The 121,203-nt window shown below is 45.5% G+C and overlaps 10 protein-coding genes, 1 long non-coding RNA gene and 1 other non-coding gene across 17 annotated transcripts; 8 read left to right on the top strand and 4 right to left on the bottom strand.

Annotated features, from left to right (window-relative positions):
• Positions 1-10,431: 10,431 nt before the first annotated feature.
• LOC127766583 (E3 ubiquitin-protein ligase DIS1) lies at positions 10,432-14,194 on the top strand. 3 transcript variants are annotated; one of them, XM_052291666.1, is made up of 4 exons: positions 10,432-10,633; positions 12,085-12,311; positions 12,664-13,050; positions 13,514-14,194. In XM_052291666.1, the coding sequence occupies exons 2-4, from the start codon at positions 12,114-12,116 to the stop codon at positions 13,832-13,834; spliced, it is 906 nt and encodes a 301-aa protein (XP_052147626.1). In that variant the 5' UTR covers positions 10,432-10,633; positions 12,085-12,113; the 3' UTR covers positions 13,835-14,194. The 3 variants fall into 3 exon arrangements, with proteins under 3 accessions (XP_052147626.1, XP_052147627.1, XP_052147625.1); XM_052291667.1 differs by having other exon boundaries at positions 12,072-12,311; XM_052291665.1 differs by having other exon boundaries at positions 10,433-10,633; positions 12,088-12,311.
• Positions 14,195-15,575: 1,381 nt separating this feature from the next.
• On the bottom strand, positions 15,576-16,631 carry LOC127766585 (uncharacterized protein At3g28850-like). Its single transcript, XM_052291668.1, has one exon. It carries the CDS (start codon positions 16,464-16,466, stop codon positions 15,855-15,857), a length of 612 nt encoding a protein of 203 aa, XP_052147628.1. The 5' UTR covers positions 16,467-16,631; the 3' UTR covers positions 15,576-15,854.
• Positions 16,632-17,595: 964 nt separating this feature from the next.
• On the top strand, positions 17,596-20,266 carry LOC127765557 (50S ribosomal protein L6, chloroplastic-like). The gene is made up of 3 exons (XM_052290476.1): positions 17,596-17,722; positions 18,676-18,984; positions 19,761-20,266. Exons 1-3 carry the CDS (start codon positions 17,688-17,690, stop codon positions 20,095-20,097), a joined length of 681 nt encoding a protein of 226 aa, XP_052146436.1. The 5' UTR covers positions 17,596-17,687; the 3' UTR covers positions 20,098-20,266.
• Positions 20,267-35,792: 15,526 nt separating this feature from the next.
• Positions 35,793-38,639, top strand: LOC127765443 (sanguinarine reductase). Its single transcript, XM_052290350.1, has 9 exons — positions 35,793-36,220; positions 36,475-36,587; positions 36,669-36,722; positions 36,831-36,915; positions 37,342-37,447; positions 37,781-37,867; positions 37,942-38,039; positions 38,119-38,228; positions 38,392-38,639. Exons 1-9 carry the CDS (start codon positions 35,932-35,934, stop codon positions 38,449-38,451), a joined length of 1,002 nt encoding a protein of 333 aa, XP_052146310.1. The 5' UTR covers positions 35,793-35,931; the 3' UTR covers positions 38,452-38,639.
• Positions 38,640-39,426: 787 nt separating this feature from the next.
• On the top strand, positions 39,427-41,781 carry LOC127767546 (probable diphthine methyl ester synthase). The gene is made up of 7 exons (XM_052292917.1): positions 39,427-39,655; positions 39,765-39,889; positions 39,988-40,217; positions 40,713-40,752; positions 40,972-41,063; positions 41,287-41,493; positions 41,633-41,781. The coding sequence occupies exons 1-6, from the start codon at positions 39,506-39,508 to the stop codon at positions 41,472-41,474; spliced, it is 825 nt and encodes a 274-aa protein (XP_052148877.1). The 5' UTR covers positions 39,427-39,505; the 3' UTR covers positions 41,475-41,493; positions 41,633-41,781.
• Positions 41,633-45,782, bottom strand: LOC127767545 (protein IQ-DOMAIN 3-like). Of its 3 annotated transcripts, none has more exons than XM_052292916.1 (6): positions 45,438-45,782; positions 44,569-44,729; positions 44,128-44,451; positions 43,664-43,927; positions 42,986-43,111; positions 41,633-42,860 (listed from the first exon to the last, which is right to left on the bottom strand). In XM_052292916.1, exons 2-6 carry the CDS (start codon positions 44,650-44,652, stop codon positions 42,159-42,161), a joined length of 1,500 nt encoding a protein of 499 aa, XP_052148876.1. In that variant the 5' UTR covers positions 44,653-44,729; positions 45,438-45,782; the 3' UTR covers positions 41,633-42,158. The 3 variants fall into 3 exon arrangements, with proteins under 3 accessions (XP_052148876.1, XP_052148874.1, XP_052148873.1); XM_052292914.1 differs by having other exon boundaries at positions 42,986-43,117; positions 44,128-44,448; XM_052292913.1 differs by having other exon boundaries at positions 42,986-43,117; positions 45,438-45,781.
• Positions 45,783-53,818: 8,036 nt separating this feature from the next.
• On the top strand, positions 53,819-59,957 carry LOC127765862 (beta-adaptin-like protein C). The gene is made up of 15 exons (XM_052290825.1): positions 53,819-54,091; positions 55,126-55,323; positions 55,447-55,560; positions 55,644-55,894; positions 55,981-56,116; positions 56,498-56,677; positions 56,762-56,854; positions 57,127-57,338; positions 57,466-57,529; positions 57,601-57,780; positions 58,075-58,167; positions 58,257-58,648; positions 58,763-58,952; positions 59,037-59,240; positions 59,376-59,957. The coding sequence occupies exons 1-15, from the start codon at positions 54,005-54,007 to the stop codon at positions 59,670-59,672; spliced, it is 2,691 nt and encodes an 896-aa protein (XP_052146785.1). The 5' UTR covers positions 53,819-54,004; the 3' UTR covers positions 59,673-59,957.
• A 131-nt stretch (positions 59,958-60,088) lies between these two features.
• LOC127765864 (uncharacterized) lies at positions 60,089-61,619 on the bottom strand. The gene has a single exon (XM_052290827.1). It carries the CDS (start codon positions 61,617-61,619, stop codon positions 60,540-60,542), a length of 1,080 nt encoding a protein of 359 aa, XP_052146787.1. The 3' UTR covers positions 60,089-60,539.
• A 489-nt stretch (positions 61,620-62,108) lies between these two features.
• On the bottom strand, positions 62,109-66,417 carry LOC127765863 (U4/U6 small nuclear ribonucleoprotein PRP4-like protein). The gene is made up of 5 exons (XM_052290826.1): positions 65,574-66,417; positions 63,956-64,409; positions 63,603-63,800; positions 63,444-63,525; positions 62,109-62,755 (listed from the first exon to the last, which is right to left on the bottom strand). The coding sequence occupies exons 1-5, from the start codon at positions 66,305-66,307 to the stop codon at positions 62,661-62,663; spliced, it is 1,563 nt and encodes a 520-aa protein (XP_052146786.1). The 5' UTR covers positions 66,308-66,417; the 3' UTR covers positions 62,109-62,660.
• Positions 66,418-69,489: 3,072 nt separating this feature from the next.
• Positions 69,490-71,787, top strand: LOC127768986 (uncharacterized). Of its 2 annotated transcripts, none has more exons than XM_052294661.1 (2): positions 69,490-71,037; positions 71,477-71,787. In XM_052294661.1, exon 1 carries the CDS (start codon positions 69,607-69,609, stop codon positions 71,020-71,022), a length of 1,416 nt encoding a protein of 471 aa, XP_052150621.1. In that variant the 5' UTR covers positions 69,490-69,606; the 3' UTR covers positions 71,023-71,037; positions 71,477-71,787. The 2 variants fall into 2 exon arrangements, with proteins under 2 accessions (XP_052150621.1, XP_052150620.1); XM_052294660.1 differs by having other exon boundaries at positions 69,491-71,037; positions 71,480-71,787.
• Positions 71,788-91,352: 19,565 nt separating this feature from the next.
• On the top strand, positions 91,353-92,505 carry LOC127767760 (uncharacterized). Its single transcript, XR_008016503.1, has 2 exons — positions 91,353-91,796; positions 91,934-92,505. It is a non-coding gene; the product is annotated as an uncharacterized LOC127767760 (long non-coding RNA).
• An 11,332-nt stretch (positions 92,506-103,837) lies between these two features.
• LOC127769155 (small nucleolar RNA R71) lies at positions 103,838-103,944 on the top strand. The gene has a single exon (XR_008016721.1). It is a non-coding gene; the product is annotated as a small nucleolar RNA R71 (small nucleolar RNA).
• The last annotated feature ends 17,259 nt before the right edge of the window (positions 103,945-121,203 follow it).

Genomic DNA, 121,203 nt, shown 5'->3' with positions numbered 1-121,203 from the left:
AAGTATGGAACTTTCTTTGATTGCAAAATCATGAAAATGGCTCAGTTCAAGGGGAGTCGTAACGGGTATACCATGCACACCCCCTTTCCAAGGGTAGTAGTAGATAGGTTGAGCTAACTCTTTCGCTATAATCTTCTATCTCGCATTGCTACGTGCTCGAAACAACCAATTCGCTCGTATAGCTAACGCAACCTATAGAGTTTGGGGAGTGCTGCTATTCTTTCCAAATGGTCTCTGAGTGCGGTCTGTCAATTCCTGTTCTAGACATCTGAGGAGAGGGGGAAGAAGAGTAGACTTACTACTTTTGCAAATCAAAGAAAGAATTTAAACAGACATGGCACTCGAGCGGGACACTGCAGTCTACTTCTTGGTTTTCCAAAGGTCCGGAGGAGCAGAAGAGTTTCTAGTCGAGAAGGGTCGGGCATTAGCAAATCCTTCAATCCCATATTCGAGGGCTAAACCACTACTTGAATGAACAAAGCAAGCAACAGTTTTGTTTTTCAACCGAGACGAAAGGCGGGCAAGCGGGCGCCACACTCCCCTATAACCTTCTTGCACTCCACTCCGGTATATCTTTACTCTACACTCCTCTACAAGATAGAGATCTACGTTTAGCTGTGGAAGGGATCACGGAGATATGTGCTCTAACGACTCAACCCTTTTTTGACTAGGGAACGGGAGAATTCCCACTACCGCTGGCAGGCCAGCCGGGCCATGAGCGCGGTGGGAACGGGCTTTCCAAAAAGCGAGCCCCGGCCCGGGTCAGCATAGAATGGGGGGGGGGGGGATCCTTCACAAAAGGCGAAATGGATATGAAAAAAAGATTGATTGAACTTTCCGACGGACTCATGGGATGACTAAACGATTGAATGGGATTCGTTTGGGCAACGGAATCAAGTGCTGGTCCCCTTTTCTCTCTTATTGAATTAACTAATTCATTTACTTTTGACTTTTGTTGGATTTTTGGATATTTTTTTGGTGTTGATTTGGCATTATTCAACAAGAATAAAAGAAAATTTTCGATAAATTCCTTTTTTTTTAATTATGAGAACCAATCCTACTACTTCTCATCCCATCAGACGAAGACAAACTTGCATTTGTTGAATAAAGAAAAGAAGAGTTCGATGTAGGAGGAGCGAGCCTCCCCCAGAGCTTTCGGCAGCCATACTTTCTTCACAAAACTTTATGATAAAGATGGACTCTCTTTCACCGCAACTTGCCCGCCCTAACAGATGGAATTGATTCACGATCAGCCTCCTTCGGACCCGGTAGCTACAGCCCGTAAGCAAAACAAGATTTGGTCTCGTACGCTTGCTAAGCAAGTTCCCTCTCTTTTTAATTTTTAACTGATAGCCCTCTCGTTACTTGAAAGGAAATGGAATGCATCTTCGATGCCTAAGCTTGAGTGAGCGCATCGCAACTGTGCCGATTTCTTTCTTTTGTTGCCGTACTTGGTAGGCTCCTTGTCCCCTTGATTTTTCAAGGAACTCATTTTTTTACTGGCTCCCTTTCCTCCCTATGCTCCCCCGGTGCAGGCCCACCACGCTTCGCGCCTGCGGCGTTTTCGCCAGACGGCACGGCGTCGGCCTTCATAAAGCAACCGAATTAAATCCTCCTTTATTTTGAATTCTGTTTCAAAATAAGAAAGAATCATTTCTTGTTCCATAACTCTGTGTACACTCCGTGTTGATAATTTGAGACCTAATGGACACATCATACATAAGAACCCGTTGTCGAGATTCCATCAATATCTTGCTTGGCAGCTTCATAAACTTCGTCGTCCTTATATCAGAAGGAGTTTTGTCAAATGAAATGCTGGACAATCTACATGAGTGAAAGGATGTAGCATTAGACTCTTTCGAGCAGAAGGAGAAGACAGACCTTTATGTATGACTCTGGTACCGGCATGATACCAAATTATGGGCTTTGTGTAAATGGCTTCATGCTGGTATGGGGTATTACCCTATTTTACTCAAAATACTGTGACTTGTAGCTCAGTCCAAAAGCCTGCTGCTTATGGTACTGCTAGTCTGTTATGTACAAGTATCTTACCGACGAAAAATGAGAGATAACATGCTTTAGTCTGGTTCCTATAGGCCGTGGTCAATGAGAACTTATAATCGGGGACAGATAAACTGAAAAAATAGCAATAGCTATCGATACTATATTAAACCAAAAGCAAATGAACTCAAGGGGCACAAATGAGAGTGAGACATTGTATTGTGTCTATGTTGCGATTGGACAAAAATGCTCGACTGTGGCACAATTAGTTCAATAATGCGATGGGCGAACGACGGGAATTGAACCCGCGCATGGTGGATTCACAATCCACTGCCTTGATCCACTTGGCTACATCCGCCCCTTATCCAGCTAAAGGATTTTCTCTTTTTTTCATTCATCATTATTCTATTTATTCTGACCTCCATACTTCGATCGAGATATTGGACATCGAATGCCACTCTTTAAAATGGAAAAATAACTCAGTTCATTCTTGACTTTCGGCTTGTAGCTTTGCTACGCAACCTCGCATTCGAAATTAGTACTTACTTGGAAAGCAGGGACATTAGTATATGGTAGTCAGCTCTGAATTGTTCTCTGTGTAGAATGCCTATTGGTTTTTCACGAAACAGTATTATATGTGGACAGTACATAGGTATCAAGAAAGAGGGCTAGCTCTGTTTGAATAGTTACCAGCCAAGAAAAGACTACTAAAAAATCTGCTACTTCGTTTCCAAGCAAGCAAAGCGCCGCTACTTATTTCTTTCTCACTCACTACTTTTTTCTATTTTCTTTTGTCTATCGAAACAGCCTAGGATTCAATTTGATTTATCCTAGTGGTGACAGCTTATGCTTCATTTCCTTCGAATTCTTCTTTCGATATGCCTTTGTTGAAGGTCGTTCGAGCTTTTCCTGGGAGTATGGCATGGGTTACATACTTCAGCGCCGTAGCGCCTGGTATGAGCCTCGTGGAGAAGCAATGGCTAGTCCACTTGATCTCAAACCTCAGATAGCGACACAAGAAGACATCAAAACCATAGTAGCATTGCGAATGATAAGAAGAAAAAAGGATGAGTTTGGGATTGCAGCCATGCTTCACTTTGATGAACGAAAGAAAGAGTCTGGACTCACTAGAACTCTCTCTCTGGTTGCAGTTCCCTACTAGCTTTCCCAAACTTCACTAGTGAAAGACTTGAAGAAGGAAGCATTATGAAGGGGAGTACTCTTCTTCTACTGAAGTCAGATATTGCACTAGAAATGGAATAGAGGAGGAAGAGGTGACTGTTAGGTAGGCAGTAGTAGCGCATGCTGGAAAGCTAGTCAAGGGAGCTTTGATTGGTTAGGTCAACTATTCAGAAACAATATCATCGATTGAGATAAATTGACCTATAAGAATGTATGTATTTTTTTCATAAAAAGATCTTTTACCACCTAAGAAGATGTGGGTACTTTTTTGCTGGCATACATACTCCCAACTACTTTCCTGAATCTCATTTTTTGGTAGTACGAAGGGGGAATTGGCCCAAAAATTGGATAGGGGTAAAGACGCAGCTGGGGGCCGGCGGCTTATTCAAGTGCCGCAAGCTCTGATAGTGAGACAACAAAGGAAAGAATCTTCAGGCTATTCGCTTCCCTCTTTCAGTGTAGCTGGTCCATTCGAGGGCTATTGGACCCTTCTCCACGAATTTGTTCGCGAACACGTTTGTACCTACGTCGGGATACATGATCGCTAGAAGAGGGTTATACAAAAGAGAGGGACCTGAGTAATTCCTTTACAGGTCATCGCTGAGAAAGCATCATGCATCCACATAAACCATACAGTGAGGCCTTTTCTTTATGAAAGTTGGCTAGTGACCCTATGAGTCCGTTCTTTCAAGCATCAAGTTTTTTCTTCTAATTTCTACTATTTCTTCCAGGATCAAAAATATTTTACTTGGTTGAGCTTTGTCAATAGATTGGCAGTGAAATAGAAACTTTTCTATGGTGAATTATTAGAGAATAACTATATAAAATAAAAAATATCTCTTTGAGATTTCCCCGCTGGCGCTCGCTCAATCCGTTCACCAGGGTTCCTTTCCTTTCCTTTACGGTCGAGCTACTTCTCGTTCATCATCAAGTGGTTTCAAAAAGAATTGGAAAAGGGATGACGCAAGAGCAGCGGAAGGTAACTTAGCAACATCAGTCATTTCTTATAGAAAGGAAGGAAATGATCTCTCTTCTGTCTAGACGAAAGATCTCATTTTTGCTACCGCTCCCCCTCTTATGAGTCTCTGTCAACCGTTGTTTAGTAGCTTTCAACGCGAGTTCAGTCATTCTCTTATATACTGAAAAGTACGAACTGACTTAAAGCACGAACATGAAGGAGAATTCGAAACATCTTGAATCTTCTCAGAGAGCTTGAGAGTGAAATGAGTGGGCCGGCCAAAGAAGACCACTATGGAAGTGAAAGGGGAGGGCAAGAGCGGTTCGAAGGTCAATGAAATGGGTTCAGTTCCCTTGTCAAATAGGGGCCCCGACCCAAGTGATAGCTCTCTTGGCGAAGAATGAATAGTAGGGACAGCAGGTAAAGCAGTTGGGACGGCCTGTGAAGCTTTCGCCCTTGCTTGTCTTGTCCCAAAGCCAACTCTTTCTTTTACGCATGCAGGAAAAGAAAGGTTGGAAAAAGGGGAACTAAGAAAAGTGAAAGGCCAGGCTTGTAGCTAAGAAATATACTTAATAACACGACCCCCTTACTAAGTTTGCCTCACAGTTTTGTTATGATAAATCACTCGTGGGTTTGAGATATTTCATAAGTAGTGGCCAACTACCACACCTAATTGGTGTTATGATTGGTTAAGATGAATGAGAATACAACCAAATAAAGGTTGTTAATCCACCTTCAATAGGGAAAGAATGACAGGATATAATAATATTGCGGAGTCCCTAAATCGCAGGGAAGCACTAAGAAACAACATGCCATTTGAAGCACTCGGATGCCCAACCACAGCTATCACAATCACTCGAATCCGGTGAAGAAAAGTACCTTCATAGCGTAGGAGGGAGAGATTGTTTTCATTTCGATTTTATGGCCTGGCAGAAATGCGTGTCCCTATCTAGTGACATCGTTGAGAGGGAGGCAGTGTTCAGCTTCTCACGGGGATAGAAAAGGAGATTGCGTACTCCTTCTAAGACATGAACTCGGAAAAGAGATTGAATGGCAAGTGAACTAATTCCTGAAAGTCGTCGTGATTGGATCAATCAGACTCCCCCATAGGAAATGCCAAGGGGCGCCCTTTATCATCGCCCATTTCTTCCTCGTCTGCTGCTGCCTTAAGTGCGTAAAGTAGGCTCAGCTTCTTTGGTTTCTAAATATCTTGTAGTAGTCGAAGGTAGTCCAGTCCGCTTGTTAGATTGAATTGAATCTTATATAACCTACGTAGCTAAAGAAAAAATCATAATAGTCTAAGTGGACCTCTCAAAGGTATAAATAAGTATACATTAGTCTTACTGGTTCGGTCTTTTTCTTTTTTTTGTTATAGCCTGCTTGTTTGGTTTGCTAGTTCCTGGAAAGACAACCCTTGCTTTGATTGAAGGAAGTGAGCGGACAATACTGTTCCTCCGGTCCGTGGTTCGACCTCCCGTAGTGGTCCTTGCTTTTCTTTTTGAAAGCTCCATCAAAAGCAAATGCTTCGGTCTTCTTTTACAAGAAAGGTACTATCTCCATATTTGTGTTGATATATGTTGATGACATCATTGTTGCTAGTTCTTGTGAAAAAGCAACTTCGGCATTACTTCAAGATTTGAAAGAAGAATTTGCCCTTAAGGATCTTGATGCGTTGCACTATTTCTTGGGCATAGAAGTTAATAAAGTTCATGATGGAATTATCTTGACTCAAGAGAAGTATGCTACTGATCTGTTAAAACGTGTCGGCATGCATGGCTGCAAGGAGATCAATACACCGTTATCAACAACAGATAAATTATTGGCGAAAGAAGGTGAACCCGTGACATTTTGTACCCAAAACAAACGCGCTACCAAGCTGCGCTACATCCCTTTTCCAAATTGTTGTACAGTTTCATTGTACAAAACCCCTGTCTTGTTTTCCACATCATAATTTTATCCTCCATCTATATACAGCTTTCTTGTCATTTCTTCTTTTTGGTTCCTGGCTGGATCCGGCCTGGGATAGTGGCGCCCATTCCTAACCAGTTCTGAAAAGGTTCGCTCATGCTGGAGGTACTAACCACTTAGTGATCGGTCCGCTAGTTCACGCAAATCCGAAGAAGTTATCACGGACGAGCCACATGCCTACTTCTTTTTGTTGTGGAAAAAAGTCTTTCCACCGAGATCCTAAAGTGCATTCATTTCCTATTTATAGCGCAGCCTGTACCACGTATTCCTCCCTAGTTTTGAAGCAGGGCGAGACTACTTTAGCTAGGAGCCTCTTTTCCTTCTGCCCAGCTCCCCGAAAACAACGTTCGACTTGCATGTGTTAAGCATAGAGCTAGCGTTCCTTCTGAGCCAGGATCAAACTCAGATTTTGACTATGATTGGGCCGAACAGTGGTAGAACCTGGTGAACCGGGCCTACTACTAAACATTGATTCTCTCTCCTAACCACTCTTAAATATGTTAAATACACTCCATCGATCAAAAACTACAAGCAAGGGAATCAGCTCTTATTGCCGTAAAGGAAAAATAACCCCTTGATTCCTTTCATAAAGATGAAGGGACAGAGGTGACTAATTCCCCATCTCATTTGGGGCGGAAAACGAATCGACATCTCGATGTGATACAGCCCTTTCCATTTTCGTTGGGAAAGAACGGTGAAGTCCATCCGAACCCTCCAATGAAGAAATAAGAGGAGAGCAAAGTGCCAATGGCGCGCGAAGCGCATGCGGAAGGGGCACGGAGAAATAAAGAAGTGTGGAGGAGAAGCAGCCGAGCTCATTCCCTTCGCTTCCTGGGCCCAAAGCAGTGCTTTGTTTCCTGGCCAAATCAAGGATTTGGGGCTGATTGCAAAAGATATCTGAATATCAAGATAGATCCATCCATCTATCCAGATATCTAAAAAAGAATCGATTTCGATTTCAGAAAACCTTTGATTCAAAGAACTGCGCTTAGCCCCCCCACTCATGAAACGCATCAGCATTCGCAAGAAAGAGAAAGAACTCGGTTCAAAGAATCGCTTCGGTCTAAAACGAGTCTTCCAAGATCATGTCTATGTGAAGAGCTTGAACCAAGCGTTCACACGCATACGCCCTTTGAAGATCGGCGAGAAAAACAAATCGTATTCTATAGAATATGGTAGTGGTAATTATATAACTGCTTTGAGGAGGAAGAGGGAAATTGTCAAGGAAAATGCCACTGGAGGTACATGTATGCATCCACTTCCAAATTCGGATGATCCAACGCAAAAAGTATGATATTTCTATTCTCTAGCGCTCGTCATATAGAAAAGGTATCTAGCTCGTCCCTCTAGCGCTCGTAAAAGAAATCCTGGCAAAGGGAAAGCCAGTAGAGTATGCCTTGGTTTAAGAGAGAGATCCCTTTTGATTCTAATCCGCAATGACAGTTTCCCTTGCTTTGATTGAATTGACGGATGGTAACTACTACCAGGCTTTCCCTCGAGGAACTAATCCACTGAGAGTGGTGCGTTCCCGTCTGTGATATAGACAGAGACAATCTTATCCTTCTCTACTCTCGTAACAGAAACTACTTCATCGATGAGTTTATAATAGTTAATACTTATTTAGTCATGTATTAATAAGATATCAGGACCGTGCTCAGTTTTCGGACGAAATAAACATATCTTGCTTTTCTCATTGTTTGCTTCTTATTGAATCGCCTCTCTCACCGCCATCTCCAAAAACTTTTTCGGCGGTTTGGGAGTTGGCTTCTGTTGACGTGACAAGTTGATCGTGGTTGACTACATGAGTTACATGTAGGATCCACATGTCATCCTAGCTAATATCACCTTCTTTGGGGTTAGGATTCGAAGGAAAGGACGGCTCTTTGCAATTAGGATTTCGTTGACTCGTCGTTCCAACCTCGAAAAGTAGAGTGTCATTACTGTCGAGAATGCTAACTTGAGCGCTCGCATTGCCGGTGCACACTTCCGGCCCACATGGCCCAGCACGCGCGCGTTTCTTCTTTTTTTTCGCAGTTTGCTATCACCGTTTCTTCTCTTTCTTTTTTCGCTTTCTTTTTTCTGTGATTTTTCTCCTTTTCTTTTTTCGATTACTTTTTAAATATTTTTCCATGATTTTTTCTTAATCTTCCAACAACACGTATTTTTCAAATGTTTTGTGTTGAAAGCTTTTAAATCTTAACTTAAACATTTTAAATTTGGAGTTGAAAGTTTTCAAATCTCAAGTTAAAAATTTTCAAATCTTAAGTTGAAAGTTTTGAAATTTTTCGAATCTCGAGTCGAAAGTTTTCAAATTTTTCAAATCTGGACTTGAAAGATTTCGAATCTCGATTCTCAAGTTAAAAGTTTTCGAATTGAAAATTTTCAAATCTGAGTTGAAAGTTTTCAAAATTTGAAACTTAAATCGAAAGTTTTCAAATCTAACTTAAAAAATTTTCAATCTGTTAGTAAAAAAATCTCCAAAAAAATCTTCAGAATCTTACCTAATTACTATCATTAGTGTTAGGGCCTGTTTAGTACAGCTCCAACTCCTAAATTTAGCTCCAGGAGTTGGGTCTGAAGTGGAGTTGTGGAGCTGCCTAAACCCAGCTCCACAACTCTAGTTTATTTTGTGAGAGAGCTCCACCCAGCTCTACTCCCAGTTTTGGTGGAGCTAAGACTGTTTGGCTGAGCTCCAGCTCCCGGAGGGGTGGAGCTGGGCTGGAGCTGTGCCAAACAGCCCCCTTAAATGTGAACTAATAGAGATAGTGAAAACCTTAAGAAGAGGAGGTGCGCACTAGCGACACGTAGGCGCTAGCTAGGAGCCCCCATTATTGTAGCCATCCAATGGATCAGCTCATTTTTACACTACAAATACGAGGCATAACAACGATCAAGTGCATGCACACCAGTAAATTAAGTACAACACCCCCAGTGCTGTCAGTCACTAGCTTAGCTAGAGCCTAGAGCTGACGACAACGCGCCGCACGGTCCGCTTTAATTTGGCTCTCCGCAACGATCGACACGACGGTCACCAGCGACGTCGCGGGCCGGCGGCCTCGTCGTCGATCGGCCTCGAATTGTGAGTGGAAGCCCAACTACGTCGATCTCCTGAATTAGGTGGGGCCGTCCTCCCTGCTCTGCTCCTGCAACTTTTCTATGCCAACCGCGCCCCTGGATCGCCAGCCGTCAGGGACGCGGCTCGTCGGCATCGGCGTCGATGACTACGGCGTCTCGCGTGCGCGGCGCCCGTGGTCTTACCTACCGACTTAGCTAGTTAACTTGGTCAACCTGTCACATTAGCGGAAACCGCCTCCCAAACCGTTGAGGCCTTGTTCAGTTACGTCCGGATTCAATCCGAGCCGGAAATAACAAGTATAGTAAGAAATTTATGTATATACAATAAGAGACCGGGATTTATTCTGGGTCAGAAACAAATTTACTCATGATAGGGATAATAAGAGACCGAAATCAATCCACTAGTTAAGAGGTGTTGAACTAATCCAAATATTTTGTTGTCCCTATCATGTAAATTGATTTTCGGCCCGGAATAAATTTCAGTCTCTCATTGTATCTATTATAAATTTTTTATTATACTTGTCATTCCGGTCCGGATTAAATCCGGGTGTAACCGAATAAGGCTTGAAGGAGTTGGTTTCCATCAGTTTTCAGAGATGAGGGAGGGAGGTGTTACACGTAATTTTACGGTTTGAGACTTTGAGGGGATACATTATTTTCGGGAGCAAGACATGAGGAGCTCAAATCAGTTCCTTTCCGAACAAAGCACACCCCTCCTTGACATGGGCCGGCCCAAGGCCCAGCACCTGTATCTGGTTACGGTATACTAAGTCTGCAGTTAAGTAATTAATTAATTATGGTATGTGATACTTTTCTCAATACGTAATAATGTTCACTTTGATGTTATTTTCAACCATACTATTTTTAGATAAAGTTACCGAAAATTTTAGCTACCTTAAATTTGTTGTCAAATTTTAGCAAGTAATTATGAAATCTTGCCAAATTTTGGCAACCTTGCCAAAATTTTGACAACTTAGCTAAAATTTAGTAATGCCAAAACTTGATAAGGTTAAAAATGGTAGCAAAGTGAACAAGCCCGAAATGGTGTGTTAACCACTTCGGTTAATTAATTTCAGTACTCAGTTCATTAAATTAATTAAAGAAAGGCCGAATCCCTAGAGGTGGGGAACGGGTGGGCCCGCGCAAACGCCACGAGGAAGAAAGAGAGAGAAAAGGTTAGTAACTTTCACGGGACAAAAACCAGCAGACTAGTCAGATATACATATACTCCTCCTCAACAAAACAAAACAAAAAACGCGAGAAGAGAGAGAGAGAGAGAAGCTTTTAATTCGAATTCTCTCTCTCATCACGGCTTCTGCTTCTCCTTCTCCTCCCCCCTCATCCCTCCTCCGCCGGTCGCCGCCGGCCGGCAGCGAGCAGCGAGCGAGACCGGAGCCCGCCGGAGCCGGTCTCGCTCCCCCCTCCTCCCTTGTTCGCGCCACCCCCGAGGTACATCCCGCCGATCTCTCTCTCTCTCTCTCGTTGGTCTGCTCTGTGATTTTTTTTTTTTGCCAAGGCTGTTCTTTATTTGGCACAGAGATTGTTTTTTTTTTTTCCTTCTTTGCGGGTGTCCGGTTCGAGTCCACGGGGTTTGACTCTGCCGGAAATGGTTCGAATGCGGCGGCCGGAGGGCGGAGGAGGGGTTTTGGGGGGCGTTCTTGGTGGGTTGGTTTGCGCCGAGTCTTTGTTAATTTGTTAGGGTTCTTGATCTGATGCGGCTTCTCGTTGCCGGGATGCGCTTGCCTCATGGCTGAATTCAAACAGGCCGGTCTCTCTCTCCCTCCCTCTCTCCCGTCAGCCGTGTGCTTTGACCGAGTAAGTTTTTGAACTTCGATTGGTTGAGCTGGGGGTTCTTGACTTTTTCTTACTCCACGAATGTTCCTTTTTGCACAATGGGGCTACTAATGAATGGAAAGCTAGAGATGGTGTGCCTAATGGTGATGTGCCGTCATTGTGTTAGCTCGGATTTGTACTGCGAATTTGCGAGCTCACATGCTCAGCTGATGATGTGTTGATCCAGGGAGTATATATTATTGGTTGGTAGAGTACTTGCTAGATTGTGCTCACGGGTCTCATTTCAAAGTTCAGTATGAAATCTTGGTTGTAAAGTAGTACTAGTGTTTTGTTAATCGTTAGGGAGTACTTCTTCTCCTGCATTTTTCTTAATTTTTTCCCTTTAAAAACTGTAGGTGGATTTGTTATTAGTAAAGCTGATTTGTGCTAAATAGAAATTCTGTTTTATCCGCAGTAAGGTACTGTAAACAGTACTTGCAGGCACTAGGGTTTATTGGCAAGGTTTTCTATGTTACATTTTAATAAATGCCACCTTTTTCTTCGTCAAAAGAAGCCACGGTTATAAAGAAAAAGTGAAGCATTAATTGATGTAAATGCACGAACTACAAATTTCCACAAATATAAACCTTTTAATAAAATCCACAAATGAAAGAAAAATGCAGTTCACACACCAATCTCTTTCTCAAAATTTACACTTTTCTTATAACAGGTATGCTAAATTTTCTTAATACAAAGCATATACAAAACATCACAAGCACTATAGACATTCATGACATATCTGTTGCATAGGACAATATGCAGTATGAAGACCTGGCTGGTCAAAACTTCCGATGCACATGTGAGGCCCTATCCATGTGCTTTCTTGATTTCTGCTCCTTTATGGTCCTATCTCCTTCAAAGCCCTTAAACACTTCAACAGTGTCCAATCATACTATGAGACTGTATGGATATGGGCATATGGCTATACTTTGATGAGGCAATGATTTTTTTTGTTAATAATAGTGTTAATAGGAAGTGTTGAATTGGTTTTTTAAAAGGAAGTATTTAAGCATTGAATTTGTCATTTACTTTGACTCACTAATAACACAGATAGTTCTCTTTCCTAGCAGGACCCCTTACAATATCTAGTGTATTTATGGCCTCAGTTACTTATATTGATGACTCCGGTTCTGAGGTAATTGATCCTCCAAAGACTGAGGTGCTGGATGTTACCGAACTTGCTGGTGATCCTGTTCCGCATTCACCAAAACCAAATGTGGTAGTTTCTAGCAGTGTGCGTGAGCTGCTTGAATGTCCAGTCTGCCTGAGCGCAATGTATCCTCCCATTCATCAGGTGCACATATACCACTTATTAAATCTTTTTTGCACTTAAAAAGGATATTTTCTTGTATGGAAGTCACTTGGGAAACAAAATGCGTGTTTCATTTAATTGCATTGCTTTTACTATCTTGAATCCTGCTATCATATTTGTAGTCTGGCCTGATCTATTTGAACTTATCTAGATGATTTCCTGGTTTAAAACGGTCATTCTGAGCTGCTTTTTCACATATGTTCTGTTCCACTACCAAATTGTTACCCATGTATTTAAGCACCAAAAAAGAAGTTAGCTAAGATAGTATGTACAATATGCACATTGTTGTACTATGTTGTAAGTTGTAACCCCAACTCTTTTTCTGCTAATGCAGTGCTCTAATGGTCATACATTGTGCTCTGGATGCAAACCAAGGGTTCACAATCGCTGTCCAACTTGTAGGCATGAACTGGGTAATATTAGATGTCTTGCTCTCGAGAAGGTGGCTGCGTCGCTTGAACTTCCATGCAAGTACCAGAACTTCGGGTGTGTAGGCATTTATCCTTACTACTGCAAGCTGAAGCATGAGTCACAGTGCCAATATAGGCCTTATAGCTGTCCATATGCTGGATCTGAATGCACAGTTGCTGGTGACATTCCATACTTGGTGAATCACTTGAAAGATGACCACAAGGTTGACATGCATAATGGCTGCACCTTCAACCATCGCTATGTCAAGTCGAATCCTCATGAAGTTGAGAATGCCACCTGGATGCTTACGGTATCCCCTCATTAACTCCACCATGTTAGTTATTGTGAAGTATATCACTGATGTTTACTTATGCAAAGATTGGTTCACTTGTCTGCTAAGATAGTCCATATTTCTGTACTGAGTTTTATGAGCCTTTCTGTAAAAATAAACATTGGTTCACTTGTACAGTATGATTGCACTCTGTACTTTTCATGTCAACTGAGGATGCTGATCATGCAGCATAGTTATTGGTCTAAAATAATCTCTCACCTATGAAGAAACTATGCATCAGAATATCCATCTGCTTCCATTTCCAAAAAAAAAAAAAAACTTTGTCTGCTTTACAGCACAAATAATAGCATTTGGACAGGGCTCTTGATCTGCAACCTTTTCTTGCTGCTTTCTAAGTGCAATATAAAATTAAGAATTTCCTTCTAATCTGTTCTTTTCCATTGAACAAAATGGACTAAGTAACTATAATGCTTCCATCTAGGTTTTCAGCTGCTTTGGCCAGTACTTCTGCCTACATTTCGAAGCATTTCAGCTGGGGATGGCGCCTGTGTACATCGCCTTCCTGAGGTTCATGGGTGATGACTTGGAAGCAAAGAACTACAGCTACAGCCTGGAGGTAGGAGGCACTGGCCGCAAAATGATCTGGCAAGGGGTTCCCCGGAGCATCAGAGACAGCCATCGGAAGGTCCGGGATAGCTATGATGGGCTTATCATCCAACGGAACATGGCCTTGTTCTTCTCTGGTGGAGAAAGGAAGGAGCTCAAATTGCGGGTCACTGGGAGAATTTGGAAGGAACAGTGAAAATAAAATGTGAAATGATCTGTTCATCGTTCTTAACCCTTGCATGAACCTATGTATCATCACAGTGCGAGAATTATAGCCATTCATAGGCAGTGACTCTAAAATGAAGACTTGTAATGTTATTAGCTTGTTTTAGCTACCATCTTCTGTTAGATTGGTGCCTGTGGATGACTAGATGACAGTCATGTAGACCAGAGTGGCACTATTGTAGAATTCCTGGCAAACTTCTCTTTGCCTTGAACTGCTTGTTGAGTTGCCATTCTGTGGTATAGGGAAATCTAATGGCAATTCATGAGATGTATGTGTTGAACTCTTTTTCATGTTTCCAGCATATTTCTAGCTTCTTTGTTCATTCTTTCAGCATATCTCTAGCTTGTTTGTTCATTCTTTCAGCATATTTCTAGCTATGTTAAGGCATGATCTGAAAGTTCTTAAGAATCGGATATGCTGTAACAAATCATGGTGAAATGTCATGTAGCATGTACCATTTCCTTTTATCTTAAATGCTGCTTTTGAATTGGAGTGTGAATACCAGAATGATTTTGTAAGCTTTTTCGGAATAAAGTTTCAACTTGGTGTGCAAGATTAAATCGGGGTTGAGCACCCAGAGTAAATATTAGTAGAAGATAAAATGAAGAGCTGATTTTTTTTCTTAAAGAAAAAACAAGAGTTGAAGCGCTAGAATCAATAATTTGATCTGCATCATGTCCGGAGTAGTACTGTTTGTACGCTATAGGAGCAATAATGTTGTGCCCGTACGTTACTGCCTTCCCTTCAATTGTCTGCACCTCTGCACCCGTCGTACTACTGTGTCGTGGACGCGGCACCTTATCTGAAGGATTTCACAAAATTTGCTCATGGAAGTAAGGGTTAAGGGAGTAGTTTGCTTTGATGCCCAGATCAACTCTACCAAAATTTGGTATTGTTAACTCAATAAGTGTTTTTGATTTTTTTTTCTTTGCCCCATTTTTGCAAGAGGAAGTTTCTAGAATAACCAAATTTTGTTAATAGAGGCTGTTTTGGGCAATATTTGGATTGGCTTTGGTAGAGTTTGTTTTAGCAACAAACCAAAACAAACGCTAAAATCACACAAGTGACGCCAATTTGGGCTCACATGCATCATCGTGATTCATATGTCAGCGTTGCAATAGCCTGCTAATTACAGTCGTGAATCATGCACATCATATTTGATGAGAGAAACAATAAGTATGGTTCATTGTACACTAATTTCGTTAGGTTTAAATCCTATTAGGTTTTGTACACACTAGAAATCGGATAGACACATGTACAATCTCTACTGTTCTAGTTATCTTGAATGATGCCTCATCTATGCCTTCGCACAAAGCTTGTCGAGTGGAAACAGATGTTGCATGGTCAAAGGATTAGCATTGTCAAAACTGGCTGAATGCCACTACATGAAGTTTCCATCAAACAACTGGAGGAACTGAACTGGTATTGCTGAAGATACAATGTTCCGTGAACTGCGCATTTGCAAACAACAATGCTACCATCTTAGAAGGGGAAAAGGGGATAACACTACCATATGATTATACAACGGCTTAGTTAGAATGAAGCTATTGAATCGCATATCACTTCTTGCCAAAAAAAATGTTTTAATATTAACTAGGAGCTAAAAATGTGTTAAATCAGCTCGCATTATATTGCTTCGAAGCAGCTATCTATCTATCATCCTTGAAGTTAAAAGACAAACTAGTAGGAGACATGAACTGTATTCTGAATATACCAAACCCAACAATTTACATTGATCAAACCAGCAGGACTACGCACTGCAGAATATTTGTTACATTTGATACATACAAACCCATATAGGCTCAAATCCATACACTATAATCCCCAAACGCCGAACACTAAGCACCCAAATTGGTCATAATCACATACAATCCATAGGCCAAGAAATCAAGAAGTGTTCATCCCTTCTTGCCTCTATCTACTACTATTACCTATAAGCTATAATCCTTATATTAACATGGAAGATTTATTGTTGCACAAAGCTAAGCGATCAAGAGCAGCAATTGGGGCAGCGTACCAATCCGTTCTCGTTGCAGTCGCCGCAGCGGCGGGCGCATCCTTCCTCCTGGACGAACACCTTGCGGGATCCGTCGCAGGCGGGGCATGGCACGAACCGTACGCCCCCGCAGCCGCCGCAGACGAAGGCCGGGTCCTGCCCGGCGGCGCCCTCGAGGAGGCGGCGCAGCTCGCCGGCCTCGTGCAGCTGCCGCACCTCGTCGGCTCCCCCCACGAGGCGGGCCCCGACGAGGAGCTGCGGGAGGGAGAAGGGGCGGCCCCGCGCCGCGAGCAGCGACTGGAGCTCCCGCCGCAGCGAGGCGTCCATGGACACGTCCCGCTCGTCCACCGCCACCCGGAGCCCGCGCAGCACGGCGCGCACCGCGGCGCAGTCCGCGAACGTGCGGCGCACCCCGCGGAGCGACGTCGTGTACAGCACCACCGCGTGGTCCTGCTGCTGCGGATGATGCTGGCGCCGCGCGTTGAACGACGGCGAGCGCCCCTGGCCCTGGTAGGGGTGGTGGTGGTGGTGGTACGTCAGCGACCGGGACAGGTGCCTCGGCTTCTTGGAGAACGGCCCGACGGATCCGCCGCCGAATTCGTCCATCCCACGGCTACCGCCGGCGCCGCCGCCGCCGCCGGTCGATGGCTAGGGCCGCGGCGACTCCGGCGAGAGGAAGGGGAGGGAGAGTTGGGTGAGCTATGTATTTTTGTGAATCGGAGTTAACGATGACGACGGCGAGGAGTAGTATTTGACAGTGATATTAATCGTGGTTTAGGAATAATGGCCTCTGATTATTATTCAAGAGTGGTCAAGAAAACAGCTGTAGTGTAGTAGCAACTTGCAGGTGATGGGTGCCTCGATTAGTTGAAACATTATTAAGCGCAATGGATGGGAATGGAACATGTGCAAGATAGTAGCGTGTACTCCCCTGTTGACACAACACTGTTGTTGTAAATTTGAATAAATTATGACTGTTTGGTCATACATACAAGTTTCTCGTAATTATAATAGCCTGTTATAAAGAAAACGCAATGCTTTAGAACATATAAATAATAACTTTATAAGATTTTTCTACGGGGATTAATCCAATCGACGCAAATTATAGTAATGAAGTATTCTATTATGATAAAAACTGAAAAAATAGGTTTAAAATGCTCTTTTAGAAAATTCATGTATGTAAATTCATAGAAATTCGGGATGTGTGTCGCATTAAACCATCACGAACATGCCTGACATTACTGTCACTACACACCATGCGTATGATGCAATACCTATGATTCTATTGAATTTTGGACTGCTATCACGTGATTATTGTTTATTTTGTTATGATTTATTTTATCATTACGCGTACTTAAAAGCATGGCTTATATTGTTATTATTTTTAAAAACATATATTCAAAAGTAAAAACAAACTATTATAACTTCTTGGCTTAAAACCCTATAATTATTTCTTCTCTTAAGAACATTTTTAACTGGAGACCTCTCCTACAGTGGAATTGGTAAAAATAAATAAATAAATGACTACATATATATGGTATAGTATCTCTCGAGTCACACTTGACAGTGAGCTATTCACCCAGTTTTTAGAACTATTTTTTTTTTCAAATTAACTGTAGTTTTATCGTGTGGCCCATGGGCCACCAAGCCCGTGTTGTATCGGGCCTGAAGCCCATGAGCCCGTGACGGCTTCTTCGCCACCTTCCTCCCTTCCATCGTTGTGGATAATGCGGGGAGCAAACGCCGCGCAGCAGGGAGATACACTGCGAGTGACCGGAGGCAGCGTCTCCTCCTCCTCCTCCTGCGGCTGCGTCTACGAGCGCGTCCATGGCGTCCCTCTCCCCTTCCCTCCACCTCCCTTGGTAACTCCCCCTCCTCCTCCTCCTCCTCCTCCTCCTCATCCTGCCTCCTCCACCCCGTCGATGCTGCTTCAGTTTTTTTTTTGCGCTGCCAAGAACCGGCATTAGTTGCTTTCTTGTTGCTCCGCCAAGAAATGGGGGATTTGGAGATGGTGCCCAGCATCCTTAATTCAATGATTTGGATGCAATTGGCTTTAGGAGTATGCCAATAGGCCGTATTTAATTCCTAGGAGAGTTTCGATTGAGTGCAGTAAGTTGAGTCTCCCCGCGCCTGCAGTTTGCAGTGATACACGAGTCACAGACAGGTCAGGGGCTTGGTCATTTTGTAGCTGAAGGATTGCAGTTTTGGATGTGTTTGGTTGAGGGTTCGGAAAATTTTCCAATCAGTTAGTGCAATGCGGCAGCACTTTGGATATAATACCCCTTTTTTTTTCTTGCTTTGATCACTAGTTGAGAACCTGGAAAAGTATGCAAATACCCTTTCAATATCTGAAACCTTATAACTTAACATCAGTGGTGTGGTAATGATTAACCATGAAATTTTACTTGCTAGCATTATTCTTCAAAAACATCATGGCCATGTTAACGGGCCAATACCGAGGCTCTAGATTTGTTTCAGAAAATCAGCTCCGAAGTGCTATTAACTGAAAGATTTAACTTGCCAAAAACTTTTTAAATTAATTAGTTCATTATGGCATTATGCTATCACTCATAAACTGAACACCAAACAAAGAGCTATGTTGATACAAGTTCAGGCAGGAGAAATTGTAGGTTTCTCATTTGGTCTTTGAATCCTATCTTTCTAGCTAGTAACTACTTCATGGATTTGAATTATAATGTTTTACTAATCTGTCAAACTAAAATAATGCATTGGTTTTTGTTGTAAAGGGCAATTATTTATTTGCAATTTAATATGAAAGTTTTGATTGAGTGTTTATTTGTCGGAATTAAATCAGCAATTCAAGGACTGGCTTTGCTGGAAAGACACAAGGGATTCGTCTTCGTGTTATCCCTGCTGGCAGAGTTGGTTTTGTCAGAACAACAGTGGAGTGCAAAGAATCTAGAATAGGAAAGAAGCCGATCGAAGTGCCATCAAATGTGACCCTCACGTTAGAGGAGCAGTTTATTAAGGCTAAGGGTCCATTAGGAGAATTATCACTAAACTATCCAGGTGAAGTAAAAGTGGTGAAAGAAGAATCTGGTAAGCTGAGAGTTTCCAAGACTGTGGAGACCAAAAGGGCAAACCAGATGCATGGCCTTTTCAGGTAAGACAATTTTGCTTTCATTTTCCTCTGGTTCACTGTTCATAATGTACTGTACTATTTTATTGTTTGTGTTCCATACATTTTCCTGGTGTATCTTACTGTTTGTGTTCCATATATTTTCCTGGTGTATCTTTTTGTTTGTGTTCTATATATTTTTCCTGGTATTTCAGAAGTCAGCTACTTAAAATCTGTCAGCGTTTGTCACAAAGCATCATATATGAGCCATTGCTTCTTGCAGTGGAGAGCACCATGAGCATAGAATTCACATGGGCCATGTGTATTTTGATTGTCATATTACCAGTGCCTTAAATAAGTTGCATGTTTGCATCTCAACATGTTTTGACATCGGGATAGATAACCGCGGCCCTATACTCCCAGTAGCTCCTTCAAGGATGTGAACTCTACATTGCAATATGCAGCTTTTTCCTTTAATGTTTGCTGTTCTCTGACCTCGTGTTCGTGTAATCAATATTGGTGATGATCTTGCTTTGTTCTGGATCTTAGAAAAGTAAGCTATACACTTAACCGGTATGCATCAAACATAATTCAATAAACCTTGAGGGTTGAAAAGAAATTCCAGTAGATAAGAATGTTTAGCAACATATAATCTGAATTGGGAGAATACCCAGCTTGGTTAAGGCGTACTCAGTACATTTTTTATGGGATCGAGTGATGAAAGGTGTGATATGCCGATAAGAGATTATGAATTTATGATCTTGATGTGCCTTTCTCTATGCCTATTCCTCTAAGGACTCTGCTGCAAATATTCAATGCAGGACCCTGACTGACAACATCATCGTAGGTGTGTCAAAGGGGTTTGATAAGAAGCTTCAGCTAGTTGGGGTTGGATACCGTGCAGCGGTGGAGGGTAAAGATCTTGTGATGAACCTGGGATTTTCGCACCCGGTTCGGATGGCTGTTCCAGAAGGCCTGAAAGTTAAGGTGGAAGAGAACACCAGGATCATTGTGAGTGGCTACGACAAGAGTGAGATCGGTCAATTCGCTGCTTCCATAAAGAAGTGGAGGCCGCCTGAACCATACAAGGGGAAGGGCATCCGGTATGCCGATGAGATCGTCAGAAGAAAGGAGGGCAAGGCTGGGAAGAAGAAATAGAAACCGAGTCTTTGTTGTAATTTGGGTTTCATACTTCATTCAATTTTTTTTCCGATGTAATCCCTCTCTTATTTTGTGAAGAAGAAACCAAACCAGTAAGAAAGAACATGTTCTTTGGATCTTCCGTGACTTGTAGAGATGCGATGAAACATGAAACTGTTTTCATCAACACATGGTCTGCTTAGCGTGATTGCGATGCTACCAAGAACTCCCAGCAACATATATACATGGTGATACAATTGATAAGCATTTGCTTTTTTTTTTTGTATATATATCTTTGCTGAATCGTAAGCGATTGTTGAGAACTGGTTAACTGATTCTCATTGTTCTGCAAACCCCAATGGATTAATCTACGGTCCATGTTATAACTACCTATCGCCAGTAGTTTCATCCTGACCGGGGCGCCAGAACACCGGCATGGATAGATGGACCTCATGCGTACCATACCTGCAATGCTAAGATATCATAAGTTCATAACAGCCACCATTTTTATTATTATTATTTGTTATAGTTTCGCATGAGAACGCATGAAGCAATGTGAGCTCTACCTCACATAGAATCTTGCCTCATATAAATGTTGCATATGATAAATAGTACTTACTATATGCTTTAGTTTGAAGATATTATCATGATGTCATTTATTCCTTATAACAAGGAGGAATGAATTAGGAACAAATCGAGATGAAGCGAGTATAATTAATTATAAACAATTCGAGATAAGCAATGGTGAGGTGATATACGTAACAATGTTAAAATATTGGTCTAACCTATTTTACAGGGTGGAGTGTTAGATAGAGGATTCATAAATTAGGATTTCAATTTAAACATGGTATGGATTAATCTGATCTGCTTAACTGATGTCCACTCCATTTAAATATATTGAGGTAGCTTAGGTAAGGCAGTGAACGAATATAAAGTATCCTATAGACATGTCTATGTTAGAGGAATGATTTAGTTTAATAAAAGATTGATTTGAGAAAGGACTCATATTCTAGAGGTGGGGTAATTTTTCTTTGTTGCATCGATTCTTCTCTCACTATACTAGCTTGTACACATTTTCCTATAATTTCTTTTCAAATGTGCTTATAAATGAAATGCGGCATCTTGGAGTAGACACATTTGGAGATCCAATCATATTACACTTATATATATTTTGTATATCTTCGGGTTCTTTAGAACTGGTAGACAACCGAGTGGCTTAATTTACTGTTCATGCTCATTCATATACTAGCTTGTACACATTTTTCCATAATTTCTTTTCAAATGTGCCTATAAATGAAATCCGGCATCTTGGAGTAGACACATTTGGAGATCCAATCATATTACACTTATATGTATTTTGTATATCTTCGGATTCTTGAGAACGGACAGACAACCGAGTGGCTTAATTTATTTGTTCATGCTCATTCATATACTTTTGCATGCATGTACATTATGTGGTTTTGCCTGTCAGCTCACGTCTCTTACAAACGTTTTAAGATTTAGAGTTCATTTATTTGTTTTGTTTCGGTATCTCTTATATGCCTCTTTCTTGTAATAGTCGGGTTATAATCATCTTTTTTTTGTTTAATATAATATATGCACTGATTAGATGAAAAAAAAAAGTTCTATTGCTGGTGCCTAACTGTATATAGACTTCCATGCGTATTATGCCTACCATGCAAGACTAGGGGTTGTTTGGTTCCCTCCCAAATATTGCCAAACTTTCTTGCCAAACCTAGCCAAATATATGGCTTATAAATTGATGGCCACAACTTAGACATGGTTTGGCTAAAAAATGGTTGTATGACATGTGGGCCTTTGAATTAAAAAACTGTGGCATGCCACAAGTTTGGAAGTGAAACAAACATATGTCTTAAAAAGTGTGGCAAAGTTTGCTAAAGTGAGGGAGTGAACCAAACAGACCCTAGTAGCCGGTTGTTTTTCGTTTTTCTTTCTCACCTGAGAATGCATAAACCGTGTTGGCTCCATGTCAAACTAGGAAATGTGAATCGCATTAGCTCATGTTAAACAATGCAGATTTATCCAGGTTGACAGGCTGTTCATAAAGTCAATGTGAGGAGGCTGTTTTGATTGGTGTATCCAGGGATTTGATATTATAAATAGCAATCATATCGCGCTCTCGTTTTTTCAGAGTTTGAGGGTGGAGAGATGTTCTTCTCCTAATTAAGTTATGATTTTCAGAGTTTGAGGGTGGAGAGATGTTCTTCTCCTAATTAAGTTATGAGAGTGTTTTTGATGGTCACGCTGATATTAGAGGCCAACTGAAAAGTGCAGATTATGTCGTACTGCAATCCATCCAAAACAAGTTTGCATAGATATTTATTACACAATCAAATAAACACAACAAAAGCTTTTATAGATTGCCAAAATCCATGGTGGGATGTGTATCACAATATATGCTGTTAAATAATATTCCCAATTGTTTAACTCACAACAACTAAACTTGGTTTTGGAATTCCACCAAAACTAACAAACTCATAATTTATAATTTGTGCTCATGGATGGATGAAGGAATATAATTGCCAAGGGTCATCAAAACCGAGAAATAATTAATTTATAATTTGTGCGCATGGATGGATGAAAGAGTATACCTACCAAAGGTCAGTATAGTGAGTTCAAACTTCATTTAAAATATTATTATTTCTTTACTTATATGATGCTAGCTAATTTTTTTCATTACCTTTACAGACTAGAAGCAAGTTGTTTGTTGTTTGGCACAAATCTACATAGCAAGAGAATGATGTGAAATCAATATTCTTAACGATGAACGAAAGTTACTTCGTTGTATCACTAAATGTGTTACAACTAGTTAACTGGTTGTTTGATATATATGTAGAATGTGTCTAGTTTGGACCGATTAATATCCACAGAAGGTTAATGAACCCATCAACATATAGTTTGACATCTTAATCTGAATTATAATTGTATATAAACATTTTTGTTGTTATTTACATCATTATAAATAGTTAATACATCAGTACATACACATGCATGCGTCACATTAAATTCATTTTCCCAAAATCACACACGGTTTGCTAAATCCGTTAATGCATACTTTTGCTAACAATATACCTCATGTCTTATACTTATTGGAATATATGACACTAAAAAGTATTAAGTAAAGTGCACAGTTGGTCTCTAAACTTATGTGATTATATCATCTAGGTCTTCATATTATTTAAATAAGATTTAGATTCTAAAACTTGTTAAATTGCGTCATGCTATACGCGTTTGATGATAGGGTGCTACGAGTGGATTCCACCTATCCATTCGTCACGGTTAAATCCACATGCTTGTACTATGCAAGTGTAGACCAAGCTCCAGTGCACCATGGAGTATGTATGGGACGGGACCTGAGTTGAAAGCATATGAGCCAGGATAAATTTTCATCGTGATCTCATATAACAAAACAAAACTAAGAGCCTCCTGTTATACATGCTCTAATGCGTGTTGCCTCTCGTGTTATTTTTTGAAACGAACAGCACAAAGACAATATGATGTTTGCATGAACCCTGAAAGATAGTAGCCAGAAAAAAAAACAGAAAAACAAATCATCATTGTCGACGGGGGATAACCGTAGATCAGATATAGAGGGTATTGGGGTACGCTGGTATGAGGATCTACGTAATACGACATCGAGCAGGCAGAAAACAAAGATTATACTGGTTCAGGCCCCTTGATAGGTAATAGCCCTAATCCAGTTGATATGGGATTATATGGTGAAAACCATAGATTACAAAGAGAATAGTGGAACTCGATGATACCGACGAGATCGTAGTCGAGTTGATTCGACTAGATCTCCCGGCGACTTGGCTCCTGTAAGCTCCGACTTCGTAGGCTGTGGTGGATGTGTTGGCGGTAAGATTCGATGCCTTAGGTCCTCCCGGGGGGTCCCTTTTATACCGCAGGTCAACTGGTCTCCAAGTAGGACTCGGAGACATCGGACCCGACACGATACAATGACGACCCAGTTCTATCCGAGTAGGACTCCTTACATCTGTGGACTCCATAATGGAATTCCTTAACTTATGCCGAAAACGTCCGTATACACGCAAGCATACCATATCTATATGTGACGTATATCGAAGGGTAGAGGGTATACCTTACCCGTAACCCTGACAGTAGCCCCCAACTTCTGCTTAAATGAACTCGTGAGACCGATCGCGACTTCTGATGTCGAAGTTGTCGTCGTTCTCGATGTGAGGACCGAGAGACGAGGAGTGATTGACAACGTCGGGTGAAGCTCAACGGTCATGAGTGAATTTAAATTGAAGTCTGAAAAACTGCTGCGCGTAACGGACCCATAAATTTCCAGCGGCCATCTCTCTCCTTTCCTTGGAATTCGCACCGTCGGAAGTGCGTCTATTTAAGGGAGTTTTGGGGATCCAATTTGAAGTCCGCCTGTTGAAAAAAAACTCTCCAGTTTCCAAGCGTTCCTCGTCCTCTTCGCTCCCGCAAAAACCCTAGCTAGCTCATCTCGGTCCTTTTTCCGGCGATCCCCGGTGGCAATGGATCTCGACAAGTCTACCTCCACCAGCGCGTCACTGAAGAAACTGCAGGAGGATGGCGCCCTTCCCGGTCGCGGGACCGCGGAGAGGGAAGTAGGAGGTACTGAACCCCAGCCTGTCCTGGGTCGCATGGTTGCGATCGAGGACTTTATTCTCTGCGGTTTTCTTCCTTCGCCTTCTGAATTTCTCCTTTTGGTCTTGAATTTCTATGGTCTTTCCTTGCTCCATTTGAACCCCAACTCCATCGCCTTCCCGAGTATTTTTACGCATCTTTGTAAGGCCTACATTAGGGTAGAGTCGTTTCTTGACCTCTTCCGCTTTTACTATGAGTTACGCTGGATGGAACCTAAAAAGGTGTCCGGGTGTGTTGGTTTCCGACTTCGGGATGGCCTGAAGTCGCGATACATCCCCTTCCAGTGCCCCTCATCACGCAGCAAATGGCGGGGGAGGTGGTTCTATCTTCAGATAGAGGATTCGGATCCAGTCTTCGTTGTTCCTGAGGAGCAACCAGACAAGATTACATCTTGGGCCACCAAACCCGCCTTGACCCCATCCCTCCAATCTTTCATCGATATCGTTGACGACCTCCGAGAACAGGGGTTGTCGGGGTTTGAAGTCGCTGCCGACTTCATCGGTAGGCAGATCCAGCCACTTCAGGCTCGAGCCCATCCAGCCTTTGATTATTCTGGGCCAGAGAACGCAACCTGGGTTTTTCCTCGGGGTATTTTCCTTTTTAGTTAAATTGACTCCCTTATGCGTGTGTCCTTCCCAACTTATCGGATTCTGGTCTCGATCTACAGGCTTGGACAGCGCCACCGTGGAGCGCCGCGTCGGCCAACTGATGATCAGTGGCCCGACAACGGCGAGCAACGTCCCCGTCCCCCTTTGCGAAAAAGAGGCAGCCGAGCGCGACGCTGTCATCAATGTAAGTGTACTCAGCGGTCTTTTCGCATTTTTCTTCCAAGATCGCATTATGACTTCATGAAGCGTAGACTCTCCCTCTGACTGATATCATCGGGCTGCTCGTGGACCATCAAGTGGCGGTGTCGCTGAAGGAGAAAGTCGCCAAGGAGGCGTCTGACACTGCTGCTGCCGCTGCCACAACGAGTGGCGGCAACGTTCCGAAAAAGGGGAGGAAATTCTCCTCTGTGGTCGGACACCGTCGGAAGACGCTCACCCCCTCGGTAAGTTCTCCTGCCCTTTGATCGCATAGTCGGAAAACTTCCACCTCACATCATATCGGTTGTACTCCAGGCCTCGGACGCGTCTCCCCCACCTCCACGACGGTAGAGGCTAGTGACGCTTGGCGAGAAGTAAGTGGATGACTTTGAGGTCTTGTCTCTTCGTCAAACTGTTGCAGCCTGTTTCAGTTGCGGATTTTCGCAGGGCGGCGTGGGCGAAGGCAGCGCAAGACGGGTCTAGAGGGACCTCCAGCGCGTCTCACGCCGTGGCCTCGACAGATGTCGTGGTCGCGCCCAGGAGCCGCGAGGCGACACCTAGCGGCCCAGCTAGCGATCTTGCGGCTGGTCGGGGTCTGCCGGCTGCCGTTCTCACCTAGGAGGAGCTCCAGGTTGAGATGGGGCCCCTCCTCGAGGCTGGTGCTCGCAGCATTGGCCGCGAGATCGCGGAGGCGAGGACGGCGGCGGCGTTGTCGGCGAATGAGCGCGCCGACCGACTGGCACACGATTTGGCGGAGGTTCGCGAGGACCTCCAGAAGATGAGGGAACTGGTGGCCGGCAATGAGCGACAACAGCAGGGACTCGAGCACCGTATGTCGGAGCTCGAGAACAACTTGTCGGAAATCCGTGGCTCGTTGCGGGTCACCTATACTGGTCTGCACCAGCTCGTCGGGGAGTGCGGTATCAAGTTTACCATCCCGGCGAATCCCGATGAGTTCTCGCTGACGTCTTCTCTTGCGGAGCTGGCGGCGGCAATGGAGGAGATCCCCTCCAAGCATGCGGCCAGGATCGGAGAGGAGACGTCCAACGGGATCTACACCGGGGCGTGCCACGTCCTTGCATGTGTGAGACTGGCGCACCCTGAACTCGATCTGCGGAAGATCTTGGATCAGGGGGCGGCTAGCGACGCGTGCAAGGATGTGATGGAAGAAGTCGGCGATCTGGGGGAGTCTATTCTCCCACTTTTTGAAGAGTAGGATTTTGACTCTCTTGTACTCTTTAGTCAAGCTTTGTAAAACTTTCGTTGGTTCCAACCGCCTGTGTGTGTACAGTCAGCGCCTTAGCTTTCTTTAGCATTTTGATCTTGAGTACTTTGTTGTCGTTTGTAGAGATGTTGATGTCGAGGATGTCCAGCAGCGCGGGCAGCCTGAGCTGCCAGTGGTCGTTCCGTTACTTGCGTTCGAGCCACACGTGCCGGAGGGCGATGTAGCTCAAAATTCGCCTGTGGGAATGAGCATGGCAACGACTCCCTTAGGTTGGTTATCTTTGTTTTCATCTCCTTTATTCTTCCGTCTGGATCGACTTGATTTGCTGTATTCTCGGGAGAGAAGAGCAGTCTAACTTAGTCGTTTCCGTACTGAGCAGACCTCGAGAGTGCGCTTGCTGACCAGGATCGTCGCATCCAGTATTGGAGGACGAAGTTTGAGGTCGCGGAACTCGAGAGGACTATGTTGGAAGTGAGGAAGGACCAGGCCGTGGAGACGCTCTGTAGTCGCGAGGTGTGATTCAACTCGTATCTGAAGAGTTGTTGTACCTCCATGTTAAGAGTCTGTAAAGAGCTCCGAGTACCCCGTGGGGATCCCGAGGAATCAGCGGCTGGATACATCTCGTGGCTGAATGGGGCCTGCACCCAGCTCGAGGGCATCAGCCAGCGTATCGACGAGGCCCTGAAGCAGGAGTGTCGTCGGTCGAGCCGATATGCCGGGGGGCATGTATTGGCATGTATACGAGATCATCGTCCGCAGCTGCACCTCGAGTTCCTCCACGAAGGATTTTCTCGTTCTTGGAGAACTCCTACGGAGATAGATGGCCTGGCGAAGTCGATGGCACCACTGGCGGAAAAGGTCTTCCAATCTATGGACTGGCGTTGGCCTTCCTGGTAGTCTTCGTGTCCTGTGACAAATGTCTTAGGGGAAAAGTGTAATATAATTTTGGATTTTTATGGAATTGTAAGAAGTACTTGTGAAATAGAAAAGAAATCTATCTAACTAAGCTTTCTTACTCTGGATGTAGCGTGTATGAGTGTCTTCCCACTTCGCGACTTCGATCAGTCGTTTGAGTTATACACTCTCCCTAGCCCCCAGCCTTGTCATCGGAGAATTCTTCTCGGAAGATAAGGCTCTTGAACCTTTGACCTGCCTCGGTTGAACAAGCACTGATCCTAGCCCCCAGCCATGAAGTTGGAAAATTTATTTCCGATTACACGGCTTGGTTAATACGCACGGCGAGAACTCTTACACGACCAGATCTTACATGGTCTTTCGTCTCTACAGGATCCGACAAGGCCTTATCAGCTCTGGGCGTCCCCAGCCTAAGTTCCCTTAGGTTCCTCGGAGGCCTTGTCAAGACGGCGTAAAGGGACATGAGGATAGGTTTCAACGCTATGTGTCATCTGGGTAAGGGATCATTGGGAAGGAACATTTTGATCGTAGTCTGTACCTGAAAAATAGGCTTTATTGAGGCTATAAGATGTCTTACAAGTATGGATACTATTGACTTATACATAGAATTTACGTAATTGATTAATGTTTCAGGAATTTGCCAACTCGCGAGCATTGCCGTCTGCGATTTTGAATACGCCTGGCCGCAGAACTTGTGTGATCGTGTACGGTCCTTCCCATTTGGGTGAGAACTTGTTGCGCCCTGCTTGGCTTTGAACCCGTCGGAGGACGTAGTCACCGATCGAAAGCGTGCGTGCTCGGATGTGCTTCTCGTGGTAACAGCGAAGGGCCTGTTGGTAGCTGGCTGCTCGAACGGCAACTCGTTCGCGATGTTCCTCGACTAGATTCACATCGTCGTATCGCTGCTCCTCCTGATCCTCATCGGAATACTTATGTACTCGTGTACTTTGATGTCATAGCTCGGTGGGGAGCATGGCCTCTGAGACGTAATAGACAGGTCGTTACACCTTCTCTCTCTCGACAACAATGACAGTGCTAACGGAATATGGCGTGGCGGAAATATAGAGAAATAATTCTTTATTAGGTTGGGGGGCAACAAGTACAGGTGGATTTGATAGGTAGCGCTTGAGTGCAATGAATGCCTCTTCGGCTTCCTGTGTCCATACGAATTTGTCTTGCTTTTTCAGCAGAGCGAAGAAAGGTTGTCCTCGCTCTCCCATCCTAGCGACGAACCTGCTTAGTGCCGCCATGCATCCGGTTAGCTTCTGTACTTCCTTGAGTCTTGTAGGCAACTTCATGTTCTCGATTGCCTTGATCTTCTCGGGATTTGCTTCTATTCCTCTGCCAGAGACGAGGAAGCCGAGTAGCTTGCCCGATGGTACTCCGAACGTGCACTTCTCTGGATTGAGCATGAGGCGATATCGTCGGAGGTTGTCGAACGTTTCCCGCAGATCGTCAATCAATGAGTCACTTGTCTTGGTCTTGACAACAATGTCATCGATGTAGGCTTCGACATTGTTTCCGAGCTGGTCGCTAAGTGCACATTGGACCGTGCGCTGGAAAGTGTTTCCTGCGGTTATTAGTCCGAACGGCGTGATGAATGTTGTCTTCTCCTCGTCCTCTTTCGCCATGCTGATTTGGTGGTAATCGGAGTAAGCGTCGAGAAAGCTCAACAACTCACAACCGGCTATTGAGTCCACCAGTTGGTCTATTCGAGGAAGAGGGAAGTGATTCTTGGGACACGCCTTGTTGAGGTCGGTGAAATCGACACACATTCTCCATTTCCCGTTGGCCTTCCGCACCATGACTAGGTTGGCTAGCCACTCTGGATAGAGTACCTCTCTGATGAAACCGGCTTTGAGAAGTTTGTCGAGTTCTTCTCGTATGGCTTGTTTTCGATCTGGTGCAAATCTCTACAGTTTTTGTTTTACTGGCTTGCCATCGGGTCGCACCATGAGTTTGTGCTCAATCACCTCCCTGGGTACCCCGGGCATGTCGGACGGCTGCCAAGCGAACACGTCAGCATTGTCGCGGAGGAAGGTGATGAGCGCGAGTTCCTATTTCTCGCCTAGTGATGCCCCGATCTTGACAGTCTTGTCGGGGTTGGCACTGGAGAGTGGAATGATCTTGATTGCGCCGTCCGGTTTCGGCGACTTGTTTGTTTTGCTCACTTTCTTGGGTGGCTCAGCTGTGGCGAGTGGGCTGGGCGTGTGCTCGAGCATGTCGAGGCTCCGCTTGTCGCATTGCATTGCCAGCTTAGCATTCCCTTAAATAGTGATTGTTCCCTTCGGTCCCGGTATCTTGAGCACTTGATACGCGTAGTGAGATGCGGCCATGAACTTCGCGAGTGCAGTTCTCCCAATGATGGCATTTTATGCTGTATCGAATTCAGCGACATCAAAGGTGATCTGTTCCGTTTGGAAGTTATTTGCTTGGCCGAAAGTCACAGGCAACGTAATTTTGCCCAATGGTTTGGACGATGACTGAGGAGTGATTCCATGGAAGGGTTGATTGGTGGGTGTCAACTCGCTCCGTGGGATCCCCATCGCGTCCAAAGCGCTGGCGAAGAGAAGGTTGATTGAGCTGCCGTCGTCGATCAGAACTCACGTGACCTTGATATTCCGAATAGTGGGTTTGACCACGATCAGATATCACCCTAGGATGATGGCAGTATTGGGGTGTTCCTCTTCTGAGAATACTATCTTCTGTTCGGGCCACTTTATCTTGGGCGCAGACCCTGCCACATCGAACATACTTCACGTTCCACCTTCTTGTATTCTCGCTTTGAGGAGTATGCCGTGGAACCTCCGAAGATGTGCGAGACATGGAGATCGGAGTTTGGATATGCTGAGTCTGATTCCTGAGTAACCGCCTCAGCGTCCTTCTCGACCACACGTACTCGCTTGCCTTTTTCAAATACCATATGTTTTGCGAGCGACTTATTGAAGAGGAGGCAATCTTCTAGAGAGTGTCTATCTAACTTGTGTATAGGGCACCATATTTTCTTCGCGTCGCTGCCTTGTGGGTCTGGGCGCTTGGGAGGGTCCGCGTATTCTGCTGCGAGAACTTCCGCTTGAGCTTTCCTTTTCCCACTCTTGCGATTTTTCTTCTTGCTTGACTCGGGTGCGTCCTTTGCTGGTTTCTTCTCTCCTCCGGTCTTCCGTTTGTCGTTCTTGCGTCTCAGTGCGTCGTCCGCATGAGCGCATCGATCGACAATTTCGAATAATCTCCGAGTAGTCATGACGCGCCTCGTTGCCAACTCCTAAGTAGTATAGCGATCTCTGACACCGGACTTGAAAGCGTGAATTACAGAAGCGTCGTGATTTCAGGGATTGTATTTCTACACTCGTTAAAGCGCCGAACATAATCCCTCAAGGATTCACCCAGGTTCTGTGTCAACGCATGTAGGTCGTCTTCGATCGCGTGGCGCTTGTACGTTCCTTGGAAGTTGGCGACGAATTGCTGCCACAGGTCTGCCCACGAAGAAATTGAGTAGGGGGGAGATGTATCAGCCATGAACGTGCAGAGCCTTTCAATGCAGTTGGCAAGTAATTCGCCAATGCGTTGTCGTCCGCTCCGGCAGCGTAGAGTACCGTGGAGTAGACCTGAAGGAATTCTTCTGGGTCGGTGCTCCCATCGTATTTCTCTATTGCTCCTGGTTGGAATCTTTCAGGCCATCGGACATCTTGAAGTGAACGATCGAAAGCTCTACACCCAGCGCTGGGGGCGGTGGGTTGTCGGCGATCGTACGTCCTACGCGGATGTCTATCTGATGATGAGGATGAGGAAGATGACGACGATGACGATGGATCGCTTGGTTCCGGCGTGCGATTACGAGGACGTCGGCCAGGTTCTCGAGAACTCTGTCGTCGTCTCTCGTTGTTGTCTCGGCGCCGATCTCCATCATCGTCGTCATTATGGCAATGTCCTCGACCAGAATCGCCCAGCACCCGCCGCTCGCGATCGTCGTGATCGCGGCGGTTGTGGCGGTTATCTCAGTCTCGGTCTTCGCTCGAACGGCCTCCTCGTTCTTCATTATCGTGACGCCGTGAAGAGACGCAATGTCAGGAACGGTTCTCGTTGACTCGTGTGCGTCGCGCCTCTCGGCGGCCATTCAGGTGATCACGGAGATCACCGGTGCCGCGAGGTGGAGGAGTGGCTCGATGAGGCAATTCCCGCTGTTCAGGGTTTTCACCATTAGCATCGCCAGTTGGTGGCTGTTCCGGGTGCGCTGCAGTGGCGGCCTCTTCGAACGCGTTGCTGAGGTTGGTCACTGATTCCCGTAACTGCTTTGTCCATCGTACAAGATCGTCGTTCAGAACGGGGTCGTAGGGAGTTTCCCTCAGTATTGCGTTGACGGCTCTAATGTGCTGGGCCGGTGTAATCACTTGATTCTCCGCTTCCGCATTGGTGCATGCTGACGTGCCGACATCGTCGATAGCCAATACCTCACGCGGCATACTCGTTGTCGATGAACCATAGTCTTCGAACAGGTGCAAGACTGATGGTTCGTGGGGATCGATGTCAATTACTCCAACAAATCGATCTGAAATCGGCGTCGCTCCTTGTTCCTTGTCCTCATCCCTGAAGGGAACGCGTGACTGCTGGACCTTAGGAGGTGGTGTCTTCATGGCACTGAGAAAGACCTTGTAGCTCGAGAGGTTGTGATTCTTTGTCTTATGAATAGGACAATAGACATCACGAGTTGGAGAGGTACGCTGAATTCCACGCTCTTTGCAGGCATGAATTTCAGCATGGACGTTGAGGAAAACCCAGCAGGCTTGCAAGGTGTGTTTTCTGGTTTTGTGGATAGGACACCAGGACCTTGTCACCTCGGAAGTAATTCTCGTCGGCTCGTGATTCCTGTCGAAAAGACAAGGATTGGCCGCACTAGGATCCTTCTCGAACTCGGATGTTGTCGACGTTCCGATCTCCGCTTCGGCGGGAGGATCCTTCGACATGGAGTCGCCCCGGGTTGTAGCCACTGCGTTCTCGTTTCCGGTCATTGGCGGACCAGCTGAGATCGGCACTGTGGTGTAAACCGGAAAGACGATTTCACCGACTTGAGTCCACACCAGTATTGTTGAAGTAGGAACTCCTTGGTTGAGGTTGGTATTGACGCTGTTGTCGACGAAGCTGGATGTCATAGTAGTAGAACCTTGAGCACCAAGTCCCCCTACCTGGCGCACCACTGTCGACGGGGGATACCCATAGACCGGATATAGAGGGTATTGGGGTATGCTGGTATGAGGATCTACGTAATACGACATCGAGTAGGCAGAAAACAAAGATTATACTGGTTCAGGCCCCTTGATAGGTAATAGCCCTAATCCAGTTGATATGGGATTATATGGTGAAAACCACAGATTACAAAGAGAATAGTGGAACTCGATGATACCGACGAGATCGTAGTCGAGTTGATTCGACTAGATCTCCCGGCGACTTGGCTCCTGTAAGCTCCGGCTTCGTAGGCTGTGGTGGATGTGTTGGTGGTAAGATTCGATGCCTTAGGTCCTCCCGGAGGGTCCCTTTTATACCGCAGGTCAACTGGTCTCCAAGTAGGACTCGGAGACATCGGACCCGACACGATACAATGACGACCCAGTTCTATCCGAGTAGGACTCCTTACATCTGTGGACTCCATAATGGAATTCCTTAACTTATGCCGAAAACGTCCGTATACGCGCAAGCATACCATATCGATATGTGACGTATATCGAAGGGTAGAGGGTATACCTTACCCGTAACCCTGACAACCACCACCACACATCGACAACATCTACATAAAATCAAGAAAAGAGTTAGCACCAGACCAGCCGTTGCTAGACAAAAAAGGAGCTACAGTCGAACCGTTCAAAATCAAACCCTAATAGACGAGCACCTAGCCTTCTAGATGTTGTCCGGACGAAAAGGATATAGAGGGAGAGGGCAAGAGAGAAGAAAGATCCCTCTCCCTCAGATAGACCCACCGATCGGCTGCCATCCAGCGGCTTCGCACAGACTGTCTAGGACCAGTTTTGGCAAAAGGGGGCCTCCTAGATGACGTCTCCATAGAGAAGAGCGACACTATTGTCCCTCGTGGTCTCTGTCAGGTTTATGAATAAGACATACCTTCTATACTTGGAGTCGAGAGATATACGGATACGGTATACCTTCAAGTATACGAAAAGGTTACTTTTGGGTTAAGGAAGTCGGTGGGCTTCTCAGGAAATAATCTCTACAAATAGAAGGGGTCAGAGTCCTATTCGGAGAACATAAGGATTTTTTCATACTGTGTGAGGTCCGTTGTCTCCGAGTTCTACTTGGATATTAAGGTGATCTGTGGTATAAATGTAGGCTCCCCGAGGGTACAGATCATCACATCTTAGTGCAATACACCCACCATAGTAGGAGCAATCCAGAGGACTTGAAGCCAACTCGCCGATAGATCTCATCTAGTTGTTCTCGATAGGGATCTCGTGGGTAATCTCAGGATTCTATTGTTCTCTATTGTACTCTATGGTTTTTTTCATAATCCCATATAAAATGGATTAAGGCTATTACCTTACGAGGGGGCCTAAACCAGTATAATCTTTGTTTCCTGTGAGCTTGATGTCGTATCAACATACCTCAATACCCTTAGAATACGGTCGGCGGGTATCCCCCCGTCGATAGTTTCAAGGAGATCTAAGATAAGGTTTTCACTAGGAAAGAAGATGGACATCTCGACAACTCCCCCAAGAGTGAATACGACGCCTAAACCGTGTCGTTGCTGACCCGACAAGACTGGGCTAGGCTTTCACCCACCTCCTGTCCCCTGTCGATCTACTGCTACCGCTCCATTGCACCACCACCAATCACCCATCATAAGCGCCACCGACACCTCCCGTCAACCATCCTCCGCATGCCTCCACATGCTAACATGACACACATGCCATCACTAGCCTCTCGCCGCTAGTCATGCATGCATCCTCGCCGTTGCCCGTGTCAACCTCCCGTGTTGCTGGTCTTCGTATCATCGTTAGAGTCAACCTCCAGCATTCGTCAGCCTCCCTGTTGTCACCTGCATTGGCCACACATGACCTCCCGCTGTTGCCACGCGAGTGGTGTCGGTGGTGCTGTAGCCACTCCCAGCAGCAACCTCCGGGAAGAGGAGCAACCACTGCCACACCTAGTAGCAGCTGCTCCTCCACACACACCGTCACTAGAGGCCATCACCATGTGCTTCTCCCTCACCACCGTCATTCGTCATCACCGAGAGCTACCTCGTCGGGGGAAGCTAGAGGGAGCTATGCTGGAGGCCGCTGGATTTGGCAGCTCCCGCTGCCACCTCTGAGCCCACTTCTTGCCACCCTCTGCCATGTCGCCTAGTACCCCACCCTTCTCCACCATGCCGTGCGCTAACCTTCACCTCGCCAGATCCGTGAAAAGGGCTAGATATGGACAGTGCCACTTCCTTCTTCCCGGTTGCCTCGGAGCCCATATTAACGCGACGTTCTCGGGGAGGAAAAGAGTTCGGCATCATCTTCCTTGCAACCACGTGGCTTGCTGACGGGTTGCTCCGGTGGTGGCAAGGGGCAGAGGTGCGGGGGTGGCTGCGTCGCTCGGTTGGTTGTCTCCTATGTCATCCCGAATTATGATCACACGGGTCCTCTACTTAGTGAGCCATATGCCACTTAGAGGGTGGTAAGTGGGCTGCGAGCTAGAGCGTATATTCTGGTCCCGTTCATTTCTCCAAGAGTTGGATGAAGATAAAAATTTTTGTGACACGTTTTTCAAACCGTTAAATGGTACGTTTCGTACGAAAACTTTCTATATGAAAGTTGCTTTAAAATATCATATTAATCTATTTTTAAAGTTTGTAATAATTAAAACTCAATCAATTATACGTTAATACCACGTCATTTTACGTTAATACCATATAGTAGTAGTTTGGCACGAGAAAATTGTTCCCCGATCGTGCTTATTCAAATCTACGGTGAGAGCTAACACTACGTGGAAGAAGAACCGGACGTCGGATGCGGCGTCATCGCAGGATCGGCGGCGACGCCGGGGGCGGCGTGCTGTGGCTGAGCCGCGCCGCAGTTCGCGGACCACACGCCCCCCCACCCCCCGCCTGCCGCCTGGCCCGGCTGCCGCCAAGTGTCCACCGCCGCGTCGTGTCGCGTCGCGTCGCTCGGCCCGCCTCGCCACCAATATCTCCCCCCAACCTCGCCGCGCAACGCGCACCCCCCGCGTCGAACACCCGAGGACCGGGAGCCCGCGATGGCGATGGCGATGGCCTGCCTCAACCCTCTCGCGCTCTCCCCGCGCCAGGCCTACGGCGGTAGAGCGGCCCCGCGGCGCTGCTGCTCGGTGGTGGTGCCCACATCCTCCGCGCGCGCCGCGGCGGGTCGCTGCAGATGGCGGCTCGCGGCGGTGGCGGAGGAGCCGCAGGCCGTGCGGCAGCAGGAGCAGCAGCAGCGGACGGAGGGGTCGGGTGAGGCCGGCGCGGAGGCGGCGGCCGACGCCTCGTCCAAGCTAGTTCTCGTCGTCGGCGGGACCGGCGGCGTAGGTAAGGAGACCCACATCTCTAGCCCTTCTCTCCATAGCTTCAGTGTCACACCTTCTCTCCATTGGAGTGTCACTACTGTGTGAGTATTTTTTTTTTCACAAAATATTTCGTAGCATTTTACTATGCCATTATCTGATTATGTCAAGCTCATCATGCTGGTAATTCTTTTAGTTAAGCGTACATTTGCTCTGCATTTTAAGTGATAAATATATGTTCTGCAGTTGTCTAGATATTGATTGAGCAGATCCTTGCAGGGCAGTTGGTGGTGGCATCTTTACTGAGCAGGAACATCAAGACAAGGTTGTTGCTAAGAGATCCTGCAAAGGCAGTGACCCTATTCGGCGAGCAAGATGAGAGCGTATTTCAGGTGATCTTACATCCAGAGAGCTTGAACATTCTATTTCCTTCTGTGTAAATTTTGCTCATGTAAATTGTTACTTCATGGAAGGCTTACAAGGCGGACACGAGAAATGCTGCAGAATTGGATCCAGAAATATTTGAGGTTCATTTTCTTGTGTTTTATTGTTTTGAAGCTGAAATGGTAGAGCGTTATGGGCTTTCTATTTATGCATGATTGAATAAATCAAAATATAGGGATCTCTTTTCATAGGGAGTTACGCATGTCATCTGCACTACTGGAACTACAGCATTCCCTTCAAAGCGCTGGGATGGGGATAACACTCCTGAACGTGTTGGTACGTACTGAGTAAAGTTCTTCAGTTCTTGTTGAAACCATCTATTTGTTTGTTCTACGTACGTAAATGGAACAGTGATGGTTGATCTTGGGGGATGGATGATCCTTGGGTAAAGTCTTTCAATCCCCTATGGACAAACTAAGAATTCAACTGTGGCAGTCGCGGAGTGCTAATAAGCTGCTTATGATATTTCCAGATCTTGGCATTCCCATTGACAGTTTAATATGTACCTTTTGTTGATCATGATCATGCACACTACAGTTAAATTCATTCCCTGTGCATTGATGTTAATGATATTTCTTATAAGTTATAACTGATATAACCTGGTCTATCTTTGTCACGCATAATGAGCTAGCAACATCAGCTATGTGCCTATGTCTTGTTGTGTTTTTTTTTTCCTGAACACACACCATTTTCCCTTTCTAGATTGGGATGGCACCCGTAATCTGGTGAGCGCCATGCCACGGACAATCAAGAGACTGGTTCTGGTGTCATCCATCGGCGTTACAAAATACAATGAACTACCATGGAGGTATACTGCAGAATTTCAACGAAAAACTTTGGTATCTTACAGTTGAACTTCCTGTCAGTCATACTAGTCTCCAAAGTCTAAAGCTGCATGCATTCCATGAGCTATCCTGAAATTTTACTAGAGTTTAATGAAGAATTTATATCCTCAATATACTTATGAGTTTAATTTAGCAATGGTTTACTGTGAGACAATGTACTTGCTGTATAAGATTTGCATGCTTATGCTTCCAAAACCCATCTTAATCTTGAATTTAGTTCATTAAGTCTAGTGTCTGCTTCCTCAACTTCTATTGCGTCACAATTTTAACCTTCACTCATGCTATGCATTTTTCAGTATCATGAATCTGTTTGGTGTGCTTAAGTACAAGAAGATGGCAGAGGACTTTGTCCAGAACTCAGGCATACCTTTCACCATCATAAGGTATTGTGCACATAAATCCTTTTCATGGCTCACAACGGATACATTTTTATGACCCAATACTAGCTGCATTGCAGGCCTGGGAGATTAACCGATGGACCCTACACTTCTTATGACCTTAACACACTTCTTCAAGCTACTGCTGGAGAAAGACGGGCAGTTGTCATGGGCGAAGGTAACTTATACTAGTTGTTATTAATGGACTTCTGTTAAGCTATCTTATTCTTGCAACTCTTCATCACTACCCCTATTAGGTGACAAGCTTGTGGGAGAAGCAAGCAGACTGGTGGTGGCAGAAGCCTGTATCCAAGCTTTGGATATTGAATTCACAGAAGGACAAATATACGAGATCAACTCGGTGAAGGTATTTATGCCTGGTGTTTGATATTTCCTCGTGCGTGTGTGTGTGTGTGTTCTTTTTGAAAAATGGCCTTTGGTTACGTTGAAAACTAAATATACAAAAGCTGTCTAGTTACGTTCAAACTAAATTATTTATCTTTTGACTGAAGTGTCAATTATCACTTCAGGGCGAAGGACCTGGGAGCGACCCAGAGAAATGGAAGGAGCTGTTCAGAGCTGTTCAATGAAATTAATGGCATTAGCTCACCCTCATCGTGATGTATTTTGTTCATGTATAGTGTACTTTAGTGGAATTCCATTGAGGTAGTTTAGTCCATTGTAGTTAACTAGTAGTGTACAATTCATATCATCATGTAATGAGATTTTAGCAATTCTAATCCCAAGACCGCATTGGTGGTAATTAGATATGGTACTACCACTGTCCCAAAAGGATTTCATTTCTAGCCATGCATTTGGGCAAGTATTAGGTGTATATTGGGCAGGTATTAGGTGCATAGTCAAAAGTAAAATCTTTTACGGGCAAAGGTAGGTAGTAAAATGAAGTAATAACTTTTTGGCTATGTATCGGATATATTCTTTTCCAGACATATAGCTAAAAGTTGCAGATGGAGAGAGGTGTAATTGGCATTCACTTCTAAAGGGTCAAGCAAATACTCCCTCCATCCCATAAAAATAGCTATGATTTAGATTCGTTTTTTTATGGGACGGATGGAGTACATCATTTTGTTCTTAGAGTTGTATTTTTTTTCAATTTTTGGGTAACTTTTGGGCGGTTCTAACGGGAGGATTTATGGGGAAAAAAACTGAACTAAATATTATAAAGCTAACAAGTAGGCATAGGTTAAAAGAAAAGTTATCTTAGCGATCCTAATGTTGAAAAATAATTTTCTTATAGAAATTATACTTTTTAATGTAAAACTATTACAACGTTAGATTTTTATTCCTTTCATTCTAACATGTTAATTTCTAAGCCTTAATTAACATCTAAAGCTGGAGGTTCCACGAAGATGGACCAGTTTGGCACAACTTCAAGTCTAGCTCCACTTTTTCGTAACCAAATATTCTTATAAAATAAACTAGAGAAATTAAATTGGGCTTTGCGAAATTCAGAGTAAATTTTTAAAGTAAAATCCTTAAAAAACATGCCCTCACCAATACGGTCTACGGGAGAGGGAAGAGACAGAAACCCCGAAACCCCCCAAAGTTTCCCACTTCCTCCCACCCGCCCAAACCCATCCTCCGCCGCCAACGCGCCGAGAGCAAAAAAAGAGAAGCACCGGGATGCTGTACATCGTGGGGCTCGGCCTCGGCGACGAGCGCGACATCACCGTGCGGGGGCTCGACGCCGTCCGCCGCTGCGCCAAGGTCTACATGGAGGCCTACACCTCCCTCCTTTCCCTCGGCCTCGACCCCTCCGCGCTCTCCAACCTCGTGCGTTCCCCCCCCCCCCCCCCCCCCCCTCCCCCTCCATGCCCGCCACCTGTTCGACCAAATGCCTGTTCCCGCTCACGCGCCATCGCCCCACTGTTTTCTTGCGCAGGAGAAGATGTATGGGAAGGAGATCACGGTGGCGGACCGCGAGATGGTGGAGGAGCGCGCCGACCAGATGCTCCGCGAGGCCGCCGACGCGGACGTCGCCTTCCTCGTCGTCGGCGACCCCTTCGGGTAATGGTTTGCTCTCTGAGAGCCTTCTGGGTACTGTAAACCTTTGCTCTTGTGCGACAGCTTTTCGGTTTATGTCCTGTTTGAATGACAAATTGCAGCGCAACTACACACACTGATCTGGTGGTTCGCGCCAAGAACATGGGGGTGGAAGTGAAGGTGATCCACAATGCGTCCGTCATGAATGCAGTTGGAGTTTGCGGATTGCAACTTTACCGCTACGGGGAGACCATCTCTATACCTTTCTTCACGGAGACATGGAGGCCGGACAGTTTCTATGAGAAGATTCAGAACAATCGACGGCTTGGACTGCACACACTTTGCTTACTAGGTTTGTCATGCTTGCTTGATCATTTATTTCAGTGTAGTCAAAGCTCGGCATTCTTAAGGAGAGAGGCAATTGAACTTGAATGGCTGCTAGTGGCTGACTTCTTTTACGGTTAACACTTCCTTACAAATTACAATCATGGTTATGGATCTTGGTTCTTATATTGGCAAATACAATTGATATTCAAAATGTAATAACCAAAGTAAACTTTTAATTTATATGACAGACCCTGGATTGACAGGTAACCACTATTTCCTGTAATTTATTGATATCAACAGCTGATCCTGAACTGTCAAATGAACTTGTCAGGTGTAATTTTGTACATGCAACACTTCATACGTCTAGCCTAAATTTATTGACGCTTGATAATCTTTATGGTTTAGTACTTTCTTTTCAAGATTAATCTTGTGCTACTTTCACTTTTTCCCTGTTACTGCAAGCGGGCTTGCTTGACTGTTCCTTATTAAAGATAAACTGTGGTTTGATTATCCAATGCAGATATTCGTGTTAAGGAACCAACGCTTGAGTCTTTATGCAGGTAAATTGCATGATTTCCTGTGTCAGTAGTGTGCAGTGCAGAACTACAATTTCTTCTTAGAATTAGCTATGTGCTAGAGATGCTTCATTGCTATGTTCTTTCTTCAAAGAATTGATCAATATTCTGTGCGGCACAAGCAGATTCATCTGTTGAATTTTTATGTTGCCATTTAGGATATATCTATCTTTTGCCATTATATTTTATTTTTATTTCTTTCAGGGGAAAGAAAGTGTATGAACCACCAAGGTTCATGTCTGTAAACACCGCAATAAGTCAGCTTTTGGAGGTGGAGGAACTGCGTGGGGGATCTGGTATTCTCATGGAATCTCTGAATTAATTTCCCAAGTTAAAATGCTCTTGAAAAACAGCTGTTAGTCTGCCTATCTAAGTTTAATGTACCAATCTAAAAAGGGATTTCATTATGCCCTGCAGGGTAACTATAGCTAGATTTTTGGACGTTGCTTACACGTTCTACTTTTCATAGGCCAGTAGGTTTTACTTCTAGATTAGCACTTAAAAATCACTTGTTTCCAGCATATGGCGCAGATTCACTATGCATAGGTGTTGCTCGCCTTGGAAGTGATGATCAGAAGATCGTCGCTGGACCTATGAAGAAACTACTAGATGTCGATTTCGGCCCACCCCTTCACTGCCTTATCATAGTGGGAGAGACGCATCCTGTGGAAGAAGAGATGATAGAATTCCACATGATCAAGTCATGATGAATGAAAGTGCTTTTATGTGAGTTTCACTCCTTTCTTGCAATGAAAAAAAAAAGCAATACTTGTATGCTTTCATTCGTTACAAAGCAATTTCTACACCTTATATCCTGTGGCTAATGTTGAGTCAATACTCATTTGCCTCCACAATTTTGAATCAGGGCCTTGTAGCTGGATACATGATCCCAGGCTTATAGCTCCCTTGAAACGATACTTCAATGCTTCCGCCCGCCGTGAAAGGTCCACCAGTAGTAGTTTACTGCTCCAATTGTTGCTCATTTTTAAGTTAAACTGGGATCAGCTGTTGTTCTTTTTTTGGCCTGATACCGAATACTCTCAAACCAGTATTGAACCTTGTGTGAGCTCATATTTGAATGTGTTCGTGCATAAATCACCTTGAGATCAATGTTACTCATCAAGAAACGGTTACCGGAACATTAGCTACAATTGTGGAGTATAAACTCGTATGAATGAATTGTGGTAACCCGTAGTACGATTTCGTGTCGTCCGATCTTCTGTGCCGTGTTTCAGATCCATCTTTTGTTGTCTCACAGCTCAGTCTGAGTCTGGGAAGCCTTCCAGAGTTCCAGTTGAAGAGGATGAACAGTCACAAAAAAAAAGCAGGATTTTTTTTTTTTTTGCTTTATCGTTCGTTGCAAATTACATGCTTGATGATGCTAATTCTCTTCACCGGATAGGGGTGTACTGCTCCATCTGCAGCTGGTGCAGCGCGGCCTCGGAGCCAAAGCTGTGGCGTCCCGGCGACCTCCGGGACCGGGACCTCGTCGGCGTCATGGGCCCCTTCACCCGCGGCGACCGCTGCGCCGCCGCCGGCCGGCTGGACCTCGCGAAGACGATGTCGCTGGCGATGGAGGGGATCGGCGACATGGAGGGGATCGGCGACAGGAGGCGGTCGGCGAACGGGAAGCACTGCTCCGAGTAGGCGTCCGCCGCGCCGCCGCCGGAGCGCTCCTTGGGCGTGCTCATGGACCGGAACTTGGCCTTGGCCGACGCCGTCGACGCCATGTACCCCGGGAACGCCGCCGCGCCGCCGCCGTCGTCGTCCCTCGCCGGCGTGCGCCTCCCGGCGCGGGTGAATGACCGCCTCGCCGAGTACCCGAGCTGCCTGTCGGCGTCGTCGTCGTCGTCGCCGACGCAGGCGAGCCTGTCGGCCCTGGACCTGGACCGGGACCGGAGCACCGGCGGCGGCGGCGGGCGTTCGTCGTCGTTCACGGCGGCGGCGTCCCTGCTTGGAGATTGGTGCGCGACGGGGATGTCCTTATCGAACGGCGGCTGCGACCCGACCCACTCCTCCAGCCAGCTCCACCGCTGGTTCAGCGTCTCCATCTCCTCCCGGCTCATCGGCTGCCTCCTGACCCCGACCTTCTCCTGCGCCAAAAATTAACAGCTCTCGATCAGTCACCGACGAGTGGGCCCAGACAGCCGGATCGCGGGGGCCCCGCGCTGTCAGTGGCTGGGGGGCGTGACGTCATGGGGGAGGTGAGGTGACGTACGCTCTGGTGGAGCGAGGCGTACTGGAGCGCGCGGACGCGCTTGAGGGCGGCCTCCTCCCTGCTCCGGCTCATGGCGCTCATCTCCTCCTTCGACAGTGTGCTGCTGTCCCACCCCTTGCTCAGCTGCTGCTCCTGCACAACAACAACCACCACCAATCGCCCTTCAGATTCTTCAGTAAAATGAAATCCATTCACTGGCTCGCCCACCGAAATATGCCAAGCTCTCTCTCTCTCTCTCTCTCTCTCTCTCTCTCTCTCTCTCTCTCTCTCTCTCTCTTTTCCCTCTTCTTTTTACTGTTACTATGAGCATTGGCACTTGCAGGCATGGATCGATGGACAGACAAGTATAGGAAAAGAAGAGCCAGATTACAGCAGAAACAGCAGCTGATGGTGCAAAGCAAAATGTTGTGAGTAGTACGACTACTACAGTGCTACACTGGACAGTGCTACATTGGGCGCAAGAACAGAAGCAACGAAAGAATCGGGGCACATGCATGTGCATGTGTCCTGGCGATGGCCGCGCACGACACCGACGTGACGCGGCCGGGTCGCCGTCTGCCGTGCCGCCACCCCGCACCACATGCCGCGCATGTGCCCAGCAAATCATTCGCACGTTCCTACTACCTAGCTATAGCAGCTAGCTGGTGAGAGTGTTCTTTTACTACTAGTGTTACTTACGTGGACGGCGGCGGCGGCGGCGTAGTACAGCTCCCGGCCTCGCCGGAGCAGCGCGTCCATGCCGTCGGGCGCCGGCGAATTAGCGGCGTTGTGGTCGCCGCCGCCGGCGGCGGCGGATGAGGCCCTGGCGCGCTGCCGCGCCTGGATCTTCATGAGCGACTCGAGGCCGCGCAGCGTCGCCGCCGTCTGCCGCCGCACCGCCTGCCCCCGGATCAGCGCCTGCAGCCGCACCAACCCCTTCAACGCTCGCAACGCCCTCCTCGCCTGTAAAAAAACAAAAAGAAAAAGAAAAAAAAAGGATTAAAGCAACAGAAAATGTATTGATACGAAGACATTTTTGGTGAGCGACATCAAATTCACTGAAAATTGGACGAATTATCAAATCGCTACGAAATCCATTGAAAATGGGGGCTATAAATTTTGAAGGTTTGAAGCAAAAAATTTTAGTTGTTTGTTTTACTTACGAGGTATCCACGGTAGACGGATTGGATCATAAGGGCGGCGTGTTCGTGGCCGTACGGCGTCGGCGTCGTCGTCGTCGCCGGCGCCGGAGCCAATGCGGCCGTCTTCCCGGTGAGGCGGACCACCTCGGCGGCGGCGTGCGCGGCGGCGACGGCGGCCTCTGCGGCCGCCGCGGTGGCGAGCGCGACCGCCATCGCGTGCTTGCTCTGCTCGTCCTCCGCCTGCCTGATCTGCTCCTCCTCCACCACCGGCGCCGGCCCCGGCAGCGCGAACGAGTGCTGCGTCTTGAGCTTGCCCGCGAACATCCACCTCTTGCTCTTCACCTTCTGATCAATAAATCAATCAACAACACCACCTCCTCGTCAGCTCAACTCATCAATCAATCAAACGAATTCTCGCAAAAATTTCGGCAAAATTTGTGGCAAGAATGAATCGGTGCAAACCTTGTCCGGCTTGGGCTTCTGCTTCGGCTCGGAGACGAAGAGCCTCTTGATGCGCTCGAGCCATCCCCTCCTCTTCCTCTCCATGTCGCAGCTAAGCTTCGTGCAAGCTTAGCTACTAACTAGCCTTACTACACCTCGTCAGTGTCTGAACCGAGCAAAATCTGAAGCAAGGAACGCATCGTCATTACCAGAAATGCAGATGAAATAGTAGAAATGAAAAACAAGAATTGGGAGTAGTAGCTGGCATGTCTCAATCGTCAGATCCAAGGAAATGTTGACTAAAGCTTCGGCAGGACGAGGGCACTTTGCTGCCAGCACAAGCTACTGTTCGTCAGTGGTGACGGTCACAGTGTCCGAGCAAAACGAAGAAATCAAGAAGCGGAAAAAATAAAATTCAGAGCAGGACTGCTGCTGCATTGGATTCGGTTGATGATTTCCCGTTGCATTTGTCAGTAATCTGAAGTTTTAACAGTTTTTAATCACGCAGTGGGAGCCATTTAGAGGCTAAAGCCAAGTGAGTGATTAGCTGGGTGCTTTCTTGTGTCACCTGCTAAAATTCCAAATAGTAGTACAAATCAAGCGAAAAACACCAACCGGAATGCCTAGTTTTGATGCGACAAACCGCAGCTATAAGCTGTAATGTTCAGAGTGTGACGAGTTTCTATCTGAATCATCTCATGGCAACTGAACAAAGAACCAACCATAACACTACTAGACAGCTACATGCGTCGCATCTGAATTTACTCTGAAATGACTGCACCAACGAAAGAAGGAAGAAGACTGAAGAGGAAAGTGAAAACAATATCGAATGAATCAACCACGAGACCCAAAAGATGAACTGAAAATCAAGTGATCCAAGATGAGAGTACCTTGCAGAGTAATGGTAGGGAGGCTAGCTCTGAGTGATCCAAGAACTCTCTCACTTTCAGCAGCTGCTTGTGGAGGAGGTGGTGATGACACAGACAGGAGGCTCATGTAAGGCAGATCATGCTCTGCCTGCCATATGAGGGAGGAAGAACCAATTTCCAGTGGAAAGCCAGCAGGTCATGCCTCACCATCTCAGAGAGAACCCCACATGATGAAACATGAATCAAGAGCGCTCTCTCTCTCTCTCTCAATTTATACGGAGTACAAGATGTACATTTGCAAAGAGACCTTCAGATTTGGCAAGGTGTGAAACGCCCTGCTTCCTCTGCCATGTCTGATTACCTCAAGACCCCTCTCAACTTAAGTACTCCTACTTAACATGTGAGCTTGCCGCTAAACTGAGTTGTTGACAGTGAGAAAAGATAATACTCCCTCCGTCCCATAATATATGTGATGTTGAAGGAAATAGTACTAGAAAACGTCACATCACTCTAAAATCTCTTAGATTATGAGACAGGGGAGTACTATCAAAGTACATGTGTGATGTGTGTATTCCTTTTACATTGTATACACAAAGAAACCAAAAATTAGGTGATATTTTACAGAAACCAAGGGCTAAAAGATGCACTTTTTTTTTCAGCCCGTTGATGCAGCCTGCAGCGTGTGGTACATTGGTACTAGAAAACAACAAACGGAACGGGATGGTGGCCACTTGAGAAGTAAACAAAAAACGAAATTAAAAGGGGGATCAGGCAAGGCAGGCTGGTCCGCAGCAGCCGCAGCAACGCATGAATGAAAGTCGTTTTTGTGGGCGCACTGCACTGCCGCCACAGCTGAGCGCTGTCTGAATGAAGAATTGAAGATCCGATCAAAGACCCCCAAAAGCCGAAAAACAACACTTGCTTAAGGACACCCATCAGCAGTGGACCTCCCAACCACATGTCTCTCTGCTTAAGCTTAACACTAGTGCCTGTGACTGAGAGAGAGAGAGAGATTTGGAGGAAGTGACATCTCTCCAGTCCAAACATCCTTTAAAAAGAAATTGTGATCGTGTTAGAGATTAAACATAAAATCTTAGAGTTGAAACCACACGCCCTTTGTTATTGCACTACCAAGTGCATCTTGTGACTGTGATCAAACACATAACAGGGAATGTCACTGAAAACATTATCACATTTGATCAGTCTTCAGAAAAAAAAGGTTTAAAAATAAGAGGAAATTCCTACATTTTAAAAGAGCCCATCGAAATTATATATTTATTATAAATTATAGTCACCATTGTGTTTCACAGGGATTCGATGGTTTACCGCTCCTAAAGGATGATATGGCCCACATGTTATTGACTTAAAGGATCATACATAATATTGTCATGTGGTGGTGATGGTAGCAATGTAAAGGGTGGGCTGGGTGGCAAACCATCAAATATGCCTTTTATTCGTCCGTGTATTTAATCGTGATGTCGATTTACGATCGGATGGTCGCGATGTTGGATCATCGCAAAAAGGTGTTGGCTAAGTGGGTGATTATTACTCTTTATCCACAAAAGAGGAGAGGATGGCCTCCTGGACGGCCAGGAATCTGTGATGAACCCTAAAGGGGGGCACTTTGCTCAATTGATGGCAAGAAATAGTACCATTTGACCTGTTTTCCACAGGACAAAGGTTGGACCTTCAGATCCAATCCACCATTGGTTGCATCTTGCATTGCATGGAAAGAAAGGCAAGGCAATAATGCCAGCAACCATGTGGGCAGGCCATGCTCCTCCACTGATGAGAGGAGAGGAGAAGAAGAGGAGACCATTAGACCATTGCCAGCCTTTCATGCACACAAAGCCTAGCTATCTGAACAATTATTAAAGCCATCTTAACATTCAGAAAAGGAAAAATGCTACTGCTACTACTACCTCTCACTCTCAGAGATGCCATGCTAGTGATGCTGCCACAATCAATTCAATTAACCTTCCATAAGCTCAACTGTAGATCTTGGATTATGCAGAGCAAGAGGAAGTAAAGTAAACAGTGGAATTGCATAATGTGGACAGTGTTAGGTGAATATATGTTATGTCCTGCTTTGATCTTGCATTGCGGCAGCTCTGTGTAGTGTACTGCTAGTAGGCCATTTAGGGGTGGTCATCTGAGCTTACCCTTTTTGCACTTTTGTCAAGGCTAAGCTGTAACAACTGTTGCACTCATCACTCAGATGGTAACCTACTGATAACAATACATAACTGCCACTTAATGTAATGCCAGATCATTGGTAAGTATAGGAGTAAATACTAATTACTGTTGGGTGGCCAGATGAACCATCAGCTTCTTCAGAAAGCAAAGACAGGCTTTACTCACTTATCCCTTTCACTACTGCAGTAGAATTCAATCAGATCAGTAATACTTCAGTCTTCAGTCACTGTGCCCTGCACATGTTTAAGACCTCCATCTGCATGATATAGATCGCATATCTCATCTCACACAAACATCCCCAGGAACATGTTGCAGTGTTTTTTTTTTTCTGCAGAGATGAGTTGTTTGCATGTGTACAGGAGTCGAAGGGACCAAGACTTTTGGCAGGCTCCCTGCCAAAGATTCTGCATATGCATATGCATTGCCAGCAAAAATGTGAAATTCAGCCACGGCATGGAATCAATCGAAGTGGATAGAATAGAAATCGGTCTGGTTTTTTAAGTTGGATTGGCTCCAAGATCCAATGGAAAACTTGGGTTGACTTGGGAGCTAATTAAGCTGGAAGAAGTGTTTTTACTAATGGTTAAGCCTGTATTGAGATCTTAACCAGCCACAGTTTTTTTACTGTCTGCGTCTGCATACCCTGCAAGCAAGCATGAGTAATAATACTACTACCCTGCTAGGGCTAGTGATCTTAGTACTAAAATGTTGAGGTAATTACACAGCCTATGACTCATAGGCCTGTGTATTACTGATTGTTAATACCATGCTTATATATTATCCTCCTCATTGTGCACTTTCTGTTACAGCCTGCTTGGACAGACTCCCAAGGATTGCATGTACCTTCACAATGATTGTCTGAATAATGTAATTAGGGAGCTACTACTATACATAGGCAGTTTAGCTGCAGCTCACTCGATGTGAGAGTTAATCTCTTGGTTAAGACCGACCTAGGGTTCAAATTCCTCGGCAGACTGCATGGATCTTTAGAAACAAACTTGATTAATTTACTTGAGCAAATATCCGGATCTTGTCTTCTCATTGTGCCCTTGATCTATCACATCGTTTGGCATATGTTAGCTTATCAGCGACAAAAATAATTTATGGATAGAACTTCTATAATGTGTTCTTAACGGTTTAAGAGTTCATGTTGAAAATAAAGCACGTTGAGAAAACCTCCAAATCAGCTTCAAAATTAAATTTTAACAGTGGCTTGTAAGCGGAATGATAGGGAACCATAGGCCCTGTTTGGATCCTCCGTACTATTAAATAGACCTCCAGAATCTTGCTATTTAGAAGTATTAAACGTATATTACTGACAAAACCTATTCCATAACCCCTGAGCTATTTTGTGAGACGAATCTAACGAGGTATATTAATCCATGATTTGTTATATTGATGCTACAGTAAACATCCGCCAACCGTGGATTACTATACCTCGTTAGATTCGTCTCGTAAAATAGCCTAGGAGTTATGGAATAGGTTTTGTCATCAGTAATCTACGTTTAATACTCCTAAATAACAAGATTTCGGAGGGCTATTTAATAGCCTGGAGGATTGTTGTGGCTCAGTAATTACTGATACTACATGCTTCTTCCGTAAAAAAAAAAGAAAATAGAAACAACTTATGTGAATAAATCTAGACAAGTATTTGTTTAGATTCATCTCTATAAGCTAATTTTTTAATGGATATCTTTGAGAACAAATTAAACCAAGATTATTACTAGTACGTCAGTCTGCGATGGAATATAGTCAGAAGTGGGTGCCACAAATTTCCTTTGGCGTCTCAACAAAAAGACCATATCCCTGTACACTACTACTACGTTGCTTTTGCCTTCAATTTTTCTTTTCGGTGGCAGCAGGAGCTACTAACTGCTTACTTCAACTGATAATTCACCCAGATGGAGTACTAAAACGGCGTTAGTACAATCAGGATCTGGAGAGGAGAGAGAGAAATAGAGACAAAGAGTCAAATAGTACGTCCGTTTGAGCCATCGTGTCCCTCGTTGGCTGTCAGAATTGAAGGCCTGAAGCTTAAGATTGGACACGACTTTAATTGTGCAGGTTAATTCGGTTGATCAGTTTGGCACACAGGCCTGAGCATGACAGATACAGCTAGTACTGGATCTCCAAGGCATTAATCATATTATTTGAAAAAAAAGCAACACGTGTATTCCTTAATTACTGAATGATTGGATTCAGAACCACAAGACAGCAAAGGGAATGTATAGGTAAAAACACTTCCTGCGGTATGATGTCGAGGAATCAGGATCCTCTGCATTTGACATTAGGAGAAATAAAGACCATCCAATCAAGACAAGAGGAATCAGATTATATGCTATAGTAAATCTACTATAGTGCACTGATTTATTGTGCTCCTCACTTGAACAATACACCTCCGTATTACTGCAGAGGATCCGAATCCGATGTCAAGGGCACGCAGACAATGATCATAAAAGTTAGAGGAGGCGCATACTAGTCTGGTACGAGGATTGGAAAAGAGGTGAAGGGAGCGAAGACAAGTTTCCTCAGAGAGGTAGCCAACACGAGCAGGTGGCAAGATGGCATTGGCACCGTGGGAGCCACAAGGTTAGAGTTGGAGGATGTTTGGTAGGATTGGAGGCTGGGTGAGGGACAACATAAAAAAGAAGGGCGAGGAAAAAGAGAGAAGAGGTAGGTTTAGGGAGGGTATTGTATGAATCTTAAAGCTATGTATCCTCTCCTATCTGGTCCGTCGAAAATTTGGTTGTTTTATAAGTGTCTAAACAGTAGATAGTCCCTTTAATGTAGGATGCAAAGAGACGAGTAAGCTTTACTGGATTTATGTAGGTGAATCATATTTGATGCAGAGGAGCAAAGCCAATAACATAACACTGGTGTCGCTGATGAAAGCCACAAGAATTCAGGAAAAGAAAAAGGCTGAATTTTGGATGCGGTGAGAGCCTGAGAAGGCCACTCACGTCGATCAATCGATTGATGGCAATGCATGATCTGCAGCGGCGTGGCCGTTATGTTCCCCAACCACAGGGTATGCACAGGGAAATGACACATGGCTGCCTACCTCTGCCTCACTCGTTTCTCTGTAGGACACTCATGACCGGATGAGTCTTCTGACATAAAGTCAGAGGGACATTGTCACTGACATACGGGATCCGCAAAGGTTGGGCCCATACGTCAATGACCCGTGTCCCTCTGACTTTATGTCAGAGGAGCACGATCCCTCGTGAACATATGCGTGGATCGGATTGACATCAAATGCAGTTGATATTGTAACCGCACAATAGCAACTGCACATAATCTTGACCATTTGTTTTTTAATTCAACGGCTCTAGATGACTGTTTAAGTACCAAATATACATCTCTGCTACAATATTTCGCTACAGTAATCACTGTGTATCCTTTCCATTCTAGATCACATGATACACATAACTGCTTAATTTGCATTTAATAACAACTGCACAGGATCATGATCGGACTAGATCAGTTGCAATCACGCAGTAGCACTGTTCGATTTCAGGGCCCGGGGCTTCAGTTCTTCTGAATCCCTGAAATCTGGCACACTGGCATGTTTGCTGTTAATAAGTCTGTGCACGGCACTGCACGGCCAGCTGGTTGGTTGGCTGGTTAGGTCGGTGCCATGCAACTATGCGAGAGAGTAGACGCCTGCACAGGTAAACGATAGGGCAGCTCTACAGTATTTGTTACAGTAACACATGTAGTGTGTGTACGCTCACTGTTCAGACCATTTGGCCCTAATACACGCCCGACCGAGCTATATACAGTGAGCGAGCAGCAGTGGAGCAACCTGCCAGTAGTGCCAGGTGCAAGCCATGAACAGATCAGCAACAAAAAAAAAAGGAAAATGTTTATAAGATGGCTTCAAACCTCCGGCTATAGGTACTGCTAATCTGTTATCTCCCACTATAGTTATTTGCTATCATATACAATTTAACCATTAATCCGTTATAGTTTCATTTAGCCCATTATGAACTGTTTGAGAAGATTAGTCGCTAAATGCCTTAGTCGGCGATTTAGGGGCTGTTTGGTTCATGGGACTAATCCATTAGTCCCTTTTAGTCCCTAAGAATACAAACAGGGGTGACTAAAAAAATACTAAAAGTGCATATGGAGATTAAAATCTATTAGTCTCTCTCTTATTTTTCCTTGGTCCACGTGCCTTTTATCCCTTTTAGTCCTTGAAGGACTAATTTTAGTACACGGACTAAATGATCCAAACAAAACCTTAAAACACTGCTTCCTAATATGTCATTTTTAGTTTTTTTATTCTTTTAGTTGAGAGAGAGCAAAAAGTAGGATAATATTAAGAACAATAAATGGGCCGATCGATGTGTAGGCAGGAGAAGGAAAGCGATGCGCTGGCGCGCTGCGCAGGTAGTGGAGAAAATCAGAGGCGGGCCAACTGTAGCGTTTGGTGGGCTCTTTGAGGCCCAGTTTCGTTTGGCAAGATTGTTTGGGCTAAAAAGAACAACTCATCTCTGAGTTGCCCAAAATTGCTCCTTTAGTTGGGTTGAACTATGAGATTTCAAATTACCATGTATACAACTTTTATACATTGATGATAACGATTCTTTTTTTCCCAAATTTACGGTACAATGAAAATACATTTCTTTTTTATTTATTCATGGTGCATTTGATTTACTACATAATATCTGACAAATAATATTTATGAGATTCAGATCCGCATTGGCTACTAGTACTGCAGAGTTGTTCATCTACAAGAAAGGGTTACGATTTCTTCTTCTTGCTTCAATCTCTTCTGGTCATTCACTTGTTTTAAAACTACACATTAGCTCTATCCTCCTACCTTAGTCGCTCGTGGCCATCTATTCATGTTTATGCCCTAAAACATCGTGCTCCTCGTGCACTCGACCTCTATGGCACGAATGCTGGCTCCTCATCGACTCATGGTTGATAAGAACATCTCTCTTGTCTTTGCTACCTTGCTTATCCTTCTATTATGAACAACTACTAGAGTTAGCAGCTGGGTCCTCAAATTAGTGGGGCCACTTATGTGCTATCACCTTGCGCTTAATGTTGATGTTAGAGAGGTCGCTTGTCTGCCAGAGAGCTCATGCTTTAGTGCTAACGAGAGGAGACTAGTGGTGCCGCTACTCGGCCCGGCGCCTTCACATGGGCCAGATCCTCTGGATGATGGCGGAGGCGACATCCACAAGGCCATGACTGCACTCAATCCGTCTCCTTGGCAACTGGGTTTGGCTAATTTCCTACAAAGACCTTTGAAATAAATGTTAAATCTTATTCTATCATTTGAAATTCCTATGAAATGAATAATCCTATAGAGATTTTGGAGAAAACCTAGCAAGAGCTCTAACCTCTTGAAAAATTAATTTGAGTCTATCTTTCTCACTCGATTCTTGTGTTTTCTCTACGATCCAATCAAATGGCCATTCTTGTGTGTTTGCTTGTGTTTTGCAATTCTATATTTTGCGGTTGAATTCCTATCAGAATCCTGTATTTTTCTATTCATTCATTTCTTTCACTATACAATTCAAAGGGCCCTAAAAGCAGAGAAGAGGGAGGGAGATGCGAAAAGAAAACGGAGAATGGGATCGGTAAAACCGAAGAATAAGAAAGGGGGTGATGAGAACGGGGAGTGGTAACAGAAAAACTATAAAATGGGAGGGAAGGAGAGGGAGTGGGAACGATGTGAGAGATGCGTTATCTATTAGTACCACGCGCCACACATTTTTAGTGCCATTGCCATTTTCATCTTAGAGCAAGTTTAATAATGGAGCTATCTATAAGTTTGTAAGGTTAACTCTATTTCTCTTATCCTCTCTATCTCTTATTTATGTATTTAATGTTTTCATATTGTAATATGTGAATAGCTAGCTATTACATGAGAGCCAACTCTATTAATTTTTTTTCAAATTCTTTATCCTCCACATACGGCCTTGTTATTTCTTTCAACTCCAAACTTTAATTTTCTCATTTTCCGTTAGCACTTTTTCAAATATAAGTTATTTTAAAAAGTCAAATAAATTCATTTTTTTTCTAATTTATAATAGTTACTCCACTTATAATTAATCACGTGGTAATATTTTTCTAGTTTTGCATACGCGAAAAATCTCCTCCCTCAACCTTGCAAGTTGCAACGAACGCTAGCAGCAGCCGATCAGATCTCCACCGTCCGTCGTCGTCGTCCTCGCCCTCTCCCCGATCTCTCAAATCTCCTCTCATACCCCGCAACCCCTTCGTCCTCCTCGCCGACCAAGTGCGACCCCATCGCGCGCGCCTACGCCCACGCCACCCACCGCCGCCGCCGCCGCGCGCGGAGATCGCCGAGCAACCACCGCAAGCCGGAGGGCGCGCGGCCGGCCGGCGAGGCAGGCTAGGCTCGCCGGGGCGAGATGAGCGGGCACGACTCCAAGTACTTCTCCACCACCAAGAAGGGGGAGATCCCCGAGCTCAAGGAGGAGCTCAACTCCCAGTACAAGGTCAACCAACGCACCCTCCTCTCCTCCCCCGTCTCTCCGGTCTCCGTAGCTTTGCTTTCCCCGTGCCTGTGGGGGCTCGGTTCGTTCCGGATCCAGATCTGGGCGGGGCGCGGGGCGTCCAGCCGCAATCGCTTGTAGATCTGCAAGTTTTTAGGTTGGCTTTTCTCGCGGGGTGATTTCGGTGCCGTGGACTGGACGATGAATGAATCCGCGGTCTGCAAGTTAGGCGAGGAATTGGGCCGCTTGTCGTTGCTTGCAGCGGCAGATGAAACTATGAATGGACTGAATTCCCTGATCCATTTCGTAGCTTCTATACTGGAAGGGGTTGATCCGAATGGCTTTGATTGTTTGATCCGAATGGCTTTGATTGTTTAATGCGTAGTCAGATGAACAAGCTGGACCTTCATAAGACAGAAGGACTGCCCCAATGCGCATATGTTTACCTCATACGTCACTAGGGAATATAATTACATGCTTTTAGTTGCCAATACTTGTATTAACACTGAAAACTAGAATGTTGTGGAACTTGCACATCTTGCTGTTGAAACATCTGCATGGGTTTTATCCTTCATTCATATTCTGTGTGTGAATGATTGTGCACAGAACAGTATTAACATTGAAATGCACATTTCACGTGTATGTTTGAAATGCATATTGTTTGCTAAAAAATGAAAGATGAAACGTATCCACTAGACCACTGCTACAAACCCGGGAGATAAATAAGCATATTGTTATTTGGGATAAATCATTTCTGCACGATTGTGCAAATTACGAAAGCACACACTTATGCTTCATTATGATATTAGTGGAGAGAGGAAGTGTGGTATGTAGTCTGTAGCAGGACAAATTGGATCATGCGATCAGTAATTCAGTACATTTACAGTGATACCAAAAAAATATTGTACTTGCATATAGAAACAAAATTATGGCTCTAAAGTTTTCACACCAAGTTCTTGTTTATTTTGACATTCAGAAAGTAAGTTGCCTTTTGCAATTTCCAATATCTGATTTACTGTTGGAAATATGTTCTGCAGGATAAGAGAAAAGATGCTGTCAAGAAAGTTATCGCTGCTATGACTGTTGGAAAAGATGTTTCATCTTTGTTTACCGATGTTGTGAACTGCATGCAGACTGAGAACTTGGAGCTGAAGAAACTAGTATATTTATATCTGATTAACTATGCCAAAAGTCAGCCTGACCTTGCCATACTTGCTGTAAACACATTTGTTAAGGTAATAAACTATAGCCGTACTTGCAACAAACTGTTATGTGGAAAAAAATGCTGATATGGTATGTTAAAACATGACCTTTTCATAGAAACTAATAAGATGATTCATGAAATGAAACTTTTGCAGGATTCACAAGATCCAAATCCACTGATTCGTGCTTTAGCTGTGAGGACAATGGGTTGCATCCGTGTGGACAAAATCACAGAGTATCTGTGTGATCCTCTTCAAAGATGCCTCAAGGTTATTTTTGTTGTTTCTAGAACTTTCCAGTCAAGTTGACCTCTTCCATCTAAATCTATATTTGGCTCTTGAATTGCACACAGGATGATGATCCATATGTACGGAAGACTGCAGCTATTTGTGTTGCTAAGCTTTATGATATAAATGCTGAGCTAGTTGAGGACAGAGGATTCCTAGAGGCCCTTAAAGACTTAATATCTGACAATAATCCTATGGTAGTTGCCAATGCTGTTGCTGCGCTTGCAGAGATTCAGGACAGCAGTACTCGTCCAATCTTTGAAATTACCAGTCATACGCTGTCAAAGCTTCTGACTGCTCTGAATGAATGCACAGAGTACGATGCAACTTTTGATGTATTGAGTTTTGAACCTATCTGGATATTAAAAATTCAGTCCACTTACACATTTGGTGTATTTGCAGATGGGGCCAGGTTTTTATTTTGGATTCTCTGTCAAGGTACAAAGCAGCAGATGCCAGGGAAGCAGAAAATATAGTGGAACGGGTTACACCCCGTCTGCAACATGCAAATTGTGCTGTTGTTCTCTCTGCTGTAAAGGTAAATTATTACCTGATTTGCTTGCACTAGAAAAGACAGTTGTTTTAGACAGGTTGTTGTGCAGTCTGTACATTTTCTATGTGGTAACCATATATCATAATATCATCATAGTATTGAGTATTTGAATACGTACCTGTAAGGCTTTTTTTAGATTATTATTGGTATTGTGAAGTCCTCAGTACATAGGTAGCAGAATGGATTTCTTTTTTTTCTGAGGAGCAAACAAATTAGGAAATTAATGCATGGTGAAATCATCAGCAGCATTTACTGTTTGTTTTTTTTATTTAAATGTGTTCTTTTCCATTCACCGTGATGCTTTTCCATTCTCCTTTTATACCAGATGGAAACTTTTGTTGATGCTATACCTTTTCCTGTGTGTAGATAATCCTTTTACAAATGGAGCTCATTACTAGCACAGATGTTGTCCGTAATCTCTGTAAGAAAATGGCACCCCCTCTTGTTACGCTTTTGTCAGCAGAACCTGAGATTCAGTATGTAGCGTTAAGGAACATTAATCTGATTGTTCAGAAAAGGCCCACAATACTTGCACATGAAATTAAGGTGATATATTTTCTTCCTCATCTGAGCCACTCATTTCCAGTAACACAAATGTGTTACTGACCCAACAGGCTGTTCTTGCAACAGGTCTTCTTTTGCAAGTATAATGACCCAATATATGTTAAGATGGAAAAGTTGGAGATTATGATAAAGCTTGCCTCTGACAGAAACATAGATCAGGTAAAAAAAATCTGCTGTTTTATATTATTATTGTGTCCAGCGCATGTTAGTTGCAGTGAAAGATTTCCTTAACTAAAGGTTTTTCTGCTTTTGTATGGTCTCATGTCTACCAGAAGTGCTTTTGTATTGTTGGAAGAAAGGCTAACAATTATTACATCAGTTTCAAAAATTGGATTAACTTGCCAACCATGTTGAATGTCTTACTCCTTGTGGAGCAGATGGTTTCTTTTCTGTAAATTTTGTTCAAGAAGCTAACAGAGCTCCTTCTGTAGGTTCTATTGGAATTCAAAGAGTATGCCACAGAGGTGGATGTTGACTTTGTCCGCAAAGCTGTTCGTGCTATTGGAAGATGTGCAATTAAGTTGGAGAGAGCCGCTGAAAGGTGTATCAGTGTTTTGCTTGAGCTGATTAAGATAAAGGTTAATTATGTTGTGCAGGAGGCTATAATTGTTATTAAGGACATCTTCAGGCGCTACCCTAATACGTGAGTACTGTGGCATGGCAGATCAATGTTCTATATTATGTAACAAAGGAACTCTTCAAAAAAAAATTATTGTTTTTGCTCAAGAATTGCATCTATAAAGTTAACTATTTTCTTGCCGAAAATGCAGGTATGAGTCGATCATCGCAACACTCTGTGAAAGCCTAGACACCTTAGATGAACCAGAGGCTAAGGTATTATTCTATGAAAACTGTCTAGGTAATCTATTGCATTTTTGTGCACTTACATGTTTATTTTTCTCCAGGCATCAATGATTTGGATTATTGGAGAATATGCTGAAAGAATTGACAATGCTGATGAACTTCTTGAGAGCTTCTTGGAAACGTTCCCAGAAGAACCAGCATTAGTTCAATTACAGTTACTAACGGCAACTGTTAAGTTGTTCCTTAAAAAGCCAACTGAAGGGCCTCAACAGATGATACAGGTTGCAATTCTCAGCTGGTTATTTATATGTTTGTGCACATGGTAATGCTTAGAGGTTGTCGAGCACGAAATGATTTTTGTCTTGGTGTGGATTTGCCTAAAGAATAGTGGTTAGACTCCGGTTGTGTGTTGATGAAAAGGAATAATATAGACACATTTTGAACTGATTGATCAATTTATGCAATGAACAGTTTCTTCTTCCAATAAGCATGATTAGCCTGCCATTAGTTCTTTATTTGTTTATTGTAACAAAGAATCTGTTCACTGTCTAATTTGCAATAACTTTATCATGTAGGCTGTTCTCAATAATGCAACAGTTGAAACAGACAATCCTGATTTGCGCGACCGAGCTTATATATACTGGCGACTTCTTTCTACTGATCCTGAGGTATCATATCATAACCCCGCACCCTTACCCTTATTCAATGCTTGGTTAAATAGCACTCTTACCATTTATATATGTTTGGCATCCTGCAGGCAGCTAAAGATGTAGTTTTGGCAGAGAAACCTGTGATCAGCGATGATTCCAACCAGCTTGATTCTTCTCTCCTAGATGATCTGCTATCCAATATTTCTACCCTTTCATCAGTTTATCACAAGCCTCCAGAAGCATTTGTTAGCCGCGTTAAAACAGCTCCTAGGGCTGATGATGAGGAGTTTGCTGATACAGCTGAAACAGGATATTCAGAGTCACCATCTCAGGGTGTTGATGGGGCATCACCTTCCTCTAGTGCTGGCACTTCTTCTAATGTTCCAGTGAAGCAGCCAGCAGCACCAGCTGCTCCTGCTCCAATGCCAGACCTCCTTGGTGATTTGATGGGTATGGATAATTCCATTGTTCCTGTTGATGAACCAACAGCACCTTCAGGGTTAGTATATTTTTATGGTTTTTGCTAAGGTGTCTCGTGGCATATTCATTTAATCATTTTATGACTAGGACAGGTTTTTGATCATATCATCTTTTATTGTTCTTCCTTTTGCAGACCTCCACTACCTGTTTTGTTGCCATCAACCACTGGCCAAGGACTGCAGATCAGCGCACAACTAGTGCGGCGTGATGGCCAAATATTCTATGATATATCTTTTGATAATGGCACTCAAACTGTGCTAGATGGATTCATGATTCAGTTTAACAAAAATACCTTTGGCCTTGCAGCCGGTGGTGCACTTCAGGTACTAGCTATATTTTATAAGTATATAACATTCTTTTTGAAATTCAATTACATGTACTGAACGCGGTGTTATTCTATGAATAAGGTCTCTCCACTGCAACCTGGGACCTCTGCCAGGACGCTGCTACCTATGGTGGCATTCCAGAATCTCTCTCCTGGAGCACCAAGCTCACTGCTGCAGGTTGCGGTGAAGAATAATCAGCAACCTGTGTGGTACTTCAATGACAAAATCCCTATGCATGCCTTCTTTGGTGAAGATGGCAAAATGGAACGAACAAGTTTTCTTGAGGTAAAAACGTCAACATGTATTATATTGCATTATTCACAACAGTAGTCAATTTAATTAACTCAATGGATTTCTGTTGCTTGAATGGCCCTGGAGTGTGTGTAGAGTTTCTGAACAAATCTCATGATTCTCTTGCAGGCCTGGAAATCTTTACCTGATGATAATGAATTTTCGAAAGAGTTCCCCTCTTCTGTCATCAGCAGCGTAGATGCAACCGTTGAGCACCTTGCAGCATCAAATGTGTTCTTTATTGCCAAGAGGAAAAACTCAAACAAGGATGTTCTTTACATGTCTGCAAAGATTCCGCGTGGAATCCCCTTCCTGATAGAGCTTACTGCTGCGGTCGGTGTTCCTGGCGTGAAGTGTGCGGTCAAAACTCCAAATAAGGAGATGGTGGCTCTCTTCTTCGAAGCCATGGAGTCTCTTCTCAAGTGATACAAAAATGAAGGATCATTGTTCCTTCCCAATTGATCAGTTGATGAGCTATTGTAGGTTTGGATGCGGCGTTGTTTCACAGGAGCTGGTGTGAATTGTATTTGTTGCTCTTTGTATTAGATTACTGTATTTAAACTGCTAGTTTCCTGGTTTCAAAGTTTTTTCACGACGAACACTCGACATGGCCATTTTGTCTGCATAATTTGTATATCTCGGACCTGAACCTCTTTTCATGCCATAGCATATGAAATATAAGTAGCTTGCAAACTCGTAGTTGATGAGGTACAGATATCATTTTTATCAACTACATTGTTGTTTCACTTGTCTACTTTAAGCAATGATATCCTTTTATCTGCTTCCTAAAAGCAGCAGTGTGGTAAATTATCAATGTGCTATGTCCAACCGATTTCCTTTTCTTCTTTATTAAAAAAAAAAGGTTTGAACAAAGTTTTGCATTAATTGGGTCAATTGATTGAGTATGAATTACATTTACACATCGAATCTTTAGCACTAAATAACCTTCCCTTTCTTCATTCTACAAAATATTTGAATTTGTGGTCTTGAAAATGCATTGCAAGCATGGCCAATACTCGTAATGAACAATGTTTGGAAGCGCTTGACAGAGATTTGAATTATTGAACCTGAACAAGGCTCGCATATTTGCTTACAACCAAATGAAATTCCTTCAACCAAGTCAACTATAGTAGATCTGATGAAATCAGAGCTCTCGCAACACAATAGTAGATTGACTCAGCCTACCAAAGACCCAAAAAAATTGGGACATTAACATTCAAAACCAAAACTAGTTGGCGTCGCATCGCTCGCGCCTCATCCCCGGCGGTGGATCGATCGATCGATCGATCGGCGTCAGAATCCCGTGCGCATCCGGCGAACCACGCCGCCGTCTCGCGTCGTGTTCTGGCAGTTCTGCTGCTGCTGCGGCGGCGGCTGGCGCACGGACTGCAGCGCCTGGTCGAGCATCGCGGCGAGCGACTCCGGCGACACGGGCGTGCCGCCGTCGAGCCCCCGCTGGTAGGCCTCGTCGCGCTCCACGTCCTTGCCCTTCAGCGCCATGCGCACCAGGCGGCGGATGTCCCGCGGCGTCAGCTCGAGCTGGTCGTCGAGCTCCGGCCCGTCGGAGCGCGTCGCGAACCCCGACAGCAGCAGCGTGCCGTCGCTCGGCCCGCCCTCCCGCAGCATGGCGCCGCCGTACGGGCGCGCCGCGAACTGCGCGCCCTCGTCGTCATCGTCGTCGCTGAGGAAGGCGTCGTCGCCGTCGCCCCAGTCACCTCTTCCGCCGCACACGTCGCTGAAATCCATGTCGCTGCCGCTCTCGTCGTCCTCGCCGTCACCCTCCTCCCGCGGCGCATCGTGCGCGACGAGCACGACGTGCATGCGGATCTCGAGCCCGGTGAACTCCTCCTCCGCGCGGCCCTCGCACCGCGCCAGGACGCGCGCCGCCGCCCTGGGGACCTCCGTCTCGACCTCCGGGCGCAGCGTCGGGTGCTCGAGGCCGGCCACCAGCTCCCCGAACGCCCGCTCCGCCGCCGCCGCCCGCACAGCGCCAACATCGTCGCCGTCGCCGCCATGCGCCATCGTCAGGTCGCGGAGCGGCACGCGGCAGGAAACGTCCTCCATCGTGTCCACGTCGCCGCCGTCGTCGTCGTCGTCGTCGTCGTCACCGTACGACGAGCGGCAGGCCATCTGGACAAGCAGCCGGAGCGTGACGGCCGGCGCGGCGGATGACGGCGACTGCGGCGAGGCCACGATCTCGGAGAAGAAGACCAGCTTGTGTGGGCCAAGCGCATGAGAATCGTAGACGTTTGCCATGATGGCTCCAGAGCTTTTGATGTGAATTAGAGAGGTGATGATGATGACGACGACGACTCGCATGCCTAATATAGGCGGAGGCGGGTGGGGGAAGGTTTGAGGCAGCGGTAATCGCATCGGAGTCGGATTAGGATTTCGAATTAACTCCGTCCCGAGTCCGACTTGGAGACCGACATCCACGGCTCTGTCATCTTATGTTAAATCTCATCTGATGCAGTTTTTACGGAAGCTTTGCCCAGCAGCGCGCGACGATTTTGCTCCAACACGAGTACACGACGATACCTACCTAGAGAGAGATTCATATTTCATCTTAAGATATACTCTCTCCATCCTATAATATAAGTAAGATATACTCTCTCCATCCTATAATATAAGGGACTTTAAGTTTTTACTTGTACTGTTTGATCACTCGTTTTATTCAAAAAATTTTAAAATTATTATTTATTTTTTTACTTAATTTATTATCCAAAGTACTTTAAACACAACTTTTTATTTTTTATATTTACACAAATTTTTTGAATAAGACGAGTGGTCAAACAACACAAGCAAAAACTCAAAAACCCTTATATTATAGGACGGAGAGTACTTAGTCAGAATTATATGGCTTGACCATGCATGATGATTAGTTGATTATTGACCATGCATGATTAGTTGATTATTACTAGTCAGAATTGTTAAGAGTGGTTAACGTGAAGAACCTTGTGAGATTATCTTGATTAGAGCGTAAATGCATCTAGCCTGTTGCAATTCCAAGGATTGATTCCACAGTTACGGTAGTTCCGAAACACAAGTGTGGGAATGTATAACCTACGTCCTGATGTGAAGCAATACTGGCATATAAACTATAGGGAAAATTTTTTGTAAGCCCTAAACTTTGCTACCGTTTCAAACTTCAAAACCAGGGATGCAAACCCAGGACAGGGGTAATCGCCCCTAAGCCGTTCGATCGTAAATTTTCTACAACGTCAAGTAGAGGAGTTACATATGAAACATTTCACAGGCTAAGGGCTATGGAGGTGCTACAACTACAAGATGGCTTCATGTAGATGCTGACAACTTGCAGGGAGGGAGGGGGGGGGGGGGGGGGGGGGGGGGGCTCGACGGCATGTTTCGGCCAGGAAGTGCAGAAGAGCGCTAACAACAGGTTAATTCAGTGCCTCAGTCCAGCTCCATGGCATTATCTTGTGCCCTGCTTCTGCAGGACCAAATCTTGATCGTTCTATCATGTGACACAGTCACAATCTGCTGCCCATCTGCACAAGGTTTACACAAACCACAAATTAGAAATTCAGATATGACATGTTTGAATCTTGTGGTAAGTGGACGGCATGGTAATACGGCACAATCTTGAAAAGGAAAATGAAGAACGAGACAACAATGCCACCTAATGTATCGATCCCTAGAGTTTACTTGGACATCTGTTAGGAATAAGGATCAACAGCGGATACGTCTTGCAAGAAATAAGTTGAGGGAGAATAGAGATGGAAAGAACAATCAGCACGAACAAGTGGCAGATACCATTTTCAACAAAGAATTAAAGAAACAAGATGGGTATGCCATCAAGGACAAACAAACAAATGGTGGGAAATACATGATATGCAATTTATATGATGAAAGTGCACCATAGAATAGCATATAGATCTATAAGGTTCTAAAAGTAATATACAAATCGGTTTGGTTTGGGCAGTTTTTAGCAGCATCACTGCACTAACAACTGCAGTTAGTTCAGAGATGAGAATGTTGATATTGGCTAACAAAATCTAAGTGCACTATACATGGGAATTTGTTTTAGCATAACCAAATGATGGATGTCCAACTTGATATGAGGAATGGACAAATAAAAAGGGCTAAAACTATTGATCTCAATTCTCACAAGAAAAGGATATCCAAATATAATTTTGCATACAGCAAAGACAAAAGGCACTTAAGCAAGTGGATTACCTCCACTAATATCCAAACTAGTAACCTTTGACTCATGGCCCACCAAACTCTTGATTGGTTTGTAATCACGAGCTGACCACAGCTGCAAAAGGAAGGAAAAATATCAGAAATGAGACAATAAAAGAAATAAAATAAATGGCTCATTATTATTAGACATACCGCTGCTTTGGTGTCATAGGATGAAGTTGCCAAATAATAGCCCTCCTGGGGTTCAAACTTGACATGTGAGATAAGACTCTTATGTGCTGGTATAGAATATAACATTCTTTTAGTCCTCAAATCCCATATTCGACAGAAATTGTCTTCACTTCCAGTTGCAACCAGAAAACCATTAGGGGAGAAGCTCACTCCTAAGACCTGTATAGAAAGTAAAATCATGTTACAAATATAGAAAAGCAATAGCATGTCCACAACTAATACATGTAACCACAAACCAAGCAATAAAGAGCCGCAAAAGCTTGAAATGAATGGTACTTTAGAAAAAGATTGGAAAATTTATGCTATGAACTTACAGGCTTCACATGTCCCATAAGTGTGCCCCACAATCTTCCTGATCTTAAATCCCAAACTCGAGCATATGCATCAAGACCACAAGATGCAGCTAAAGAACCATCTGGGTGAAAGCTAACTCCATAGACACTTCTGCTGTGCCCTTCTTGGAGTAGAAGTTCCTTTCCAGTGCTAACGTCCCACAATCTCCAGGTCTTGTCAAAGCTAGCTGTAGCAAGGTACCCTCCAGATGGATGAAAAGCAAGGCGAGCAAGCCGATCCAGGTGACCATCAAAGGACATTAAGAGTGACCCATCGATCTTCCATAGTTTGGCAGTTTTATCAGCTGAAGCTGTTGCTAAGCAGTCGTCAACTGGTGAAAACGCAACATCAGTTGCACGTTCTGTGTGACCTTTCAGAGTTGCAATTTTAGTTACTTGTGGCATACTCCACACTTTGATCATCCCACTCCATGAACTAAAAAAACACAGAAATAAATAGTTGTTATTTACTGACAAGGAAGCAGGAACAAGAGAACATAAGTTAATTAAGGCCAAGAAGAAGAGAACATAAGATAATTAAGCCTCAAGATTAAGGAAAAAGGTATCCAACAACATGACATCAACAATTATTTACCAAAATTACTAAGGCTTTGTTCTTTTCAGCTACTAGCTAGCAGATTAACGTGGGCATGCTTCCCAAGCCGCTAAACGGTGTGATTTTTGAAAGAAACTTTCTATTAGAAGTTTATTTAAAAATTCAAATAAATCTATTTTCAAGTTTATAATAGTTAATACTTAATTAATCATGATCTAATTGAGTGTCTTTTCAGGTTAGGAAATTGGCTAATCTGATGAAATGTTGAAATGAACGCAGCCTAAGCGTGAATGAACTTCCCTTCCAAAAAAAAAAAGGGTATATGAACTCTTATGAAATTCAATTGGCATCACAATTGAACATCATCAGGGATACTCCACTGTTGTGAAGATACCCTGTATGCGAGAAGGAGCCAGATGCTACCATGCCACCCACCTAATGTATTTTGGAACGCCACAATAGTTCTGTTACAGGCAATCCTGCAAACTGTGAAGACCAGCCTGCTCAAAATAGTGCTAGCTGATAAGCATGATACCATCCTCCGTCTGCTCAATGGAAGGAAATTCTAGCTGCCCAAACATGTCAAACACTGCTGCCACTGCTGCTAGCTAGTTCTATAAATCATACGGCCATAAAAAAATTTGGTGATTCATCCAGCAGATATAACACCATGATGAAGTATTGTGATTGCAATTTTGAACGAGAGCTAGCTGCACCTGGCTCAACACAAAGCAATCATGACAGAAATGCTGACGCAGAACAACATGGATCTACGCAGCAGAGTGTAAATGTGAAGAAACACGGCTATCTGCCATATATAGCAGCAATTCAGAGTGTTTTCAGTAATTGCCAATCCCAAACTTAGAACAGTTTTTACTCAATTGATATGCTAAACTGGGACAAATTAAGCGAGAGTTACCAAACCCATATTTAACAATTGACCTGATAAAACGATTGCAACACTTTGGCAAGCAAATCATTCCACTATTTTAAGACACACAAAGATAAAACCCCAAGCTATTCCGTTTGATTAAGTGGCCGTACCTTGTAGCGAGCATTGATGCATCTCGAGAGAAGGAGCAGCCGGTGAGGGGGCGGTCATCTCCAATCTCGCTGCACTCAAGCACGAAATCCTCCGCCTGCTTCACGACAAGGTTGGCCTCTGCCTCAGGGTCCTCGTCGGGGTCGTCATGGCGGCGCTTGGCCCGCTCGATCCTGGCCTTGGCTCGTGGCAGCGAGTACTGCGCGATGTCGACGCGCGCCTTGAGAAGCTCCTGCGTGCCCTCGGTGAAGAAGGGGTACTGGATCTGCTCCTCCTCCTCCTCGGCGCCAGCGGCGCCCTGCTCCTCCTCCTGCGCGCGGAGGAGGCGGTCGAGGTGGCCGTCGGCCTCGAGGCGGACCATGAGGGCGCGGAGGCGGTCCCGGCGCTCCATCTCGCGCTCGCCGAAGAGCGTGACGGGCTCGCCGAGGCGGCGGAGGCGCGCCCGCACGGCGGAGTCGTTGGTGGGCACGGCCATGGCGAAGGCGCGGCGGCGCTGGAGCAGCTCCTGCACCGCGCGCTCGTGGCGCTCCCGCGCGGCGCGGTGGTCATCGGAGACCTCGTAGTCAGCCTCACCGCCGCCTCCCGCCGCGGAGGTGGAGGCGACGGCAGCGGCGGCGGCCGGGGCGGGCGCGGGGGCTCGCGGAGGCGGGGCAGGGATGGGGGCGATGGGCGGGGGCACGGGGAGGGGAGCCATGGGAGGGGTCCCCGCAGGGGCCTGTGGCCTGGGGTTCTCCATGGAGGAGAGCTCGCGCGAAGGCGGTGAGTTAGGGTTAGGGTTTTGGAGGCGGAGGCGGTGGTGGCGACGGAGACGGAGGCGGAGGCGTCGCGGGCTGCAGCGCGAAGGCTCTTTTGATTTAATTCCCCTTTCTATGTTGGTTAATTACGGTAGGAGTATATGATTTGGGGTAATTGTAATTTGCCGTTTTTTTTGAATCGCCATTGCAATTGCAAAATTGCCATAAAAACTGTTGTTCGAATAACACTCGTTTAAAATGTAAAAACTACTCCAGCGGCAAATGTACAAATGTTCATTTGAATCTCTATCTCTACTTATACTTTAAAAAAAATAAGAGATGCTTCCTTCGTCCGTAAAAAAAATAGCAAAAAAATAAAAAAAAGGTCAAACTCCTAGTCCTCTCATAAAAAAAGTCTAACTCTATATCCGATTCCCCCTTAAAAAGGAAAAATAAAAGGCACCATTCCTCTCAGTTTGAGTCCGAGATCCCAAAATAAGATATGCTTCCTTCGTCCGTAAAAAAAAATAGCGAAAAAATAAAATAAAAAAGTCCGACTCAAAAATAGCGAAAAAATAAAAAAAAAGGTCCGACTCCTATTCCTCTGGTCCGACTCATATTCCTCTCATAAAAAAAAAGTCCGACTCTACATCCGATTCCCCCTTAAAAAGAAAAATAAAATAAAAGGCACCATTCTTCTCGGAAAAATAAAAGGCACCATTCCTCTCGGTTTGAGTCCGAGATCTCAGGCACGTTTCAATCTATATCATGATATCCTATACATCTTGGTGAAAAAAATTGATATGCCAGATTGAAGATTTGTTTGCAAAAATGGAATCTACAGGTCGAGAGCATTCCATTTTTATATGATTTTAATTTTTGGGTTTGTACTTTTGCATTCGAGTCCCTGTAATTTTTATATTTACATTTGAGTCCCTATAATCTTGCAATAAGGTTCTTGAGGTTGTTTTTGTTAAAAAAATGATAAAAGTGAGAGAACAAAGGCAGAAAGGTGTATAAAAAGAAAAAGAAAAGCCACACAAAAAAAGAAAAACAACAACAACAAAAGTCTGTTTCCCCTAAGTGAAAAAAAAGCGTAGATCCGAACGGAAAAAAAAACCGATTCCTATAAAAGGCAAAAAAAAAAGTGGTGAAAAAAAACGCTAGATCCAATTCCTTTAAAAACAGAAAAAAGAGAAAAAAAGCGATTCCTTTAAAGGCGAAAAAAATCCGAAAAAACATCTAAAAAAGTCTGTCCGATTCCTAAAAAAGTGGCGAAAAAAATGGTACGTAAAAAATAAGAAGCTGGTTTGTATAAAATAAAAAATACACGTGAGAAAAAAATGGAAAGGGCGAAACAAAGTCCGATTTCTAATCAGTATATATCTCTTCTCTATCTCTAATCTAATCTAACTATTTAAAAATAGAAAATGCACGAGAAAATAAAAACTGTTCAAAAACACGTGAGAAAAAAGTTAGAAAAAAGCGCAAAAAAACACGCTAAAAAGGTTTTACATCTTCCATAAAACAAAAAAAACACGCGAGAATAATTATTTCCATCGCCGGTAAAAACTTTTTTTAAAAAAAACATGAGAGGAAAAAGCTGTAAAAAAAAGCGCGCCATTTCTAAAAAAAATGGTTTGAAAAAACCGCGCAAGAAAAAAAAACACCATCTATTAAAAACAAATCGCTCTGAAAAAACTGTCAGGAAAAACACTAAATTGATGGACGTTTGAGTCGGATAGAATCCATCGATTTTTTGCCATCTATTACACGGCTATTATTTCGTCACATATTGTTATGTATTGGAAGAAAAGCAAAAAAGAACATTTGAAAAAAAACAAGAAAAAAGCGCGTGAGAAAATGATTGTTAGAAAAAACATGCAAAAAACACACGAGAAAATAAAAGCAAAAAAAAGGGGAGAAAAATATGGTTTTCATCGTCAGTAAAAAAAGAAAAAAACATGCTAGGAAAAAACTATTAGAAAGAAATGCGCCATTTCTGAAAAATAGTTTGAGAAAATCGCGCAAGAAGAAAAACACCGTTTATAAAAAAACAAGCCGCTCGTCAAAATACAAACATTGTCATTAACATGATTATACATGAAAAACGTATATTATCATTAGAATTTTTTCACCCGTTGCAACGCACGGGTATTTTTGCTAGTTCTTATAATATTTCTAAGATTAGATTCTTACAGTATAAATTATACTTTTGAGAATTACACTTACTGTATCGTTTGATTTCGTCTATTCACCCAATCCATTCAATTTCATTCATATGACATTTATCCATCTAGCTTTTGCTTATTAGACTTAAAATGTTGCTTTCGGCCCATCTCCACCCACACCCGTATCGTCTCTTTATCTCCACAAGGAAAACACGATGGAGTGACGAAACACCTCTTTTAGTGAGCAGTTGTAGTGCGTCTCTAGTTCACGGGTGATCGTATATCATGATGCAGCAGCAGCAGGCCAGGAGATTCCCACCCCCATCTTCTTGACATGAAACTATTAGTCATCCACAATGTTGCATAAAAAAATATGATATTAAGAAATAAGCCATAGTCCATATTAAAAGCATAGTGCACCGAGTCCCGGGGTCATTCTCCCGTTGTGTTTGTTGGTGCTAGACATCAGACGTTGGATGAAGCCACGATCCGCGTCGCCATGCAACTAACGAATCTATGTTATCTTTCTCTTCTAAGCCCCTAGATGGCCAAATGGCCCACTTGTCCTAGCTTGGCCCGGCCCGGGCACGACTAGGCTTGAGCCCAAGATCAGTCGGGCCGGCACGGCCCAACCTACACACCGTGTCGGGTCGTGCCTGCCCATGGGCTGCATCAACGGCCTAGGCACGACCCAATAAGACTCGGGCTGACCAGAAGACAAGATAGTCCATCGTGCTTCTTCTTTGGGTCGTAGTATTTTATATGGCTGAAATAAGTCTACTTTGTATCCTCAACTGTTTTGCCTCTTGATCGTTGAACCGTATCGTGCCGGGCCGACCCACCTTACGTAGGCAGAGGCCCAAACACAACTCAACGGTCAGACGGATCCGCACAGGCTTGACACCAGTAGAGCCGAGCCGAGCCGAAACCCCGTACTGTGGGCCGGGTCATCGGCCCCGCGCCTGTTTTGGCCATCTATACCTACATCACGCGAGTATCGTTCGCTCAGAAGTAGTCATATCCCCGGAGCCTTCGAATCAAAAAGAGAAAAAAGAAAAGAAAAGAAAAGAAAAATCCCCTCCGCGTCCTCCCCCAATCCTTAACCTAAACTCCGATCCCCTCCGCCTTCCATGGCTGCCATGGGAAGAACTGTACTACCTTCCTATGTTCTTCTGGATCGCATCGTTCGATCGGAGGAGGAAGCCGTCGAGGAGGAGTCGGAGTGGGCGGCCATGGAGTGCGCGGACTGGAAGTCGTACGGGTGCCACCCCGGCGACGAACGCTACCCCAGGAACGCCGCTAGGGTGAAGGGCATGCTGCTCCTGGCGCGCCTCGCGGAGCCCCCGGGTCTCTCCGAGCTCTCCATCCGCCTCTCCGCCGCCGCCGCCGTGCCCAGGCCGCCGCCGGCCAGCTTCCCCCCCGGCGCCGCCGTCCCGCCCATCCCCAACTTGCCCGACGCGGCACCGGACGACGACCCGCCGCTCACCTACGTCGAGGCGGCGGGCGACGGCCTCATCGCCCTCACCTCGTGCTTCTGGGATGGCTGCAGCTGCTACCTCGTCTACGACGTCGTCGGCAGGTCGCTCTCCATGATCCCGCACCTGCCCGAGTCCTGCCTCACCTACTGCAGCATGCGGCCTCTCCCCCTGCGCGCCGCCGCCGCCGGTGGCTACGCGCTGCGCAGCAGCTACTCGCTGGCCATCGTGGCTAAGGACATGCGGTTTGACATGGAAGCGGGGAGACACGTCTACCGGGATGTTCTCTGCCTGTGCCCACCGCGGCCATCATCATCCTCAAGTTCCAGGGGGGGCATCACGCCATGGCAATTCAAGGACGCCATCTTCCCATCACAGATGCCGGGTTCCTTCCACGGTGACAAGGTGTTCTCGTTCGGAGGCCACGCGTTCTGGGCCGACCTCGCAAAGGGCGTCCTCTTCTGTAGGTGCGACGACGCTCTCTCTGGCCGCAATGATGATGCTGTGCAATTCCGCTACATCCCGCTGCCTGTAGAGTGCCATCTTAACATCAGTTTCGCCATGAGGGGTGACCTCCAGCTATGCCGCACAATGAGCTGTGTCGACGGCGGCGGTGACTCTATCAAGTTCGTCTGCATCAGTGACGGCGGATCCAGCTCTGCGCACACCGGCGATCGTGCGATAACGATGTGGACACTGACCCTCGCAACCGGGGAGTGGCTGAAAGATGCACAACTCATGGTGGCAGATCTGTGGGAGCTGGAGGGCTTCGACAAGGCGAGGTTGCCCAAGGCCATACCAATTAGCCCTGTCCTGAACCCTCAGGAAGATGGTGTCCTTAGTTTCATGCTCAACGATGCCGATGCAGAGCTGTACATGGTCAGCCTTAACATGCACAGCAAGAAGCTCCTCTCGTCCTTGACCCTCTCATCCTTCCCTGATGACATTGTTCCTCCTTTGGGTTTGGATCTTTCCAAAGACCTTCAGAATCTGTCTCTTCGCCCTATTGCTGCTGAGTCTGTTCCAGCCAAGACACAGGGACGCCCAATTAGGAGGTCGTCATTACCGTAGTGACATCTTGGTCAGGTAATTTTACCGCTATAAGCTTCTGCAGTCTGTCGATGAGATGATGATTAATTTAGCTTCAACTGCTGTGGTCCATGCTTTACTGATTTGTTGTTAGTTGTTATAAATATACTGCTAGTTGTGCCACACTGCCATTTAAGATACTCTGAAGAATAAGGATAGATGATTAATTTAGCTTCAACTGGTGTGACCCATACTTTCTCATTTGTTTGTTAATTATTATAACTATATTGCTAGTTGTGCCATTTAAGATACTCTGAGGAATAAGCTTCTGTAGATGAGATGATTAATTTAGCTTCAATTGGTGTGACCTATACTTACTGATTTGTTGTTAATTAGTATTGTACTGCTAGTTGTGCCATTTAAATTGCTCTGAGGAATAAAAGCAGCTAGCACGAAATTGCCATCCTTCTAACTTCTAGTTTATTTTGCTTGACAGCAGTGGACGGCTTGTGATGCTGGAGCAGACTTCATTTTGCCAGGCTGCTGCTTACTTGGTAGGGTAGGGATCGTATTCTTCGTGCCGCCGTGCTGTTTTGCAAGCTGACTCTTTAGGTTTTATATTGCTGCCGCCACTGTTATGAAATCAGATGATGAACACAAATGTTGAAACAACCTCTAATTTGTCATCAGCTGTCAACCTATATGTGGTTGCTTGTTGATTTTGGTTCACTCAAGAAAACATCTGTTACTTAACGGTTACTAAATCATACTGTCTTATATATGTCATGCCCCATGCATCTTTTCTCAGCTGTGCTTGCTTGCCATTATGTTGATGTGCTTATCCTCCGAATGTTACTTAGAATTGGTACTAGCTTTACCCTTCGTGTTTATTTAAATTGTGCAAACCGTCACATAGAGTGATTTTATAAGTCCTTTTAGATTTGATTTACAGATGCTTTGGACTCTCTTCCTCTGCTTTACATGGTAGTAGAAAACGGCTATATTCAGCTATTCTTTTCTCATTATTTTCATGGCAAGTTTGTCTTTTGTTGGGGCCTTGGGGTCCTTGTTAGTATTTCTTTTTCCCCTTTTGATTTCTTGGCACATATTGTGCTGATTTAACTGCCAGACTCATTTTTTATGCCATGAGGCATAGTACTCCATGCTGTTGCTGCTTCAGCTTTAATTACATGGATGGATGTAAGATCATGTTATTTGAATTATTATCGAGTTTATTTTGTTGGTGCTTACTTGCCGGGGTAGTTGAAATGACCAGTGGACTTGTTATTAAGCGTGTAATACCGTCTTACTTCTATAAGATGGATCTTTAGATATGCAAGTGGTGAATTAGTCAATATGCATACCATCTTGCTTCTTTCCATTATGTGTTCCTGTGAATGTGATCTGCAAAAGAGCATGAAACCAATCCGGAATGGGGTGATAATTTTTATTAACCGCAATACTCGAGTGTTGGGGACTGGGGAGGTGTCGCCGCCTCGCCGGAGTCGAGAGAGATGGAGAGAGGAGGGCCAAGTCTTCATCCTCAATCTTTGCAAGTGAGTCCTGAAATTTCGACTCTTTCACATCACTTCTATATATCTTAATCTTACTAGCAAAATGCCCGTGTTTCGTTACGGTGTATTAAAACTAAAAATATTTGTTTAACCGAAGTTATTTTTACACTGCTTTGGTACTTTTGCTCGCTAGAAAAAGTCTCAAATGATAGAGGGAAATATAGTAGCCAGATCCGCCCGCGGTTACCGCCACCACCGACGGATCCAGCCGCCGACATTGCCACCGCCGCCGGATCTACCGCGGGAGGGAGGCGAGAGGGGGCGGAGGGAGCCGCCGCCGCCGGATCTGCCCGCGCTTGCCGTCGACGCCGCCACCATCCTCGGGTCCACACGTGTCCGCTGCCAACCCACCGCCACTGCGAGAGGGAGACGAGAGGGAGAGGGAGGCGAGATGGGGCGGAGGGAGCGGCCGCCGGCGAGAGAGGTGAGATGGGGCGCCACCGTCGCTTTTCGATCGATCGAGAGGGTATCGGGGGTGGGGAGGAAATGAAATTTAGGGTTAGGGTTTTGGCTGCAGATATTTATATAGGTTGGGATTAATCTGGACCGTCCATTCGATCGGATGGCTTCGGCTTCTCTCGCATTGGGCCGCTGCACTATTGGGCCTCCAAATGGGCCTGCAAGTTTAGGCCGGGATAAAATTAGTGTTTTCTCTCTCAGTAATTTTAAGCATCTTTCTATTTTCAGAAATAGCATTAATACCATTTTAATTGTTTATTACTGCTTATTAATTTAATTCTAACTAAATTGAATGAACTAAAAATTTGGCTAGATTTTTCTCATGATATGGATTTATTTTTTGACTAAAAATGTAATTATTTATTTGTCATGATATAGAATTTAAATTTAGACTAAAATTAAATAATATTAATATGAGAATTTTTAGACTATAAGAGTTAACGCGGATGTTTCTTTTTTTTATTACTTTACTAAGTTAATAATATTAATTTTTCCTGTTGCAACGCACTATTGAATAATAATTTATTATGAGCTACTATATTACCCTCTATCATTTGAGACTTTTTCTAGCGAGCAAAAGTACCAAAACTGTGTGAAAATAACTTTGCTTAAAAACAAATATTTTTTAGTTCAATACACCATAGTAAAATGTTTGGGTGGATAAAGTTGATCTCAACGATTTTTCCAAAACACATAGTGTGACAATAAGCATATGTGGCTTGTATAATAATCACAATAGTTATTTTTATTTTGGACAATTATTCCACTCTTGACGTGTATGATATGAATGATGCCCCTGACATGTTAGTGTTATGATTGTAGCATGGGAGGAAACAAAATGGTGAATTTCTGGATCATTTTCACGCAAGAGGAAATGGACGATAATTTGTATGATTAACCAAAAAAAAGTATTTTAAGACAAAATTTGTTATAGGACACTAAGAAATTATGGTTTTTCTTGTCCGTGCCTCGGGTGGATTCCACCCGTCCAGTTTTGGCCGTGGTGCCACCTTGCCGGTTTACCTCGCTACTTTTCCCTAACGTGTCGCTCACCGCTATGAGGTTCGTCAACTGGGCTAGGTGGCTCACTGTCATATGTGACATGGCATGCATGATGCCCCTGACCTGGATGTCGCGCCGTACCATTGAGGCGACCGTTTTGATTGACGCCACGAACTTTGCAGTCCATCTTGTGCACATCGCAGTAATAATTATCCTATCCTATGCGTGAAGTGAGTCACAGGCCCACGACAGCTCCATCGCTAGTGTCTCTCAACTCTTGTGTGGCAAGTGTGTGATATCGCTTTTAAAATCGTGTGTGTACTTGTGTTGGGACATGTCATGTGATCCATAAATGATAGATAGAGCACATATTCTAATATATCGTTTCTCGCGGAATTTTTTTTTACCATCGATAATTTGTATCTAAAAAATTAAAAAAAATATTAACGTGTAAGTATTATATAACTTAACGATGAAAACTACAAATATAATAAATTTTTAAAAATATTTGAACAGAGGAAGTAGTAATAAAACAGGCACAAAAAAAAAGACGCAAAGCAGGCAGGTAAAAGAAGAGACAGGAAAGACAGGGTGGGAAAAAGAAAAAAAAAAACAGACGGGATAAGCACTCTCGCTCTCTCGTTTCTTCCTTTCTCGAACTCTCTCCCTGAAGCTGTCCACCACTTTTCCCATCTTCACGCCGCCGCTCGGTGTCGAAACAAAATTTCAGCAATACTAAGAGGGGTGGCTATCAAGCTGAAAAAGTGGATGGGTTTAGAGACAAGGAATTTTATACAGGTTCAGGCCTTTTTAATAAGAAGTAATACCCCTCCTGTCCGGGGATTGATCCGCCGAGTATATTATTAATCGTATAATCTAAGAGAAAAAATCGTACCCCAAGAGGCACCCGGACCCCTCCTTATATAGGGGAAGGAGTCCGTATTACAAAGTACAGCCCATATTCCTAACGGAATAAGCAGTTATAGATAAGATAGAATCATAACCGACTAAAATCCCGGGTGCTTACTTGATATACAAGTTTAGGAATTTAACCCGAAACCATTTAAAGATATTCTATCTATACATGGTACCCCCATACCTAGTCAGATATACATGCCGTGTGTATGGCGTATCCATAATCTCTACAGTAGCCCCTGAGACCTTTACAGTCGACGAAATAGTCTTTTCTCGTAATCCAAAACGATAATCCGAGTGCTTCAACTTCTCCTGCCTTGGTCTCCCGAGTACTGAAATCAAAGACTGTGAAGGGCTAAAAGTAAAAAATCAGGTGCATCGACTAGATGCACCTAATTAGGTGTAGTCTCCCGACTATGTTATTAGTTGAATAAAAACTAAACATATAGTCAAGGTACATTAAACATCCATCCGAGTGATTTTATAACCGGATCACTTTAGAGATTATATACTTAAGCTCATGCAGCACTTGATAAAATATCCAACTGACTGCTTTAGCCATAATACGCCCAAATAAGGCATAAAGAGATCCAAATGAAAAGCACTCCAAAGATCTATAAATCAACATATATGACAAGAATCCGAGTAAAAAACTCTTAAAAGAGTCATCAACTGTTGTATAAAGAATGACAAATGACAAGTCAAAATAGCCTAAGCTGTGACTTATGTCAATATCAAAATAAGCATATAGCATGCTGAGAGAATAGCCATCTGAAATTAACCATCTCAATAAAACCCAAGCAGCTTTGCAACCTAAAAAGGTCAACAAAATTAGCATTACACTTTTCTGCCGGGCACCTTTTTATTTCGCATTGTAGTAATTCCAAAGAATTATCTAGCTGCATCAAAAAGGATTTTAACAGCATTGGGCTATCCTGTTGTGAGCAATTTTTACCAACGCAAAAATATATGCTTAAATCCCTAAGGAACATAACCAGCCACGCCAATAGTGAAGTTGGGCTGAAAGCACTATGCAGGCCTAGGCCCATTAGTACCTCCCGATACCCTAACAAAAAACACGGAACGAGCGTCGCTTCGTCTTCCCCGCCGAGACCTCCGCCACTTTCCCCATTCTGTGCTACAGTACAAGAACTGCGTGTCGCGTCCCAAATCGACCCTAAAATACATCCTCTAAATTATGCCTAGAATAATTAAAATGCTTGTGAAAGCCTTCAAAAATTAAAATGTGCAAAGTTAAAAGTCAAATAGGGCTTGGAGGATTTTTGTATATTTCCTAAAAGCCTAAAATGTGTAAATAAATTTTAGTGGAATTTTCAGAGCACAAATAATAATTATTAAGAAATAAACAAAGTTAAAAAGGTTTTATAAAAAGAAAACCCTAAAAATCACCCTCTCCCCTCTAATGGGCCGAATTCGGCCCATCTCCCTCCCCCTCTCTCCTCTCCCCCGTGGCCCACTCGGCCCTCCCCGCGTGCGCGCCGCTGACGGGCGGGCCCGCCCGCCACCCTCGCTGACGGGTGGGGCCCACCCGTCATCCCCTTCCTCCCGCCGCATCCCGCCGCCTCCCCCGCGCCCTAGCGCCGCCGCCGCCGCGAATCCCGCCGCCTCCCGCCGTCCCCGCATGCAATAAAGTAGGGGGAATCACTCCCCGTGATCCCCTCTCCCTTTCCCCCCATTTTTCTCTCTCTCTCTCCGCCGTCGCCGCCGAGCTCCGGTCCGCCGCCGTCGTCGCCCCGGACCACCTCCCACCTCGGCGCCACCTCCTTCGGCCTCGCCGCATCCTCGCCGACCTCGTCCACCCCTCCGTTTCGCTCGCCGACCGCCGGAGCGCCGTCGACCCCGTCCACCCGAGCCGCGCCGCCGCCTTCCTCCGCTCCGGTTGCCGTTTCCGTCGTCGCCGTCGACCCGGGGTGAGCCATGGACCGCCGCTTCGTTTCCCCCTTTCCCTCCCCTCTCTCGGCCGCCCCTCCGCCATGCCTATGGCTGCCGCCGGCGACCATAGGGGCGCGGGCGCGCCGCCTCCCGCCGGCCGCGCCGACGTGGCCGCCTCCGGGCGCGCCTAGCGGCTGCCGCGTGGGGCCCGGCCGTCAGCCGCCCGCGCCCTCGGGTGCGGCTGACGCGTGGGGCCCACGGCGCCGGCCGGTGTGAGCCGGGTGCACCCGGTCCACCGTGGACCGTGAGGCTGCCGCGTGGGTCCCACTCCCGTGGACCCGGTCCGCGCGCCCTCTCTCCCGGCTGACGCAATAAATATATTTTTTAAATTAAAATTTAAATGAAGAAATTCGTAAATATTCATTTAAAGAGCATATAAACTTCAAATGGCCATAACTTGGCCATTTGAACTCGGAATTGGACCGTTCAAGTCTCTAATTTTTCCTTAAGAAGTCAAGAACCCATTTTTGTGCTTTGTTCCTGCTTGTTATATGGAGTTTATTAGAGTAAAAGCCCTTTTATTTTCCGTTGGTCGTGTAGACGCTGCAGCTTCGGAAGATCCGCTCTTCGTGGAGGTTGAAGCCGACGTTTGGGAAAGCGAGCAAGGCAAGTCACATCATCCTTGAACATATTGAAACCCAGTTTATAAAGTTATTTTGATTTAAATTATTGCATTACCGCTTTATTTAAAATTCCCGCGTTATCACTGTTTTATTTAGCCATGCCTATTTACCTTTGTTATGAACTTATTATTGTTATTGTTATTATTACCTTGTTCACCCTAGGATAAACAAAACCCCAACTAGTGGACATTTTATTCATGGTTCCACCAGTATGAATTTAGGTAGATGCTTCGCTGTTTAATAGGACAACATAGGGTGGTTTTATAACTTTAGACTTTGGGAATATTCATATCACTTGGACACCATGGAATGGTTGGATTATTGTGGAATTGGATTCACACCTCTCCCTCTATTCAAAACCCTCAAAATGGTTTTAGGCTGGGCTCGGGGTGCATGGTTTTGATGGTAGCACCTCGGCCATATAAGGACCGGTCTTCGGGCCTCTGTTGCAAAGCACTACCGTACTTCCACATGTCTAATGGGTAAGGCTTAGTTTGTGGCTCAGTCTGGTTATAAACAAAAGTACACGGATGGAGATGGACGAAGTCGGGGGTCGATGGACATCTCTAGAGCAAATGAAGGCTACACGAGCTGCGGCCCGGTAGTCGAGATGTCATGGCACAGGACCGGTGTCCTGCTGCTAGGGGCTCAGTCCTGCCTACCTGTCCCGGGGGTTCCGGCCGTAGGTGGGGTTGGGTCGGTACTCTTGTCTATGGCTAGGATGGGTTGGAAACTATGTCACGTCTTCCGTCCGTATACCGTGGTGGTATGTGGCACGTGGTTACACGTGAGGAAGATGTGTCTTGTGGGCAAAGATGTACACCTCTGATCAGAGTATAATCTATTCGAATAGCCGCGCCCTCGGTTATGGGCAAGCCGAGCAATGTACCCAAGTTAGTGTTTTAATTCTTAAAACCTGCTTAACAACTAAAATGTGGAATGGTTGGCCTGGGTTGGCTTGGGACGAGCTGGGACCCAGGGTCGGGTTGCCAGTTCGGTCTGAATCATCGTAGGCCTTGGGTTAAGGCAGGTTCGTGTGGGTTCACGGCCTTGATTAATAATATTGTACAGCTCTAGAATCGTGTTTACAAAATAGCTTTGAGCAACTAAGTGTCTTTTAATGCTGCTTACTGCAAACCCTAACCCCCCTATATTATAACTCCATTGTACTCCTTTGCATTTATTCTGCACTTATGGGTGTGTCTTGTTGAGTACGGTGGTTGTACTCAGTCTTGCTCAATTTTCTCCCAAACCCAGAAGAGGAGCCCCTGGATGATGAAGGCCTTGGTGTCTAGCTCGTGCCTGCCGTCAAGCGCCTGTGGTCGTCGCCTTAGTCTTCCGCTGTTTTTCGTTGTCTTTGAGTGTGCTGGGCCGTCGCTGCCCATGTAATAATTAACTATTTACGCTTCCGCTTATTAAACTCTGAATTGTATCAACTTCTGGTGTACCTTGCCTCCTGGGACAAGGAATAATACACGCACGTAAGGAACGCCCGTTGGGCTATTTCCGGTCGTGACACTGCGCCGACGAAAACTAGGGTTTACAAATCCGCACTAATCCACCTTCCCAAAGCCTCGTGTTTTTGCGAAGATCTTCCGCACAACTACCGCATCGATTCCCTCTCCAATCACTACCACCCTCACGCTAGATTTCATCATCCATCTTGCATCCATGGCGGAGGAGAGAGAAAGCTTTGAGAGTCAATGGGCTCCTTCCGATGTCACGGAAGAAAACTTGAAGGAAATGGTGGCACACGGCGTTCTTCCGGCGAAAGAGATCATCGGCGAAGCATTCCCGACCCCTGACACACACGAGGTCATTGTATTCTCCCACTTCTTCTATGGTGGTTTTTCTCTTCCAACTTCGAAGTTCTTTAGGGGGATTCTGGAATTCTATGGAATCAGCTTGCATCATCTGAACCCCAATTCCATAGTTCATATTGCCAACTTTATCCATGCCTGCGAGGCTTTTCTGGGAATTAGGCCGCATTTTGCTTTATTCCGCCGCATTTTCTTCCTGAAGCCTCAACCAAACAAGAGCAAGCCGTGCGTTGTTGGGGGAGCCGATTTTCAGTTAAGGGGCACCCTGAGTCAAAAATATTTCTCCATGCCTTTCAAAACATCAAACAAGGGCTGGCATGCAAACTGGTTCTATGTACAGAATCCTGAACCATCACTTCCCGAGTACTCCTGCCTTCCTCTAGGATATCAAGACACCTAGAATTCGCTTCCAATGGGAGACGAGGCTTCTCAAGCGCTTATCTTGTTGGAACGCATGTTGAAACTCAAAGAGCAAGGTCTACAATGGGAACAAATCACTCGACACTTTATCAAGAGCCGGCTGGCACCTATTAAAGAGAGATCCCGCACTGCCTTCGAGTTCGATGGCAAGAATGACCCCAACCGTTAAGATCCAGAGTCTCTTGAGTTCAAGATTATGACGGAGAGGATGTACAAAATCTTCTCAAACGGTACTGTGGTTAGCTATTCACAACTACTGCCAGTGGTGCCATATAACGCTTTCAACCCTCCTCCACCGGTATGTATCAAATATTTCGGCCTTCCTTATGACATCATTTTGTCTTTTGTAATGTTGGTCGAAAACTTGAAATATCATGCATAGGAATTTTCTTTGATGAAATCTAATCCTCCAAGCGCTCAACGCCGCTCGCCCCGTCAACAAGCTGGTCAGGCCAGTGGCGGGCCAAAAATCCAGTCTGCTGCTCAGCCAAGCATCTCAAAGCCAACTAACCAGTCGGGCTCTCGGAAAAGGAAATTAGTTCTGAGTGACGACAAAGGTGACAATGTTGGGAAAGCTGGCAGCAAAGAGGTGATTGGAAAACAGCCAAGACAGGCTAACCCGAAGAAGAAAACATCCAGTCGTCCAATACCAAAAATCAGAAAATCGACCAGGTATGAATCAGCTTGTCATTTCTCCTGTGTTGTCTTGACATGTATCATCAATATAACACATGTCGAATCCTCAGGAAACCATCAGACATCGATCCAGCTGGAAAAGACCCTGAGTCGACCGACAAGGAGACTGGTTCTGCGGGTGCCAGGGAAACCGAGCTGACTGAAGAAAACCGCTCAACTGGCAGTCAGTCGGCGACCGTTAATATAGAAGCTGGGAATAAGCCCCCGACTGGAAATCAGTCAGTAGAAGCTGAAACTGACGCTCACCAAAAGCCCCCGATTGGAGACCAGCCAGAGGTTGAACCAAATAAAGACATCCCGGAAATAGAGGAACAAACGAGCATCCCTCCCTTTAACAACATCAATGCTGGTCCAGAGGTCAGTACTTTTGACAAAGTACAAGGGCCAGCTCGCCCTCCTCCGAAGGTTATAACAGGTAACTGAGCCTCTGAATCCATTTATATTGAAAAAGTTCTCTTCAATCGCTTTATCACTCTTTTCGTAAATGCATAGGCCCAATAATTGGCGATGAAGAAGAAATTCTTCGGATACGATCAGCTGAAGACTCTTGCCCACCCATCTTAGTCAAATGGTGGGATGACGAAATGCAGCCGCAAGGAATTGTAATAAATAAGCAGAAAGAAGACGAAGAAGTGTCTCTACTCACAAAGACACTTAATCAAGCCACTCGTCTTGTAAATGTACGTCTTCTGCTTATAGCTTGACTCATCCTGTTGGTCCGTCCTATGAACTGAATAAACTTGTAATGCTGAGAATTCATCTTAGGAATCAAGCAAAGACTGCAACCCTTGAAAAACTGGTCCCACATCTTGGAACCCTGGAAGCAACCAGAGCCCATCTCCACGAAACCAGGGAGCTTGCCAGGAAGACTGAACATGATCTCAGGGACCGGATTGCCAAGCTTCAAGATTCCAATTTCGAGCTGAGTGGTTCATCTAAAGGCAACCCCTATTCCTAAATAACTTATTCCAAGCTGTCATCCGTGTTCGACCAACCGCTGGGATGTATTGCAGTACAAGCTGCCTAGATCACCGAGCTAGAAAAAGATAAGGGTGAACTAACCAAACAAAGGGACTTAGCTCTGAAAGATGTTGAAGGTAATCACAGTTCAAGTCCCAAAATTAATCCTGTTTTCGCATCCAGGTGTTGATATAGCCCTTCTATGCAGATCGCAAGATTAAATCTCAAGCTCAATTCGAAGTGTTGGTCAACAAGATCAAGAAACTTGAAGGATCTAGGGACGAAGTCGCCAATACTGCTACACCACTCATCCAGGCTATGTTTTTAATAACAATGGTCCGAGTTCATTCAACGCTGTTGAAATCTTCAACAAGTTGAGGTCCGCTTCGGATGTATATTTCAAGAACATTAAAGAAGCTGGGAGTATGGGAGCAAGCATGGCATTGGTGAGGACTAAATCCTTGTATCTGAAGATCAATATTGCTGATATTGATGGCTTTGCAGACGGAACAAGTGAAGAAGATGCTCTTGATCTTATTAATGATGCCCAGAAAGCTGCGGACAAGATCGCTGTAGATGTCGTAGAGAGATTCCAAGATACCAATCTTGGTCCGACTGGGGCTGATGTATCTGATGATGAAAAAACTGAGTCTGATTGACATTGTGTAATGTGACTTGTGATGATGGAGGCACAATTTGTACAGTACTGATGTATTTATGTTGTGCTTGATAATTTAAACTCAGCTCCTGATTTCTTAAAAGTTTTTGTCAAACCTTATTGAGCCTAGAACCCACAAAAGTTGTTAAAAAACTCTCAGTCCTCATTGACTAAGCCAAAAAAATCAAACAAGGCAATGATAAACCAAGTAAGCAAATTGAATTGATAAGAATCACACTCCATTATTATTATAGTAGCCCCCGACTGTTAACTCAAGAAGCAACTTGATGTTAGCAGTCAAAGAGGGGAAGAAGATACAAAAGAAATGCCTAAGCATAAAAACGACGAAGATGTTCAATATTCCAAGAGTTGTCGACGAGAGTACCGTCTTCACGCTTGAGTCGATAAGAACTTGGCCGAGTAACTTCAGAAATTATGAACGGTCCCTCCCATAACGGAGATAACTTGTGCCGATCTCGTATAGATTGAATCTTCCTCAAGACCATGTCTCCGACTAAGAAAGCCCGCGATCGAACGTTGCGGTTGTGATAGCGTCGCAAACCTTGTAAATATCGGGCCGACTGGATCAAGGCTGCCTCTCGAGATTCCTTCAGTCGGTTGAGATCATCAACTCGGTCTTCTCCGTAACGCTCCTCCTTGAAGTTGCGAAATCGCAAGGATTCAAATTCTACCTCACTCAGCAACATTGCTTCCGCACCATAAACTAGGAAAAACGGTGATTGCCCCGTGGCCCGACTGGGCGTAGTGCGTAGGGACCAAAGTACAGATGGTAGCTGATCAACCCATTTGCCGGCGTAAGGATGCAGTCGGTCAAAGACTCGCGCTTTGATACCTTGAAGTACCATACCATTGGCGCGTTCAACTTGTCCATTGCTCATGGGGTGCGCTACGGAGGCCTAGCAAATTTTGATGCGAAAGTCTTCGCAAAAATCTTTAAACACACCACCAGTGAATTGAGTACCATTATCGGTGATAATTCGATTGGGTACCCCGAACCGGTGCACGATGTTGATAAAGAAATCTCTAGCCTTGTCCGCTGTGATTGTGATGACTGGCTTGGCTTCAATTCACTTGGAGAACTTGTCAACAGCTACAAAAGATGAGTGAAACCACCGGTAGCCTTTTTTAAAGAGCCAACCATGTCGAGCCCCCAAACCGCGAACGACCAGGACAATGGGATAGTTTGCAACTCCTGAGCTGGTAAATGAGTTTGTCTGGCAAAAAATTGATAACCTTCGCATGTTTGCACAATTTTATCGGCGTCAGATACAGCAGTGGACTAGAAAAAACCCTGCCGATAAGCCTTGCCAACAATGGTTCGTGCGGCAGCATGATTCCCACAGATGCCTAAGTGTATATCTTTTAGCAATTGCCTTCCCTCCTCCAAAGAAACACAGCGTTGTAGGATTCCTGATGGACTCTTCTTGTACAGCTCGGTCTCATGCATGACATAAAGCTTGCTGCGCCTAGAAATCCTCTCGGCTTCGTCTTTATCCTGAGGGAGTTCTTTCTTGGTCAAAAACTTGATGAGGGGCTCTCTCCAATCAGTGTCAATCATGCTTACTTCTTGAGTGTCCACTGCCTCGGTCGTTTCTTTTCTTGGTACGGATGGTTCATAAAGATGCTCAACAAACACATCGGAAGGAGCTGTTTCTCGTTTTGAACCGAAATTGGCCAGTCTGTCGGCCGCTTCATTATCATGCAGGAGAACATGGGTTAACTCTAGGCCGTCGAACTTGTCTTCCAACTTGCCTACCTCTTGTCGATAAGCAGCTATATTATCATCGAGGCAGGACCATTCTTTCATGACTTGATTAACAACCAACTGAGAATCTCCACGAACTATCAGACGCCGAATCCCTAAAGATACTGCGATCCTTAACCCATGAAGAAACGCCTCATATTCTGCCACATTATGGAATGCAGAAAAATGTATCCACAATACGTAGCTTAGCCTTTCTCCAGTCGGGGAAATTAGGACAACCCCTGCTCCAGTGCCCGAAAGCCTCTTTGACCCATCAAAATGCATAGTCCAGTACTCCATCTTCTCCATAGGTGTGTCTTCTTGGCACTCGGTCCACTTGGCGACGAAATCTGCCAAGGCTTGGGTCTTGATTGAGGTTTGTGGCTTGAAGAATAGATCCAATGACATCAACTCTAGGGCCCACTCCGCAATCCGTCCATTTCCCTCGCGATTATGAAGTATGTCCCCGAGTGGAAACGATGTGACCACCGTGACCGAGTGACCTTAAAAATAGTGGGATAATTTCCTGACAGTAATTAAAACACCATATAACAACTTTTGTTCCTGAGGATATCTTGTCTTGGAGTAGGCCAAAACCTCGCTAACGAAGTAAATTGGTCATTGGACTTTTTGAACATGGCCGTCTTCTTCACGCTCGACAACCAGGACCGTGCTCACAACTTGAGATGTTGCCGACACATATAACAACAGCGGCTCTTGCGGACGTGGTGAAGCTAAGACCGGTGGAGTTGTGAGAAGTTTCTTGAAGTCTTCAAAGGCTTTCTGGGCTTCGGGTCCCCACTGGAAATTATCGGTTTTCTTTAGCAACTTGAAAAAGGGCATCCCCCGCTCGCCGAGTCGTGAGACAAACCGGCATTGTTGAGCGCCGCCATGCATCCAGTCAGCTTTTGGATATCTTTCCGGGAACTTGGCGGTTTCATGTTGAGGATGGCACTGATCTTCTCCGGGTTGGCTTGTATGCCCCTACGGGATACCATAAAGCCAAGCAGCTTCCCTGACGGTACTTTGAAGGTGCACTTTTCAGGATTCAACTTCATCCTGAAGGCGCGGATGCTAGCAAAGGTCTCTTCTAGATCTGCAATTAAATCATCCTTCTGCTTGGTCTTCACGACTACGTCATCAACATAAGCTTCAACGTTGCGACCAATTTGAGTTGAGAAACACTTCTGGATCATGCGTTGAGAAGTTGCTCTGACGTTCTTCAATCCAAAAGGCATAGTAATATAGCAGTAAGCCCCAAAAGGCGTAATGAATGAGGTCTTCAAGCAGTCGGACTCTTTCAAGCTGATCTGATGATAACCCGAGTAGCAACCAAGAAAACTGAGTAACTCACAGCCGGCCGTTGAGTCAACTACCTGGTCAATGCGAGGTAACCCAAAGGGATCCTTAGGACAAGATTTATTGAGGTCGGTGTAATCAACACACATACGCCATTGTCCTGTCTTCTTCCGAACCAGGACTAGGTTTGCCAGCCAGTCGGGATGTAGGACTTCCTTGATGAAGCCGGCTGCTAACAGCTTGGTTAATTCTTCCTTGATCGCGTCTTTCCTATCTTGTGCAAAACGGCGGAGTCGTTGCTTAATGGGTTTAGCATCTTCCTTAACGTGTAAAGAGTGCTCAATCACCTCCCTAGGAATACCAGGCATATTAGATGGTTTCCGTGCAAAAATATCTTTATTAGCTTGATCTGCATGTTGTCCAGAGTCTTGGCGAAAAGGCTATTGAGTGCACTGCCACCATCGATGAGGGATCGTCGGAGCTTGACGTTGCGAACCACTGGGTCTAGTACCAGGGGGTACCGCCCCGAGTGGACCACTCGGTCATGATGATCTGAGCGGTCAAACTTGATAGCTGTTTCTGACCACCGAAGATATTGAGGCGTATCGGGCTGGACAGCATTGATCTCCCGTTCAGTCAGCTTTTGCTTTTGCTTGGATTCGTAAGCCAGGGGCCCACCAAAGATGTGGTTGAGTTCCTTGCGAGAGTCTTGAAAACCAGTCGGTGCATCGTCTTCATCATCCTTCTTCTTCGACGTGCTTTGATCTCCGTCAGTCGGCTTCCGTGTGTTCTTGGCATATTGCTCTGCGAACTGTTTATAGACGAAGCAATCTTTTGCTGCGTGATTTGAATTCGGATGATGCGGGCATTGAGCATTCATGATCTTGTCGAAGGTGTTGACGCATGACCGCTGTCGGGAGGATGGTGTAGTTGTTGCCACAAGTTCCTCGGGCTTACGCTTGCAATCCTTGTGATTGGCCCTTCCACTCCCCCCGTAGTCGGCGCATCTTTCTTTGGCTTCTAGGTGTTGCCCGACTACTTGGATGTAGTGATAGCGTCTTCTGCTTTGGCGTACTCATTGGCCTTTTCAAACATTTGCTTGAATGTCTTGGGAGGCTTGCGTCCAAACTTGCCGACTAAGAGTTCATGGTGAATACCCTTAGTGAAGGCGGTGATGATAACGTCGTCGGTGATGTCAGAAATCTTGTTACGTTGTTCGGAAAAACGTCGGATGTAATCTCGAAGGGATTCTCCAGACTTCTGGATGACGTTGTAAAGGTCAAACTGGGTACCAGGGCGTTCAAAGGTGCCCTGGAAGTTGGCGATGAAGTGCTCGCGAAGCTCCGCCCAATATCCAATCGTGCCACGGGGTAACCCATGAAGTCAAGACCGGGCAAAGTCCGCTAAGGCCACGAGCAGGTAATTAGCCATGGCTTTGCTATCTCCTCTTGCAGCGCGAATTGCGAGACCGTAGACAGTGAGCCAAGACTCAGGATTTGTCGTGCCGTTGTACTTCTCGATTCCAGTTGGCTTGAAGCCGGCTGGCCAATCCACTCGACGCAGGTCACTTATGAAGGCGGCAACTCCATCCATATCATCGTCGTAGCGATCTGGTGAATGGTGGGGAATGTGGCCTCTTGCCGCATGACGCTGGTTGATGGTTTCACGGAGATCGACGGGATGCCTGCGACATGGAGAGCGGGGCTGTTCAGCCCGACGCTCCCTATGTCAGTCGGCAGGTGAGTGAACAGATCGTTCACCATGATCCCTGCTCCTGCGACTAGATCCCGCGTCGGAAACGCTGAGGCTTGGTTGGTGACAATCTTGAGATCGAAGAGGTGGAACTCGGCTGCCAGTCGGTGTATGGACGCTTTGAGGAATTCACTAGGACCGAGGCGGTGATCATGGTCTTGGTCTGGTTTAAGGTGTTGACGACGTGGTCAGGTGCATCTTGCTGAAGTAGAGTGTCCAGAAGGGTAATCGCGGCTACCGCGTTCTGCTGCGGGGTGCGAAAAACCGTCGTCCCTTCAATGTCTTGTTGTCCGATAAGATCTCGTGCTCGTCGCCCAGCCTCCAAGGCGCGCTGTCGCCGGTCCTCAGCCTCCTTCACGGCCCGTTCGCGCTCCTGTTGCTCACGCTGCAGCCGGTCTCGCTCTTGTGCTAGTCGCTCCTCCTCTAGTCGGCGACGCTCGGCTTCTTGTCGTGTGCACTGTTCTTCTGCTTCTCGGGCTTGACGCTGTTCTGCCATCTTGTTGTCAACCATGAAAACGCCGAAGAAGAGAGGTGTGTAGTTGTCTTCGTAGCCTTCGTCGAAGTCGTCGAGGTTGTTGTAGTCATAGTGGTAGCCGAAGTCGTCGTACTTGAGGATCTCCGTCGGTCGAGAATCGACACCAGGGGAGCTAAGGTAGCCATCTAATTCTTCGTCGAAACCGTCCCGAGAGGTTGGAGTATGACGCCGACTTCCCTAGAGCTAGATTGGATCGGGGCCGAGGCTGGATCCATCTTGGCCTACGGGAAGATGTCCTTGTGGTGAAAACAGCGGCCAAATTGTCGGGGAGTCTCATCAGGATTGAGGGATAGGCCCCATCGTCTTGATCAGGTTGTGTCGGAGTAGATTGGATCTCGTCCGAGTGGTTCGAAGCCAACTCGGTTGAGATGATCTTGGAGTAGATCTCGGCCGAGTTCGGGATACCGAACGGGGCGGAGACCTGGCCTCTTCCTGACTGGTTCGGATCCGAGTCAAGGAGAGAAATCTTGCCGAAGTCGTTGGTGATGAAGTTGAGGCTACCGAACCGGAACGCCTGCTCGGGAGGGAAGACGAAGTCGTCGATGCCGGAGATGAAACCCATCGCACTAGTCGGCGAAGAACTTGACGCTACCCCTACCTGGCGCGCCAACTGTCGAAACAAGATTTCGGCAATACTAAAAGGGGGTGGCTATCAAGCTGGAAAAGTGGATGGGTTTAGAGACAAGGAATTTTATACAGGTTCAGGCCTTCTTAATAAGAAGTAATACCCTACTCCTGTCCGGGGATTGATCCGCCGAGTATATTATTGATCGTATGATCTGAGAGAAAAAATCGTGCCCCAAGAGGCACCCGGACCCCTTCTTATATAGGGGAAGGAGTCCGTATTACAAAGTACAGCCCATATTCCTAACGGAATAGGCAGTTATAGATAAGATACAATCGTAACCGACTAAAATCCCAGGTTCTTCCTTGATATACAAGTTTAGGAATTTAACCCGAAACCCTTTAAAGATATTTTATCTATACATGGTACCCCCATACCCAGTCGGATATACATGTTGTCACGACCGGAATTAACCCAGCGGGCGTTCCTTACGTGCATGTATTATTCCTTGTCCCAGGAGGCAAGGTACACCAAAAGTTGATACAATACAGAGTTTATCAAGCGGAAGCGTAAATAGTTACTTTATTACATGGGCGGCGAAGGCCTAGCACACACAAAGACAAACGGGAAACAGCGGAAGACTAGGGCGACGACCACAGGCGCTTGACGGCAGGCACGAGCTAAACACCAAAGCCTTCATCATCCAGGGGCTCCTCTTCTAGGTTTGGGAAAAATTGAGCAAGACTGAGTACAACCACCGTACTCAACAAGACACACCCATAAGTGCAGAATAAATGCAAGGGAGTACAAGGGGGTTATAATATAAGGGCTTACGGTTTGCAGTAAACAGCATTAAAAGACACTTAGTTGCTCAAAGCTATTTTGTAAATACGATCCTAGAGCTATACAATATTATTAATCAAGGCCGTGAACCCACACGAACCTGCCTTAACCCAAGGCCTACGATGATTCAGACCGAACTGGCAACCCGACCCTGGGTCCCAGCTCGTCCCAAGCCAACCCAGGCCAACCATTCCACATTTTAGTTGTTAAGCAGGTTTTATGAATTAAAACACTAACTTGGGTACATTGCTCGGCTTGCCCACAACCGAGGGCGCGGCTATTCGAATAGGTTATACTCTGATCAGAGGTGTACATCTTTACCCACAAGACACATCTTCCTCACGTGTAACCACGTGCCACATACCACCACGGTATACGGACGGAAGACGTGACATAGTTTCCAACCCATCCTAGCCATAGACAAGAGTACCGACCCAACCCCACCTACGGCTAGAACCTCCGGGACAGGTAGGCCGGACTGAGCCCCTAGCAGCAGGACACCGGCCCTGTGCCATGACATCTCGACTACCGGGCCGCAGCTCGTGTAGCCTTCATTTGCCCTAGAGATGTCCATCGACCCTCGACTTCGTCCATCTCCATCCGTGTACTTTTGTTTATAACCAGACTGAGCCACAAACTAAGCCTTACCCACTAGACATGTGGAAGTACGGTAGTGCTTTGCAACAGAGGCCCGAAGACCGGTCCTTATATGGCCGAGGTGCTACTATCAAAACCATGCACCCCGAGCCCAGCCTAAAACCATTTTGAGGGTTTTGAATAGAGGGGGAGGTGTGAATCCAATGCCACAATAATCCAACCATTCCATAGTGTCCAGGTGATGAGAATATTCCCAAAGTCTAGAGTTGTAAAACCACCTAATGTTGCCTAATTAACCAGCGAAGCATCTACCTAAATTTATACTAGTGGTGCCCTGAGTAGAGTGTCCACTAGTTGGAGTTTTGTTTATTCTAGGGTGAACAAGGTAATAATAACAATAGCAATAATAATAAGGTCATAACAAAGGTAAATAGGCATGGCTAAATAAAACAGTGATAACGCGGGAATTTAAATAAAGCGATAATGCATTAATTTGAATCAAAATAATTTTATAAACTGGGATTCAATATGTTCAAGGATGATGTGACTTGCCTTGCTCGCTTTCCCAAACGTCGGCTTCAACCTCCACGAAGAGCGGATCTTCCGAAGCTGCAGCGTCTACACGACCAACGGAAAAGAAAAGGGCTTTTACTCTAATAAACTCCACATAACAAGCAGGAACAAAGCACAAAAATGGGTTCTTGACACCTTAAGGAAAAATTAGAGACTTGAACGGTCCAATTCCAAGTTCAAATAGCCAAGTTATGGCCATTTGAAGTTTATATGCTCTTTAAATGAATATTTACGAATTTCTTCATTTAAATTTTAATTTAAAAGGGATTTATTGCGTCAGCCGAGGGGAGGGGGCGCGCGGACCGGGTCCACGGGAGTGGGGCCCACGCGGCAGCCTCACGGTCCACGGTGGACCGGGTGCACCCGGGCTCACACCGGCCGGCGCCGTGGGCCCCAGGCGTCAGCCGCACCCGAGGGCGTGGGCCGCTGACGACCGGGCCCCACGCGGCAGCCACTCGGCGCGCCCGAGGGCGGCCAAGCCGGCGCGGTCGGCGGGAGGCGGCGCGCCCACACCCCGATGGTCGCCGCCGGCGACCACCGTCGCGGCGGAGCGGCGGCCGAGAGAGGGGAGGGAAGGGGGAAACGAGGCGGCGGTCCATGGCTCACCCCGGGGTGACGGCGGTGACGGAGGAGACGGCCGGAGCTGAGGGAGGCGGTGGCCCGGCTCAGGTCGATGGGGACGGCGGCGCTCCGGCGGTCGGCAACCGAAACGGAGAGGTAGACGAGGTCGGCGGGGATGCGGCGAAGCCGAAGGAGGCGGTGCCGAGGTGGGAGGCGGTCCGGGGCGACCACGGCGGCGGACCGGAGCTCAGCGGTGACGGCGGAGAGAGAGAGCGACGGCGCGAGCTCGAATCCGGCGAGGAGGAAGGGCGGCGAGAGGCGGAAACGGACGGGGGGTGCACGGGGAGGGTTTAAATAGGGTTGGAAGGGGGAGAAGGCGGCCGGAGGGAAAGGAAACCGGCGCGGGAAGTCGGGGATGACGGGTGGGCCCCACCCGTCAGCGAGGGTGGCGGGCGGGCCCGCCCGTCAGCGGCGCGCGCGCGGGGAGGGGCCGAGTGGGCCGCAGGGAGAGGAGAGAGAGGGGGAGGGAGATGGGCCGAGCCGGCCCAAGAGGGGGAGAGGGGGAATTTTAGGGTTTTTCTTTTTATAAAATCATTTTAACTTTTTTATTTCTTCTTAATTATTATTTGTGCTATGAAAATTCCACTAAAATTTATTTACACATTTTAGGCTTTTAGGAAATATACAAAAATCCTCTAAGCCTTGTTTGACTTTTACTTTGCACATTTTAATTTTTGGAGGTTTTCACACGGATTTTAATTATTCTAGGCATAATTTAAAGGATATATTTTAGGGTCGTTTTGGTATGTGACACATGTCATGTGGGTATGGGGTATCCATAATCTCCACACTCGGTGCCTCTGGCTTCGGCGAGACGTTGGATCAGGATGACGTTGGGAGCTCCTGTGTTGGTGCGCTCACGAGAGGAGTGTTGGATGGAGAGATCTGGGAGAGAGCAGGGGAAGAGGAGGAGGAAGAGGTGTTCTTGCTCCGTGTTGTGTGCCTCTCGCTACCGTCGACGGGGTGGTCGTTGCTACTGCTGTTGATCCTCTTTCCCCTTGCTGGTACTGGATCGAGCTGCCTCGACGGTGTAGTTCGGTGAAGAGTTGATTGGGGCGGCCTCGCCCTTGAGGCGGAGTCTCCGCTCGGAGACGGGGATGCCAAGCGAGTCGTGGTTGGAGTCACGGATGTAGTGGTCAGTGCCGCCGTGAAGTAGGGTAGCAGAAGCATCTTCCTCTCGGATCCGGTGGATTTTTCTTCTCTCTCCATGGATTTGTTGTCTTCCTCCTCACTACTGCCGGATTTGGTGGTTTTTTTTTTCTTGTAATCTCCTCCATGATCACTATTTAGTCTGATTGGGCTTTGTTTTGTTGGATGTCTCAGGATCTGGTGCAGTGGATGAATCTGGAGTTTGGAGTTGTACAAGCAGAGTTGTCTCGATTCGCTAGCGCTCGCCTCTCCTCCCCATCTTCCTCAGTGGCGGTCGGCGATCTCGCGACCGATGCAGGGTGGTGGCTACCTCCTCCACCGCGAGCTGCGGTGGCGACGGAGGAGCCCTCCCCCATCATGAGTGACGGTGGCGGCGCCATCCGCTACTTCTAATGGCTGGATCCAACGGCAGCGGTGTCCTGTGGGTCGGCGGAGCAGCCTTGGCGATGACTCGTCTTGAACCGCTAGTGCTCGCCTCTCCTCCCCATCTTCCTCCGCCACCACCGCCCATCCTACGACGAGCTTGCCACCGCCGTCAAGACGATAAATCAAGGTTGCTTTGTGATTTGCTTGATTCCGTTGGTTTCAAATTTTCAATCTCGTGGATCCTCCTAGCTGATTTTATTGAGTTCGATTCACAGTCCGTTGGTTTAATTTTTAGCTGATTTTGTATCAAACTCTGGTTTTTTTGGCCGTCGTATGGGATTGGCTTGTGTATGGACCTAACCAAATCAGAACCGGATGCAATCTCAATTGGATGAATCACAGAATTTAGTGCGTAATGACGGATGAAGACGCCCTGACGGACACATGTGACGATTGGAAAAATACCAATCTTTTAATTATTTAAGATTAAGATAACTTAACTACTTCAAAATTCCGCATCTTTCCATTCGCCACTTTTTTTTTCCGTCACTTCCTTTCATCAGTATGCAACGGATTCTTCCAGGATAATTTTATCTGTCATCACCGCGATATTGGGATAATTTTATCTGTCATCACCACGATATTTCTGAAGAGAAACGGACTCTACCGCGTGAGGCAGACTAAAAAAACTCTAGAGTTTCACTTTCGAGATCTATACAACATGGTTTTGCTTTCGAGATCTATACAACATGTTTTGCTTTGATTCATGTAAAAACGGAAAGATTCATGTAAAAACGGAAAGTTGAAAAGATAAGGATGAAAATCCCTCAATTAATTTCGGATTATCTCCAATGATGTGGCCTGATAACAGAGGACATGGATTCGGGCAGATGCAGGAATACTGTAGCACTAGCCCACGCTATAGTGAGAGAAGGAGAAGGGAGAGGCCGTTAGACTTGCAGTGGCTTGTTGGGCCGGAGGCGTGCTTGCGGGCCGAGACAGTGGGGAGGAGAAGAGAGGAAAGTGGGCCGGCTCGGCTACAAGTTGATAAAGGAAAAGGAATAAGTTCACTTTAACTCTCTTAACTAGTGGTTGAGTCTGTTTCGTATACTGAACTACAATATCAGATATTTCGACACCTCCAACTATTAAACCGGTGCAATCTGACTACTCGGCGGTTTTGGAGGACGGTTTCGCTGACATAGCGGTGTTGACCTGGTTTTCGTTCCACGTGGCGCTTAGGTGGCATTCAAAATTAAAAAATATATGCGGGGCCGATTGGTCAATAAAAGAATTTATGAGACCCACTGACATGTGGAGCCCACATATCATTTCCTCTCATTCCCTTCCTCCTCTCTCTCCTCCTTATCTCTCTTTCTCTCTGTCTCTCTTCGGTCTTCACCTTGCCCCATACGCGGGGAGCGGGCGCAGGATCGGCGGTGGCGGCGAGCGGGGGCCGGAGGGGCGGCAGCGGGCGTTGGAGTGGCAGTGGCGTGCGGGAGGAGGCGATGACCGGCGACGGCTGTGGGTACTGCACCGGCACCTTGCCGGTGAGCGTCTCGAGGACGAGAACGCCGAAGCTGTACACGTCGGCCTCCTGTGACAACCGCTTGTTGTCCTCCTTCTCCGGCGCCATGTAGCCTCCGAGGCGGGCAATGGTGTGCGCGGGGATAAGGAGGAGTGCCAGGCTGAAGTCGGCTACGCAGACGGCGCCGTTCTTGTCGAGCAGGACGTTGGTGGACTTGATGTTGCCGTGCGTGATTGCCGACGTGCGGTACTCCCGGTGGATGCATGCAGCCCGCGCGCCCCGCCAAGGAGAAGCCTCACCCTCGTTGTCCAGTCAAACTGCAACTCCCCTGACATCCGATACCCTGACAAAGACAATGGCGAAATCGAGCTCATCGTGTCCCTCTCATGGCGATTCACCAGTCATTGTCCATTGCTAACAGGAGGAGGAGACATGGATGTGTACCGTGGAGGCGGTCATGGAGGTTGCCATTGGGGAGGTAGTAATAGATGAGGAGCTTCTCCTGGTCCATTTACCGGTGGAACTCATCGCGGGCGAAGGGGTTGGCGTCGTGCAGCCGCTTCACAGCGACCATGTGGCCATCTCTCAGGACGGCGCGGTACACGGTGCTCAGGCTGTCGCGGCCGACCATCTCCACCGACGCACAGAGCAGCTCCTCCAGCGTGAACCTACTCCTCCTCCCCAACGGCTGGTGCGGCGCCGCCGTCCAGCCTCCACCCCCTCTAGCCAGCGCTGCTGTCGCTGCCTCCTCCGTCGTCATCTTTGTCACCGCCGCCGTCGCAGATCTGGCCCCCGCTCCCCGCTCCCCGCATACGGGCCGAGGCAAAGAGAAAAGGGGAGTGAAAGAGAGATAAGAGAGAGAGAGGAGGAAGAAGGGAAGAAGACAAATTGCACCGGTTTTAATAGTTGGGGGTGTCGAAATATCCAGTATTGTGGTTTAGAGATGCGAATCAGATTCGGTCACTAGTTAAGGGAGTCAAAGTGAACCTATTCCAAAGGAAAAGGGCTGAAAATGGCATAGAGAGAAAGGAGTGTTTTTATTTGGATTTTTATTTAAACTATAAAAGATGCCCGTGCGTTGCAATGGGTGAATGTTATTTTAATCTTATTATTGTTATACAGTTTAGCTAGGGTAAAATTCACTGTGGGAATTCATTTAGATATTTTTTTTAAGATAATCGTGAGCTACAACTAGGAGTTTGATGTTCATCTCGAGTTAGTATGCAAGTTTTTTTAAAAAAAGTTTTCTTATATATAAAAGTAAACGGACTTAGATTGGACTCAAACACGAATATGTATTTCCAAAAGCAAATGAACATAAACCGACTCAAAGACAGATGACATACCAAATTACCGGCAAAAACATCTTCAATTTTTATAATAGTAGAGGAGATAGAAAAAATTTCACATGCGTTGCAATGGGTGAAGGCTATTTTAATTTTTTTTATTGTTATACGGTTTAACTAAGGTGAAATTCACTGTAAAAATTCGCTTATATATATATATAGATATATATAGCTGTATAGATATATATTATGAACTGCAATTAAGAGTATGATCATCTCAAGTTAGCACGCGAGTTTTTTAAAAAAGATTTTTTATATGACTTTTTCTGTATTTCTAAAAGCGAACGAACTTAAAATCCGATTCAAATACGGATATGTATTTTTAAAAACAAACAAACTTAAATACTGACTCATATACGGATGACGTATCAAAGTACCGATAAAAACATCTCCAATTTCTATAATAGTAGAGATTTTTTTTAAAAAATAGTATAAGTAGGTATAAGTTTTTTTTCTCTTTTTGTTTTTATCGCCTTTTTTTCTCCACAAGGGAGTTGGACTTTTTGTTTAGTCGGACAGTTTTTTTCTGTTATGGTAGAAGTTTTTTTTTTCTTTTTTTTCTCTCTTTTTTTTCCACCGGAGGAGTCGGACTTTTTTTTCTTTTTTTTATGATAGAAGTTGTTTTTCTCTTTTTCTTTCTCACCTTTATTTTTCCACGGACGACGAAAACATCTCTTATTTTAGTACAGACTAGAAAAAAATGCTCATACTTTGCAATGAGTAAAAGCTATTTTAATCTTATTATTGTTCAATGTGAGAATTCGCCTTGGATATATATTTTTTTTAGAAAATCATGTCAAGTTAGCATGCGAGTTTTTTTAAAAAGATTTCTTCTGTATTTACAAAAGTGAACGAATTTAAAACCCAACTAAAATACGGATATTTACTTCCAAAAGCGAATGAACTTGAAACCTACTCATACACCGATGACGTACCAAAGCACATACGAAAACATCTTTAATTTTTATAATAGTACAGTTTTTCTAGAAAAACATGTCAAGTTAGCATGCGAGTTCTTTTTAAAAGAGATTTCTTATATGACTCCTTCTATATTTCCAAAAGCGAATGAATTTAAAACCCAACTCAAATACGGATCTATATTTCCAAAAATGAACAAACTTAAAACTGACTCATACATGGATGACGTACCAAAGCACAAGCAAAAACAACTTCAATTTTTATAATAGTAGAGAAATACTGAAATAATGTTTGTATTATTAAAATTAGCAATTGAATTATGAAAATTTCAATAAAATTTCATAGAAATCTATTCCCTCAGGGTTGATAATATTTGTTGTTTTGGACAAGAGCATGGTCTCAAAAAACAACTTTGACCATTATTTTTCACTATAATATGCATAAAAGTGTTAACAAATATATGATTTTATTAAAGTACTTTTAAAGACTAATCTATACATGTAGTCACCATATTTGGAAATCAAATATTTTAAAAATGATTCGTAGTCAAAGATTCTAAAGTTTGACCTCAGCCTTATCTAAAACAACAAATATTATCAGCTCGAAGAGAGTAATTAATCATGAAAAATTAATAAAAATTAAAGTCAGCCATGTTTTATTTGGGAAATGTTATTCCCCCATTTAATTCACTGGTAAATTAATTGAACTTTGTATAACTTCTCAAAATAATTTGTTAAATAATATACAAATCCCTAAAACAAAAATTAGGGTTAAGAATCATCCCGTTCTCTATTTGGATTAGGATGGTACATACGCATGTCCATGTCCCATAAGTTCTTTCGTATGTGCAGCTGCATGACTTCAAACTCTAGAAGAACCGTGCATCATTCTGTCAAGGTTACGTATAAGGCATACCTCCTATCCTACGACTGACGAAATACGCAGATATGGTATATCTTCACGTATGTGGACTATTCCCATATACGTTGGTGGAATTTGTTACAAATTATGGAAAATATCTCCATGAGCCAAGTGATTTCCAAAGGCCTACTCGGAAGGGATAGAGTTTATGTTATATCGTACAAGATCCGATGTCTCCGAGTCTTACTTGGGGATCGAGATGATCCGTGGTATAAAAAGGACCCCCGGGAAGGGGTGCAAGGCATCGAATCTCATTGCCAACACACCCACCATAGTTATTTTGAGGAAATAACTATGGAACTGAGAATTCATTACCTCCCAAAGTTGTTTTGAGGCTATCTAATCGGGGCGTGTTTATGAGGAGCTGCTCAATGGGAAGCCCGATTAGGATGTCAAAATCTTGGATCTCAAAGACGTAGAAATCCAAGACTGCCTCCATGTCTTCAAAGCAGACAGACACATCTTGTATAATCCCAAACCCTTCAATAATATTTCCGTCCGGGTGCTTGAATAATTTGTTTGTTGGGGTCACTGCCTTATCGCTCAGATAAGCGAATGCAAAAGACTCAGAGATGAGATTAACCCCGACAGTTGGATTGTAGAGAATACCAACATCGTTCCCCTCCAGATGGCAAGGAATGATTCGGGGAGCGGTATTTACCCGAATTACTTTGGATAAAAACTCTGCCTCCCTTAGCCATTCGTCGCTCATTATGGATGTTAGCTCCCGAACAGTTTCCCTTAGGAACCCAAGTTCCATAGGATCGGGAGGCGGCAAAGGGACGAGTGGTTTCTTCTTGCTGAAATAGTTCAGGGTGTTGCCATAGTCTTCATCAAAACTGTCACTGAACAGAATCACAACACGATCCGGAGTGTGAATTTCTTCATTCTCAACGGATGGCTGCTCAGAAACCTTCTCATCAATCGAGCTAGCAGAAATGGATGGCTTAGATTGTGGCTCGATTGTTAGATGTTCCTCTACCTTGGACACGGATGCCTCCGGAGGGGGTTCATCGGATTGCGTCATGAAGGAAGTATTTTCTAGAATGCGATCTAAAATTACTCTTCCTTCCGATGGCGTTTTGTGCATCAATGATCCTCCGGCGGTTATGTCCCGATAGAATGCAGATTCCTTATCCAGACCCGTATGGAAGTGTTGCAAGAGCACATACTCGGGTAAGGACAAGGTTGGTCCGGACTGCACTAAATTAGTAAATCTGGACCAAGCTATACCGATTGATTCGTTTTTGATCTGCTGGAAACTGAGGATTTCTACTCGAAGGGTAGTAATATGAGTAACTGGGAAGAAGGCAAGACAGAATCGGTCTCGCAACTTTTTCCAACTACCGTTTACACATCCAACGGTAGAGGTGTACCATTGCTTCACTCTCTCTTGAAGGGAGAATGGAAACAATTTCCACCGTGCAGTTTCTTGTCTCATGCCATGAATCTTAAGGCATGAGCAGATTTGCTCAAAGTTTTGCAGATGATGGTAGGGATTTTCTAGATCGAAGCCAGAAAAAGGATTTTCCCTAACCATGCTGATTAGTTCGGGGCGAATTTCATAGCCAGTTGTATAAATGGGCTCCGATGAAGGAGGTGGCTCATAGAATTTGCCCCTAGGAGCAGTCAGCTCGAAAAGAGGTTGCTCCACAGTCGAGAAGAATTTAACAGGAATACTTCTCTGGGTAGCAGGGGTAAAGGAAGAATAAAAAAAAAATGAAAAGAGATACGAGGATGAGCTTGGTTCAGAAATGATCAGCAACCGCTCCCTAGCAACGGCGCCAGAAATACTTGTTGGTAATTCTTACGATCACAGATAAAATCTGTAAGCGCACGGATATACCAATGTAGCACTTCCCCTACGAGTATTCCAAAGGGTATCGAATCCAAGGGAACGTGTGTGGTCAGTTCTTCCTCCGGTTCATCCAAGGACACCAAGCAAAGGATAGGCCAGGATAGAGAGGATTTACTAGTGAGAAACAGTGTCTAGGGAAAGCTTAAGTTTAATCATAACGCAATACTTCAGGCACTGGCAACCCGCTGTTCCTAGATGTCATTCTACTACGTACCCGGACAGGGAGGACTTAAGTCATCTCGAGGGCTGTCAGCACCTCTACACCTACCTCAAATGTACTGTGGAATACGCAACAATTACTGGATAACAATTACCTAAACACCACGTCTAAGCAATTAATATCTACTTCAGTGTTTATAACTCACCAGAGCAATCACTATATTTTAGTTGATTATAGTGAACAATAATCCCATATGCTATTTAGGAACTAACCAAGAGATAATTCTCATAAGATAAATCTAAATTACTCAGGAAGAATATTATATTGAATTCAGAGTAATAAACAGAATAAAAGAAATGAAGGAAAATTACTGACAACTCCGGAATTCTTCCGACTCCTACTCTACTCTCTTCCTATTTAAGTATACAATATAGTACAATAGAGCCTCTTATAATTCAGCTCAAGCTTGGAAGTGTGTCTTGAAGTGAGTGAGATGATGTCCTTATATAGGGGTAGGTATGACAGTTGTACAATGCGAATTGTCGGAAATGCCCCGCAACTGCCATCAGGAGATGATCATGACCGTCCACGCCAAACCCTAGCCTGAACGGCTGGGATTTTGGTTCGGCCGAACCTGGGCTAGGCCCACCTGGCCTGGCCTTTGGCCCATCTCCTCTCCTTGTCCTCCTCTATCCATTTCTCGGAGTTTTGGGCTGTTTATCTGGTATTTTGATGAAGTTCATAACCCATCCTTCTATGGATACATGTTTCTCCTCACTTTAGTCTAGATTTTCTCCCAACTGCAGGGTTTATCACTTGCATACAAATATACACCAACACTTGTGGAATATGTGAGATTAAGCACCTATCAATATGTTGGACGTTTTATTTTCTGAACTTTATGCAGATATTGACGGTATAGAATCGGCGTTTAACAGCCGCCAACAGCTTGGTCGAATTGCTGTGTCCCGATCGAGCAGGTGATCGTAGGACACCCCGGATCTTTCTTCTTCTCCGGGAGCTTGTGGAGTATGATATTGCTGCACTGCTGTTAACAATGAAATTTGGTAAGCCCGGAGTAGTCATCGACTTAGAGTCAGCATCGGCTTCGAAGTCCTGAGATTAGCCGATGAGAGTTGAAAAGTCGTCAGTTGTCGGATTCTTGCTATACTCGGTTAAGGAAATTGATCTACTAAAGGAAGCTTATCTAGAAGAGACCGAGTTCAAAGAGAATGCGGCATGGCAAGTTATCTATTAATTAGGAATAGTTTGTTAGTTTCCTTTTATCTTTAGGAAAGTGTCTTTAGTGTCCTATAAGGACTTTATCTTTTCCTTTTATCTTTAGGAAAGTTTCTTTCTTGTCCGACAAGGACCTGTATCCACCCATGGGTATAAATATGTACACCCGGGGTCTATGTAATCTATCGCTACGATCAATACAATTCGGCGCATTGCCACCCTTTTTAGTTCTACTTTTGTTTTTACGTTCCGGCAGAATTTGGCACCCGACGCGGGGCTGCATCGTCTTCGATCTCCGGCGAAGGGATAAGTCTAATGTTCCGCCGGTCCAGGCAATTGTATCGTCTACGTCGGCATCGTTCAAGGCTGCATCAGTACGTTCGACCTCTTGGATTACTCCGGTTTAGATAATATATTTGCCTGGCTATTTATCATATGTCTATGTTAATCTAGTCCTAGCATCTCAATTTAGCTCTATCGGCTGTCTCTTGCTTTAGGGTTTCTGCTGGTATCGGCTAAATCGCCTTGCTAGATTAGATTAGCCTAGGCATCTACCACCCTGAAAACTCAGTCAACGGCTTGATTGTCTAGATATTATGTTTCTTTTGATACTTAGTGTTGCATTGGTTATGTTTGATCTACTAAGTCGTGCTTAGAACCATAATCTCTAGCTTGCTTCTTGATTGCCAATAAGGGTTTCATTGGGGTTTCAGCCGGTGAGTTATCTGGACGTTGCATCGGCTCATAAGGATTGCATATACATATAAGTTGGATTTAGCCGATGACAACAAAGGTTTCACTGTTTAATCTAATCTTGCGGATTTCATGACATCGGACCTCCAGCCGATGTGTGCTTTAACCTTCGGATCGATGCTATTTATCATATCATTGCTAGCCAATCGGTTTATACTGGATTATATTGTTATTTTATTATATCATCATCAGCCCATTGCCTTTATATCATTATCTACATTGGACATATAGCCGATTGCTTAAACCCTATCGCTATCAGCTGGTATCGGCATCGGCTATCGGCTAGAACTACTCCATCGGCTTATCAGCCGATCGACTATTTTGATCTACTATTTGCATATCTTGTCAGTTTCAGGATCAAACTGACTGGCACGCCCGCATCTCATCAAGATTTGGACCTGCACAGGAGTTAAGCAGATCTCCCAGGCCGGTCTGTTCGATTTTTTCGTCAACAACTGCTCTGTCAGCTTGACCACCTCCATTGTTGGGAGCGGTCTCTTGTTGTTGAGGATATCCTTGAGGTAATGTGCGTATGTTGGCACTTGCATAGCGTCCAACAACGGCACGTTGATGTGGTTTTTCTGGATTACTTCAACAAAACGAGCGAACTACTCGTCTTCAACCAAAGCAACTTGTATATATGCAACTAAATATTTGAATTTGAGGAAAACTATCAAAGCTTGAATGAACTTGAGAGCAAACTTGGAGAGGGAATGAAAATGTGTTGAAATGGGGTGGAATTCCTCTCTCGACCGGTTGGCTTAAGTAGTGCACCCACAACGGTCAAATCTGAACTATGGGGCCCACTAGCCGTTGCCTCAAAAAGAGAGGAAGCCGACCGTTGGCCTAGCTGGTTTGGCCGAACCAGTGGGTTCGGCCGAACCCCTGGTGGGCCCAACTGGCCCCACTTTTGGCCATTGGATTCCAACGGTCAGTGTGGTCGTGGCACGGTGAATTTTTGTTTGAAATTTTATTTTGGTTTGCTCTGGAAAATTCATTTGAAGAATTTCCTCAAAATTCAAAAATCCTAAATGCAACTTTGAAATCCAAACATGCGATGATGCAAAAATTTAAATTGTTGAAAATAATTATGAGGATACATACCAATTTACCTGTTGGTGAAGGTCGCGTCATTTAAAGTTCGACGTGCAAGACTGTACCTCCTCCTGATTCAGTTCGTGGATTTTCCACCCGTCTCCGGAGGTGTTGGAGCGGGCGTCTTTGGCTTTTCCCTCCACACCTTTCTTGGCTTCGGTGTGGACGGCGGCTTCTTTTTAGCCGATTGCTCTAGCTTCTTGGCCAGTATGGGTGGTTTTACCGGCGTCTTCCAATAACGGTTCCTGGGCATCGTTGTTTCCTTCTCCAGGAAATTTTGCATGAATTTCACCAGGCTGTTCGTCTTGGGTGGCTCCACTTCGACTACTTGAATATTCTGTGAGTTCGGCCCGTACTTTATCCTGACCATGGAGCATTGTTCTGTCCTCGGTTGAAATTCAAACTTCTCTTCCTTCCCGTTGATGTGGAAACGGATACTCCCCGTTCCCACGTTAATGTTGGCTCCTGCGGTGCTAAGAAATGAGCGCCCCAGGATGAGTGACATCTCTTTTCCCATGTCCATGTCCAGCACCACGAAGTCAACTGGGATGAAGAAGTCCCGTATCTTGACTGGCACATCCTCTGCTATCCCTGCCAGGTAACGGACTGACGAATCAGCCAGTTGAAGGTGCATTTGTGTTGGTGCCAACATCGTGAAGTTGAGCTTGTCAAAGACGTCTTTTGGCATGACGCTGACACTGGCTCCAAGGTTGCACAAGGCCTGGTCGAACTGTTGTGCCCCGATCGAGCAGGTGATCGTAGGACACCCCAGATCTTTCTTCTTCTCCGGGAGCTTGTGGAGTATCACGTTGCTGCATTGCTCCGTCAGCTTGACCACCTCCGTTGTTGGGAGCGGTCTCTTGTTGTTGAGTATGTCTTTGAGATAACGGGCATATGTTGGCACTTGCATAGCATCCAACAACAGCACGTTTATGTGGATCTTCTGGATTACTTCAACAAAACGAGCGAATTGCTCATCTACTGACGGTTTCCTACTCCGTTGAGGAAACGGTAGCAATTGTGTGTCGCAGTACTCTTGTAGGACTGTCTTTTCTGGCTGAACTTCCTTGTCTGCCGAGTCACTAGATGGCGCTTCTTTTGATATCCCAATAGTTCCTGCAGGGTTAGGATACGGCAGATCACGAGTGGACTTATCTCCCCTCGTCGTGATCACCTTGACTTTTTCAACGGAGTCAGGTTGCCCCAGAATCCTCCCAGTTTCATTTGCAGGGACTAAGGATGCCAACTGCGCTAGCTGGGTTTCTATCATTTTATTAAAGCTCAGCTGGTTTTGAAAAGCAGAAGCGAAGCCATCTAACTTGACGTTAATGTTCTCTAGGATCTTCTCATTAGCCGCAAGCTTTTTGCTTAGTGCATCAGTGGTTTTAGCTTGCGCAAAAACGAGATCCTTCAAGGAGGGCTGATTAGAAAAATTACCGTTGTTGTTACCTCCTTGATAATATGGGCGTGGTTGCTTCTATCCCTGACCTCCTTGTAGACGGTACCCGTTGTTGTTGCCCATGTACATCTCCTCCTCACGGGTTTCCGGGCAGTCATTCCCAGAATGACCTGTGTTGCCGCAGACCTTACATGTGACGTGAGAGTCCAAGGTCTTGACGGTGCCTTGTGGCCTTTTGTCGTGGTTGTCCAATCGCTTCATGAGGAGGTCCAACTTGGCAGCAAGCAACTCCGTCTCCTTGACGGTATGCATGCCTCGCTGACAGGTCTGGAGTCGTTCCTCGCTCCAACCCATGTTGGAGACCATCTTCTCTATTAAATCAACGGCTCCTTGAACCGTTTTAGAGAAGAAAGCTCCTCTAGCTGCCGCGTCCAGGTGATCGCGGGACATCGGGGTGAGTCCATTGTAAAATTTTTGCAGGTCAGCCAGTCGTCCATCCCATGAAGAGGACATGCGGCCACGTACTCCTGCAGTCGTTCCCATGCTTCCGAAATAGACTCGTCCTTTGTATGCTGGAAACTTGAAATCCTTCCACGAAGGGCATTGGTTTTGCCCATCAGGAAGAATTTCGAGAGGAATGTCGTAGAGCATTTGTCCCAGGTATTGACAACAGCACGATTGGCATAGAACCACTGCTTTGTTCTCCCGAGGAGGGAGAACGGAAACAACCTTAGCCTGACGGCGTCCGGACTGACGCCCTTGATGGTGTACGTGCTACAGATCTCTAGGAACTGTTGCAGATGAGCATTGGCATCCTCATTAGGCTTGCCACAGAACGGGCTAGCCTGCGCCATCGTGATGAGGCTGGACTTCAAATCGAAATCCACATCTCCCATGTTGATCTGCGGCCCAATGGTCACATTGTCAGCAGAGGGAGCAGCGAACTCGCAGAGAGTCTTGTTAGCCATAGTCTTGAAGGTCGGTGGTGCTGGTACGACTGGTTTCTCTGTCGGTAGAGTTTTATGCGGAGCAGCGACTCGCGGCCTGACGCTCCGGAAGAAAGTTTCTGGATTTTCTTTGGAGTTTTCTGGCAAGTTGAAACCAGTCATGCACTACCCTATTTTCACAACAAAAAGTGAAAACAACCAAGGATAGCCTGCAAAGGAAAATGATTATGTAGAGGTAAATATAAAGTATTATTTCAAGTAATCTCTATTATGAATTTACTAGAAATATAATTCCCAGCAATGGCGCATAAATACTTCTGGTATATTATGGTTACAGAGTTCATCCGCAAGCACACGGATATACCATTGTAGCATTTCACCCGAGAGTATTCCAAGGGTATCGTATTTATTTTATCCCGTGGGAAGATCATGTAGAGAGAACTTGACTAATAATTTATATGTTACTTATGATAATCATATTCTAAGCAGGGGTTAAGATAATCTAAGGGTAGAGTGACACACAAGCATTAGCTACTCCTTCTCAAAATATATTGTCTAAGCTAAGTGGGAAGAAAACAGAAAGATAATCTATTCCTATACTTCTAATATACATAGTATACATACATTCTAGTTAACCGATATACTACCTAATACCCTCTATCCGATGCCCTCCTGGTACTTCGAGAAGCCACCCCTAACTGCTGAGTTCCTTACGACAGCCCGTCATGACCATACAACCGGGGCTAAATACGGAAGAATACCCTCCCCAGAGAATTAACTTAGGATTATATACCGGCGGAGGAATACCCATACTGAGCTGTCACCATCAGCGGCCCACCTCTCATCCGCACTATATAACCCCAAATAATGATACCCCGTAATATAGACACCACACCTAAACTACTATATACTACTCTAATATCATCGTCATGACATAGAGTAATTGCATAAGCAAACATTATACCCGCACCAAAGCATCTCCCAGATAAGCTAGCCGTATATTCAGTATAACATGAACATAATGTAAAGTAGGTACTCATATACTTGGAAAGTATTTCAATACCATAAATGTATAAAGAAGAATATTCTAATAAAAGTACAATGCTTACAAAAGAGGAAAGGAAAGCTACTAGAGCCATACCCGAACTCTTCCGAAGGCTTCCGGACTCCTGATTTCTACTCTATTCCTATTCCACCAGCTAGATACTACTAAACTAAACTTGAGAGTAATGAGAGAGCTCTTGCTTGAGGTGTGTGAGTGAAGTGAGGATGAGAGCTCCTTTTATAGCCTCCCAATGATGGTTGTGATGGTTGGAATGGTCGGTAATACCCTCCAACCATCATTGGGGAGCCATCTCAGCCATCCAGGAGAACCCTGGATCAAACGGAGCTGCGGGAGGTTCGGCCGAACCATGGGATGGGCCGACCTGGCCCAATTTCGGCAGACAGTCTCCTCTTTTGCTCTCATACGTGGACTTGTGAATTTTGGCCCAATTCATCGTGTCAATTCTGAGTTCTTGGCCCATTTATACATAAGTCTAATTGTCGACATCGTCCGATTGATTTATCATTAGAGTTGATGTCGATAGGTTAGTATACCCAATACCAGTATACCCAATACTCTGCAAAAGGTTAGTATACCCAATACTAGTGAAATATTATTATTCTAATATATTTATGCATTGCAAGCATCACTAGTTCTCCTCTATTTTGGTAATATTGACGGTCGAAACTGATCGATAACGACCGTCAACAATATGCAAACATTATACCCACACCAAAGCATCTCTCAAATAAGCTAGCAGTATATTCAGTATAACATTAACATAATGTAAAGTTGGCATTCATATACTCAGAAAGTATTTCAATACCATAAATGTATAAAGAAGAGTATTCTAAATAAAGTACAAAGCTTACAAAAGAGAAGAGAATAGCTACTAGAGCCATACCCGAACTCTTCCGAAGGCTACCGGACTCCGATTTCTACTCTATTCCTATTCCACTAGCTTAAGAACACTAAACTAAACTTGAGAGAATATGAGAGAGCTTTGCATGAGGTGTGCGAGTGAAGTGAGAAGAGGAGCTCCTTTTATAGGTAGGTAATTGTCACGTCCAAAAACGACCCTAAAATATATCCTTTAAATTATGCCTAGAATAATTAAAATCCGTGTGAAAGCCTCCAAAAATTAAAATGTGCAAAGTAAAAGTCAAACAAGGCTTAGAGGATTTTTGTATATTTCCTAAAAGCCTAAAATGTGTAAATAAATTTTAGTGGAATTTTTAGAGCACAAATAATAATTAAGAAGAAATAAACAAAGTTAAAATGATTTTATAAAAAGAAAAACCCTAAAATTCCCCCTCTCCCCCTCTTGGGCCGGCTCGGCCCATCTCCCTCCCCCTCTCTCTCCTCTCCCCGCGGCCCACTCGGCCCCTCCTCGCGCGCGCGCCGCTGACGGGCGGGCCCGCCCGCCACCCTCGCTGACAGGTGGGGCCCACCCGTCATCCCCGACCTCCCACCGCTCCCGCCACTCCGCCAGCGCCAAGCGCCGCCGCCGCCGCCGAATCTGCCGCATCCCGTCGTCCCCGCGTGCAATCAATAGGGGGGAATTACTTCCCGTGATCCCCTCTCCCTTTCCCCCCATTTTTCCCTCTCTCTCTTCCGTTCAAACGGGCGGATTTGCCCCCGCAAATCTCGCCGGCGCCATTGATGGCGGCCGACCTCCCGCGCCGGTTTCCTTTCCTTCCGGCCGCCTTCTCCCCCTTCCAACCCTATTTAAACCCTTCCCGTGCACCCCCCGTCCGTTTCTGCCTCTTGCCGCCCTTCCTCCTCGCCAGATTCGAGCTCGCGCCGTCGCTCTCTCTCTCCGCCGTCGCCGCTGAGCTCCGGTCCGCCGCCGTCGTTGCCCGGGACCGCCTCCCACCTCGGCGCCGCTTCCTTCGGCTTCGCCGCATCCCCGCCGACCTCGTCCACCTCTCCGTTTCGGTCGCCGACCGCAAGAGCGCCGCCGTCCCCGTCGACCCGGGCCGCGCCACCGCCTCCCTCCGCTCCGGCCGTCTCCTCCGTCACCGCCGTCACCCCGGGGTGAGCCGTGGACCGCTGCCTCGTTTCCCCCTTCCCTCCCCTCTCTCGGCCGCCGCTCCGCGCGCCGGTGGTCGCCGGCGGCGACCATCGGGGTGTGGGCGCGCCGCCTCCCGCCGACCGCGCCGGCTTGGCCGCCCTCGGGCGCGCCGAGTGGCTGCCGCGTAGGGCCTGGTCGTCAGCCGCCCGCGCCCTCAGGTGCGGCTGACGCGTGGGGCCCACGGCGCCGGCCGATGTGAGCCCGGGTGCACCCGGTCCACCGTGGACCGTGAGGCTGCCGCGTGGGCCCCACTCCCGTGGACCCGGTCCGCGCGCCCCCTCCCCTCGGCTGATGCAATAAATCTCTTTTAAATTAAAATTTAAATGAAGAAATTCGTAAATATTCATTTAAAAAGCATATAAACTTCAAATGGCCATAACATGGCCATTTGAACTCGGAATTGGACAGTTCAAGTCTCTAATTTTTCCTTAAGAAGTCAAGAACCCATTTTTGTGCTTTGTTCCTGCTTGTTATGTGGAGTTTATTAGAGTAAATGCCCTTTTCTTTTCCGTTGGTCGTGTAGACGCTGCAGCTTCGGAAGATCCGCTCTTCGTGGAGGTTGAAGCCGACGTTTGGGAAAGCGAGCAAGGCAAGTCACATCATCCTTGAACATATTGAATCCCAGTTCATAAAATTATTTTGATTTAAATTAATGCATTATCGCTTTATTTAAATTCCCGCGTTATCACTGTTTTATTTAGCCATGCCTATTTACCTTTGTTATGACCTTATTATTATTGCTATTGTTATTATTACCTTGTTCACCCTAGAATAAACAAAACCCCAACTAGTGGACACTCTACTCAGGGCACCACTAGTATGTATTTAGGTAGATGCTTCGCTGGTTAATTAGGCAACATTAGGTGGTTTTACAACTCTAGACTTTGGGAATATTCTCATCACCTGTACACTATGGAATGGTTGGATTATTGTGGAATTGGATTCACACCTCCCCCTCTATTCAAAACCCTCAAAATGGTTTTAGGCTGGGCTCGGGGTGCATGGTTTTGATAGTAGCACCTTGGCCATATAAGGACCGGTCTTCGGGCCTCTGTTGCAAAGCACTACCGTACTTCCACATGTCTAGTGGGTAAGGCTTAGTTTGTGGCTCAGTCTGGTTATAAACAAAAGTACACGGATGGAGATGGATGAAGTCGGGGGTCGATGGACATCTCTAGGGAAAATGAAGGCTACACGAGCTGCTTCCTGGTAGTCGAGATGTCATGGCACAGGGCCGGTGTCCTGCTGCTAGGGGCTCAGTCCTGCCTACCTGTCTCGGAGGTTCCGGCCGTAGGTGGGGTTGGGTCGGTACTCTTGTCTATGGCTAGGATGGGTTGGAAACTATGTCACGTCTTCCGTCCGTATGCCGTGGTGGTATGTGGCACGTGGTCACACGTGAGGAAGATGTGTCTTGTGGGTAAAGATGTACACCTCTGATCAGAGTATAATCTATTCGAATAGCCGCGCCCTCGGTTATGGGCAAGCCGAGCAATGTACCCAAGTTAGTGTTTTAATTCTTAAAACCTGCTTAAAAACTAAAATGAGGAATGGTTGGCCTGGGTTGGCTTGGGACGAGCTGGGACCCAGGGTCGGGTTGCCAGTTCGGTCTGAATCATCGTAGGCCTTGGGTTAAGGCAGGTTCGTGTGGGTTCACGGCCTTGTTTAATAATATTAAATAGTTCTAGGATCGTGTTTTAAATTTAGCTTTGAGCAACTAAGTGTCTTTAAATGCTGTTTACTGCAAAACCCTAACCCCCCTATATTATAACTCCATTGTACTCCTTTGCATTTATTCTGCACTTATGGGTGTGTCTTGTTGAGTACGGTGGTTGTACTCAGTCTTGCTAAATTTTTCCAAAACCCAGAAGAGGAGCCCCTGGATGATGAAGGCTTTGGTGTTTAGCTCGTGCCTGCCGTCAAGCGCCTGTGGTCGTCGCCCTAGTCTTCCTCTGTTTTCCCGTTTGTCTTTGTGTGTGTTGGGCCTTCGCCGCCCATGTAATAAATTAACTATTTACGCTTCCGCTTGATAAACTCTGAAATGTATCAACTTTTGGTGTACCTTGCCTCCTGGGACAAGGAATAATACACGCACGTAAGGAACGCCCGTTGGGTTATTTCCGGTCGTGACATGGTTTTACAACTCTAGACTTTGGGAATATTCTCATCACCTGGACACTACGGAATGGTTGGATTATTGTGGAATTGGATTCACACCTCCCCCTGTATTCAAAACCCTCAAGATGGTTATAGGCTGGGCTCGGGGTGCATGCTTTTGATAGTAGCACCTCGGCCATATAAGGACCGGTCTTCGGGCCTCTGTTGCAAAGCACTACCGTACTTCCACATGTCTAGTGGGTAAGGCTTAGTTTGTGGCTCATTCTGGTTATAAACAAAAGTACACGGATGGAGATGGACGAAGTCGGGGGTCGATGGACATCTCTAGGGCAAATGAAGGCTACACGAGCTGCGGCCCGGTAGTCGAGATGTCATGGCACAGGGCCGGTGTCCTGCTGCTAGGGGCTCAGTCCTGCCTACCTGTCTCGGAGGTTCCGGCCATAGGTGGGGTTGGGTCAGTACTCTTGTCTATGGCTAGGATGGGTTGGAAACTATGTCACGTCTTCCGTCCGTATACCGTGGTGGTATGTGGCACGTGGTTACACGTGAGGAAGATGTGTCTTGTGGGTAAAGATGTACACCTCTGATCAGAGTATAACCTATTCGAATAGCCGCGCCCTCGGTTATGGGCAAGTCGAGCAATGTACCCAAGTTAGTGTTTTAATTCTTAAAACCTGCTTAACAACTAAAATGTGGAATGGTTGGCCTGGGTTGGCTTGGGACGAGCTGGGACCCAGGGTCGGGTTGCCAGTTCGGTCTGAATCATCGTAGGCCTTGGGTTAAGGCAGGTTCGTGTGGGTTCACGGCCTTGATTAATAATATTGTATAGCTCTAGGATCGTATTTACAAAATAGCTTTGAGCAACTAAGTGTCTTTAAATGCTGTTTACCGCAAACCCTAACCCCTTATATTATAACCCCCTTGTACTCCCTTGCATTTATTCTGCACTTATGGGTGTGTCTTGTTGAGTACGGTGGTTGTACTCAGTCTTACTCAATTTTTCCCAAATCCAGAAGAGGAGCCCCTGGATGATGAAGGCTTTGGTGTTTAGCTCGTGCCTGCCGTCAAGCGCCTTTGGTCGTCGCCCTAGTCTTCCGCTGTTTCCCGTTTGTCTTTGTGTGTGTTGGGCCTTCGCCGCCCATGTAATAAAGTAACTATTTACACTTCCGCTTGATAAACTCTGTATTGTATCAACTTTTGGTGTACCTTGCCTCCTGAGACAAGGAATAATACACGCACGTAAGGAACGCCCATTGGGTTAATTCCGGTCGTGATAGTAAGGACGGTTGTGATGGTTGGAATGGTCGGTAATACCCTCCAACCGTCATTGGGGATCAGTCCCAGCACTCCATCCAAACCTGCATTCATAGGCGCCACGGGAAGTTCGGCGGGTTTTGGCTGAACCATAGGCTGGGCCCACCTGGCCCAAACTCGGCAGGTGGCCTCCTCTATTGCTCCTTTATGCAGACTTGTGAATTTTGGCCTGATTCATCGTGTCAATTCTAAGTTCTTGGCCCATTCATGCATAAGTATGATTCTCGACATCGTCCGATTGATTTATCGTCTGAGTTGATGTCGATTCTGCTCCACTTTTATGGTTATTCTCTGCAAAAGGTTAGTGAACCTAATACTAGTGGAATATATTATTCTAACATATATATGCATTGCAAGCATAACTAGTTCCCTTCTATTTTCGTAATATTAACTGTCGAAAGTGATCGCTAATGACCGTCAACAAAACCCCCCAAGGTTGAACTTTTGCTCGTCCTGAGTGAAGGATGAAAGGAACAAAAACTTGGTTGTTGATCAAGAGTTGCTACTATACTATATATCTCAAAGGTACAGGCGCAAGGTATATGTATTCTCTCTTAGATTAAATAATCTTTGGCACGGTGGCTTACCCTTACCCCTATTCCCACGAGACACTGCTTCTCCTTGCCTTTATCGGTTGAAAGACAGAACAACAATTTGTTAACAACCAAATTTGGTAATTCAAGTATTGGAGATGAAGATAGAATTGAAGCGGAATCCAAGATGGAGATCGTTCCGGAAACAGAGCGAGAATCGGCTAAAGTCCGAATCGGCTGCGATTAGGATTGGGAGAGTTCGAGTCGGACAAGGTTGGCCGATAAAGCCGATTCCGACAATATGACTCGGTACACGTTGTCAGGTTGAGTTAATGTGCTTCATGAGGATTGCCGTGCACGGATTAAGTCCTGAACAGTCAATTGTATCTATTAATTAGGATATTTCATGTAATTTCCTTAGAGATAAGTTTGGGCAAAAGTCTGCCGCAAAGACTTATGGTATTTTAGAGTTTGTTAGAGGTAAGAGTCGTGTCCGATATGGACATATTTTGTTATGTAATCTCGGGTATAAAAAGATCCCGAACCCCATGTAATACAACAACACACGTTGTCGGGATTAGTGCTTCCATCTTTATGATACTCTAATCTTGTTTATGTAATTCGTCGAGTTATCATATATTCTGTATAATCTTCGACAATATCGTCATCTAACCTTCAATCGACTAACATCTATTATTGGAAGGCAGCCGATTAGGTTAAATATCTATGTTGACTTAGATTATACAGGATATCTACCACTATATGAAACATACAACAGCTTGATTGTCTAGATATTGTCCTTCTTTTCAAACTTAATGCTGCATCAGTTAAGTTTGATCTATTAAGTCGTGCTTAGAATCTCAATCTCTAGGCTGCTTTTGGTTGCCGATTAGAGTAGTATTGGGGTTTCAGTCGATCTTACTTGATTTAGCTCTATGTTCCATATGCTTAATTGATATCCTAGATCTGCCCTTTATGTTAAGATCTTATTACAACAAAGTATATTAGGCTTCTGTTTGATATATTTTACTTGCTTTAATATCTTATTATAGAGTGGTATCGGAGTATTAGCCGATACATGCTAAATCTATCTCATCGGCTATGCTATGAACATCTATAATCTCATTGTTAATATATATTTCGATCTAAGTGATTTATACTGTCTCGGCATGGCGACCGATCTATCCCAATCACTTGATTTAAGTATATATCGACATAAGGATTATATATTGTTAATATCTACAGCCGATCGAGTAGATTTAGTTCTTTCTTACTGATTCATGATTGCCGATCGATTCACATATGACATCGGCTCAAAGATAAATGATACGTCATCGGCGGCTGGCCGATCGGCTACCATTTATGGATTTAACTGTGGTTTCTTTGTCTTTATTTCTTGTTGATTGCAGGATCAAATCAACTGGCACGCTCACGAACCTAAAGGCAAGATTTTTGGACCTGCACTGAAATTAAGCAGATCTTCCAGGCCTCGTGTTTTTGCATCAACACGCTTTTGGCATGCCCAGTGGGACACGGCAAGCATGTCAGCAGAAAAGCAATCTCCGTCCTCGATGGGCAAGTCGACAGATCCTCAAAACAAGCCTCCAAATCCAACTGGGTCTGAAGTTCATGAAGGGAACATTGTTCCAATCACTATGGACAAGCTCTTACTAGAACAGAAGAAGGATGTCGACCTAATGATGAAGAATGCTCAGGAGAAATTCATGAAGTCTTTCGTAGAAACCCGTGGGAAAGTTTACCAAAAGTACAAGGTAAAAGTAGTTGCTGCCGATGAAGTCGGCTCAAGCTCATCTCAAGGTGATAAAGGTACTGATGGTGAACTACGCGACAAATATGATGGTTTTCAGGAGGGAATGGTTGAAGATCTTGGTCCAGATGGCAATGGATTACAACCTCAGTTTAACAACTTCCAAGATTGGATTGACTACGCTGTGCAACATGCTTTGATCAATCAATCAGGAGTCTTAGTCAATACTTTAACAAACATGGTGAAGTCATTGGTTGATGGCACAATAGCTGAGCATCAAGCTACAGGGCCAGTCTATCTGCCAGGTTGTGTTTTCCCAAACTATAGGCCTTTGGTTACAGCTAACCAACAGGGTTCTTCCAACGTACCACCAACTCAGCCGACAGCACCGGTTACGACTTCTGCTTTAGCTGCACAAGCTGCACCACCAAATGACCAATCCTCAACTGTTAACCAGAGAACAACCACAGCATGCTGGGCAAAATGTCAGTCGGCTGACTCAGGAACAGGTGGCTGCTATGTTCTTGCCAAATCCACTAGCTGCCGATCCAGTACAGGCATTGCCAAGTCAGCAGACATCGCAAAGACATCCGACGGTTCAGCTGATTCAGCAACTAAACTTGCAACATGCATCAGCTAGGTTGAGAACACCTGATAATTAGCCAAGGCAGCACGTAGCAACTCAAGTTATCCCTGAGCACTTGGTTCATAACGTACAGCCAGATCAATCGGTTGTGCCTCAAGGTATTCCTGAACATCTGGTGCGTAATATCCAGCCGAATATCCAGAATTACCACGGGGATAACTTGAATTATCAATTACCAGCCTCCTTCACCTCATGTCCACCAAGGGGGATCACCTTAGCCTCAGTTTGCTCCTCAGTTTAATCAGTTTGAGTCGATACAACAGCAGACACAAGGGGTACCTCAGCAGAGACAGTGGGCCGATATGATTGCAGATGTGATGAGGGAGCAGTTTGGGCTTAAGCCAAAGGATACTGGGAACTTATATCGGCATCCATACCCTGAGTGGTTTGAGAGGGTTCCATTGCCTGCCCGATACAAAGTGCCAGACTTCTCAAAATTTTAAGGGCAAGACAATGTTTTGACTTATGAGCATGTCAGCCGATTCTTGGCTCAGTGTGGTAAAGCATCGGCTGTTGACGCCTTGAGAGTTAGGCTATTTCCTTTGTCTTTGTCCGGATCGACTTTTACTTGGTTTTCTTCTCTACCATACAATTCTGTCAATGGTTGGGCCGATTTGGAAAAACAGTTTCACATCTATTTTTGCAGTGAAATTCATGAGATGAAACTTTCTGACTTGACAGCAATTCAGCAAAGGCATGATGAATCTGTGCAGGATTACATTTAGAGGTTTAGAGAGACGAGAAATAGGTGCTACAGCTTGGCTCTAACAGATTCTCAGCTAGCCGATTTGGCTTTTCAGGGTTTGATAGCTTCGATTAAGGAGAAATTTTCATCCCAGGAGTTTAAAGGCCTATCTCACCTTGCACAGAAGGTAACCTTGCATGAACAAAGGTTTGCAGAAGCTAAGAAGAACTTCAAAAAGATCAATCATGTGTACCCTTACATGTATGGTTCCGACGAAGAAGATGATTCTAAAGTAGCATCAGCCGAGTGGGTCAGGAGCAAAAAGGTTGTGCCTTGCCCGTGGGTGAGGAGTTCTGGAAAAGAAGAAAGATTCGACTTTGATATCATCAAGGCTGACAAAATTTTCGATTTATTGCTTCGGGAGAAACAAATTCAACTTCCTGCTGGTCATATAATTCCATCGGCTGAGGAACTTGGCAAAAGGAGGTACTGCAAATGGCATAATTCTGGATCTCATTCTACTAATGACTGCAAAGTTTTCAGACAGCAGATCTAGGTGGCCATTGAAGGGGGAAAGATCAAATTCGATGATTCAAAGAAGCCGATGAAGGTAGATGGTAATCATTTCCCTGTTAATATGGTGCATGCATCCGGAAGGACAGCCGATGGAGGGAAGAATCGGAACTTTCAGATGAATTCGGCTAGAATTATCAACAAGTACCAGAGAAAATACGACAAGCTGCAGGAGAGGCATTATGAAGAAGATGATGATGGTTTTGATCCTCATTGGGACTGTGAGTTTTTCAGATTCAGCTGGAACGAAGGTATGAGGCTGCCATCTATTGAAGATTGCCCTGGATGCAGTGATGCTGTAGAGAGGTCAAGCCGATCCTACAATAGAAGCAATCAGCTGAGGCAGACAAGAGTTCCTATTCATCAGAGATTGGGCCCGGTGAACCAAGACCGTGATCAAGAAGATAATGAGGATAGAAAGACTCAATGGTGTCCTTCTGGTATTTTCACGAGGAATAAGAAGAGAAGGGTTCAGAGATTGAGGAACAGAGAACGTTTTCAAGAGGTGGAGCAAGAAATCAACCATCGGCTGAAAAAAGCAAAGCCCAGGCAAGAGTGGCATGTTAAAAGCCAGGTTGCAACAGCCGATGAGGTTGTAGCCGATGAAGCAAAAAGTTTGGCCAAAGGGAAGAGTGTTGTAACTGCATCGGTAAACATGGTTTTCACGTTACCCACGGAATTTGGAGCCAGGCAAGCCGATGTTGATGAAGTTGAAGAAGCCTCTGCTAGGTTGGTTTTGTCACCAGAGCAAGCAATTTTTGAGAAGCCAGAAGGGACAGAGAATCGGCATCTCAAACCATTGTATATTAACGGCTGTGTCAATGGGAAGCCGATGTCTAAAATGATGGTTGATGGTGGGGCTGCTGTGAACTTGATGCCATATGCTACCTTCAGGAAGTTGGGCAGAAATTCAGAGGATCTCATCAAGACAAACAAACATGGTTCTCAAAGACTTTGGTGGCAATCCATCGGAAACAAAAGGAATTTTGAATGTGGAACTAACAGTCGGCAGCAAGACCGTCCCTACAACGTTTTTTTGTCATCGATGGGAAGGGTTCCTATAGCTTGTTGCTTGGAAGGGATTGGATTTATGCTAATTGTTGTATTCCTTCTACCATGCACCAATTCTTGATTCAATGGCAAGGTGACAAGATTGAGATCGTGCAAGCCGATAGGTCAGTTAACGTTGCCAGTATCGATTTAGCTCTTTGGGAGATGGACGGTATTGATTGCCTGTCTGGAAAGGTTTGGGATGGAGATTTTCTAAAAGTGTCCAATTGTGATATACAGCCAATTGAAGATGGAGAGCCCAAATTATTATTTAGAGGGCGTCGTGAAGGGTTGAAACGTCTACACCAAGGACACAGTAGATGATCTCGATGACAAGCAAGGACAAGGTTTCATGTCGGCCGATGATTTGGAAGAAATTGATATAGGACTAGGTGATAGACCAAGGCCAACATTTATCAGTAAGAATTTATCTCCAGAGTTCAGAACCAAGTTGATAGAGCTTTTAAAAGAATATAGAGATTGCTGCGCTTGGGAGTATTATGAGATGCCAGGACTCAGCCGGCATGCCACCACGACATACCGGAAAGAGGCCGTGATAGGACCCTTCACATAACCCTCTCTAACCAAACACACCACACCTCAGGTTTCACCCCCACTCCTCGCAAGGCAGCGGGCAGTCCCCTCTCGTGCCTAGGTGAATCCGAAAGCCGCATAGGCCATCGCAGGGCCCATCCGAACTCCATCACTCTCACCCTTACCTGGATGCGTCAGCTAGAGGAGAGCTACACTACAAGCCCAAGCGTTGCCCACGCTGGCTTGTGGCAAGTACGAGAAATTTTTTTAGGGTTTCCCGTGAACTGGTCCTTAATTGCCACTAGTGCAACCATCAAAACCATGCACCCACAGCCCACCATTTAATATATTTTAATTAACCAACACCACAGCGGTGGCACTAATCCAACATCAAACTATAATCTGAAATCTATATATTAGTGTGTTTCCCCCATTGTGTGCTAGTTGAACTAAGCATGACTAAGTAATCCCTAATCCAACATCTAATCAAGTTACATCCCAAGCTAGCAAAGGAACAGGATAACAAATAATATGGCTGAGACAGTAGGTTAACATCCCATGGTAACATTATAAAACAATGCAATATTTAAGGAAAACAATAGAGCATTTGCAATCTGGGATCAACATGTTCAAGTGACAAGCACGACTTGCCTTGCTCTTCGGCTGGAGGAACCTCGGTGACTATCTCAAAGTACACCGAAGCGTCGGGAGAGCCGGAATCTATGCGAGAAACAAAGCAAACAGGCTACAAGACTACTGAAACAGAGAAAAAAAACCATTTTTAATGGATTCTTTGCATTTTTCTTGATTTACGGAGACTTGAATGAGCTTAAACGGAGCAAGCCTTAATTGAATTATTGCGCATTAATTAACCTCGGATGACGTCAGCGAAGGAAGGAGAGGCGCCGACATGCGGGCCCCACATGTCATCGACACAGAGGAGGCGGCCCACGGTGGACTGAGTCCACAGGAGAGGGGAAGGGAGCACCACGTGGCGCCGACGTGGCAGACACGTGGGCTGCCATGCGGGCGGCGATGGACGGCCCCGATCTACCCTCGGACGGCGGAGGCGGCGCGCGGCAGGGCGCACGTGCGGGCGGCTTAAGCCGGCCCGGCAGCCATGGCGCGCGGCGGCGCGGCGCTAGTGGCGACGACACGAGGTGGCGACCGACGGCGAGCGGCCGATGGTGGCGACGCGGTGGCTTAGCGGCACGGGAGAGAGAGAGAAAAAGGGAGGAGGGGAGGCCTCACCGACGACGATCGACAACGGCGATCGACGACGCTTGCAGGTACTCGACTCCCGGTCCTCCTCGTCCAGCGGCTCCCAGCTCCCTTCACGGCGGCATCAGAAGTGCGAGCACCTCACCTCCACACCCCGCCACCAACTCAGGCTGAGAGGCCTTGTGGCGGCGGCGCAGCCCTCGCCCACTAGGTGTTCGACACCCGGCGGCGGCGCGATTTCGTTTCTCTGAGATGGAGCAAGAGCTTTGGGGAGAAGGGAAGCGAATGAGGGGTTGATTTTGGATGAGGACGAGCTAGGGGTGAGCTTATAACAGCGAGAGGAGGGCGATCCCTTAATGGATAAGGATAATCGATGACTCGGCCTAGGTTCGATCTCACCTAGGTTCCGGTTCAATGTACAGGTGTGGCATGATTGCCTACGCGGTAGTATCGCAGGAGAGGGATCGCTAGTTGGAGAAAGGGGCACCGCTTTATCCAGCGGTCTCAGCTAGGGGCGACGAGATGGCGATGCGATGGCGACATGATTGGCGGCGACGGGCAGTGGTAACGGCCGCCGATAGGGAGGTGCAGGCCTATTTTCTATAGTGACAACGGGCGACGTGGCGGCCATTATACCTCAACTTCGATGCGACTCGCGATGGGACGAGGTGACGCCATTGCTCGTGGCAGCGCAGCCTTCGCGGGAACCCGGCGGCTCGGTCGGGCGGTGGGACCACGCGGGCGTGGTGCGACGCAGTGAGGCGCACGGTCACGCAAAATGCTTCGCACAGGTTGGGAAGGCACGTGCGCGGCTCAGTAGCGACCGGGAGGAGCGGCGCTGGGTCGGGAAGAGTTCGGTCTGGGCTAATCCCAGATCGAACGGTTGGTGGCCCATGAACAGTAACCGGGTGGAAGAGAGAGAAGGAAAAACAGGAAAAACGAGAATAGGGAGGGGCTAAACTGCAAAAGTGAATGGGATTGGAATTTGAATTGAGATGTAACCTATACTTTTTGCTTCGGGGAATTCAAATATTTTATTTAAATTTTTGTTTATTTGATTATTCATCATTTCCCAAATGAAATTGGCTTTACTTTATATCATCCTAAATTCATCCTATATAACTCGATGGCTTTAATATTTCTAAAATTAATTGGAATATTCTAATGTGACCTATAAATTAAATTAGTAATTAACCTTCTCTTTGTATGGCTTTGTTGTGTTGTGCATAAATATTTACTGGGTTCATAATAAATATCTTATTTTTATAATTGTTATGTAGTTGTATAGCTTTAGCTTAATTTTCAATTGTGACGTTTTATGGTTTGGCAAGCAATAACGACCATAACATCCATCATGATGCACAACAAAAGAAATAACATCGGCATGATGCAAACTTATTTAGAAGTTTTTGAAAGTACTCAATTTCGGGTTTCGTTTTATTTGTCGAATTTTCAGGGTGTTACAGCTGTCCACTTGAATTTCTCGTCTTTCTTAAGCAACTGAGTCATAGGCCTGGCAATCCTGGAGAAATTTTCAATGAACCGACGGTAATAACCCGCAAGTCCATGGAAACTCCGAATCTGGGTCACTGTCTTAGGTGGGGTCCACTTTGTAACCAACTCCACATTCGACGGGTCCACTGCCACACCTTGAGCAGTAATGACGTGACCAAGGAATTTGACTTCCGACAACCAGAAGTCACACTTGCTGAACTTGGCATAAAGCTGGTGCTCTTGCAACTTCTCGAGTACCAGACGAAGATGTTGTTCATGCTCTTCTTCCGACTTGGAATAAACAAGGATATCATCAATGAATACCACAACAAACTTGTCCAAAAATTCCATGAACACTTTGTTCATCAGGTTCATGAAGAAGGCCGGTGCATTGGTGAGTCCAAAGGACAATAGTGCACTCAAACAACCCATACCGAATAGTGAAGGCTGTCTTGGAAATATCCTCTTCCCGAATTCTCAACTGGTGATAGCCTGATCTTGGAAATATCCTCTTCGTCTTGTCCTTCTTCTCCAAAAAAAATAACCGGAGCACCCCAAGGTGAAGTACTCGGTCGGATGTATCCTTTCTGTAGCTGTTCGTCCACCTGCTTCTTGATCTCTGCTAGCTCGTTGGCCGCCATTCTGTATGGTCTCTTGTAGATTGTAGCGGTTACCGGTGCCAAATCAATCCGGAACTCAATCTCTCTCTTGGGTGGCATGGTAGTGAGGTCCTCGGGGAACACTTCTGGATACTCGCAGACGATAGGAATATCTTCCAATTTCCTCGAACTCTTCTCCTCTACGTTCACTGAATTTTCCGCCTCAATCTGATTCAGTGAGGCTCCTTGCTTTGGTGAGGCGGGAGACTTGTACACCACTGTTTCTCCCTTCTCATTGATCAAGGTGATCGTGTGATTTGCACAATCAATGACACCCTTCAACTTGGTAAGCCAGTCCATCCCAAGAATGACATCTAGGTCTTTGGATTCAAGAAGGATGAGGTTGGATAGAAATTGTGATATTTGGATTTCTATTAGCACTGAAGGGCTATAACTGATAGAAGTCGAGCTATTTCCCGGGGTATGAACCCTCATGGGTGTGCTAAGCTCTTCTTTTCTCAACCCATGTGTCCCCACAAACTTCTTGGAAATGAACGAATGTGTTGCACCAGAATCAAAAAGTACTGTAGCAGGATTGAGTTAACAGGAAACGTACCCAGTACGACCTCTGGTGCTGCTTGTGCCTCCTCTGCGGACGCATGGTTGACGCGGGCTTGAAAATACCTTGGCCCGGCATGCCTTGGCTTTGGGCACTTGTCAGCAAAGTGGCCGTGCTCGCCACAGTTGTAGCAGGGCCCTGGCTTTGCTCCGGTCTCCTTGGCTTGAGCTGATGGAGCTGGCTGTGCTGGTGCCATTGGCGGGCGCGGAGCTGCACTGCGGTTGGGCGGACCTCCCTGATGGTTTTGGCTGCCACTAGCACCCTGGTGGAAATTGCCGGAAAGGTTGGGGTGGTGCTGTCGGACAATCATGGTGGTAGGTCCACCCTGCTGTCCGGGAGTGAAGCGTGGCCTCTGGTGACCTCCCTGAAGGGCCCTGAACTGAGCGGCCTTCCTCTTTCTATCCATCTTGTTGCGCTGATCCTCCTGTCGGATTGCCTTGTCTACCAGCTTCTCAAAGTCCGCGTAATCCCTGGAGATCAGCTGGTTGGTGAGCTCGTCATCCAAGCCTACCAGGAACTTCACCTGTTTCTCTACGTCAGTGCGGACATCTTCCGGTGCGTATCACGCTAGGCGGTTGAACTCGTGCAGGTACTCAGTCACTGTCTTGCTGCACTGGTGGAGTGCCCGGAATTCTCTCTTCTTC

Source organism: Oryza glaberrima, chromosome 3, assembly GCF_000147395.1.
Source record: "Oryza glaberrima chromosome 3, OglaRS2, whole genome shotgun sequence".
Taxonomy (NCBI): Eukaryota; Viridiplantae; Streptophyta; class Magnoliopsida; order Poales; family Poaceae; genus Oryza; species Oryza glaberrima.
Note: the sequence above shows the minus strand (reverse complement) of the source record. Positions and strands in the feature narration are given on the sequence as shown.

What these genes read in the sequence shown, in the direction of transcription:
- LOC127766583 (XM_052291666.1), top strand. Translation starts at nt 12,114, where the DNA reads ATGGCCTCAGTTACTTATATTGATGACTCCGGTTCTGAGGTAATTGAT. An exon ending in TGTATCCTCCCATTCATCAG is followed by an intron (nt 12,312 to 12,663) that starts GTGCACATATAC and finishes CTGCTAATGCAG; the next exon opens with TGCTCTAATGGTCATACATT. An exon ending in ATGCCACCTGGATGCTTACG is followed by an intron (nt 13,051 to 13,513) that starts GTATCCCCTCAT and finishes GCTTCCATCTAG; the next exon opens with GTTTTCAGCTGCTTTGGCCA.
- LOC127766585 (XM_052291668.1), bottom strand. Translation starts at nt 16,466, where the DNA reads ATGGACGAATTCGGCGGCGGATCCGTCGGGCCGTTCTCCAAGAAGCCG.
- LOC127765557 (XM_052290476.1), top strand. Translation starts at nt 17,688, where the DNA reads ATGGCGTCCCTCTCCCCTTCCCTCCACCTCCCTTG. An exon ending in CCTTCCCTCCACCTCCCTTG is followed by an intron (nt 17,723 to 18,675) that starts GTAACTCCCCCT and finishes GAATTAAATCAG; the next exon opens with CAATTCAAGGACTGGCTTTG. An exon ending in CAGATGCATGGCCTTTTCAG is followed by an intron (nt 18,985 to 19,760) that starts GTAAGACAATTT and finishes TATTCAATGCAG; the next exon opens with GACCCTGACTGACAACATCA.
- LOC127765443 (XM_052290350.1), top strand. Translation starts at nt 35,932, where the DNA reads ATGGCGATGGCGATGGCCTGCCTCAACCCTCTCGCGCTCTCCCCGCGC. An exon ending in TGGATCCAGAAATATTTGAG is followed by an intron (nt 36,723 to 36,830) that starts GTTCATTTTCTT and finishes CTCTTTTCATAG; the next exon opens with GGAGTTACGCATGTCATCTG. An exon ending in ATACCTTTCACCATCATAAG is followed by an intron (nt 37,868 to 37,941) that starts GTATTGTGCACA and finishes GCTGCATTGCAG; the next exon opens with GCCTGGGAGATTAACCGATG.
- LOC127767546 (XM_052292917.1), top strand. Translation starts at nt 39,506, where the DNA reads ATGCTGTACATCGTGGGGCTCGGCCTCGGCGACGAGCGCGACATCACC. An exon ending in CCTCCGCGCTCTCCAACCTC is followed by an intron (nt 39,656 to 39,764) that starts GTGCGTTCCCCC and finishes TTTCTTGCGCAG; the next exon opens with GAGAAGATGTATGGGAAGGA. An exon ending in GCACACACTTTGCTTACTAG is followed by an intron (nt 40,218 to 40,712) that starts GTTTGTCATGCT and finishes TATCCAATGCAG; the next exon opens with ATATTCGTGTTAAGGAACCA.
- LOC127767545 (XM_052292913.1), bottom strand. Translation starts at nt 44,652, where the DNA reads ATGGAGAGGAAGAGGAGGGGATGGCTCGAGCGCATCAAGAGGCTCTTC. An exon ending in AGAAGCCCAAGCCGGACAAG is followed by an intron (nt 44,452 to 44,568) that starts GTTTGCACCGAT and finishes TTTATTGATCAG; the next exon opens with AAGGTGAAGAGCAAGAGGTG. An exon ending in CCGTCTACCGTGGATACCTC is followed by an intron (nt 43,928 to 44,127) that starts GTAAGTAAAACA and finishes GTTTTTTTACAG; the next exon opens with GCGAGGAGGGCGTTGCGAGC.
- LOC127765862 (XM_052290825.1), top strand. Translation starts at nt 54,005, where the DNA reads ATGAGCGGGCACGACTCCAAGTACTTCTCCACCACCAAGAAGGGGGAG. An exon ending in CTGTAAACACATTTGTTAAG is followed by an intron (nt 55,324 to 55,446) that starts GTAATAAACTAT and finishes AAACTTTTGCAG; the next exon opens with GATTCACAAGATCCAAATCC. An exon ending in CTCTTCAAAGATGCCTCAAG is followed by an intron (nt 55,561 to 55,643) that starts GTTATTTTTGTT and finishes AATTGCACACAG; the next exon opens with GATGATGATCCATATGTACG.
- LOC127765864 (XM_052290827.1), bottom strand. Translation starts at nt 61,619, where the DNA reads ATGCGATTACCGCTGCCTCAAACCTTCCCCCACCCGCCTCCGCCTATA.
- LOC127765863 (XM_052290826.1), bottom strand. Translation starts at nt 66,307, where the DNA reads ATGGAGAACCCCAGGCCACAGGCCCCTGCGGGGACCCCTCCCATGGCT. An exon ending in CCTATGACACCAAAGCAGCG is followed by an intron (nt 63,526 to 63,602) that starts GTATGTCTAATA and finishes TTCCTTTTGCAG; the next exon opens with CTGTGGTCAGCTCGTGATTA. An exon ending in TAGTTTGGATATTAGTGGAG is followed by an intron (nt 62,756 to 63,443) that starts GTAATCCACTTG and finishes AACCTTGTGCAG; the next exon opens with ATGGGCAGCAGATTGTGACT.
- LOC127768986 (XM_052294661.1), top strand. Translation starts at nt 69,607, where the DNA reads ATGGCTGCCATGGGAAGAACTGTACTACCTTCCTATGTTCTTCTGGAT.